Source organism: Myotis yumanensis, unplaced genomic scaffold (genome assembly GCF_028538775.1).
Source record: "Myotis yumanensis isolate MYYU_CA2020_CCGP unplaced genomic scaffold, mMyoYum1.0.hap1 SCAF_23, whole genome shotgun sequence".
Classification (NCBI taxonomy): Eukaryota; Metazoa; Chordata; class Mammalia; order Chiroptera; family Vespertilionidae; genus Myotis; species Myotis yumanensis.
The window spans coordinates 9,915,941-10,022,080 of NW_027223774.1; the positions used below are offsets into that span (position 1 = coordinate 9,915,941).

At 59.0% G+C, this 106,140-nt stretch overlaps 9 protein-coding genes and 1 long non-coding RNA gene across 16 annotated transcripts; 5 read left to right on the plus strand and 5 right to left on the minus strand.

The window, feature by feature from the left end:
* Positions 1-1,846: 1,846 nt before the first annotated feature.
* LOC138999816 (galactoside 2-alpha-L-fucosyltransferase SEC1-like) lies at positions 1,847-5,018 on the minus strand. The gene is made up of 2 exons (XM_070402048.1): positions 4,931-5,018; positions 1,847-2,868 (listed from the first exon to the last, which is right to left on the minus strand). Exon 2 carries the CDS (start codon positions 2,861-2,863, stop codon positions 1,847-1,849), a length of 1,017 nt encoding a protein of 338 aa, XP_070258149.1. The 5' UTR covers positions 2,864-2,868; positions 4,931-5,018.
* Positions 5,019-11,698: 6,680 nt separating this feature from the next.
* On the plus strand, positions 11,699-17,129 carry NTN5 (netrin 5). The gene is given in 7 exon segments (XM_070402571.1): positions 11,699-12,208; positions 12,210-12,327; positions 15,140-15,328; positions 15,442-15,591; positions 15,980-16,033; positions 16,249-16,329; positions 16,717-17,129. Coding segments are annotated over 7 exon segments (1,515 nt in total).
* A 5,551-nt stretch (positions 17,130-22,680) lies between these two features.
* On the minus strand, positions 22,681-26,546 carry LOC138999953 (uncharacterized). The gene is made up of 3 exons (XR_011469484.1): positions 26,018-26,546; positions 23,614-23,792; positions 22,681-22,843 (listed from the first exon to the last, which is right to left on the minus strand). It is a non-coding gene; the product is annotated as an uncharacterized lncRNA (long non-coding RNA).
* CA11 (carbonic anhydrase 11) lies at positions 26,273-32,013 on the plus strand. 2 transcript variants are annotated; one of them, XM_070402181.1, is made up of 9 exons: positions 26,273-26,749; positions 26,843-26,917; positions 27,910-28,022; positions 29,508-29,693; positions 29,892-29,987; positions 30,171-30,243; positions 30,564-30,718; positions 30,927-31,092; positions 31,885-32,013. In XM_070402181.1, the coding sequence occupies exons 1-9, from the start codon at positions 26,350-26,352 to the stop codon at positions 31,908-31,910; spliced, it is 1,290 nt and encodes a 429-aa protein (XP_070258282.1). In that variant the 5' UTR covers positions 26,273-26,349; the 3' UTR covers positions 31,911-32,013. The 2 variants fall into 2 exon arrangements, with proteins under 2 accessions (XP_070258282.1, XP_070258281.1); XM_070402180.1 differs by having other exon boundaries at positions 26,275-26,749; positions 27,880-28,022.
* Positions 32,014-32,965: 952 nt separating this feature from the next.
* DBP (D-box binding PAR bZIP transcription factor) lies at positions 32,966-38,414 on the plus strand. Of its 2 annotated transcripts, XM_070402183.1 has the most exons (4): positions 32,966-33,185; positions 34,144-34,548; positions 36,148-36,359; positions 37,913-38,414. In XM_070402183.1, exons 1-4 carry the CDS (start codon positions 33,047-33,049, stop codon positions 38,126-38,128), a joined length of 972 nt encoding a protein of 323 aa, XP_070258284.1. In that variant the 5' UTR covers positions 32,966-33,046; the 3' UTR covers positions 38,129-38,414. The 2 variants fall into 2 exon arrangements, with proteins under 2 accessions (XP_070258284.1, XP_070258283.1); XM_070402182.1 differs by lacking the exon at positions 32,966-33,185 and having other exon boundaries at positions 33,716-34,548.
* SPHK2 (sphingosine kinase 2) lies at positions 37,898-47,753 on the minus strand. Of its 5 annotated transcripts, none has more exons than XM_070402177.1 (7): positions 46,021-46,839; positions 41,966-42,440; positions 41,049-41,198; positions 40,852-40,946; positions 40,637-40,752; positions 39,200-40,248; positions 37,898-38,017 (listed from the first exon to the last, which is right to left on the minus strand). In XM_070402177.1, exons 1-7 carry the CDS (start codon positions 46,051-46,053, stop codon positions 37,983-37,985), a joined length of 1,953 nt encoding a protein of 650 aa, XP_070258278.1. In that variant the 5' UTR covers positions 46,054-46,839; the 3' UTR covers positions 37,898-37,982. The 5 variants fall into 5 exon arrangements, with proteins under 5 accessions (XP_070258278.1, XP_070258276.1, XP_070258277.1 ...); XM_070402175.1 differs by lacking the exon at positions 37,898-38,017 and adding an exon at positions 47,257-47,753 and having other exon boundaries at positions 38,591-40,248; positions 46,021-46,166; XM_070402176.1 differs by lacking the exon at positions 37,898-38,017 and adding an exon at positions 47,212-47,242 and having other exon boundaries at positions 38,591-40,248; positions 46,021-46,166.
* Positions 47,754-47,855: 102 nt separating this feature from the next.
* On the plus strand, positions 47,856-51,806 carry RPL18 (ribosomal protein L18). The gene is made up of 7 exons (XM_070402184.1): positions 47,856-47,963; positions 49,265-49,351; positions 49,670-49,777; positions 50,178-50,276; positions 50,879-51,002; positions 51,190-51,259; positions 51,689-51,806. Exons 1-7 carry the CDS (start codon positions 47,961-47,963, stop codon positions 51,762-51,764), a joined length of 567 nt encoding a protein of 188 aa, XP_070258285.1. The 5' UTR covers positions 47,856-47,960; the 3' UTR covers positions 51,765-51,806.
* Positions 51,807-52,194: 388 nt separating this feature from the next.
* On the plus strand, positions 52,195-63,051 carry FAM83E (family with sequence similarity 83 member E). Its single transcript, XM_070401613.1, has 7 exons — positions 52,195-52,275; positions 52,384-52,484; positions 52,569-54,179; positions 55,134-55,301; positions 55,662-55,786; positions 60,012-60,459; positions 62,243-63,051. Exons 3-7 carry the CDS (start codon positions 53,712-53,714, stop codon positions 62,513-62,515), a joined length of 1,482 nt encoding a protein of 493 aa, XP_070257714.1. The 5' UTR covers positions 52,195-52,275; positions 52,384-52,484; positions 52,569-53,711; the 3' UTR covers positions 62,516-63,051.
* Positions 57,937-58,395, minus strand: SPACA4 (sperm acrosome associated 4). The gene has a single exon (XM_070402465.1). It carries the CDS (start codon positions 58,393-58,395, stop codon positions 57,937-57,939), a length of 459 nt encoding a protein of 152 aa, XP_070258566.1.
* A 280-nt stretch (positions 63,052-63,331) lies between the features above and the next one.
* On the minus strand, positions 63,332-97,293 carry SULT2B1 (sulfotransferase family 2B member 1). The gene is made up of 7 exons (XM_070401649.1): positions 97,065-97,293; positions 76,174-76,313; positions 72,534-72,742; positions 69,643-69,769; positions 69,102-69,196; positions 64,921-65,101; positions 63,332-63,552 (listed from the first exon to the last, which is right to left on the minus strand). Exons 1-7 carry the CDS (start codon positions 97,133-97,135, stop codon positions 63,359-63,361), a joined length of 1,017 nt encoding a protein of 338 aa, XP_070257750.1. The 5' UTR covers positions 97,136-97,293; the 3' UTR covers positions 63,332-63,358.
* Positions 97,294-106,140: the final 8,847 nt, after the last annotated feature.

Sequence of the window (106,140 nt, forward strand, 5' to 3'; positions counted from 1 at the left end):
GATGTGACCGAGAGCGAGAGCCAGCACCAATGCCAGCCGTGAGAAGGGATCCCCCGGCCCCGGTCAAGCCTTCAGATGATAGCAGCCCTGGCTGGCCGGCACCTAACGGCAACCTCACTGGGCATCCCAAACGGAATCATCCATCTAAGCCCCTCCCACACTCCTGACCCCCAGAAACAATAAGAAATAACAAAGTATTACTGTCATTCTACGCTACTGGGTTTGGGGTTATTTGTTACACAGTAATCGATAGCTAATACAGGACCTCCCTCTCCAATCCCCCTCCCCCTCCTCCCCAACCCTCCTCCTGCTTCCTTCATTGTCGGCCCCACACCATGACGACGCCATCAAAGACTCAAGCCAGTAGACTGAGGCCCAGAATGGCTCTGGGGAGCTGCAATATTATTTATACACTAAAGAAGAGGTGCCCACCCTCAGACATATGCACAAAATGGGGATTCGAAGAAATAAGACACCTGAAAAGCACTTAGAACAGGAAAGAGATGTGACCTAAACGCTTTCTAAACCAGGGCACCTATTTGGTGGAAATTTTAAATGAGTATAAATGATTGTTGTTAATATCCAAAAAGGAGAATTACACCAGTAAAAAAGACTGGTATCTTCACACTTTAAAACACACTGAACACAGAAAACCAATAATCATTAAATTCAACCTTGGTCCATATTGGCGTTTCTCAGAGTGGATGAAGTCCTGGGCACCTCATTGCCCAGGGGGGAGGTCACCTGTGCACACAGCAACAGCTGACCTGCCATGGTCTCTGTGGCCCTCTGGGTCTCTGTGGACCCACCTTGCAGGAGGGGACACCATCCACCTGGCCACCTTCACCCTGCCCCGTGCCCGCTCCCGCATGAAAGCCAGGTGGAAGGCGTCCCCTCCTGCTGCTTCTGTGACCTGTGGATGCGGGTGTCTTTGCTGCTGCAGCTCCAGGCCTGGTGCTGAGTCCTGCCAACGCTGTGAGGCCCTCCCCTTCACCCCCAATCCAGAGGACTCCCTCGCCACCAAGGGTATCTCCCTGAGATTCAGCCCCTCAAATCCTGTTTTCTCTGTCTTTTCATAATAAAAGGGTAATATGCAAATCGACTGAATGGCAGAACGACCAGTCGCTGTGATGTGCACTGACCACCAGGGGGCAGACACTCATTGCAGGAGCTGCCCCCTGGTGGTCAGTGCGCTCCCACGGGGGAGAGCCACTCAGCTAGAAGCTGGGCTGACGGCGGGAGCCTCTCCTGCCTCCACAGCAGCTCTAAGGATGTCTGACTGCGGGCCTAAGCCGTCAGCTGGACATCCCCCGAGGGCTCCCAGACTGCTAAAGGGCACAGGCCAGGCTGAGGGACGCCCCCCCCCCCGCCGCACCCGCAGTGCACGAATGTGGTGCACCAGGCCTCTAGTGTGTTTTCATAAGGCCCCATTAAACCCGAAGCCTGAATTCTTAGCTGCCAAAAACACCCCTTCAGTTGACAGCAGGGATGGCTTCATCGCCAAATCCTCCCAGGAGGCAAGGGCAAAATATCTGGCCTCTGTGCTCCCAGAGCCACAGAGGAGAGAGCAAAACTCAGCTCCCATCTCCTGGGCCGCTAGCACTCACCATGTTTCCAGGCTCTAAATGAACCGAGTTCTCAGGAGCGGCTGCCAAGGTAGCTTCTGTATCTCGTCCATTTTCCAGGTGGCACTCTAAGGCACAGAGAGGTTAAGTCACTTGTTCGAGGTCACCCAGCCGAGAAGCAGAGCTGCCTGGGTTCAAACTTGGGGGTCCAATCCTGAGCCCCTGTGCTGGTCCCCATACACCGCCTGTCCCCCGAGGATGAGGGAGGGACACGTGCAAGGCTAGGGGCTGTTTTCTCCGGCCGGCCCAAGGTTGGCGGCGATGCCCACCCACTGGGGCAGGAAGGCCGCCTGTGGCTTGAAGATCGTGCGGAAGCGGGAGTGGGGCAGGGTGAAGTTGGCCAGGTAGACTGCGTCCCCTCCTGCAAGGTAGGCGGCCCAGACCCCGAAGGTGCCCACGGTGAAGACGGTGTGGTTGCATTGCATGAGCAGCGCGAAGTCCTTGGCGGGGGAGCCCTGGCGACTGTTGCCTGCGAACACCACGTCCCCGAGGGAGCTGTTGATGTTCCGCCGGCACCAGGACATGTCATCGCTGGTGACCACGAAGACGGGGGTGGGGTGGCGGGCCCGGAACCAGTCCAGGGCCTGTCGCAGGTACGCGCGATCGGCCAGCACGCCCTTCCACACCCGCGGCATGACGCGGACGTAGTCCCCGCGGCGCACGTGGACGCCCACGAAGGTCAGCTGCGGGGCTCGTGGGGCCTGCAGGGCCCGGAGGAACCGCTGCGCCTCCTCCCGCACGTGGTCGTGCAGCGTGAACTCCCGCAGGATCTCGGGGCGCAGGTGGTGATAGAAGGTCCAGGAGCAGGGGTAGCCCGTGAGGCGCACGTACTCCCAGGGGAGGTGGCGGTACTGCTCCTCCATCCAGTCGTTGAGGGGGTAGTTGCGCCAGGGGATCCTGCCGGCCGTAGCGCCGTGCAGCACGGGCAGGGAGATCCTGAAGATGGGCGCCAGCGCGCTGTGCATCTGGGCCGGGATGGAGGCCGGCCGCCCGTTCAGCTTGGCCAGGGCATACAGTGTGGCGTACTGGCCCATCTGGTTGCCCAGGCGGCCTTGGGAGTTGATGGTCCACATGCCCCCCTGGGGGAGGTGCCTGGGGCCCAGGGCCACGAGGCCTCGGGAGGCCCAGGGGGCGGGCACCGGGGCCAGGCGCTGGTGGCAGTGGTAGATGACGGACACCACAAAGACGACGACGAAGAAGATGGTGGAGAAGGCAGGGCGAGCGGTCCAGGACCCCATGCTGGCTGCAGGGGGAGAAGGGACCCAGGTCAGGAGGGATGGCGGGGCACTCCGCTGGGTCTCACTCCTCCCCCGCCAGGTCATACATGTATTCACTCACTCTCTCATCCTCGGGGCGCTTCAGGCCTGGGTCCGAGTCCCAGTCCGGCCCTCACTGGCGCTGTGTGACTTTAGTCAAGTCACTTCACCTCTCTGAATTCCAGGCTCCTCACCCGTTAAACGGATGATTAGCTGAAGTATCTGAAAGTGCCCATTTCTGACCTTACCCCATTGCACATGGTCCGAGCTAACAGGCCGCCTTACTACGTTTGCGTGAGGATTAAAGGAAGTTGCACTATCACTTGCAGGCCGTGCCTGGCACGTAGGAAACGCTCGCTAAGTGACTAAGACAAGTACTGCCAGGCTTACTGGCGAAGCTGTGTTCTGGGACGTTCACAGGCCAAGAAGGCGGCACAATAGGAGGTCAGGAGCACAGACAGCCCAGGTTCAGGGTGGGCTCTGCCTCCCGCTGGCTGGCCAACCCTGAGCACGTTACTTAACCCCCTAGGCCTGTCTACCCCTCAGTACAATGGGGTCGCCCATAGCACCTCCAGGAACTGCGCTCCAGAGCCTCCGCCATGGTGAGGGCTTCCTGTTGCTGTGGGTGGGTGTGGTGGATTCATGCCGGTCAGACCCTTCCCCCTTCCCTGCCCTTGAATCCGGGCGGGCCTGCCACTGCCTCAGCCAATCAAACATGGCGAAAGTGAGGTTGTGCCCTTTCTGGGCCAGGACTTAAGGGACCAGCAGTTCCCACTTCCTGCTTCTGTAACATTCTCTCTGCATTGCTTTAATATTAAGGTCTGTGATGAACCCTTTTTATTTTTGGGGTAATGACTTCATTGAGACAATATTCAAATATCATGCAATTCACTCATCAACAGTGTGCAGCCCTGGCCAGTTGCTCAGTGGTTAGAGCATCAGCCTGTGGCCCGAAGGGTCGTGGGTTCAATTCCCAGTCAAGGGCACGCGCCTCAGTTGTAGGTTCATCCCCGCCCCGGTCGGGGTGCTTTCGAGAGGCAACCCATCGATTTGTCTCTCATGCCAATGTTCCTCTCTCTCCCTCTCTCTCTCCCTCTCTCTCTCCCTCTCTCTCTCTCTCCCTCCCTCCCTTCCATTCTCTCTAAAACTCAACGGAAAAAATATCCTCAGGTGAGAACTTTTTTAAAAAGTGTGCAATTTAATGGCCTTTTAGTATATTCAGAGTCGTGCAACCATTACAATTTTTAGAAAAATTTTATCACCCTAAAAAGAAACCCTGTGGTCCTTAGTCACCCCCCCAATCTTCCCATCCTCCCTGCCTCCGTGCTTTAGCTGCTCTATATAATTCATATAAACGAAATAATTCAATATGTGGTTCTTCGTGACTAGCTCCTTTCACTTAGTATCATATTCTCTTTTTTAATTGATTTTTAGAGAGAGGAAGGGAGAGGGAGAGAGAGAAACACTGATGTGAGAGCAAAACATCAATCCTGCTGCCTCCTGCACACCCCGTATTGGGGACTGAGTCCACACCGGGGTATGTGCCCTGACTGGGAATTGAACCGGTGACCTTTAGGTGCCCAGGACAACGCCCAACCAACTGAGCGACACTGGCCATCGTGTTCTCAAGGCTCATCCATCCTGTCGCATGAGTCGGTACGTCGCTGACTTCTTTTATAGCTAATATTCCAGTGCTCGTTTGTCTATCAGTTCATCAGTCGATAGGCATTTGGGTTGTGCCCCCTCTTGGGCTCTTATGCCTGTGCTGCCGTAAACACGTGTGCACCAATCTCTGTGTGGACCGCCGTTTTCACTCCCCCGGGGATTGACCGAGGAGTGGAATTGCTGGGTCACGTGCTAACCGTTGAATAGTTCCAGGAGCTGCAGCCTGTTTTCCACAGCAGCTGCCATTCCATTCCCAGCCCCGTGTGAGGGGTCTGATTTCTCCACACCCTCTCCACGCTCGCTAATGCCCGTCTATGTGCTCACAGGAAGTGTGCAGTGCTCTTTCCTGGTGGAGCCCGCACGGTGGAGCCACCCCCAGCTCACCTCAGCGCCTCCCGACTCCACTGGACTCTCTGAGCCTCGGTTTCCTGTCCTGTAATGGGATGAGTTACCTTCTTCAGGAGTTGCTTCTTTTTTTGTTTTGTTAATCCTCACCTGAAGATAGTGTTCCCCATTGCTTTTCAGAGAGAATGGAAGGGAGGGAGAGGGGGAGGGGGAGGGGAAGAGAGAGAGAGAGAAACACTGATATGAGAAAGACACATTGACTGGTTGCCTCCCCCTCTCCCCCCAACCTGGGGCAGGGCTCGAGCTGCAAACCGAGGTACATGTCCTTGACCAGGAATCGAACCCATGACCCTTTGGTGTGGGGGCTGGCCCTCTAACCACTGAGAAACCCTGGCCAGGGCAGGAGTTGCTTCTTTTTGAGTCAGTCTCTCCTCCAGCTCTCACGTGGGCTCCCAGGTCTCCAGTGCGTCCTGATCCGCTTCCCCCCCCCACACCCCCTCCCCGCCCCTCCTCTGGGGTCATCCCAGTGGCTACAGCTCAGGAGTCCCCCAAGCCCCTGCAGAAGCCCCGGACTGTGCAGCCTCCAGTCTGGGTCAGCTGGCTTCCACCTCACCCATCTCTGCTTCCACTGGCTCCCTTGAATGTTGGGGCTCTGTGGGCCTGGCCTCAGTTCTCCTCCCATAATCCAGGGCTCCTCCCTTGAGTAATCTGACCATCTAGGGCCCTCCTTGACTGAAGCATAGGTGGCCTGGGTTCCCAGCGGGGTCAGCTGGCTCTCGGCACATGAGGACTAATATGACATCACACTCCTTCCACTGAGGGGCACAGAACGTTCCCGAATTGCAATTTTTCGACTTTACAACGGTACGAAAGCAATATGCCTCCAGTAGAAACCATACTTCCAATTCGGAATTTTCATCTTTCCCGGGCTAGCGAGATGTGGTAGGGTGCTCTCTCATGATGCTGGGACCAGCAGCGAGATGATTTTGCCCAACTGCAGGCTAAGGTAAGGCTGGCTAGGCTGAGCTACGATGTTTGATAGTTGAAGTTACTTTTCTTTTTTAAAAAATATTATTTTTATTGATTTCGGAGAGGAGAGAGATAGACACATCAAAGATGAGAGAGAATCATTGATGGGCTGCCTCCTGCAGGCTCCCTACTGGGGATGGAGTCTGCAACCCAGGCATATGCCCTGGCTGGGCACTGAGCCCTGACCTCCTGGTTCATAGGTTGATGCTCATAGGTAGTTTAAGTCTATTAAGTGCTTTTTTTGGGGGGGGGGGGTGCCCTTGACCAGAATCGAACCTGGGACCCTTCAGTCCGCAGGCTGACGCTCTATCCACTGAGCCAAACCAGCCAGGGCTAAATGAATTTTCTTGAATTTTATCGGATATAAGCCCATCGTAAGTCCAGTAGCATCGGAGCGAGAAACGTCTTGCTTGCTGCTTTAGTTTCCAAAACAGCGAGTGAAACCTGCCCCAGAGCCCCTCTTCTCATGGGGACAACTCTGTCCCCGTCTTTCTCGCTGCCTGCCCTCAGCTCCTGCCTGGGTCCCCGTGGGGAAGGCTTCACCTCCAGCCGCTCACTGGCCCTGGGCTCCTGGGGCGGAGGAACCAGCTCAGGACAAAGGTACCACCACCCGGGGCCACCTCCACGGTGCGTGGTCCGTGCAGTCACACAGGCCCTGACCGCCAAAGGGCCCCGTGTTGGGTTTAATGCTCTGCTCTCAGCCTCTAGAAATTCTCAGTAAGTTTGAACAAGGCACCACGTTTTCACTTGGCACAAGGCTCTGCAGATCAGGCAGCCAGACCCGCTGCCGCGCTCAAGAGCTCCCTCTCCTGGCTGCTCATCGGCTGAACAAGGGAAAGGCCGAGGCAAGCGGGGAATGGAGGCTGAGGACCGAGGCGCCTGGGTCCTGCCACGGGCCAGGCAGGTCTCAGCGCTCACGGCCCTGGGCTACAGTCCTTACAGCCGTTTCCCTCAGATGGTGGCAAACCCCAGCCGAACTGAACTCATTAGGGGACGAAATCTGGCCTGACCGCACGTGCGGCCATTTGTAGGCGTCTCTCAGTGTGAATGCTGGGTGTTCGGCTGCAGAAACAATAAGGTTTGCTGAGGGATGCTGTCAGACCCAGCCAGTGGGCTACGTGCACGCTGCCCCCGCACCCCACGATGGTGCCAAAACACAGCTTCTAGAATGTCTGGTCCAAAGAGCTTCAGATACGAGACTGCAGGCCTTGGCCTGTCTTCGCTCCTTTCGTCCTCACCACCGCCCAGGAGGAAGGTGCATTTTATGCCCTTTTAACAGATGAGGACACTAAGGCACAGAGAGGTTAAGAAACTTGCCTGACGTGTCACAGCTAGGAAGGAGGCGGAGCCTGGACTGGAACCCAGGCCATGTGTTTTAGGGGACTGTGCTCTCAGTTACTGTCCTGTGTTTTTCGAGCATGTCCTGCGGGTGCACACACGCTCCCTTGGGTGACACGGAGGGTTGGACCTGCCTGCCTCACGGGGCCTCTGCTAGTTCTGGGTCGGGTCCCACCCTGCTGAGCCACCTCAGAGCTGTGCCCTGGCAGGGCCTCTCTCCGTTCCGGGGCGCTGTGAGTGTACAGGTGGCGAATAGTTGAGGAAACCTCCCACCCAAAATCTCCTTTTCAACTTGGGGGGAATGGTTTCCTCCCCCTCTGGCTGCTTCTGTCCCTTCCTCCTCCCCCGGGACACCTTTGTGGGTACTAATCCCCTCAGGCAGCTCAGGCTATTTAGAAGGGGAGGGAGCCCTGGCCGGGGTGCTCAATGGTTAGAGCGTGGCCCGCGCACCAAAGGGTCATGGGTTCAATTCCCAGCCAAGGGCATGTACCTGAGTTGTGGGTTCACTCCCAACCCTGGTCAGGGGTCAGGGATCAGGGGTCAGGGGTCAGGGTACTGGTTGCTGGAGGCAACCAGTGAGACATCAATGTTTCTCTCTCTCTCTCTCCCCTCATCCCTCCCTCCCTCCTTCCACTCCCTCTGAAAAAGAATGGAAAAAAATACCCCCACCCCCATGAGGATTAACAACAACAAAAAGGAACAAAAGGGAGGACAGGAATAGCTCCCCTCCGGATAACATTAGCTTAAGGAACCTCTATCCCAAGGTGGGGAGGAGAAAGTGAGACCTAAGCCTTATCCTTGCATCTTCTCTGGCAGCAAAACCAGCCTTTGCTCCGCCCGCTGCTCCCCTGCCTGGGCTGTTCCTGCCCGACGCCACGCCGATGCCCGATGCCCTTCAGGTCACAGCCCACATGTCCCCTCGGACCCCTGACCTTCCACCATGTTCTAGAACGAATGGTTTATTCCTTTCCAGTAGTGACCTCTCCTCGCTTGAGACTGTGAGCCTGACATGGACGAGCTCTGTGCGTGTCCACGTGTGCTCACCTGTGCTCAGTGTCTGCACAGGGAGGGCCTCTGCACCCCTTCTCCTGTCACTCACACCCCCACTGTCAGGTCCCACATCCCCCTCTGACTTCAGGGTGCCTCAGCCCCCAACCCCTTCCTCTGGCAGCTAACTCCTCCTTACAGTTTACTTTCAAATCCGAAGTCCCGCCCTCGCTGGTTTAGCTCAGTGGATAGAGCAGTAGCCTGTGGACTGAAGGGTCCTGGGTTCGATTCCGGTCAAGGGCACATGCTCGGGTTGTGGGCTTGATTTCAGAGAGGAAGGGAGAGGAGAGAGAGATAGAAACATCAAAGATGAGAGATAATCATTGATTGGCTGCCTCCTGCACATCCACAACCCAGCCATGTGCCCTTGACTGGAATCGAACCCAGGACCATTCAGTCTGCAGGCCGATGCTCTATCCACTGAGCCAAACTGGCTAGGGCTAAAAATATATATATATTTTTTTAAATCCCAAGTCCTTGTCCTGCTCCAGCCGGCCAGCCCCTCCCCCGGAACCAGAAGTGCGGATTGCTCGGATTGCACCGATGTGGCCTCCCCCGCCCAAGGCAGGCTCTGGACAGAGGTCCGGATCCCTGTCGGGGTCGGGCCCATGCGGTGCCACAGTCAGTGCCGAGGTCCTGGAGGCCACAGCGGCACATACCTGTGCCTCATCCTCCGAGGCCCTAGCTCTTCTCAGTGGAGGTGATGGACAAAACCATTCAGTAGGTAATAGAGTTGACAGCAACATTTGCATGACAATTTCACGACTGGAGCCCTGAGGCCTCGCTGGAAACTGGCCCTGGGGGAGGCTGGCTTTGAGCTCTGTCCTCCTCGGGGTCCCCACTTTCGGCTGCTAGAGCCACTGAGGCCCCAAGCATGCCGGCCTCACCTCCGTCCCCACCCTCAGAAAGCAGCTCACGAGCCTTCCAAGAGCCCCGCGCTTTAGGGCTTGCAAGCCCCTGACTTGACCGCTCAGTTACCCACAGCTGACAGAAGGTTCCAGAGGGAGGAGGGGCTGGCTTGGGGTGACGTCCCACCTCAGTGTGAGGGGCCCTGACCCACAGCACCGCGTGGTGGGGCTGAACCGCCGGCTGTTCCAGGGGCGACTGTGAGTGCAGCGGGGACCCCTGGCCCCGGCCCATCCTACCTGCCCGGAGCCCCCTCCTGGGCCAGCTTCGGTCCCCGGGGCGACGGCTCTCAGGTCCCACGCAGGGCAGGCCGGGCGGTGGTGCGGCTGGCAGGGGTCCCTGCGGGGAGAGGGAGGCTGCGGTTGGTGAGGGGATTGGGGCAGGGGGGGCGGTAGTGGTGTTGGATTCTGCAGCTCAGCTCTGAGCTCCCGCCCAGAACCCCCACTAGCCGGGGCCTGAGAACAGCCACTCGGCGCTCACTCCCGAGGGCCCAGGCCGGCGCGCTGCTGCGGGAAGACCGGTGAGGAGGACGCTCTCTGCCTGGGCGCAGGTCTGACCCACGTCAGGGGTGACGGGCGGGTGACTGTAAACCAGCGGGGGGGGGGGGGGGGGGGCGGTCAGGGGGGAAGGAGCCTGAGGCCCAGATGGACCTCCACGCTGCCTGGGGTCCCTGGCTCTGGGTCTGGTGGGAGCACAACCAGATTCTGTACCTTAAAGGGGCTGGGGGTGGGCTCCAGCTCCCAGGAGGGGTAGGGCTGGCCATGTGGGTCCCCGGTGGGCAGGGGTGGCTTCTGGGTTCCTTAGGGGCATGGGGGGGGGGGGCTGGGAGGGGGGGTTCACGGTCTGGTTGCCCAAGGGGCTAAGGACCAGAAAGTGGCCCGGCCTGAACCACCCAGGCAGGGGAGGAGAGCTGGGAGGGGTGCGGGGCTAGGCCCTTCACGCGCTGGTGCCCAGGGACTCCGGGCAAATGCCAAATGCCGGCAGCCAGAGCGCAAAATGGCGCCAGGCTCCTCTGAAGGGGCGGAGGGTGGTGCCTGTCATGGGGGGGAGGGCAGGGGGCAGTCTCTGCACTGGGGACACTGGAGACTGTAGGATCAGGCTGAGGGAGGCTGGGACCCCACCTGCACCCCCAGACTCCCAGCCTGGGTCCCGACTCAGAGCCAGGGCACTGGGCAGTGGGGCCCAGAAAGGCTCCAAGACCCTCAGATCTGAGTGAGCCTCACTGGGGGCTGTGGCCCTGGGAGGGGAGGGGTGGCATCCCAGCACCAAGTCCTTCCCAGCTCTGCCATCCTGAGGTCTGGACTTCTGGCCCCTTGGACACCCCAGCCCTGCCGCGCTCTCTCCTGCCTCAGCACACACCACCCCAACATCTGTTCCCCCATCTGCTCGGGGGACCTGAGATCAGTGTTGAACATGGGGGCTCAGATGCCTGGACCCTGAGGCCTAAGACGGCAGACGGCAGGCTGAGCCGATGGGAAAGTCCTCAGACCCCAAGCCCAGGCCCTCCCACCGGGCGTCCTGGGGGAATCAGCCATCTGCCTCCCCTGCCCCACAGGGCTCCGCACCCGCTCCTCACCGCCCCCCACCCCCACCCGCCTGTCCTCGCCCTCAGCATGGTTCTCTGGGCTGTGCACCTGGGGGGAAAGGGTTAAGGGCCGGGGAGGCTGGGGGTGGGTGGCGGGGAGGCCCAGTGGTTTGGCGGTAATCCCCTCCGTGCCCTGGGTGTGGAGAACAAGGTTAGGGCACCACGTGGGAAAGGGCCTCACTCTGATCCCTGCAGGCCGGGGCCTGGCCTCCAGCTTCTGATCGCCCGCCCGCCCGCCCGCACCTTCCCTCCTCCCCTTCCCACCGCCAGGCCTGGCCGGGCCTGCTGGGCTGTCTGTGCTCTTGATTCCAGATGCCTCAGCCACAGCCTGTCTGTCTGTCCCAGCCCGTAGGCGCCCTGGGCCCTGCCCGACTCCCCGTGGACGCTGGGTGCCCGGGCCTCCCGGCCTCCCCTCGGTGCCTGTGTCTCTCCGCCGCTCTCCTCTCGTCTGTCTCTGCGGCTGTGCCCTGGCCCGCAGTCTAGTCCTTTGTCTTGGAGCTTCATCCATTTCTAAACGCCCCTCCCCTGCCCAGCTCTGACCCACCACCCTGATCTGATGCCCTCCCTCAGGCTCGCCACCTGCACCCCCCCTGCCCTCTCCCCAGGGCCCCTGCCCCCCGACACTGACAGATCGCTCTGGGGTGTTAAGCTACGGATTAGTTCAGGCAAAATTCTCGATTTTGCTTGCGTTCTTTCCCCTTCGGGTTGTGTAAACAGTAATTCTCCCCAGATGGAACTATTTTCCTCGCTTAGAGCAGCCGGGAGGGGCTCGGGCAGGGCTGGGTGGAATGCCGGGGTCTCGGGGGGCCTGAGGGAGCCGGTGGAGGCTGACACTCGAGGACAGCCTGAGGCTCCCAGCCTGGCCCCTCCTGTCCTCCCCAGGTACTTGCCCTGCTGGGACCATGTCCGTGACCTTCGCCCTCTTGCTCCTCCTGAGCCAGGCCACCTCAGACCCCTGCTACCACCCGGGGGGCCGCCCCCGCTTCTGCCTCCCACCCGTGACCCAGCTGGCTGGCGTGGCGGCCTCCTGCCCCCAGGCCTGCGCCCTCTCCACAGGGGCCGAGGGCAGCAGGGCCGCCTGCAATGGCAGTGTGACCCTGGCCCTGGGGGGCTCCTTCCTCCTGGCGTCCGTCAGCCTGCGCTTCTGCACCCCAGGACCCCCAGCCCTGGTCGTGTCGGCCGCCTGGGCCACGGGGGGCCCCTGGAGATCGCTGTGGCGCAGACCCGCCTGGCCCGGCGCCTTGGGGGGCCCCGAAAAAGTGACCTTCCGTGCCCCAGCAGGCTCTAAGGCCAGCGTGGTGGCCAGTCACCTCCGAGTGGAGTTTGGGGGCCGGGCAGGGCTGGCCGCAGCTGGAGTGAGAGGACGCTGCCAGTGCCACGGCCACGCCGCCCGCTGCGCTGCCCGTGCCCGGCCCCCCCCGCTGCCGCTGCCGCCACCACACCACCGGCCCGGGGTGCGAGAGCTGCCGCCCGTCCCACCGAGACTGGCCCTGGCGGCCTGCCACACCCTGGCACCCCCACCCTTGCCTACGTGAGTCCTGGGCCCGCTCTCCCCAACCTCACCCACCACCAGGCCCACGGTCCCTTGTCCCTAAGGGGCAGGATGCTCTCCCGCCCCAGAGCTGCCTGCTCCTTGCTTCTCCCCTCACTGTTCTCCAGCTGGGGGTCCCCTCTTCACCTCCCCGCACAGGCTCTACTGCCTGCCCCGCTTCTCTGCTGCCTACCTGCCCATTAGGGGGCCCCTGCTCTCCCTGACCCTCGATCACAATGATAATGATAATGACACGAATAAACACCCAGCCCAGGGCCTGGCTTGCTGCAGGGACCCCGTCCTGACTCGTTCATTGTGCAGCTGTCACCCGCTACGTGCCGGGCAGGCACTGTCAGCAGGCCCATCTTACAGATGAGGAGACTGAGGCTAGAGTTGGGAAGTCCCTTGCGCACAAGGACACACAGCCAGTAAGTGGCCGGGCCAGAAGCTGGGCTGGGGGTCTTGGCTTGTCCCTGCCACGCTCCTGTCCGGCGCTGCCACACTCAGTGTCCTCGGGCAGCAGACAGGACTCACTGCCTGGCTCTCCTTCCGGCTCCTCTGGTGTGATCCTCGCAAGTGGCCCAACCTCTCTCTGCCTCCGTTTCCCCACCTGTGAAGTAACAGTATTTCCTTTATGGGCGGCAGTGAAACTCCAACGAGCTCATTCATATACAGGGAGTCCTTAGAGCAGGGGTGGGGAACGTCCGGCCCTCGGGCCACCTAAGGCCCGAGAAATCATTGGGTCTGGCCCTGCCAAGGCATCCGGGACGAGTTCATTGAATGTCTGGCCAACGACAGCAGGCTGGTTTTTAAGTCGATAATATCGTATGGCCCGCAAATGATGTTATAAATATCCAGTGGCCCTTGGCAGAAAAAAGGGTCCCCAGCCCTGCCTTGGAGTAAAGCCTCCTGGGGCACCTGGCACTGAGGAAGAGCTTGCCGGGTCTCTGCCAATGTTGCCATCCCCGACACCGAGGCGAGGCCCGGCCCTCATCCATCACCTGCCCTAAGTCTCACTGCCGGCAAGGGCGCCCCCAGCGCTCCCCGGGCCTGGCCCCGCCCGCTCAGCGCCTTCTCCCGCTGCTGCTCCCAGACTGCAGCTCTGAGTCTGGCCCCCCTCCCCCTTCCCTGCAGAAGCCCCTCCTCAGAGACAGCCCCCCTGCTCCTCCCGCCTCCAGCTGGCAGCCCTTGCTAGCAGGTCTGAGGCCCTGGGAGGTGACCCCACTCCACTGAGAGATACACACAGAGGCACAAAGACACACACACACACACACACACTCACTCCAACTCCCTGGACGCCCCTCCCTCTACCTCCCACGTGCTGTGCCCTTTTCACCCTGTTTCTTCCTGCAATGACTGACTTACAGACCGTCCATTGTCCTCAGCTCCCCACTCTACCCTCATCCTAACAGGGGTCCTCCTTGACCCTCTGCCCCTACCACCTCAGGGCCTCTGTTCAGTGGATCCATTCCCACCAGCCAGATCTGAGGGAGGGAGGGAGGGGAGATAACATGGCCTGGGGGTGCAGCGGGGCTCAACCTGGGCCTGGGAAGAACCTGGGAGCAGGGGGAGGCTGTCCCTCTGCGAATCACCTCCCCCCCACCCCCCACCCCTCCCCCACGCCCCACCAGGCTGAGCTGGGCTGTGGCCTCTGCACCTGAGTACGAGACCAACTGTTGTGACGGAGAAGGGTTGAGACAGGATGGGACTCACTCCTGTGGTGAAGCTGCAGGCTTTCCGGAAGTGGTGGCCTGAACCCCTTCCCCACTGAACAGGGAGGAAACCGAGGCTCAGAGAGGCAGCGTCATTTCCCCAAGAACACACAGACACCCGGCTCCCTGATGACCTTCCCACTAGTCCTCTGGGTCTCGGGACTTGCCAGCCCAGCCTCTCAACCCTCCTGGAGTCCACAGCTCCTTCGATCGCTCCGAGGAGTGGTCCACGGACCCCCACATCAGCATCTCACTTTGGGATGTTTGCTAGAAATACAGACCCCTGGGCCCAGCAGAAGCCCCAGGGCTGGGCCCTGGAACCTGCATTGTTCTTTTTCAACGTCTAGCCCGGGAATCCTGATAAACAGTAAGATTTGAGAGCCACTGCCTTCGGACACCTGATCAGTGCTCCCGGGACAATGTCCACAGTCCTCACAGAATCCTGTGAACTATGTAGGAGCACAGGCTCCGGAGCCCGGAGGCCTGGGTTCCAATCCTGCCCCTGACCGCCCCTCAGCTGAGTTACCTTGGGCAAGTGTCCTCACCTCTCTGTGCCTCAGTTTGCACATCTGTAAAATGGGGATGGGGACAGCGCCGGCCTCACAGAGCTGCCGCGAGAATGCCACACACCGGGCACTCAGCCCCTGGCACCTGGCGCGCGGAAGCTCTCAGCGGGCAGGTCCGTGCGGTGTGTCAGGCCCTGAGTTAAGCACTTTCTATCTATTAGGTTTCATTTAAACCGCAGGAAGCAGATAATGTAAGTGTCATTTTACAGCAAAGGCAGCTGAGCTACAAAAAGGAGAAGTCAAATGCCCAAGGAGCACAGTGGGACATGACACGTAGGGTCTGACTCTGTAGCCTGCGCCCAGAGCCGCCACTCTGTAAGCCCCCTGGTTTCACACCATCGAGGTTCATCAGTCCCCTGGGGCTTACCCGGCTCCAGAGCCCCCATTTTAAAGACGAGAATAGAGGTTGTAAGACCCAGGCTTAACCAGGTACCCCCATCAGGCAGTCCCTCTTAGATTTCCTGAGGACAGGGGGAGAAAACTGGGGACAGGAAACAGAAAGCCGTGGTCTGATGGGCCCCATCTCGCTCCCAGCCTGTTCCTGCAACCAGCACGCCCGCCGCTGCAGGTTCAACTCGGAGCTGTTCCGGCTGTCGGGGGGCCGGAGTGGCGGTGTCTGCGAGCGATGCCGCCACCACACAGCCGGGCGGCACTGCCACTACTGCCAGCCAGGGTTCTGGAGGGACCCCGGGCAGCCTATCACCAGCCGTAAGGCCTGCAGGGGTGAGTGCAGACTGAAGCCCAGCCTAGGCGGGTCTGAGGCCGGAGGGGCTGGGGAACGGAGAGGGAGCGTCTAGGGCCCAGACACCCACATCCGAGATCCTCTCTTCACACAGCCTGCCAGTGCCACCCTATTGGGGCGACGGGCGGCACCTGCAACCAGACCAGCGGGCAATGTTCCTGCAAGATAGGGGTCACCGGCCTGACGTGCAGCCGCTGTGGCCCTGGCTACCAGCAGAGCCGCTCCCCCCGGATGCCCTGCCAGCGTGAGTCCTGAGGGGCCACCGTCCTGCATAGGGTTGGAAGGAGACATCACAGACCTCCAGTGGACAAAGCAGGATGAGGGCTGGGTCCTGGGATGGGGACGAGAGGCAGGAGGCCGGACTCGGGGTTCCGGGGGAAAGTGGGGACTGAAAGTCCAGTCTCCTCAGTCGGTCTCAGTCTCGGAGAGGAAAAGGCTGGGGGCCTGGACCCCTCCATCTGAGGGAGGCAGGGCTGGGGGTGCAGATTCCTGGGTCTGAAGGAAGCAGGTCCGGAGAGAAGGGCAAAGGGCGCTTGCCCTCTTATGCCTGAACAGCTGGACTCCTGGGGGGTGGGGATGGGGGGGAAGGGGGGCAGGAACTAAGGTCAAATTTCTCCTCCGGTCTCTCCTAGGAATCCCAGAGGCAACAACCACCCTGCCGACGACCTCCAGTGCTTACGGCTCCGGTAAGACAGGCGGGCGTGGAGACTCCCACCAGCAAGAGGGGCTGGGGATGGGCTGATGGGGCTCCCCAGTGGGGACACGGGGGTGGCCCATTGAGCTCAGTCCCGGGGTCTGAGCACCCCAGCTGCCCATCAAGATGGAATGGGGGGCTGGGCAGGGACAGAAGGCTGTGGTCCCGGCCTCGGGAGCCCACGGCAGACAGCCCGACCCTCCCCAGACCCTCAGTGCCACAACTACTGCAATGTCTCGGGCACCAGGGTACACATGAGCCTGCGGAGGTTCTGCCAACAGGACTACGGTGAGTGATGGGCAGAAAAGGGCCTGCGGCTACAGAGGGGCCCGGATGACACGCCAGCCCCGTCTCCGGCCTTTTTCTCATCCTCAATGGGAAGGGGCGGTCGACTCTAAAGCGCCTTTCCTGCTACAGGACCTAATGCGACAAGAAAATTGGGGGGGGGGGGTGGGGGGCAGGGGCAGTGGAAGGGAGTGTTCCCTTCCCCGCTATGTCTCCTCTTTCCCTCTGTTCTTGGTTCTTGGCCTCGGCCCCATCCCCACAGAGACGCACCCTCCCTGATGTGACCCCGGAAGCCCACCCTCAGGTCCCCGCCCCTCCCCATCAGAACCGACCCCCGGGGTCCCTGGAGGCTCCCCCACCACCCAGGCCTGACATCTCTCCGCCCCTCAGTTCTCCACGCGCAGGTGCTGGCGGCGGAGGCGGAGGCGGAGGCGGCGGCGGCGGGCCAGGCCTGGCAGCGGCTGGCCCTGCACGTGCTGGCCGTGTACAAGCAGCGAGCGCGGCAGCCCGTGCGCCGCGGCGGCCAGGAGGCCTGGGTGCCCGGCGCCGACCTGGCCTGCGGCTGCCTCCGCCTGCAGCCCGGCTCCCACTACCTGGTGCTGGGCAGCGCGGCGGGCGGCCCCGACCCCGCGCGCCTGGTCCTCGACCGCCACGGCCTCGCGCTTCCCTGGAGGCCGCGCTGGGCCGGGCCGCTGCGGCGGCTGCAGCGGGAGGAGCGAGCGGGCGGCTGCCGCGCCCTGCAGCCTCCAGCCCCGGCCTTGCGCCCCGAGCGCGATGGCCTCGAAAGCCAACGGGTGCGCTAGGACGAACCCGGGAGCAGAGCCTTTTACCTCGACGGCGCGCGTCCCTGAGCCAATCAGACCTCGCGGTGCCCCTGACGTCACTGGCCTGCGCCAGCGCCGTGCAGGCGCGGAGGCCTCTTCACCCACGGCAGCCAACTGCAAACGGGACCTTTGGTGCTCTGGCTGGACTTTTGGCCTGAGTCCCGTGAAACTAGTCTCCTCAATAAAATCTTAAATCTTGAGGGATGTTGGCTACAGACCCCCTGATCGGTGCCGGGAGGGGATCTGAGGGGCAAATGAAGAAGGCGTCGAGTAGAGCTGCGGAGCCCAGAGATGGCTGCCGCTCCCTGAGAAAACGGCCAATCCAATGAAAGAGATGATATGACGTCACTAAGTGCTAGGCAGATTGTGTTGCCTTAGGATTGGGTAAAAGCGAGGGGGTGGGGACAGTGGCTGGAAAAGGCGGGAATGTGTCTTTTCAGGATAGCCGTGCCAGCTTTCCGGAAAGTTCCAGATTTAGGAACTTTCCTTTCCAGAAGGATCTCAGGATGGTTTCTGAGAAGGGAATAAAAAGACTTTGAGTAAATACCCAACAATAGTTCTGAGTGGGGTCCACCTCATCTGGAAGCATAGCCTAAGGCCCAGCGGTTCTCAACCTGTGGGTCGCGACCCCTTTGGCGGTCAAACGACCCTTTCACAGGGGTCGCCTAAGACCATCCTGCAGATCAGATATTTACATTACGATTCATAACAGTAGCAACATTACAGTTATGAAGTAGCCACGAAAATAATTTTATGGTTGGGGGTCACCACATGAGGAACTGTATTTAAAGGGCCAGAAGGTTGAGAACCACTGGCTAAGGCCCTTTCCCCGAGAGAATAGCCAATTGCAAGCCACAGAGTAGTATGACATCACTTGGTGCTAAGCAGAATTCTATCCTACCCAACAACTGGGAACCTACAGGCCACAGGGGTGGGGTTAAAAAAGCTGGACACAGTAAATACGATGGAATGGAAGGTTGTCATGGCCTAGGATCTTCTTTGCCACCCTGACCTCTGCCCCCTGCACATAAAATCAACAACACAATTTCCATTTGGGTGACCTTTGCAGGAAAGCCACTAAGAGAGTCCTTTGAGGAAGTCTCAGAAGAAGGGATATGACTTAAAGTCCATTTGGGCTTAGGGACCAACCCTTTTCCTTCCTTGAGAGAAAGTGGCCTCTCAGCCAATGGGGAGCTAGGGTGGGCCATAGTGTTAGAGAGAGAATGGGTCCTCCAGCAATAAATGTTCCGGGTATGCTCCTGACGAGACTGAAAAGGGCAGGACACAGGAGGACACTGATCCCCAAGCTACCAATAATCTATACTAATAACAGCCTAGGTGGTCATCACGCCCTCACGTTGTCACAAGATGGCTTCATGAGGCCTGGGGTTCCTGTGGCTCTGTGCAGTGTGGAGGAGGCGGGTCACGGCGGAGAAGGTGGGTCGTGGCAGGGGAGGGCAGTTGTGGGCGATCAGGCTGGCAGGGGAGGGCAGTTGGGAGCGATCAGGCTGGCAGGGGAGGGCAGTTGGGGGCGATCAGGCTGGCAGGGGAGGGCAGTTGTGGGCGATCAGGCTGGCAGGCTGAGTGGCACACCCGCTGTGGGAGCACACTGACCAGCAGGGGGCAGGTCCTGCATTAAGCATCTGCCCCCTGGTGCTCAGTGCACGTCATAGCGACCGGTCGTTCTGCCATTCGGTTGATTTGCATATTAGCCTTCTATTATACAGGATAGTTGTCTTTTTTTTTTTTTTTTTTTTAACCATTTCTCCATCTCTTCCACTAGAATGTGAACTCCATGGAAGCAGGGATTTTGTTTCTAGATACCTGGTATCTAGAAAGGTGCATGACACATGGTATATGCTTAATAAATACTTATTTGAAAACATCAATGAATGGTCTAATTTGCAACCCAACTGAACCTGAAGTGATGCCTCACACATCTGTAGTGTTAGGAGTCATAGTAAACCCCAAGTAACTGTGGCTTAAACAAGACAGAAATTTATTTCTCTCTTGCATAGCAGAGGTTTGGAGACCGTCAAGCCACCAAGAACCTACTAGTTTTCCTCTCCACCATCTTCAGAATGGCCCTTGTCCTCACGGCCCAAGATGGCAGGTAGTGCTCCAGCCATCATGTCTGTATCCTTGCAGCAGAATGAAGGAAGGAAAAGAAAAAAAGGCAAAAAGGCCAACACAGCTGATTTATAATGATGTTTTCCAAAAGCAGCTACACCATCCCTCTGTTCTCATTGTCCAGAAGTTAGTCACATGACCAGACCTAGCTGCAAGAGAGGATGGAAACATAGACCCCAATGCTGGGCTCTCTTGGACCCAGCTAAATAGGCTGTTTTGATAACCAGGAAAGAGAAAAGAAAGGATATTTGGGAAAAAATAGCTTACCAGGTTTATGTCAGACCCTCAACCAATCAGAATCCAGAATATACTACAACATCATGGGGTGCTAGGCAGAACAGTTTTTGGTGTTTGCGGGGTGGGGGGTGGGGGTGGGGAAAGAGGTTAAGATTGAAAGTGGTTGATGTCTGGCCCTGACATTCCATCGCACCTTCTGCTGCCCTAACCTTGGATTTGTGTTTGTTTTGTTCCGTGCTATTACCATAGTGCCTAGAACATAATAGGCACTCAATAAATATCTGTTCAATAAATAGGCAGGTCTCATTATTATTCACATTATACAGATGAAGGAATTGAGGTACCCAGGGGGACTCCACCTTGAGATGAGGGCAGGGATTCAAACCCTGGTGTGTTTGGCCAGAATTATTATTATTTTTAGATAAATTTTTAAAAATATTTTTTTATTGATTTCAGAGAGGAAGGGAGAGGGAGAGAGAGATAGAAACATCAATGATGAGCCCAGCCGTTGTGGCTCAGTGGTTGAGCATCAGCCTATGAACCAGAAGGTCACGGTTCGATTCCTGGTCAGGGCACATGCCTGGGTTTTGGGCTTGGTCCCCAGTGTGGGGCATTCAGGAGGCAGCCAGTCAATGCTTCTCTCTCATCATTGATGTTTCTATTGCTCTCTCCCTCTCCCTTCCTCTGAAATCAATAAAAATATATTATTTTTAAAAAAGAGCCCTAACCGGTTTGGCTCAGTGGATAGAGAGTCGGCCTGCGGACTGAAAGGTCCCAGGTTCGATTCCAGTCAGGGGCATGTACCTTGGTTGCGGGCACGTCCCCGGTGTGGGGTGTGCAGGAGGCAGCTGATCGATGTTTCTCTCTCATCGATGTTTCTAACTCTCTGTCCCTCTCCCTTCCTCTCTGTGAAAAATCAATAAAAATATATTTTTTTAAAAAAAGAAACATCAATGATGAGAGAGAATCATTGATTGGCTGCCTCCTGCATGCCCCACACTGGGGATGGAGCCCACAACCTGGGCATGTGCCCTGACCAGGAATCGAACCTTAACCTCCTAGTTCATAGGTCAATGCTCAACCACTGAGCCACGCCGGCCAAGCTTGGCCAGAATTCTTTTTTTTTTTTTAATATATTTTTTATTGTTGATAGTATTACAGATATTTCCCACTCACCTCCCGCCCCCCCCCCCGCCCCTCCCCCCCGCCCCTACCCGAATTCGCAACCACCTCTTCAATGAATCAACTAGCTCAGAGAGGTGAGGAGTCAGCAACCAGCTGGCACGCAAACGTAGTTGTCTAGAGCTGAGCTGTCCAACACAGTAGCCCCGTTTCAATTTAACTTAGCTAAAATGAAATAAAATTTAAAATTTAGTTCCTCAGTCGCATTCGCCACATTCCAAGTGGCTGGCGATTAGCGGGCTGGGCAGAGCCGAGGCAGGACGTTGCCAGCATCGCAGGAAGGCCTGTGGGTGGCCCTGCTCTAGAGGCCATTTCCACGAAGATCACAGACCCTGGAGCCAGACTGCCTGGGTCCCAATCCCACCCCTCAGTTTGCTCATCTATAAAATGGCGATGATGGTGATAATGACAGGAAGCAACCCACGGGCGTATTGTGAGGGTTAGACGAGTTAATAGTGTCCGTCATGGGCTCAGAGCAGTGCCTGGTACAGAGTAAGGACCATTTGAGTTTGTTGTTATTATTTAAACACACGGTGGCCACATCTCTCCCAGAAGAAGAGAGCTCAGGAGGCTAGAACGTGATGGAGAAGAAGAGGGTGGAAGAGGCCAAGAGGGGCTGTGGGAACCACCCAGGCCTGAACAGCCTGGCCCTCCTGCCTCCCACCCAGGGGCTGGGAAGGTGGGAGATGAAAGTGAGGAGCAGGCGAGCCCCATATGGTCCTCGGGACCCAAACTTTGTTCCCAGCACCCGAGACGAATAGGCGTGAAATCCACATCTGGGACCCACTTCCGGCCCGGCCATTCCCTCGGGCACCGCGCCCAGCCTGTCTGTGCACTGTAACGGAGGTGGCACAGGTGGCGGGCTGAGCTCAGGGGAGGCCCCTGCCCACCTCAGCATGGCCAGTGGCTTCCTGCAAGGGCAGACTCCCAGGTGCAGCCAAGTCTGGGAGTCATTTGCCCAGCAGGGAACTGGGAAGAGCAGTTAGAGGCAACCATTTCTGCGGAGGCTCCGAGGTCAAGGGGCCTGGGGTGGCAAAAGGGGAGAGATGAGGCGGCTGGGAATTGGAGGTGTCCAGATCAGGGGGGCCTCTAGGCCCAGGCTGGGGGCCTGGGCTTTTCCTCAGGGGCACTGGGGAGCCATGGGGCGTCTCTGAGCAGGGGAGGGGCAGAGTCAGCTGTGTGAGAAAGTGATACGGACAGTCATTGACCTGGATCAGCTCACTGAAGAGCCCAGGGAAGGCCTCGAACCCAGCATGGAGGTCAGGGAACTCCCCGCAGAGCAGGTGACGTCTGAGGGAGGCCTTGAAGGACAGGAGGAGGATTTGGCCTTGCTTAGAAAGGCTTAGGGTGGGAACTTTGTCCAGCACCCTTGGAGCTATGGGGTAGCTATGACTAGTTAGAGGCAGGCTCAACTCTAGATGTATAAAGACCACTCTGGCCCTGGCTGGTTTGGCTCAGTGGATAGAGCATTGGTCTGCGGACTGAAGGGTCCTGGGTTCGATTCGATTCTGGTCAAGGACACATGCCTGGGTTGCAGGCTCGATCCCCAGGCGGGGGTGATGTGACAGGCGGCCGATCGGTGGTTCTCTCTCATCATTGATGTTTCTCTCTCTCTCTCTCTCTCTCTCTCTCTCTTCCTCTCTGAAATCAATAAAGGTATATTAAAAACAAAACAAAAAGAGCACTCTGGGGTCTGTGGAGGGTAGACTGGAGGGCGAGGGAGCCTGGACGGGGAGTGAATTGTAGGCAGACCCTGTTTTTCCTGCACTGTCAGTTCACCGTCTCTCCCTCTCCTCTCTGGTTCCTTCATTGTCTCTGCCTCTGAGAAAGTCCATTTTTTCTTATTTTCTCCCATCGCTGGGGTCAGCTGCTGTAAAAAACTACCACAAGCAGTGTCGCTTAAAATAACAGACATTTATTCTCTCACAGTCCTGGAGGCCAGAAGTCCCAAACCCAGGAGTTGGCAGGGCCAGAGCCCGTCCGAAGGCCCTATGGGCCTCCTCGCATCTCCCAGCTTCCGGTGACTCCCGGCGTCCCTTGGCTTGTGGCTGCATCACCCAGACCGTCCTCACTTCACTGGCTCTGTCTCCAATCCCCTCTGCCTTTCTCTCAGGAGGACTCTTGTGACTGGATTCAGGGTCCACCTGGATCAGTGGTCGGCGGCAAACTCATTAGTCCACAGAGCCAAATATCAACAGGACAATGATTGACATTTCTTTTGAGAGCCAAATTTTTTAAACTTAAACTATATAGGTAGGTACATTGTTATTCACTTAATTAGGGTACTCCTAAGGCTTAGGAAGAGCCACACTCAAGGGGCCAAAGAGCCGCCTGTGGCTTGCGAGCCGCAGTTTGCCGACCACGGACCTGGGTAATGTAGGATGATCTCATCTCAAGGTCATTAACTTAATTACAGCTGCAAAGACCCTTTGCCAAATAAGGTCCATTCACAGGTTATAGGTGGACGTATCTTTTGGGGGGAGGGGGTTTGCCCATTCAAGTCACTTCCCTCTCTGAGCCCCAGTGTCCTGTCTGGATAATGGGGCTAATACTAGCCCCAACGCGTCGGGCAGCTTTCAGGGTTGAAATGAAGCGTCCGTCCGAGTGCGTGGCCCAGCCCCGGGATCTGGGAAACTCGGTCAGGGCGGCTGCCGTTTTTTCTGGTGGAGACTTCTGTGGGTCTCTTTCTGCCACTTCCCCCGCTTCTCTGCACATCTGTCTCCGTCATATTCTCTCCATCCTTCTTTCCCCCCCCGTTTTCCTTCCCTGCTCCGCCCCTTGCTAAGTGTAACCCGGCAAGTCACCGATGACTTGGTTTCCTCATCTGCAAAATGGGCAGCTGTGCGGACTGCAGGAGTGGCTCAGGGCAATGCTCAGTGTTGCCTGGTAGGCAGTAGGTGCTCGCTGTTCTTACCGTCATTGTCATCACTGTGGTTTTCTGGTCTCGCCTCTTTTCCCCGTCTCCACAGCGCCTTCTGTCTCTCGGACTTATTTCTGCGTTTCTGAGTCCCTGTCTCACCAACCTCCGGGTCTTGAATGGACTGTCCCTGCCCATGGCTCTGTCTCTCTTCCTCTCCCCACCTATGAGGGTCTCTAAAGAAGCCCACACAACCCTAGTCGGTTTGGCTCAGTGGATAGAGTGTCGGCCTGCGGACTGAAGGGTCCCAGGTTCAATTCCGGCCGGGCACATGCCCGGGTTGTGGGCTCCATCCCCACTGGGGGGTGTGCAGGAGGGAGCCGATCAATGATTCTCTCTCATCATTGATGTTTCTACCTCTCTCTCCCTCTTGCTTCCTCTCTGAAATCAATAAAATAAATATATATTTTTTTTAAAAAGCCCACGCATTTTTAGACTCTTCCCTTCCAGAAGAGTCTACTCTCTTCCCTTCTGAGTGTGGGCGGGGCTCAGTGACTCGTTTCCCATGAAGGAGACTTTTTAAAAAAAAACATATTTTTATTGGTTTCAGAGAGGAAGGGAGAGGGAGAGAAGCATGAGAGAGGATCATTGATGGGCTGCCTCCTGCACACCCCCTACTGGGGATGGAGCCTGCAACCCCGGGCATGTGCACTGACCAGGAATCAAACCATCGAACGTGACCTCCTGGTTCATAGGTCAATGCTCAACCACCGAGCCACGCCGGCTGGGCTGTGTGTGACTTTGGAGATTAGGTCACACAAAACATCTCTCCCCCCCACCCCCACCCCCCATGGCTCACCCTGGGGGAGCTGGCAGCCCTGTGGTGAGGACACTCAAGCAGCCCTATAGAAAGGCCCCTGTAAGGAGTTGAGGCCTGGGGCCCAGGCCGTGTGGACGAGCTTGGACGTGGACCTTCCAGCTCCAGTGAGGCCTTCAGGCGCCTGCAGCCCAGCCCACAGCCCAACTGCACTCTCCAGAGAGGCCCTGGCCAGGACCACCCGGCGAGACTCCTCCCAGGTTCCCAGCCCTCGGGAACTGTTAGACCACGAAAGTTTGCTGCTTTAAGCCAGCAAATTTGGGGGGTGATCTGTTATGTGACCATGGATGACTAACATACACCTTTCTTCCTGGTGTTTTCTCTGTCTCGCTCCATCTCTGCTCTTTCTGGGTGTCTCCGCCTCCTCCACCTCTGGGCCCTTAAACGTCCATTTCTTTTTTTGTTTTTTTTAAATTTTTTTAACGTCCATTTCCAATTCTCCATCTCTGATGCCTCCTTCGGCTCCCTTGAGGCCCGTTGGTCAGTCTCCAGGCCTCACTCCCTCTCTCTGGGTCGCAGCCTCCGCCTCCCGGTCCTCCCTGTTGAGATCTTTCTCTGCACGAATATCTCTCCGTACAGTTGTGCGTGCGCGTGTCCGCCTCTCACTCCTCCCGGCCCCTGGCCCTGGCCCTGGCCCGCGGTGTTTTTATTTCTCTGTCTCTCTTCAGTGCTTGCTGTGCCCTCTGCCTCTCCATCTCTTTTCCGCTTCTGTCTCCCCCCCGCCCCCCCCCCCCCCCCCCCCCCCGCTCCTGCCTGGCGGCTGGTTTTTTCCCTCTCTGCCCCGCCGGGGGTCTCTCTGCTTCTGTCTAACTGTATCTCCAGGTCTCTGTGTCTGTGTCTTTTCTTTGCCTCCATCGGTCTCTCTCATTCTTCCCCCCTCATTCTGTGTCTCTGTCTCTGTCTCTCTCCATCTTTATTCCGCTCGCTCAGCGTGTGTCCCTGTCTCTCGCCCTCCCCATCTAGCCTGCCATCTCCCTCCGACACGTCTCTCCGCCTCTATCTCGGGCTCCCCTTCCCTCCCGGAGCCTCCGCATGCCCCCTCCCCTCCGGCTCTCCCGCCCGGGCCTCCCGCGCTCCTCCTCCTCCTCCTCCTCCTCCTCCTCCTCCTCCTCCTCCTCCTCCTTCTCCTCCTCCTCCCCTCCCCTCCCCGCCTCTCCCTCTCCAGGTCTCTGCCTCCCCCTCCTGGTCAGCGGCCCTCACCGCACCCCAGTGTCTCCCAGGGGATCCCCGGCCGGGTTAAGGCAGCCCCTGGCGGAGGCCGGAGGGGAGCACAGGGCGGGGGCTCAGACGCTGGGTGCGGGCTCCAGCCGGTGTCTCCGAGAACGGGGGACCCCGATCCTCCGGGGCTAGGGCGCTGAGCACGCCCACGGGGGGCCTCTCCCAGCTCCACCTTAAGCGCCCCCCTTCCCCCTTCTGCGGAGGACGGGAACGGCCAGCTCCGGCCCCAGGTGTCCGGGCCACCCCCACCCCTCCACCCCCGCCCCAAGACTCCAGCGACCCTGGAGGCACCCTGCCCCTTGGGCGTATCACACACTCACACACACACACACACACACACACACACACACACACACACACCCCTACCTGCCCGAGGCGTGTTCGCTGCTGTGAGAGCACCCGCCCCCCAACAACCACAAAAAAAAAAAAAAAAAAAAAATTAAATAACGCCGAGAAAGGGAGGGGGAGGAGGGAGGAAGGGACAAGAGAGAAGAGAGAGACAGAGAAACAGAAGAGGCAGGAGAGGAGGAGGAGGAGGAGGAGGAGGGAGAGAGAGAAGCTTGCAGGGGGGAGAGAGGAGGTGAAGAGGGAGCGAAGGGAAGAGGAGGCAGGAGCAGAGGAGGGGAGAGGGAGGAGGAGGAGGAGGAGAAGGTGAGGGGAGGATGGGGACATGGAGTTAGGTGGCCTGGGGGAGCTTCATGAAAAGAGCCAAGAGGGGGTGTGGATTAGCAACCGAGAGGCAACCTCGGGGAGAAGCAGAAGGCAGAGAGAGGGGTAGAGAGATCAGGAGGCAGCAGGAGACTGGAGGGCTGGGGGAAGGCGAGGAAGGAGGAGAGACGCCGAGGGGAGCAGAGGAGTGGGTTGGGGGACCTCCGTCCCTGGCTGGCTTGGCATTTGGGGGGTCCGGGACTCCCTGTGGGGAGAAGAGGAAGGCTGGAAGTCCTGGAGGGACAGGGTCCCGCCGAGAAGAGAGGGAAGAGCCGAGAGAGGGGCCGGGCGCTGGGAAGGGGTCGCCCCGAGGCCTCCCGGGGATGGGCGGTGCAGCCAGTCTGAGCGCCCCTCGAGCGCTGGTACTCTGGGCTGCACTGGGGGCGGCAGGTAAGGCCTGGGGTCGGGGCAGGAGCCCCGAAGGGAGGGGCGGGGCGGGGCGGGGGGTGCCAAGGAGAGGGGTTCAGGCGGCTCTCTCCGCAGCTCACATCGGACCCGCACCTGACCCCGCGGACTGGTGGAGCTACAAGGAGAATCTCCAGGGAAACTTCGTGCCAGGTGCAGCCAGGGAGGGGGCCCAGCAGTCCAGGCCGCGGCACCTCCTTCCTGGGTCCCGGAACCCTCTCCTCCCTGGGAGTCCCAGCCCCTCCCTGCCTCCCCCAGGAGTCCAGCCCAGCCTCTGAACCCCAGTGGCTCACCATGGGACATTATACATGCGCATTTCAAGTAGTGAGTGGGAGTGAGTGGAAGGAGAGCGTGTGGGGGTGGAAGAGTGTGTGTGTGTGTTGTGTGTGTGTTTGCAGGGAAAGAGGCAGGCAGGTCCTGGCTCCCGCTGGCAATCAGAGGTTCAGTGGGCCCCCTCCCCTGCCGGGTCCAGCCCTCTCTTGCAACTCCTCTCCCCGGTACATTATTACCCAGCTGTGCTGCAGGGGAGACTGAAAGAACTACAACTCCCATAGGCACAGGGGCAGTCCGGCATTGGACGAATAGGCTGGCAGCCCTAGAGCCTGCTGGGAGTTGTAGTTCCTTCTCCCAATGACTTCATTTAAGATAGGTTTGATCAAGGAGAGGATTGGAGGTGTTAGAGCAGCGGTTCTCAACCTGTGGGTCGAGACCCCTTTGGGGGTCGAATGACCCTTTCACAGGGGTCGCCTAAGACCAACACATACATAATGACACATTGTTTTTGTGATTAATCACTATGCTTTAATTATGTTCAATTTGTAACAATGAAATTGGGGGTCACCACAACATGAGGAACTGTATCAAAGGGTCGCGGCATTAGGAAGGTTGAGAACCACTGTTTAGAGGGTCTTAAGAAACTCCTCTAGGATTCTTCTAGGACCCAGGATTCTGGATCCCAGCTCCTCCCTCAGACCCAGGAGTGCAGATTCCTAGGCCTTCCTCTCCTGGGATTCAGGAGCCCAGACCACGGCCTTCTCAGCAGATGCCAACATTGGGATCCACTCCCCATTTCTGACTCCCTTTCCTCCCTGCCCTGCCTCTGCCCCTGCCCCCAGGGCCTCCCTTCTGGGGCCTGGTGAACGCAGCCTGGAGTCTGTGTGCAGTGGGGAAGCGGCAGAGCCCCGTGGATGTGGAGCTGAAGAGGGTTCTTTATGACCCCTTCCTGCCCCCACTGAGGCTCAGCACCGGGGGAGAGAAGGTAAGGGGCCCGGTGGGAGGGGCTGCCAAATCCACTGCGGTGGGTGTGCGCAGAGGCGGGGGTGGGACACTGAGGTGGGAGGCCGGCCTTGTGGAAGAAGGGGTGCACGCTGGGCGGAGAGGCCCCTTCCACCCTAAAATGGATCACATGTTCTCTTCTCCCCACACAGGGCTCACTAGCCTCCCCATCTCTATAGGAGCAACGGTAAAACAGGTTTCCCGTGCCAGGCATTGTCTTAAAAGCCTGTTAAACCCTCTAATCCTCACAGCAACCCCATGATATAGGTGCTGTTATCCTTATTTTACGGATGCAGACACTGAGGCACAGAGAGGTTAAGTTATTTGCCCGAGGTCACACAGCTAGAGTGCCAGCGCTGGGATTCAGACCCAGGCAGCCTTGTCCCAGCAATCTATGCTTGCTTCTTGCCCACTTTGCAACACCATTTCTTATAAAGGCCAGCACTGTCCTTTGCTCACCTGCCCCAGCTAAAAGCCTCGGAGCCATTTCCCATCCTGTTCTCTCCCTCATTCCCATTTCCGCTGTATCCTTTCAGTCTCCCTGCTGGATAGCATTCAAAGCTCTTCACTTCTTGTCGCCTCCACTGCCCCCACCAATGTCTTGCAGCTGGACTGGTGCCCTGGCCTCCTTGCTGGCCTACCTCTCCGCCTCCTGCAATCCATTCTCCACCCCACAGCTAGAGAGATGTTTAAAAACACAAACCAGATCATACCTTCCCTGTTCAAAATCCTTCTATCAGCATAAGTAATAATAGCGCAATCACTTGCCTGGCGCTGTGCCAAGTGTGTGTGTGTGTGTGTGTGTGTGTGTGTATATATTTCAATAGTTTAAATAAAAATACAAAATGCCGCATCTAGCTCTCATCACCATTCTCTCCTTTGCTCATGGCTCTAGTCCCACCGGCCTCTTCGCTGTCACTAAAATAATCCACCTCGGGGTCTTTGCACTTGCTGTTCCCTCTTCCTGGAACGCCCTTCTCCCTGCTCTTTGCAATGAACCCCTACTTACTTTTCAGGTCTCCATTCAAATATCACCTCCTCATGGAAGCCTTAGCAGACACCGCCCCCCCCCCACCCCACGCCAATCTAGGCCAGATTTCCCATTATACTTTCCCAGCACGAGAACAGGATGTAATTAATTAAGCAGTTACTCATGTGAAATCAGTATTTGTTGTCTGTCTCTGCCCAATCAGAACATAAGCTCCACGAGGCCCCGGGAGTTTTTGTCTACTTGTTCATCGTTCTCTTCCTGGCATCCATGGCACACAGTAGCGACTCAATAAATATTTAATTAAGCAAATTCACCAACACTGAGCACCTACCATGGACCAGCACACAGCCTGTAAAGTCGTAGGTGCTCAAACTATGCTGAATGATTAAGTGATTGTTGGAAGCAGGAAATGTAGGAGCGGAAATGGGGGAAAAGAGATCTCTCTGTGTCCCATGTCGTCTTCCGTCTCTCCCACAGCTCCGGGGAACCCTGTACAACACCGGTCGCCACGTGTCCTTCCTGCCTGCACCCCGGCCCGTGGTCAATGTGTCTGGGGGTCCCCTCCTTTATAGCCACCGACTCAGTGAACTGCGGCTGCTATTTGGAGCACGTGATGGAGCAGGCTCTGAACACCAGATCAACCACCAGGGCTTCTCTGCTGAGGTGCCGGCCACCGACCTCTGACCCTTGATCCTTGCCCTGAGTCACCCTCACCCTCTTCTTGCCTCACCACATCCTCCCTATAGAACTGCCCCCCTGCACTAATCCTTAACCTGACTTGGGACCCCCCAAAGGCCCAGAGCTGCACCCATTCTCTCCTCCTTCTGCTGGGGAAGCCCACTCCCTGTGTTGCCCTCCCAGGTGCAGCTCATCCACTTCAACCAAGAACTTTATGGGAACCTCAGTGCTGCCTCCCGGGGCCCCAATGGCTTGGCCATTCTCAGCCTCTTTGTCAATGTGAGTCCAGGCAAGATTCGGAGGGAGGGAGGGAGAGAGGGAGGAAGGGGCTGGACACCTGGAATCTGGGGTCTGAGGAAGAGGGAGGCTGAGAGGCCCAGACTCCTGGGTATTGGGGGAGGAAGGGCTGGAGGGCTTGGACTTCTGGGTTCCTACCTCCTCACCGCACGTACCCTCACACAGGTGGCTGGCAGCTCAAACCCATTCCTCAGCCGCCTCCTTAACCGTGATACCATCACCCGAATCTCCTACAAGAGTAAGTCCGTGGTGCTTTAGTGGGGGTGTGCACATGAGGGGGAGCTCAAGTGGGGAACCCTTTTTAAAAAAAAATATTTTTATTGATTTCAGAGGGGAAGGGAAAGGGAGAGAGAGATAGAAACATCAATGATGAGAGAGAATCATCGATCAGCTGCCTCCCCCACCCTCTCTCTGGGGATCCAGCTTGCAACCCAGGCATGTGGCCCCGACCAGAATCGAACCCGGGACCCCTCAGTCCGCAGGCCGGCGCTCTATCCACTGAGCCAAACCAGCCAGGGCTGGGGAACCCTTCCTCACTCCAGCACAATATGCCCGCAGATGATGCCTACTTTCTCCAAGACCTGAGCCTGGAGCTCCTGTTCCCGGAATCCTTCGGCTTCATCACCTATCAGGGCTCTCTCAGCACCCCACCCTGCTCCGAGACTGTCACCTGGATCCTCATTGACCGGGTCTTGAATATCACGTCCCTCCAGGTGACCCTCTAGCCACCCTCCTTCCCGAGGTTGACTGGAAACTCCAGGGGGTCAGAGGGTCAGATGACACTTGGGGCTGGGGTGGAGCTGAGCAAGGCCCCTCCGATCAATCGGCTCCCAGGGGCGGGGCTTTCCCTGTGACGTCACCAGGACCCCCCCCCCCGTAGATTCACTCCCTGTTTCCTACTCCTCTCCCCTCTCTTGGCAGATGCACTCCCTGAGACTCCTGAGCCAGAATCCTCCATCCCAGATCTTCCAGAGCCTCAGCGGTAACGGCCGGCCCCTGCAGCCCTTGGCCCATAGGGCCTTGAGGGGCAACAGGGACCCCCGGCACCCCGAGAGGCGCTGCCGAGGCCCCAACTACCGCCTGCATGGTATGGACCAATCTGCACCCCCACCACCACCACCACCACGTCTTGGTCTAACCCGCCTATGTGTCTCCCTACGGTGTGTCAATATGATAAAGTCCTACCCTCCTTTGCTGCTTCCGTATGGTCCAGCCTCCTGAGTTCTCGCTCGCTCTTACTCCCTCCTCCCTATGTGTCCACGTGCTACAGTCCACCTCCCTACCATAGACCATTGCTGGTCCATGATTTGTCTTTCCTCTCCACTGCTTGTAACGTGCAACTTGGTATATAACCCGACACCCCTGGCTTCTTTGTGGTACGGTTACCTATGGGTCTGTGGGTTCCTCTTCCAAAGCGGTGGAATCCGGATCCATTTCCGGTTCCCACGTGGTGTAAACCCTATGCTGTTCCATAATCTGACAGCCGCTCCCCCCGCCCTTTCCTGAGAATCAATATGGTTCAATCCCCTTCCCTTCCGACTTCCTCCGCTCCCTCCAGCCCTGAGATCTAAACGGCCACCTCTCTGGCTTCTCAACGTGGTACAGTCCAGGGGCTCCCCCCCGCCCCCCCTTCAGGAATACCTTCTGGTAGTTCAGCATGATGCTGACACTGAGCGTCCCCATGCCACCCTCCTGCCGCCTCGCTGCGGCTCCGCCGACTGCCGGGCCATGTCTACCAGCTTCTCCACCTGGTACATTCCGGTCCCCGCTTCCCAGCCTCCCGGTGGTAGAGCCCGACCGGCCCCGGCCCCGCCCCCTGCACAGCCCAGGCGACTGTGTCCGCAACTAACGTCCTCCATCGGTATCGTCTGTCTTGCAGTGGATGGTGCCCCCCACGGTCGCTGAGGCTCCCCACCGAGGATTGCGCCTGCCCTCCCCAACCCTACCCAAGAAGGGAGGGGAGTCACCCCCAAAACAAAGCTATTAAAGGGACAGAATACTTCCTGTTTCTCAGTGGTCTGATTCGAGGCGCGGCCGGGGATTGGAGAATAGCCCCCTTCTTCTAGAAACCCATCTCCCGTCTTCCTGAACCCCGCTATTGGGGTCTTTGACTTCCTAACTCCCAAAACAATCGTTTGGATACGCGGCTCCATTAAGCGGCGCCTCTCCCACCTGCCCCCACCCCTTACCCACTCCGCGGGTCAGGCAGCACGCGCAGAGCCATGTGCTTCCTCCTCCCGCCTGCCTCATTGGCTCGAACTGGGTCACGGTCCCGCCCCCAGCGCCGTCTCCCATTGGCCAAATGTAGGTCAGGGTCCCGCCTCCCACGAAAAGGCGGGGCAACTTCACGCCCCGGGCCCCTCCCGTATCCCGGGCCTTGGCGGAGCCACGGCTCCCATTGGCTGAGCGTGCCGAGGGGTAGGGACGCGATTGGCCCGCGCTTTCAGCCCGAGGGAGGCACGCGGCTGGGGTGCATGGCCCCAGAGACGGGCGGGGCTGAGCCGGCGCGGGCGGGGGCCGAGAGGAGGGGTGCTCGCTGTGGCGTCGGGTGTTTTGGTTTGGCATTTTTTTTTTTTTTTTTTTTCCGCGAAAGAAGTTTGCTTTGGCCACGCCTCAAGGCTGCCGCCTCCTCCTGCCCCCTCCCCCGCCCCTCTGCGCTCACCTCTTGGTGCAGATTGCAAAGCGCCTTCCGTTGAGAGAGCTGCAGATTTTGCAAGAGCCAGGCTCGCCCACCTTGTAGAAGGAGCGCCTTGAGTCCCCTTCAGCCCTCCGTTGCAAAGAGCTGGCCGTCGGATTTGATCCTCCCCTCACCCAGACTGCATGGTCTCCCGGGACCCTCTAGAGTTGCACGTTTCTGCAGCGAGGACTGCAAATCCCCGTCGCTCCTAGGATTTGCACTGTTCTGGATACTGGAATCTTGCAAGCTACGCTCGCCCGCCCCTGGGCAAGACACTCGCCCGAACCAAAGGACTGTACCGCTGACGGCAGGCCAGCTCTTCACCTCTCCATGAGCCCGTAAGCCTGCGGGCAGGTGCCCGGCGATGGCGCGGCCCGTGAGCGACAGGACCCCGGCCCCCCTGCTGCTGGGCGGCCCGGCCGGGGCCCCCCCGGGCGGGGGAGCGCTGCTTGGGCTGCGGAGCCTTCTGCAAGGGACCAGCAAGCCCAAAGAACCAGCCAGCTGTGAGTTCTAGCCCCCACCTCGCCCAACTCAGACACCCTACTCCCTTAGGGACTCAGGTGCTGGGGGACGGGGGGGGGGGAGGTGGGGGGGGCGGGGTCCACAGCTACCTTCTCCGTGCGGGGAATCCATCCTCCCAACCTTTACCCATTTCACTTAAGGTGTTTAGGTCCTCGGATCTTTCAGGATCCGCGACCCAAAAGTACCGGCTCCCAAGCCTGTCTACCGCGAGGACCCAGGAGTCTAGGCCTCCCCCGCAACCCCCACCCCTAGTGTCCTCCTCCCGGAGGGCCCAGGAATCTAGGCCCTAATCCCTTCTTCCTTTTGGTTCCGAGAGTCTGGACCCCTGAGGTCCAGGGAGGAGAGAGGGGGTGTGTCTGATGCTCACACGGTAGTGACACGGGCTTGGGCGGGGCCTCCCGGGGTCACATGGAGCCTAGGGATGAGGAATGTGCCCCAGGAATAGAGCCCCTTCCTGTCCCTTGCGGAGTGTGGGGGTAGGGAGAGGGGGTACAGGGCGGGGGGGCGGGTAGGTTACAGAGGAATCACAGAGCTGTCTTTCTTCTCTCACCTGCCCAACCCTCCCCTACCTCTGTCGGAACTTCCGTCACTCTTCTATGTCTGCCCCTTACCGGGTCTCTGTCCCCATCTCTCTCTGCATCTCTGGGTCCCTGTCCCCCCTCTTTCTGAGTTTCTATCCCTCTCTCGATCTCTGTCCCCCCCCCCCCCCCTGTGTACCTGCGGCCCCCGTCCCTGACCTTTCCCTGTGGGTCTCTGTCCCTCTCTGGGTCTCTGTCCCCGCCTCTTTCTGGGTCCGTGCCCTCCCTCTCCGGTCTCTCTGCAACCCCGTCTGTCCCCCCTTTCTCTGGATCTCGGTCGTGTTTGTCTCTGACGCGGGGTCTCTTCTGCATCCCTATCTTCCTCTTCCCCCCGACCCTGCCCTGTCTTCCTGGCCCCCAGGTCTCCTGAAGGAAAAGGAGCGCAAGGCGGCTCTGCCCGTAGCCACAGTTCCCGGGCCGGGCCTGGAGACGGCGGGCCCGGCGGATGCCCCCGCGGCGGCGGGCGGCGGGTCCCCCCGGGGGCGCCCAGCGGCCGCTCCGGGCCCGAGTCTGTTGGCGCCGCTGCTGTGGGAGCGGACGCTGCCGTTCGGCGACGTGGAGTACGTGGACCTGGACGCCTTCCTGCTGGAGCACGGGCTCCCCCCCAGCCCGCCGCCCCACGGCGGCCCGTCGCCGGCACCCTCGCCCGTGCGCACGCCCGCACCCTCGCCCGGACCCGGCTCCTGCGGCTCGGCTTCCCCTCGCTCCTCGCCGGGGCACGCCCCCGCCCGGGCCGCCCTCGGGGCCGCCGGCGGCCACCGCGCAGGTGCAGCGGAGGGGGCGGGGCCTGGGTGGGCGGGGCGTCGCCGGCAGGGGCGGGGCTTGTCGGCAGGGGGCGGGGCTGTGGGCACCCGGCGCGGGTCGGTGGGACCCGGGCCGCACTCCTGGGTTCGGGGCCCCCTAGTTGAGAGATGCGGGGAGATGAGTCGGATTTTGTGTCCCCTACGGGGTCAAGGGCTGGGTCTCCGGGACCCATAAGAGAGGAGGGACTTGGGACCCCAAATTCCAGGAAGTCTGCCCAGTGGGGCGATAGTGTGGATTTCTCTGTGGGACGCGGGGAGAGGTGGAGCCGGGACTGGGGAGCCCACAACACCGGAGTTATTTAGTGAGAAGTGGACTGTACCCCCATATTCCGGGCCCGGAATGGGTGGAACTCATGGGATAGGACCTAACTCCTACCTAGACCCTCTACTGGGGAGAAGGCGCCGGCTGGGCACAGAGTTCGTTTCCCTACACATAAGGGACTGTCAGTCCTGGTTTCGGGGTCCCCCCCCATTGGAAAGGGCATAGGGCCCCGGGTCCTGCACTCCAGAGGGGAGAAGGCCAAGGAACTTCATTCGCCATGGAGGCGAGAGCCGAGCTTCCCATATTCCTGGAAAAGGGGGGGGGGCAGGATTGCAGAATTGTGTGCGCCCCAGTGGCGAGGGGATTAGGGCGCAGGGGAGAAGGTCGAGGGGGCCGGTTTTCCCGTGTTCCCCAGAGAGCAGGGGGGACTGGATCCTCGGAGGTTGAGAAGTTCGAGCCGAGAGACCCGAAGGAGCGAGAGGAAAGGGGTGCTCCCTCTGGCATCTTGGGGTCTCCAGGGTCGGGCAGCCGGTCGGTCGGGGAATCCTGGACACACCTGCCACGGGTCCAACCTCCGGGCAGAGCCAGGGCCCGCCCCCTGCCAGCCGCACACTCCCGCGCCACGTGAGTCCTCTCCTAACCTCCTCCCTGCTCCGCGCACGCGCGGTCACGCGCGAGGGGGCGGAGCTCGGGGAACGTGAGGGAGCCCCGGCGGCTGGCGGGGTGCGGAGGAAGCAGGCGCCCGCACGTGACTCGGCCCTGAACCGGTGTCCTCGGCTGACCCTGCTCGCTCGCTCTTAAAGGCGCAGGCCACCTGCTCCCCCTTGAACCAACCTCCTGGGATCTCAGAGCCCTTTCTCCTTCCCTGACGCCTGAGAGCTGATTGTTCTTTGAGAGGCTCTTGAGGTCTTTTAAGTGCCTTGGATTCCATTTTTCCTGGACAGGTCTAGGCATTGGCCAGGGATTCGGGAAGGATTCAGGCTGGCCGATGGGGAAGAGACTAACACGGACTCTGAAGGCCTGAGGTTTTAGCAGCAATAGCCCAGGCTCCAGTATAACTTAGGGCAAGTTAAGTAACGATTGGGCCTCAGTTTCCCTGTTTGTAAAGGTGGAGTTGGTTTGATTATTTCTAAGCCTCCTTATGGCTTAGGGAACCTTCTTATTTTATATTAGGGTTGATCCCTGGCAAGCTATGGTAGCCTTCCTTGTGGTGGATATGATACCTGCGTAGAGGGTAGCGTCTGGGAGCCTCCTTCCCAAAATCACTACACACTCAGGCGATACATTTTATTTCCCAAAGGCCTGACCTCTCGGGACACACCCAGCCCTGTGGACCCAGATACCGTGGAGGTGCTGATGACCTTTGAACCTGACCCTGCTGACTTAGCCCTGTCAAGCATTCCCGGCCACGAGACCTTTGACCCTCGGAGACATCGATTCTCAGAGGAGGAACTTAAGCCCCAGCCCATCATGAAGAAGGCGAGGAAGATCCAGGTGCCAGAGGAGCAGAAGGTGAGCACTGCCGGATGTAGGACACGGGCTCGGCCAGCACAGCCCCCACCGCCAGGGTCCCTCACACGCAGGATTAACTCTCAGGTTCTCCTGCAGCCCAGGGCCAGTCCTCCTTGGCCATGGGATGCAAGGGGGCAAAGTGTTGGGCTTGAGATTTATGAAGATGGTGTCATTATGGGACACGGACATAGCCAGCCCTGCTGGACCCAGTTGTACAGATTTGGAGCTTCTCCTGTCAGCTGGACCCAGACCTTTCGGTGGGACAGGCAGGCTGCAGGCTGCTGGGCTCAGTTGCTGAGGACAGCATTTTTCAGCGATGGGTTATCAGCCAGCCAGGCGAGGGCTTGTCTCTTGATCTCTGATTTGAGGCATCCTTTTGGTGTGATTGCATCTGCCTAGGATGCAGACTTTGTCAGCCCTCTAGGCCTCATTTCCTGGGTCTGAGCTGCCTCATTGGCGAGAGGCCTCTGGTTCTGATTGTCAGCCGAGGACCACATTCCGATTTGGGTGCTCTGGGCAGTGACTCATCTTTCTAGCATTCTGTCTCTTGCGATTCTGGGGTCTCCCCCAACAGGAGGTGCCTGGGCTTCTCCCACAAGACTTGGCCCTGCCTTCATGTAAGACACCACTGTTCGAAGCAGCTAGGACGGGCCCACAAGCCCCATCTAGAGCAGTGTTTCTCCTGCCACGGGGCCCTGTTGCTAGGGACTGGATTTGCCCTAGCAAGCAGGAACTCGGCTTTAATTAAAGGGGGGTCAGGGGGCATGTTTCAGAACTCTGGGTGCTCCTTGGCAGTGAGGAGGGGCTCGCCTTTGCAACCCAATTCTAGGACTGAAGACCCCTGGGCATAGTCTTGTGGGGAGGGCTCAGCATAGCTCCTTCACTAAGGCACAACTGGGACCTGCTGGGTGGGGGAGGGGGGAAGGCAACTCCCTGGCTTATTTCTATTCAAGGCCAGTTCAGAGACCAGCTGCAGTCTTTGGGACCACTTAGACTTGACTTTTGTTGGATGAGGGATGAAGTTGCCTTGGCAACCAGGGCCAAAGGGACCAGCACCCGGGAGGACTTTATCAAATCCCTGCACTGGGTCGGCTGGACTTTCCTTAGCAACCGGGATCTGGAAAGGTGATGTGTAGGGCAGTGCTTTTCACCGGGATCTCACACCCTGAAAGCCCCGTTGCTAGGGAACAAGCATCCTTAGCAACCAGGAGCTAACTGTTAGCCCTTTGTCAAGTGAGGAGGGTGGCGTCTGCTTTGCACACTGGAGACTTGAGGCCCAGTTGTTGGGGGTGGGAGGCCTTCTCATGCCCTAGCCTTTGCTAGGGTCCCGCTCTCCTTAGCAACCAGGGCCCGAGATGGGCAGACCCTTGGATTCCCGTCTCAGGGGAGACCCGGTGTCCTTGAGATCCCACTGCCGGGCAAGCAGCAGCCGTGAAGTTCCTTTAGGTTCCCTCAGGTCCTGAAGGAACAAGCAAAGCTGCGCCTCCCTTCTTCTTCCGCTGTGGCCGGGGGCCCCTCTGGACCTCAGTGCTTTTCCACCTCTGCACCCCCAGGACGAGAAGTATTGGAGTCGGCGGTACAAGAATAACGAGGCAGCCAAGCGGTCCCGCGACGCCCGGCGGCTTAAGGAGAACCAGATATCGGTGCGGGCGGCCTTCCTGGAGAAGGAGAACGCCCTGCTGAGGCAGGAGGTGGTGGCCGTGCGCCAGGAGCTGTCCCACTACCGCGCCGTGCTGTCCCGCTACCAGGCCCAGCACGGAGCCCTCTGAGGCCAAGCCCCACCCCGACCCGGCGGAACTCTCCGCCGCCTCACTCAGACTTGCGCCCTGACACCCCCTCTCCTCCCCATCCTGTGGTCCACGGGCCGGCCAGCTGGGTGCCCCAGGGACGTGATGATGCAGATAAATACATTTATATTTTTAAGAAAAAGCGAGCCTCCCCCCCTCCCTCGCGGGGGCGGGGAGGGTCCTCTGTGTGTGCCTCCGGCACGTCGGGGACCCCACCCTCCCACCGCCTCCGTTAACACTATCCTGAATAAATCTTGATAACCCCAGAGCCAGCTGTCGTGGGGAGGAGGCAGCTCCCTGGCCCCGGGGCCAGGCCAGGGGGTCACACTGGCCGCGGGTCTGTGGGTTCGTCTGGGCTCCGGGGCCGTGAAAGGCAGGAGCTGCTGCAAGTGCCGACTCTGACCCCTCCCACGGGGCTGCCGGAAGGAGGCAGGGGCGAGGGTCTAAGAGGAATGTAGCGAGTGCCTTTATTGCATAGACCTTTTCAATTGCTTTGAAGATTGGGGTCTGGAGATGCACAGGAGACAGAAAATGAGAAATGAACTTCCCGCCCGCGCGGACGGGGCGGAACCTTAGTGCAAATGTGAGCGTTGGCCCAGGGGAACCTGCCCCTCCTGGCCAGTTCAAAGGAGGCACCGGAGTGGACAGGGCGAGACCGGGCCCTGACGGGCCAGCCCGGACGCGGTACGAGAGGCTCCGCCCCCAACCGACCCGGTCTTCCAACAGCTGGAAGCGAGGGTCTGGACTGAGCCGCGCCCTCATTGGCCAGGCACTACCCTCCCGGGCGGGCCCACTTCCCTGCGACCCTAATGGCCCTCACCCCTTGGCATTCGGGCCACCGTCTAGCATCACCACTGGTCCCCGGGAGGCGGGCACAGTCCTGAGACAGGGACTCCTCTGCACGTGGGGGCCTCCGACCTAACTAGCAGCCAGGCCCCGCCCCGAGCGAAGGCCCCGCCCCCTTGGAATGTAGGCCCCGCCCGTAGCAGGCTCCAAGTTTCGAGGTTCAGGGCTCTCGCCCAGGGCGGCCTGGAGGCCCAGTGAGTAGCGTACCTAGGCCCGGATGCACCTGAGCCTGCAGAGGCCCGTACTCCACCTGCTCCCCGTCCACCGTGAGCACCCCGCGAGGAGTGAGCGGCTCGAGGCGAAAGGCACGAGCTGCGGCATAGCCCAGCTGCGGGCAGCCCAGGCTGAAGTGGCTCCCGCGCTCCATGGCCAGGAAAAGGCGCAGCAGCGCAGCTCGCGAGATGCCGCCGCGCACCCAGCACAGGTGCACCAGGCCGTCATCAAAGCGCGCGTTGGGGACGGCCAAGAGGTCAGCCCCCAGGTGGCTGGGGGAGATGGCCAGCATGAGCACAAAGTCCCCCTCCAGCGTTACCCAACCTGGGGGTAGTGGGGTGCCCAGAGGTGGAAGCAGATGGTCTGGTGGGCCTCCAGTAGAGATGGCTACCGGGTCACCATCAGGGGTGGGAGGCAGTAGCTCAGAGGATGCTGGCATTTCGGGTGCCCCCTCTGTGATGGGTGAGAGTAGAGCTGATCTGGGGGAGCCAGGGGGCGAGGGCAGCAGTGGGTCTGGGGACAGTGGAGGATCCCCAGCCCCGCCCCAGTCCCTGGCCAGCTCGGGGCCTCCACCATTGAGTGACAGGACGGGAAGTGGTTCCGGTGAGTCAGGGGAGGTCAGGGCAGGCTGAGGCAGTGACAGGGGCAGGTCAGACACAGAGCGATGAAGGGGTGAGTGGGCCACGGTTCGAGCTGGGACGGGGGCCAGGGTCAGCTCTGATTTGGCACGCGGCAGGCCATGGGCGGGGGCGGGTGAGGCAGGCTCCACGGTGGCAGGTAGGTAGGAGATGCGTCCACGGTAGGTGTGCAGCGTGGCAAGGCCCAGCACCGTGCCCAGTGTGAAGCGGGCACTGCCCAAGGCCCTGAAGCGCTCACTCTGGATGTCCACGTCTGACACGAAGCCCCAGGCCACAGACAGGAAGGAGAAACAGCGGGAGCCTGAGGCCAGGGTCACAGAGAGGAGGTCCAGCGGGCGGCAGCCACCCCGGCAGAGCAGCAGAGAGCAATTGAGCAGCAGGTCAATGCCCAGGGCCTGCTCAAACCTTCAGAGCCAGAGACGAATTGACAGTGAGAAGGAGTAACAGGGTGGGGGGAGAGACCGAGTGCAGAGCGGGGAGGAGACAGGCAGACAGCAAGGGGGCCCGGCCGGCCCTGTCCCCAGGCCCACCCACAGCATCTGGCCACCTCCAGATGGACTCTTCTTACTGGGCCAGGTTCCCTCTCCATCCATCCCACAAGCACTCACTAAGTGTCACCTGTGACCCAGGCACAGTTCTAGGCTCTAGGGATACTGGGAACAAGACCCGCAAACGTGCCAGGCTGATGAACCTGACAGTGCACTGGCAGCGGGAGGGGAAGATGTGCCCGGCCCCAGTTAGCCCTCCTTCAGGGTACCCCCAGGCTCACCGGAGGCAGGGAAAGCCCACCTACCCCCCGTGCTGGTTCACGGCTCCCGCCAGTGCGTTGCCGGAGCCACAGGGGAGGATGCCCACGGGCGTCTTCATAGCTTCTTCCCAGTCGGGGCGATCGAGGAGTCCATTCAGCACCTGGAGGGCCGGAAACCAGACACCTGGGTACTGTTCCTGGCCTCCACGGTCCCCCCCCCCCCGCCCCCCAGGACTCGGGGCCCAGGCCTCCTGCCCTACCTCATACAGCAGCCCATCTCCCGACACCGTGACGATGCCATCCCACTCGCTCAGGCTCAGTCCCTGGACCAGCTCCCGAGCATGGTTCTGTCGTTCTGATGTGGGAAACCAGGAGGTGAGGCAGGCTCTCCCACCCCCCCCCAGGACTCGGGAGTTCAGCCCCACGCCCTCACCTTCCGTCCTGGCACCACCCTTACCTGTCTGGATGAGGTTGAAGGACAGCCCAGCTTCGGAGATCATGGGCAGCACGTGGTTCTTACACAACTGCCAGGCCAGGCCCCTCCCACCAAAGGGATTGACCAATAGAAGCAATCGGGGTGGCCTTGGCAGGAGATGGGAGGTGATTTCTGCAGAGAGAGGGGAAGGAGTCGGTAGAGGCCAGAGACCCAGGCCCCTGACCTCGGAAACGGCAACTGCAAACAGCCCCCAGTGGACGGCTGGAGGGCTGGCACCGGAGCCTCGTTTTTTTTTTGCCTCCCAGGCTTCACGTGCCCAGGCCACCCCCTTCTGAGACAAAGACAGGGCTTGGGTGTCTAATCCCAGTGCCCTTTGGACCCACGTGTGGGAGGAAGGAGAGCTCCGTTCCTCACCAACAACACCCAGATCCCAGATCACGTTGCTCCACTCTGCGAGGCTCCATTACTGTCACTACCCCTTAGGACCGTCCCCCAGGCAGCCAGCAGGACCCTGGAGGACCAAGTCCCACCGGATGGTGACCCTTGAACCTTGACCTTCCTGTGCCAACTGAGGCCCCCCGGGTGGGGGTCCTCCGCCTGAAAGCCTCCTCTGGGCCCCCCTCGGCTAATGCTCTAGCTGCCACCTCTGGGCGCCCTGGGTGGTGACTGATCACGTCTCAGTCTGCTGCTCTCAGCGGCCCGGCGGCCTCTGACTCACCCATGGTCGGGACCCAGGGAAGGGGAAGGAAGAGACAAAACCTAGCGAGAGAGCAGCAGACACAAATAACTTCCCTCGGCCTGTGCTTTTCCTCCTGTCGCCTATGCCTGTCCGGCAGCACTTCCATTACAGACTCACAGACATTCCACAGACACACAGAAAAGTAGAGATGCCCGCAGAGGGAGATGCGCAGAGACTCCGAGCTTGCCCGGGACCTCACCCCCGTTCCCAGGCAGCTGCAGTCCACGGAGCAGACACGTGAGGACAGTGGCCCAGCGCTGGACCTCGGCCCGGTTCTCCTCATAGGTGGCCGCCGCGTCAGCCCCAAAGGTACGTGTGGCTCTGCGCCGGCCCCCACGCCGGCCCCGAGGATAAGTGTAGATGCAGAGGTAGGCCGCCGGGTCAGAGGGGCTGCGGCTGCGCAGGGTGCAACAGCCCGAGACCTCGGCCAGCAGGACCAAGCCGCCCCGGGGCCTGGCTTCGGGCTTTGGGGGCAGCCGCTGGATGTGCAGAGCCTGTGGTGTGAGAGTGAGGGCGAAGCGTGTGCCTCGGGCTGGGTAGGAGCCAAACTCGCCATGCAGGAGTGGAGTGCTGGTGGCCAGGGGTGACAGCGGTGGCGGGGCCATGGCTCCGGCCCTGTCCTGGACAGTCCTAAGCCTGTGGCCCCAGCTCCAGCTCAGCTCCTGGTCTGGCGTCTGCGGGAAAGAAGGACAAGAGTCAGAATCCAGGACCCCCACGTCAGGTGGAGGGAAATGGGCAGGGCCTGCGGACAGGGAGAGACGATGAACAATCACAGGTGCACCACAGACAGACAGGCCCAGACAAGTGTGGGGAGACCCCGTGGCAGCAGGGAAGGTATCTGTTGGACAGGAAAGCCAGCATCCTGGAGGGTCCACACCCCGGCATGCAAACATTCATTCATTCATCCCCTAAATAATTATTCAGTACCCTCCAGGTGCCAATCACAGTGCCAGGCCTAGCAAACACAGCAGGGAGCAAAATGGACAAATCCCCCTGCCTTCATAAAGTTTATGTTTTAATCAGAAAACAGAAAAACAAGATAAAGAAAGACAGTGTGTTGGATGATAAGGGCTTTGGGGGAAATCAGGCAAAAAGGGACATGCAGAGGCAGAGAAAAACAAAACCCACAGACCAGTCACCTCCAGATGGAGAAAGTAACCTGGACATGAAGGAAAAGAGGGATGAGATCCGAGAGCCAGAGAAATGCTGAGAGGAGACAGACAGCTTAATGAAATGAAACCAGGCTGATGCAAGACATGAGAGCGTAGGGTCGAAAAGACAAGGGGGAGAAAAGAGAAGACAGAGGCAGGAGGTAGAAGATGCAGACACCAGCAAAGAATGAGAAAGGGATGTGCAGCAGAGGGACTAAGGAGTCTGAGAGCCAGAGGAGCCACATGCAGGCACCTGCAAGGGACAGGGTTTCAGAGCTGGGCCCTGAGCACTGACCTGGGCATCTGGCGGCCTGTTCTGCAGGGAGGGACCCGGAGCCAGGCCTGAGGTCCCCTCCCTAGAGGCTCTCCCCCTGCCCTCTGCCAGGCTTCTGCCGTTTCCGCCTCCTTACTCACCTTTGTTCCCCTCTGCCCCGCCCACCCAGCCACCTTCCAGTCCTGCCCCAGACACACCCCATCTGTGGCCTCACCCTAGGGAGTCACCTCTGCCCCCTGCCCTGGCAGCTCCCTCAGGCTCCCTCACCCCAACCCAATTCAGGTGCAGGCAGAGCCCTAGATCTCCCCCAGTCCTGGGTCCGAGTCCCCTATCTCTACTCCGCAGGTCTCTGGCCTGGTTTCCATTCTCCCCACCCCCCGGTACCCCAGACCCGGGCCTGGGTCTCTATCCATAGGTCTCCCAATCCATAAGCCTGAGTCTTTGTCTCCGGTTCCCCGTGTCCGGGGGGGTCTCCTCTCCCCCATGCCCCTCCCCGATTTCCACCACCCGGTCCCAGACCTGGATTTCCATTCCTGGATCCTTCAGCCCTGGTTCTGCTTGTCCATCTCCATCCCACAGCCCTGGTACCCCAGTCCCGGGCCTGCGTCTCTCCGTTCCTCTTGGTCCCGCGGCCCCCCAGACTCGGGGCCCTGCACGGACCCCCGCAGCCTCCTCCCAAGCCTGGTCCTCCTCCAAGCTGCCCCTCCAGTCAGCACCCACCGCCCCCATCTGACCCTGGGGTGTGTGGGGGGACTGGGAGTGTGGCTCCGCTCAGCCAATGGCCGTGCGGCTAGCCTGAGATGCACCAATGAGGGGACGTGGGGGGCGGGCCCAGCGATGAGAGGCGGAGCACTCGCGAGACCCGCTGCCATTGTAGTTGAGGGCACTGGCGCACCCCGCCGCTGTCACGACTCCACCGCCAGGGACCAGGCGCCATGTTTGTTGAGGGCACATGGGCCGGTCCATCCATGGGATTTATGAGAGAGGAGGGGCCTGGAGGGAGGTCTTTAGAGGCAGATAGAGGGACGGGCAACAAAGACCCAGAGGTACGCAAAGGGCATTAGTAAGAGACCCAGAGAAGCATGTGCGAGGCCATGGCGGACTTGGAGAGAGAGTGTTGTCTCTTCTTAAGATAGTCAGTCCTGGCCGGTGTGGCCCCGTGGATAGAGCGCCGGCCTGCGGGCTGCAGGGTCCCGGGTTCGATACCGGCCAAGGGTACATGCCCGGGTTGTGGGGCTCAGTCCCCAGTAGGGGGCCTGCAGGAGGCAGCTGATCAATGATTCTCTGTCATCACTGATGTTGCTATCTCTCCTTCTCCTTTCCTCTCTGAAATCAATAAAAATATACTTTTTTAAAAAAAGATAGAGTCAGGCGGACGCAGAGAGATAAACAAAGAGACAAATTCAGTAGAATTAAGAATGTGCAAGGTTAGGACTCAAGAAAACCCAGAAGCCCTAACCAGTTTGGCTCAGCGGATAGAGCATCGGCCTGCGGACTGAAGGGTCCCGGTTCAATTCCGGTCAAGGGCAGGTACCTTGGTTGCGGGCACATCCCCAGTAGGGGGCGTGCAGGAGGCAGCTGATCGATGTTTCTCTCTCATCGATGTTTCTAACTCTCTATCCCTCTCCCTTCCTCTCTGTAAAAAAATCAATAAAATATATTTTTTAAAAAAAGAAAACCCAGAAAATGACAGAGAGAGAGAGAGAGAGATTAGGACTGACACTTCTGGAATGAAAACCAGGGAGGAGAGGCTCTTTAATTCACAAATTATTAATAAGCCATCGGGATGTATTGTATAGCATGGGGACTATAGTCACATATTGTATTAACTCTGTAGGGGTGACAGGTTGTAACTGGTCGGGTGGTCATTTTGTAATATGTGCACCTGGAACTAACGTAATACTGTATGTCAACTTTTTAAAATGTCACAAACTATTTACCTTGGGCCCGAACCAGAGTGGCGCATAACATAAACTTCCGCCTAGTGAGTGACTCAGTTACGTGACAAGACAGAGACACGGAAGGAAGATGGGAGATACAGTGCCTGTGAGACCACTAGGTCAGGGGTGCACAGGAAGGGAATATTTTTTTAAAAAATGTTTTTATTGGTTTCAGAGAGGAAGGCAGAGGGACAGAGATAGAAACATCAATGAGAGAGAATCATTGATGGGCTGCTTCCTGCAGGCCCCCCACTGGGGATCAAGCCCGAAACCTGGGCGTGTGCCCTGACCGGGAATCGAACCCAGGACCCTTCAGTCCACTGGCCGACCCTCGAGCCACTGAGCCAAACTCGCTAGGGCCAGGGGAGAGAATATTGAAGGCTCAGAGACTGAGAGGAACCAAGACCAAGAGACAGAAAGCAAAGATGTTGACAGAAACAGAGAGAGGCAAAGATCTAGTGAAGGTGAAAGAAATCAAGGCAAGAATAATATCGGGAGATGTAGAAACAGACAGAATTGTAGAGAGAAAGGCACCTGCTAAAGGAGGGAGGGGCGGAGCTTGCTCTCTAGAAAGAGATGAACGGAGGAAGGAATTCACTTATTGCCCACAATGTACCTTGTGTTCAACCCAGGGTAGCAACCGCACCAGGTAATATACGTGCCTGCCAAAGGATGACCCAGAGAGAGAGGAACAGAAGCCCAGGAAGACGGAGAGACAGGGAACAAGCACTTGAGCTTGGGGCCCAGGGAGAAAGGCAGACACACGGACCAAAGGGGCTGGGACTCAAAGACAGAGACCAAGTTACAGAGATGAGGGCACAGGGAGGGACAAGGAGGAAGAGGGAACTGCCCCCTGGTACGGTGACCTTGACTGCAGACAGACCCTTACCTGGTCCACGCTCCTCTGCTTCGAGATGTCCATTCACCTGCCAGCCGTCTGCTGTGTTATCAACAGGACGCTGGGCCTGCGTGGGAGGCCATGGGAGGGTGGTACCGTAAGGAGTCAGGCCTCATGGTTCAGCCCGGCCTTGGGCGCTGTGGAGGAGAAGTGAATAAGTAGGAGTATCAAGGGCGGACTACAGGAGGCCAGGCTGGATGGGTTTGAAGCCCAGGGCCTTTCTGAAAAGGGAGAAACAGAGAAGAGGTCAACTTTTTCACTGCCCCAACCAGTTCATCATGTCTGGGCCAATCAATAAATAGGGGTGGAGCCTAATTATTTTTTTTTAATCCTCACCTGAGGCTATTTTTTCCCACTGATTTTTTTAGAGAGAGTGAGAGGGAGGAAGGGAGAGAGAAAAACATGAATACTAGAAAGACACATCAATTGGTTGCCTCCCACTTGCGCCCGAACCAGGGCCTGGGGATTGAACCTGCCACCCAGGTATGTGCCCTTGACCGAGAATCGCATCTGCCACCCTTTGGTCCTTGTGCTGACGTTCTAACCACTGAGGCAAACTGGCCAGGGCCTAATTTTTATTGAGCATTTCTTATGTGGGAAGCATTGTCCCATGCATTTTTACTAACTTATATAACAGGAGAATATCCTATGTGCCAGGCCTATGGTCATCCCCTCTTTGTAGATAAGGGAAGTCAGGCACAGAGAAGTTAAATGAGTTGCCCCAAATCACACTGTTATTGGAATTTTAATATTCCTATGTCTCTGCTCCTCCCTGGATCTCCTTTTCCCGCCTCTTTCTAAGTCCCCTCACCCCCCCCCCCACCCCCCGAAGCCAGTGTTTGTCAACTACCCTTCTGGGGGTCTCTTCCTTCTCCCCTCTAAATGTCTCCCTCTAAGCCAGCGGTTCTCAACCTGTGGGTCGCGACCCCATTGGCGGTCGAACGACCCTTTCACAGGGGTCGCCTAAGACCATCCTGCATATCAGATATTTACAACACGATTCATAACAGTAGCAACATTACAGTTAGGAAGTAGCAACGAAAATAATTTTATGGTTGGGTCACAACGTGAGGGACTGTATTTAAAGGGCCAGAAGGTTGAGAACCACTGTTAAGTCTCTCCTCCCCGCTCAGAAATTTTTTGGCCCATCCCCGCTCTCTACCCCACCCCCAAGCCCGAGACCTCAGTCGGCCTCCTCTGCGCTCCAGCACCGTGCGCATCCCTCACCACGAACCCGCTGGGCCATTTGAATCTCTCTGGCTGAGAAAAGCCGCCCCCCCGGTGGTAGAGGCTGCAGAGGGATCAGGGAAGGGCCCTCTGGGGGCAGAGGGAGCAGCGAAACCTAAAAGGTAAAAATGCAGGCTGGGCTGCAGCAAGGAAGATCTCGGGTTAGACCTCCAGCAGGACTTCCCAAGCTGCGGCCGCGCCTGGAAGCACAACACCAGATAAGACAGTCTGATAAGGAAATGACCCGAGCGCGGAGTCAGAGGTTTCCCCGCGGTCTAGACCAGCCCCTCCTGCCCCGCCTCCTCCTCGCCAACATTCTTCCTGCCCAGTCTTCCTGAAGTCACAGAGAGGTTGTCGGCTTCGGGCCAGAGAGTCCCGGCGCGACCAGTCCTCCCAGGTCCGCGCGCGACATCTGTCTCGCTCCCAGATCCCTTTCTTCCGGAAGAGCATCGAGACCAGGGTCTGGGTAGGGCTAGAGAGCCCCCGACGTGCTGGCCCTTTTTCCTCTTTGGTTGTCCCGTCCCCCCTTATTCCGGAAACGCCCATCTAGCCGTCAGTCCGATTCACCATAGAGAAACCCCGATCTCCTTAGCGTGCCGCGTCGCGCTAGTGTGACGTCACGTAGGCGCCGCTCGCTGCAGGCTTTCCCCGCCCACCCGGCTCCGCTCTCTCTTTCCGGACCTGGTGGAGCAGGAGGCGCCATCATGGTGAGTGCGCTTTGAAGGCGTTTGGGTCTCGGCCATCCGCCTCCATCCACCGCGGTTTCGGGCTGGGGGCGCGCCAGAAGAAGGCAGGGGCCCTGGGGGTGTCCGAAGGAGGCGATTCCCTTGGTGGCGGGGCTATTTAGGGGCCCCCGAAGAGCAGGGATGCGTCAGTCATGACAGCCTCCACCCCTCCCGTATTTTCCCATGATAGCTCCCATTGAATAGATGCCCGAGGTGAGGTACGAGGTGGCTAAGTGATACGACCGGGGTCACAATGCCAGGAAGTGGCGGAACCAGGATTCTAGGCGCTGGTACCACAGCCGTTCGGCCTCCGGCCTTCTGCCGCCCCTGCCCGGACCTTTCACTCCCAACCCGAAAAGTTGGGGTCGGTGGGGTTGTCGAGTGTCCCGAGCCCGGGTTTTGGGACAGGCAGGCCTCCGTGCGCGAGTCTGGGCCCCCCGCCCGCCCTGTGATCTGGCTTCCCCAGCCTGTGCCCGACTTGCTCCATCTTTTTAATGGGAGCACAGCAGTCCTGCCTCTCAGGTTGGAGTTTGGGGAGAAGTTGTGTGACGTGCTCACCATGGACTCGTGCATAAGTGTTGGTTAAACGGCAGCTGTCATAACAGTCTGCAAAGGAAACCTCCCCGAAACAGGCCGGGGGAGCCGTGGGCCTTCCTGAGTTTTCTTAACGCTAAAGTGGGAACCTTCTTAGCCTGCGGTTGGTGGGAATGTTTTTTTCGGCCATTCTCCATGCGTGGGAGCAGCATGGAGAAGTTACTCGCCTTGTCGAAAAAGTCAATTTACAAAGAAATAAAAATGTTGACTGAGTCAATGTGGCTACTGTGTTAAAACTTCCCCCAGCCCTGACCAGTGTGGCTCAGTGGATAGAGTGTCGGCCTGCGGACTCAAGGGTCCCAGGTTCGATTCTGGTCAAGGGCATGTCCCTTGGTTTCGGGCACATCCCCAGTGGGGAGTGTGCAGGAGGCAGCTGATCGAGGTTTCTAACTCTATCCCTCTTCCTTTCTCTGTAAAAAATCAATAAAATATATTTTTAAAAAAAAGAACTTCCCCCAATGTGCTGGGTGCCACGTAAAGGCTTTGCATGTAGGGTTGGCCCCTTTGTACAGGGGAGTTTTTTTGAAGTCCAGAGAGTTGAAGCGACTTTCCCAGGGGTGGACCTGGGATTTGTTGTGTCTGCAGAGATGGGGCTCTGGCTCTCTCTGGGAGACAATCATTGGTACTGTTCACGGGGTGAGTAATCTGCAGCTCACAGTGGGGTCTATGGTCCCCCCTTTACCCTGCAGGGAGTCGACATCCGCCACAACAAAGACCGAAAGGTTCGGCGCAAGGAGCCCAAGAGCCAGGACATCTACCTAAGGCTGTTGGTCAAGGTGAGGTGGGGGCTTGTGACTCTTGGGCAGGGCCACCCCAAACCTGCAACGTCCAGGGCTCCTCCCAGCGGCTTGCCAGCCGGGCTCACATCTCAGAGCTTCTGGAAGTTCAGTGCTTCCAGCTTCTGTGCTGAATACAGCTGGGGGGTGAGGGGGGAGGATTTTCTGGGGCCCTGACCAGGGTGGACCTGGGCTGGCTCTCCCCGGAGCTCCCTGAGATCGGGGAAAGCCAGAAGGCATTTGTTTGCCCTTAGAACGTTGGGAGGGAGGGGAGCGTGGCCTGGAAGTTCTTGTGCCTCATTTTCCCTTTCCCTCCAGCTATACAGGTTTCTGGCCAGAAGAACCAACTCCACCTTCAACCAAGTGGTGCTGAAGAGGTTGTTCATGAGTCGCACCAACCGGCCACCTCTGTCCCTTTCCCGGATGGTGAGAGGCTGCCGGGGGGACAGAGCCAGCCCGGGGAGCAACTGGATTGTGTCGGGAGCTGGGCTCTGGGAAGGAGGGTGGGCTTGGAGCTCTGACCCTCAGGTTATAGTTCAGCTCCACTGGCTTGGCTGCCTGGCCTTGTTTTCCTTCCCCTTGTGAGGTGGGGTGGCTACAGTGGCTTCATGAGGTCATCCTGAGGCTTCGGGTCATGCCACACAAGTCTCAGATGTCAAGGACCCTCCTGGGGGAGGTCTGTTGAGAAACCTAGAACCTGAGCTTAGGCCTGTGCTAGTGTGAGAGATGGGTGAGGGTGGGTTCAGGGCCAGCTGTCCTGGCCCTTGGTTGCAGGATTGTATTCAAACCCCAGGCGGGACTTAATGTGCATCTCCTCCCCCCAAAGATCCGCAAGATGAAGCTTCCTGGCCGGGAGGGCAAAACTGCCGTGGTTGTAGGGACTATAACCGATGACGTGAGGATCCAGGAGGTGCCCAAACTGAAGGTGAGTGGGGAGGGCGTCTGAGTGGGGTGAAGTCCTGCTTCCCTGGGCAAGCCCCTCTGGGCGCTGCTGACTGCTGGCTCTTGAGCCAGACAACCTGGGTTTGAGTCTAGATCTCTCTGTCACTCTGTCACCTCTGGACAAAGTCCTAAACCTTTTTTCTTTGTGTAATATGTTTTTTATTGATTTCAGAGGAATGGAGAGATGGAAATATCAATGATGAGAATCATTGATTGGCTGCCTCCTGCATTCCCCACTCTGGGGATTGAGCCTTCGACCCAGCCATGTGCCCTTAACCGGAATCAAACCTGGGACCCTTCAGTCCGAGGGCCAGTGCTCTATCCACTGAGGCCCTAAATCTTTTTATGCCTCAGTTTCCGTAAGGCGTAATGGCTTTGAATTGGCTGCCTTCTAAGGAGTTTCTGGAAGTAAAATGATAAAAACAGCTGTTGTCCTCTTGGGTTGCTCCCTCTAATAGGAGTTAGTTATAGGGCTGAGCAAGCAGCAGGGTTTCTCTGTGGGGCCAGGGCAGTGAACGTAAGTCCCAGCAGCCCCTGGTGGCCACGCAGGGGGCTCTGGCTGGACCTGTCCTCTGTGTCCCCTAGGTGTGTGCCCTTCGTGTGAGCAGCCGCGCCCGGAGCCGCATCCTCAAGGCTGGGGGCAAGATTCTCACCTTCGACCAGCTGGCCCTGGACTCCCCCAAGGGCTGTGGCACCGTCTTGCTTTCTGGTGAGCTATGCTTAGTCTCCATGGTGGGGCCAGGTCCCCGTGTGAGTGAGGGGGTGAGCAATGTGACTGCTGACAGACTGGGACTTCCCCACCCCACCTCCCATCATCCGAGCCCAGGAAAGGGGCTCGTAGCAGGAGCTCTGGGTGCTGGGTTTCTGCCTGATCTGCCCCTTCCCTCCCTCCCCAGGTCCTCGCAAGGCCCGCGAGGTGTACAGGCATTTCGGCAAGGCCCCAGGAACCCCCCACAGCCACACCAAGTGAGTATGCCAGCCTGTGCTTCAGACCTGACCCCCCAGTGCAGTCTCGGCCTTGCCATGCATCTGTTTCTCACACAGCCAGCCTCAGGCCTCCCTACAGCTCCCGCCTCGTCCTACCCACTTACCTTCCAGACTCACAGCTGTGCTCCCTGTGCAGCTGGTGTTAAAGGGGCAGCTGGTTTAGGCCGAGTTGGCATCTCCCAGGTGGGGTCAGCATTTTACCCGCCTCCGGGCTCTCAGGTTGACCCCCCAGGGCCTGGTGCTGGCTTCACCGCCCACTTTGCCATCGTGGCTTCCTGCACTGCCGGGCTTGCCCAGTTGGTATCACTACTGAGGCCCCCCTGGTGTCTGTGCTGCTCTGCTAGAGGCAGCATCACTGGCGGAGTTCCCAGCTACAATCGGCCCTGACCTCCTTTCTCTTCCCCACAGACCCTACGTGCGATCCAAGGGCCGGAAGTTCGAGCGTGCAAGAGGCCGCCGGGCCAGCCGCGGCTACAAAAACTAACCCTAAATCCTATCATGTTATTAAAGAGGTTTTGGATGCTGATGGCCCCGTCTGTGTTATTGGGGTGGAGTTGGGAGGTGAGCCTGTGGGCCAGGAGGCATTTGTTTGGGGGAATTGGACACCCCGCGCAGGTCTCCATGGAGACTAGCCCCTCCTCCGCCCAGGTGTTCCTCCACCAGGTGTTCCTTCCGCCTCAGCCTGCAGGCGCCCTCTGGCGGTCAGGTCTGTGCTCAGCTGCTTCCGGGCCTCTGCGCCTGTTGGCCCCTTGCAGCCCACTATTGAGGAAGCCCCGCCTCCTTCCCCAGAGCCAGGTGTCAGGTGTTCCTGCACCTGCTTCCTGGGATTAGCCACACCCCTCTTAAAGGACCCGAGGTCCCCTCCCCTGCCCTAAAGATACTGGGCAGGCTTGGACAGGGAAGTGTGGAGGTGGGGCTGCTGTGGGGACCCGTGAGGCACCCCCTTTCCTGAAACCTGAGTCTGGCGGGCCACTGGCCTCTGGGGAAGCAGCCTGGTGAGTGCTCCCAGGTTGGGACCTCATACCCTGGGCCCCGCACCCCGGGCCTCCCCTGGGGACCTGCATGGGCCCTCCCTGTGTTTACACAAGGGGCTGGGTTCCCAGGATGCCAGGGTGAAGCCTGATGAATGAGGCCAGTCGGCCGGAGGAAGAAGCAGAAATAAGCTCAGGTTTGAAGACCCGGATTATATTGTCCTCCCAAAAAGGCAAGAGGAGGGGCAGGGGGTGGCGAGCTGGCCGGGACCGGAGGGAGAGGGCACCTGGCTTTATTCCTCTTCCTTCTCTTGCAGGGCTAGTCCTTGTTCCCTGGAGGAAGGGGGCATCTGGGTGCTGGGATTGGAAGGCGGGGTTGCACGAATTGGGGTCCACAGGTTGGGTCAGGAGCCTCAAATGATGTAGAGTGGTCCTTGTCCAACTTCCATTAGGCATAAGTAGCAGTCAGCTAGCAGGAGATAGTGGAGTTCAGGCCCCAGAACCAGGGATCAGCATAGATCAGAGGACAGGCGGGGACACCCAGTCCCAGGAGCAGTGGCCCTATCTAGGCTGCCCTCAGGCTAGAGGGGTTGAGGAGGTCATGGGCCAGTTCCAGGGTAATGAGACCCCCAGTGGAGCGCTCTCCTCACTGTAGCAGCCTGAGCCGGTGTGAAGGCCCACCCACTGGGGAGACGGAGTTCCTGGCTGGAAAGGGCGATGCCCAGGCTGAGGGCTGGAGTACATTTCTCCAGAGCTCAGGAGGGTGCAGAATGATCGGCCGGTGAGAGCTGTGAGCTAGCCGGTCAGTTGTCGGGCGAAGCATCTCCAGAACACAGCGGGGAGTTCCACGGGGTGGTCAGGCATTGAGCCTGTTGGTCTTCCAGCCAATCGAAGGGACGGCCAGAGGGTCAGGCAGCCCGCTCTCCCTTTGGTGAGAGACATTCAGGCGGTTGCAGCCAGGCAGGCAGGTAGCCTGTTGCCTGGGGATGGCCAGGCAGTAGTGGGCCTTGGGCCGGGACAGGTCGGTGGTCAGCCTGACCACGCCTGAGCCAGCGGGAGGGCCGGTGGGGCACCGTGTGGCCAGCAGGCTGGAGGCTGTCGTGTGCCGGAGCAGAGATGGGCAGCTGACAGGTCATCGAGTTCAGAGACAGTGCCAGGTGCTCAGCCAAACCCACATGCAGGACTACTTGTGGGGGCAGCCAGATTGTCACACAGCTGACAGCAAGGTCAGATGGCCGGCCAGCCATGGCGGCTGCAGGCTGGCGGCCAATGGGTCTGAGCAGCGCCGGTCGGCCGGTCATTCGCGCAGCCTGATGATCAGGACAGCACAGCGAGCTACTCGATTCCTCAGCTGCCCTGCAAGCCTGGCATAGGAAGCTGAAAGGAGACCCTGATGGTCAGTGCCTGGGAGACGGCCACACCCTCAGACACCCAGCCTCAAGGTCTGCCCCGGGAGCCCCATGGCGGCCTCGCAGCTGGCAGCCCTGGAAGGAGTGGCGTCGGCGGACGGGGAGCCGCCCCTGACGGAGACCAGCCCGGGCTTCCTGTATTCCGAGGGCCAGCGGCTGGCGCTCGAGGCTCTGCTGAGTGAGGGCACCGAGGCCTTCGAGGCGTGTGTGCAGCGCGAGGGGCTGCGGCCCTTCCTGAGCCGGGCTGAGCTCCAGGGCCTGGCCGCCGCGGCTGAGGACTGGACGGCAGCCAAGCAGGAGCCCGGCAGCGCCGAGGGAGCCGTGGCCGGTGGGGACCCCCGAAGCCTGACCTACTGGCCGGGACAGTCGGAGGAGCCGGTGCCGGTGCTGCAGCTGGGCTGGCCGGAGGACTCGGGCTGGAAGGGCATCACCCGGGCGCAGCTGTACACCCAGCCGCCGGGCGAGGGCCACCCACCTCTCAAGGAGCTGATGCGCCAGGAAATCCAGGCCGCCAGCAAGGTGGGGGCAGGGCCTGGGGGGCCTGGAGTCCATTCCCCAGACCCAGACATCCTCCCTGCAGCTCCCGGCCCGGGAGCGCCATCCCCTGGGCCAGGGATTCGCACCCAGGCCCTCTGGGGACTATCAGGTTCACACGTCTGGACCCAGGAGTCCACACCCCCAGACCCCGTCCTCGGCCTCTTAGATATGAGGGTCCCCATCCTCAGCCCTTACACATCCATGCCCCTTGGGCCTAATTATGATCCCTCTTGTCTCAGTCATCGACCCTCCCCTCCCCCGCCCCCAGGGAGGGCCCGGTTGTCTCTCCTGCGGCCCCCTGGCCGGCCCCTTTTATTGAAAAGGTTTGGTGTTTGCCAGCTCCTGCGCCAAGTACCTTACCTGGGTTAACGTGTAATTCTCACAAGGGCCCTGTGAGGTTGGGACTCACTACGTCCATTTAGGAGATGGGGAAACTGAGGCAGGGGACGTTAAGTCTCGCCTGGAGTGGCCAAGCAGAGACTTGAACCAGGAATCGGGGCTCAGGGCTCATCCCCACACCTTCTGCCTGCAAGACCCAGGTCCCTGGCAGCCGCCCAGCCCCAGAGCTCCCCTTGCTGACCCAACAGATCAGCCTTCCCTCTGCCCCTGGCTCCAGGGCGCCCCCAGGACCCAGGCGTGCAGGTTCCCACAGTGCACTGCGCTGCACAGGCACCCAGCCCACGCCTGGAGCAGGGCCACCGTGTAGCGTCCCAGCTCGGGGACCCCGTTCACCACTGTTGACGTGATGACAGTGGCGCAGCCGAGCCCGGCGGCTCCAGGGAGTTCTGCCCCTTATTCACGTGCAGGCACTATGTGAACATCCCACAGAGCCGGGCCCTTAACCTCAGCCCTCCAGCATCTCACCGCCAGGGCCCCACCTTCCGAGGGTCCCCCAAGCCCCAGGCTCTATCCACAGCCCCTCTCCCCGCCCCCCAGCTGGTGGCCGTCGTCATGGACATATTCACCGACCCAGACCTGCTTTTGGACATGGTGGATGCTGCCACTCGCCGCTGGGTGCCCGTCTACCTGCTCCTGGACCGCCAGCAGCTGCCTGCCTTCCTGACCCTGGCCCAGCAGCTGGGGGTGAATCCCTGGGCCACTGAGGTAGGGCCTGGCGGAAGGGACCTGAGTCCCCATCCCCCTGGTGTGGGGGGCAGCGGAGGGAGACCCGTCCCCGGGGTGGGTCCTGGGCCAGCGAGGTGGGTGCCAGCGGCAAGGGTCCCCAGGGATCTGGTGCCCATGGCACTGGGGGAAGCAGGTGGGCCTTCCCACAGGGTCTCTCTGAGTTGGGGGAACCCCCAGGAGACCCCTGAATCCCACGATTGGCGGCCCTGGGGAAGCTGGGACAGACTCTCCACAAAGTGATGGGGGGCTGCCAGCCTGGAGGACCCCCCAGGTGGAAGTCTGTGAGTTCCGCCTCAGCAAGGCTGTGTCCGCCCCCCCCCCCCGCCCCCGCCCTCCCAGAACCTGGACATCCGCGTCGTGCGGGGCTGCAGTTTCCAGAGCCGCTGGCGCCGGCAGGTGACAGGCGGGGTGCGGGAGAAGTTCGTGCTGCTGGACGGCGAGAGGGTCATCTCAGGGTCCTACAGGTACAGCCCTCACCCCGCGTCCCGTCCCCAGTCTCCGAGCACGCGGATCCCCGTCCAGCCTCTGGCTCCTCATCTGTGAAATGGGTCTGAACACCTGCCGGGAGAGGCGTTGTCATTGGGACCGGGCTTAGGGTTGGAGCCAGGCCTGGCCCCGCCCCAGTCCTCCTGGCCTCGCTGGTGGCCTGGGTGAGTCTTCACCTCTCTGACCTGCTTTTTCTCCGGAGAATGGGGCCTGCAGTGTGTGCGTAGGACTTTCAAAACCGGGAGGCCAGGCCTGGAGTCCCAGGTGGCCTGGGTGAGTAACGCCACCTCTCAGAGTGTCCGGGAAGGAATGAGACCTGGGGTGCCAATGGCTTGGTCCTCGGGCAGTCGGATGGCCGGCCTCTGCTCTCTTTGGGATCCGACCGCCCCTGGGCCCTGGCTCTGCAACTTCTTAGCTCTGTGACCCTGGGCCTCCCCCACTCTGAGGAAAGCGTGGATAATGAGCAACCACCTCATTGGGCCACAGCATGGCGGGGGGCGGGGGGCGGGACAGGGATCTGGGCACAGACGCCTCAGTTTAAGCCCTAGCTCTGCCAGTTACTGGCTGTATGACTTTGGGCACCTGACTTCACCTCTGTGTGCCCCCTGCTCACCAGAATGACACCCTGAGTGACTTTAGGGCAGGGGTGGGGAACGTCCGGCTCTCGGGCCGTAGAAGGCCCTCAAAATCATTTGGTTTGGCCTTGCCACAAGGCATTAGGGGAGAGTTAATTAAATGTTTGACCAAATATAGCAGGCTGATTTTTGTTGTTGTTTTTGTTTTAAATTCAGAGAGGAAGGGAGAGAGAGAGAGAGAGAGAGAGAGAGAGAGAGAGAGAGAGAAACATCAATCATGAAAGAGAATCATTGATCGGCTGCCTCCTGCATGCCCCACACTGGGGATCGAGCCCGCAACCCGGGCACATGCCCTGACCGGGGATCGAACTGTGATCCCCTGGTTCATAGGTCGATGCTCAACCACAGAGCCTCGGCGGCCAGGCTAGCAGGCTGATTCTTAAAAAAAAAAAGGTTTTACTGATTTTAGAGAAAGCGGAAGGGAGAGGGAGAGAGAGAGATCAAAACATCAGTGATGAGAGAGAATCATTGATCTTGATCAGCTGCTTCCTGCACACCAAAGCATCAAATCATTGATTGAGCCCACAACCCAGACCTGTGCCCTGACCGGGAATCGAACCGTGACCTCCTGGTCGATGCAGAACTATTGAGCCACACAGGACGGGATGGGCTGATTTTTAAGCTGAAAATTTTGTGTGGCCCGAGAATGATGTTATAAATATCCAAGTGGCCCTGGGCAGAAAAAAGGTCTCCCACCCCTGCTTTATAGAGTGAGGTTTCACGGCGAAGGTACTGCCCATGTCTGGGGCCGGAGGGCTGTGTCCCGGAGCCCAGCTCTCCTGGGCATTGCCGGCTGCATCCCTGGCCTCCATCCAGTAGATGTCGGTAGCATCCCCTGTTAGGAACCATTGGCAAAGACCCAGGTGTGTAGCCTCGAACATGACTCAGGCTGACCCAGAAGACTCGTTACAACCCAGATTTCTGGGCCCCACCCCCATCCAGCCGGCCTGGGCTGGGACCCAAGCATTGGCCTTGCCGGCAAGTTCCGGTTGGTCGGGGACCACACCTAGAGAACCACCAGGGCCGGGACTGAAACGTTCCAGAGGGAATCTGCCTTCCCAGCTTCACGCGTGGTTCAGTGGGAGAATGGTCCCTGGCCGGGAACATAACAAGTGCTTCCTACACATCAGCTGTTGTTTATTAATATTATTTTGACCGGATTGCATCGACTCTAAGGGACCACAATGAAAGGGAGCATCCTGATCAAATTGGGGAAAGATATGGCGTCTTAGAAGCAATGGAATGCAATATTACAGCCAAACCCAGGGGCGCGGTCCCACCGCCAAGTCAGGCTCTGGCGTGGCAAAGCCCTGGGTCCTGGGGCGGGGCGGGGGAGGGCAGGGGAGGGGGGAACAGCCTAGAATGGATGAAGCCAGGGCCACGGGGGGTTTGTCTAGGGCCTCTGGCCTTTGATGGGGGGGAGGGGGGAGCAGGCAGGGGCACAAGGGGCATCAGGGCCTGAGACCAGTCCCGGGTCCTGCCCTCCGCGCTGGTCACGGTCCGTGAAGCAGCCGCAGGGCGCCCAGCGCCAGGCCGGTGGTGGCCCCCGCCCGCAGGCCGCCTGCGGGAGTGGGGGCCCCGTTGCACAGGTTGCCTTCGCAGCATTTGGAGATGAGGCTGTAGGTGACGCCCTGGTAGGTGACGGGCTCCTGGCGGCCACACTTCGTGGATTCCTGGCAGCCTTTGTTGATGACGGGGCCGAGGTCGGGGGCTGTCCCCTGGCCCAGGAAGCACTCCTCGTCGTCGCCACAGGTCATGGGGATGCCGGGGCAGTCGGAGGAGTCGGTCAGCTCACAGAACATGCAGTCCTTGGCCCCTGTCGTGCTGGGGGGCAGAGCCAGCAGCAGCAGCAGCAGCCAGCCGGGGACCACGGTGGCCTGGCGGTGGCGACAGGGCCTGAGCCGGGCCCTGGGCGCCGGGGGCCTCCCGGAACAGCTGAGGGACCTCCGCATGCCCACGAGGCCTTTGCCCCTGGTTCTGGCCTCCCAGGGGCAGCAGCTGGAGTGTCCTTGCGTCCCAACCCTCCGTGTCCCTCTCAGGAGCTTGGTCGTGACCACGATCTCCAGCCCCAGGGTCCCAGAAGCGTTCCCGGGACAGAGACCAGCCAGCGGCTGCTGCCCGATGAGTCTTTATGGAGCGGAATGGGGTGACCTCACAGACCCCCCCTAGGGTTCCACTGGCCACTCTGGGGGTGAGGTCATGGGTGGGCGAGGGTGTCACAATCTGAGGGGCAGGTTGGCCCGCTGACCATTCAGGGAGCGAGGTCACAGCCACCCCGCCCAGGTAAGAACGCATGGCCCAGCCTTTACCGTCCTGGCCACTCAGTCGTCGGCCCTGCTGGGTGCTGGGAGCCGCGCCTGCCGCGTGCCCCTGCGAGCCCATTTTTCAGATGAGCAAACCAAGGCTCAGGAGAAGAACGTGGCGTGTCCAAGGCCCTAGAGCCAGGAGTAGAGCCCAGGTTTATTTAATCCCAAAGAGGGCATTTATTGAGCACCTGCTGTGTGCAGGACCAGTGTTTAAAATATTATTATTATTATTATTTTAAATATACTTTATTGATTTTTTACAGAGAGGAATGGAGAGGGATAGAGAGTTAGAAACATCGATGAGAGAGAAACACGGATTGGCTGCCTCCTGCACACCCCCCACTGGGGATGTGCCCACAACCAGGGTACATGCCCTTGACCGGAATCGAACCAGGGACCCTTCAGTCCGCAGGCCGACGCTCTATCCACTGAGCCAAACCAGCCAGGGCAAGACCAGTGCTTTAGATAGCAACCGCCTGATGGCAGGACTGGGACGGGCACGGCTCACCATAGATCCCAGACCTCTAGTGCTGGGCACGTGCTGGGCACCGTGCAGGGAGCTCAACCCATGTTCTCTCGCTCGAATCTTCCTGCATTTTAGCTCCAGCTTCCAGCTGAGCAAACGGGCACACGGAGCAGGTGCAGCCGGAGCCGGAGCCTGGCACACAGCCTGAGCTTAACACATGGGGGTCACCACAGGAAGCAGCCGCGTCTCAAAACAGTCCCATGGGCATCAGAAAAGGAACCCCATCTCGTTTCAGAGGGGGAAACCGAGGCACCCCTGTGGGAACCGGCAGAGCCCAGGTTTAAAGTCAAGTCTGAGTTCAGATGATCATTTAACTTTCTTTTCTTTTTTTTAAATATATTTTATTGATTTTTTACAGAGAGGAAGGGAGAGGGACAGAGAGAAACATCGATGAGAGAGAAACATCGATCAGCTGCCTCCTGCACCCCTCACACTGGGGATGTGCCCGCAACCAAGGTACATGCCCTTAACCAGAACTGAACCTGGGACCTTTCTGTCCGCAGGCCGACACTCTATCCACTGAGCCAAACCGGTTAGGGCCATTTAACTTCCTTAATGCGTTGTCCTCACAGGGAAGGCGGTCCCATTCTACAGAGGGGGATGTTGAGGCCAGAGAGCGGCCCGCTTTTCCTGAGGTCCCGGTCACACAGCCTGCCCTGTGAGCAGGTTGGGGACGGGTGATGGGGACTGGATCTCAGGCCGCGCAGAGGTCCTGACCCCCTCCCCGTGCCCCCAGCTTCACATGGAGTGACGCACGCCTGCACCGCGGCCTGGTGACCCTGCTGACGGGCGAGATCGCCGACGCCTTCAGCCGCGAGTTCCGGACACTGTACGCGGCCTCCTGGCCGCTCCCGCCAGCGCCCACCCCGGGGCCCTTCATCAGCACCCTGGGGGGGCTGCAGCTGGCCCGCGGCCCACACAGCGTGGCCCGCCGCCGCTCCGTGGCCCCAGTGTCCCCGCCGCCAGCGGATGTGCCGCCGCTGACCCAGCGCCTGGCCGCCTGCCGAGTCCTGGACAGAGGCGGGCGGGAGGCCCAGGCCGTCCCGGGGCCTGCGCTCAGCGACATCCTGAGGAGCATCCAGCGCGCCCGGCCCTCCAGCGGCCCTCCGGCCCGGCCCAGCCGGTCCCTGTGGGACCTGAGCCGCCTGTCCCAGCTGTCGGACTCCAGTGATGCTGACAACGAGGTGAGACCTGTGGCCACCTGAGAATGACAACAGCTGGTGGGGGGGTGGAGGCGGCTAAGGCACGAAAGGGGAAGAAGGGGCTTGCTGGTTCAAGGTCATCCACTTGGGCTCAAGGGCCCTTACTCTGTTTTCTTTTTTCTTTTTTTTAATATATTTTATTGATTTTTTACAGAGAGGAAGGGAGAAAGAGAGAGTTAGAAACATCGATGAGAGAGAAACATTGATCAGCTGCCTCCTGCACACCCCCCACTGGGGATGTGCCCGCAACCCAGGTACATGCCCTTGACCGGAATTGAACCTGGGACCCCTCAGTCCGCAGGCCGACGCTCTATCCACTGAGCCAAACCGGTTTCGGCCTTATTCTGTTTCCTGAGGACCTACTATGTGCCTGGCCCCCGGGAGGTCGGGAAGCCAAGCTGCTCGCCTGAGATTCTAATCACACGGCGTTTCCTGAACCCACACTGTGTGCTGGGCAGGGGAGTGCCGGGCGGCAAGGAGCAGAGACCCCCCAAGAGCCCGGGGTGTGAATCCTGCCATGATATACCAGCCGTGAGAACCGGGGCGGGGACTTGCCTTCTCCGAACCTCCGTGTTCTCCTCTAGGAAATGGGCTGGGCGGTAGCTTCATCCTCAGTTTGGTTGGGAGAAGGAGTCAACAGAATGAAATAGAGTCACATTCGCTCTTTCACTGTAAATTCCCCAAGTGGAATTTATTTCACCACATCCTCATCCCAGGGTCAGCGCGGCAAGATGCTCACCGTGCGCATTGTTGCGGAGGGGAAAGCTGAGGCCCAGAGAGGTTGGGTAACTTGCCAAGGTTGAAACAGCGGTCTTTCCTGGGCACCTTCCCATGTGCCAGGCCCCAGGCCTAGCGCTTTCACGGAAGTAGTTACATTTAACCTTTGCCTCGGAGGCGGATGTTATTCCATCCATCCATCCATCCATCCACCCACCCATTTCACAGATGGGAAAACTGAGGCACCGGGGAGGCTTGGGACTCAGCCCCGGTTGCCTCCCGGGTGGGGCTTTGACATTCTCTATGCCCTGGCTTCCCAGATTCCAATGTCATGAGTTCAGAGGGGACTCACCTCCCGCTGCTTAGACACTTGGGGTTCAACAGGGCCTGCCCCAATTCTCTGGGGGACCCTGGGCAGGGCTTCCATGTCCCTGGAGGCTGTTGAGAAGGTCAGAGCAGAGCCATGTGGGAGAAACAGGCTGACCTGGGGGCCAGGATTTCTGTGAGCTGTACCCCCTCTAAGCCTCAGTTTCCCCGCCTGCTAAGTGGGAGCTAGAGGCCGGCCCTGAAGGTGAGGGAGAAGGAGCCCAGGAATTGCCTCCCTCGGTGCCAGGGGAGAAGGGGGATGGGCAGGGCAGGGCCAAGGTCCTGGCCTCCACCCGGTCCTCGGCCGCCCTCACCTAGCATCACCTCCCTTGGCAAATATTTGCTGCCCCCACCCGGGCGGCTGCTGGCTGCTTCCTGTTCCTCCCCAGCTGCAAACTGCAGGGTGGGGGGGACACACCTCCTGGCCCCTGGGGAGCTCCGGGGGTCCCAGGCCTCCCTGCTCACCTCCCTCTGGTTCTGGAGCTCAGGGACCTTCTCCCCTCCCCTCCGTGTCACGCCCTCCTTCCCTCACCTCCCTCTTCTGTGTCTTTCTCCCTCCTGTCTCATCTTCTTTTATCGTCTGTCTCCCTCACCTCCTCCAGCTCTCACCTCCCTCGCCTCCTCCCTCCCTGGACTCAGCCCCCAGGAGCCTCCGCTCACCTCCTCCTCTCTCCCTCCACAGCTTAAGAAGTCCTGGGGCTCCAAGGACACCCCAGCCAAGGCCCTGATGAGGCAGCGGGGCACTGGGGGGGCCTCCAGGGGTGAGGTGGACTCCCGTCCCCTCGCCAGGCCCCAGCCCTGGGGCGGCCCGCTGCCCCTCATCCCTGACCGCCGCCTCCACTACCTCTCCCGGACCCGAAGGTTTGGAGACGATGCTGCACCCACAGCCCTGGAACCTAGGGGTGGCCGGCAGCCAGGCTGGGCCACCCAGGCAGGACTCAGGGGGCGACCCTGACAGAAGCCAGAGCCACCCCGAGCTGGCCCAGCCCAGGAGGGCTGGACGACAGTGTGCTGGGAGCCGGGCCTCAGAGTCTGGGAAGCAGGAGGGATTTCCCCCCAAGGATCCTAGAACTTGGGCAAGTCCCACGCCCACCCTAGACCTCAGTGTTGCTGTCTACAAAATGGGCGGAACGTCTGGAGGAGCTGGGATCCCAGAACATTGCACATCCCGCCCCGGGGCCATGTGAGAACTTCTCTGAGGGGAGGCCTGGCCCCAGGCTGGGCTGTGTGTGGGGACCCTGGGGGGCGGGGGGTGTCCCTGGGGCCCACCTGCTCAGAAGCCTGGGCAACTGAGCTGGGCTCAGGGTAGGCGAGACCTCAATCCAGGGGACTGAGCTGAATGAGGAGGGCCTCAGATCGGTGGGGACACGCCTGCTGGGGAGCGGCTCAGGGCCCCGGTGATGGGCTGGGCAGGTGCTGGGACAGTTTTATGGGCGCTAAGGGGTTAGTTGTTGGGGCTCCCTTTTACCTCTGCCCAGAATAAACCTGCCTCCTGCCCACAACTTGCATTTTCCGCAGCCTAGTGGGGGACCCGGGGTTCCCGGCCACTCCGCCCTCAGACCCAGGGGTCCAGGCCGCAGCACCCCGACTCTGGGAGGTCAGGCGCCGGGCGCTATGGGGCTTCTGAGTCATCCCATTGGGGCGCCAGGTGGGGAAGAGGACCCCGCCCTCGGGAGGCCCTGGCGCCGGTGAAGGGTCCCCGCCCGGCCTCGCGCGCCCCCTGCCGCCCGCCCGCGGCATGCCACCGCCAGAGCACATCCAGGAGCCGGCGCAGGAGCGATGCGTTTATTCTCGGGGGTCACGGGTGCGGGTGATCGGAGGCCTGGTCTGGGCTGGGGCTGGGTGCGGGGCTGGGTTCGGGGTCCGGACTGGCATCCTCGGGGTCCTCGTCCCAGGGGAAGGTCGGCATCCCCCGCATCTGCTCGCGGTAGACGCGGTCGAAGGCTTCGCTCTGCGCCACCGTGAAGTGGTTCTTCCAGTCTCCGCAGACCCCTGCGGGGCGGGAGGGGGTCAGCATCCGGAGCGCTGCCCCGACATCCCAGCGCCCCCTTCGGCCGGAAGCCCCGCCCTCCCACCGCCCCGCCCCATCTCCACGCCGCCCCCTCCCCTCCTGTGGTTGCTGACTCACACCGGCCGCCTGGACCTGGCAGACCCGGGTACCATTCTGGCCTCTTCCCTCCATGGTGTCCCCCCTGCCCTGCTCATCCCGCCTGCAGACCTCTGTCCTTCCGTCACTTTACCCCGAACCCCTTAAATCTCTGCCCAGAACAGCCCCCGCCCCACCCCCACCCAGCGCTCTGCACACCTTGCTCAGCCCCGGGGGCACCACCTCTGCGACCTGCCACTAACCCCCGGGCGTCTGTAGCCCGGGCTCTGCCCCCGTCACTGCGCTGACACCGGGCTGCTTCCCGCACTCGCGGCGCCAAGCGCTGTGCCCGCGGTTTGCGACAGAATCGCTGGGGCACAGCAACCGAGCCGGCAAGGGATCCCCCGGCCTCAAGTTCCTTCCTTTTTTAAAAAAATCCTCACCCGAGGGAAGGTTAATTGATTTTTGTTGTTGTCAATCCTCACCCGAGGATATTTTTTCATTGATTATTATTTTTTTTAAATATATTTTTATTGCCCTAACCGGTTTGACTCAGTGGATAGAGTGTCGGTCTGCAGACTGAGGGGTCCCAGGTTCCATTCCGGTCAAGGGCACATGCCTGGGGTTGCGTGCAGGAGGCAACCCATCAGTGATTCTCTCTCATCATTGATGTTTCTACCGGTATCTCTCTCTCCCTCTCCCTTCCTCTCTGAAATTAAAAAAATAAAATAAAAAAATATATATATATTAGAGCGTCAGCCTGTGGACCCAAGAGGTCCCAGGTTTGATTCTGGTCGAGGGCACATGCCTGGGTTTCGGGCTCAGTCCAACGTGCAGGAGGCAGCCAATCAATGATTCCCTTTCATCACTGATGTTTCTATCTCTCTCTTCCTCTTTGAAATAAATAAAAATATATTTAAAAAAAAAACCAATGGAAAAATATCCTCGGGTAAGGATTAACAACAACAACAAAAATAAATAAATAGCCTGCCGTGGCCTTTTGTTCCCATTTGCAGCTGGGGGAGGGGCGGGGAGTGGGGGCGGTTGGCCTGGGGTGACAGGCACACACCCAGCACCTGCTGTGTCCGGCCCGTGCTAAGCCCTGCGTGTGGCATCAATCCTGGGCCCACAGGACGCAGTGAAGGCATTTCTGTTGGGAGCGCCCCCAGGTGACAGTGGGGAAACCGGAGCCCAGAGAGGTTGAGTAACGCGCCCGAGCCACACAGCCAGGCAGGCCGTGGCCTGGGGAGCGTGGACCCCCAGAGGCCCCGTACCTTTCCGGAGGAAGGCACCATGGCGCTGGTCCAGCAGGCTGGGGGGCAGCAGCGAGAAGTTGGACATGGTGTTGGCCTTCATGGCGTCGAAGGCCGAGTGAGCCACGACGGAGCCCAGCGCCTCCTCGCCCAGCTGCCGGCCCAGGAACTGGCAGACACGCTGCACGGAGCCGGGGAGATCCTGGGGGCAGGGGAGAGGGGTCAGGCTCGAGAGGGGTCAGGTGGGAAGGCAGGATGGGGGGCAGGGGCGGGGAGAGGGGACCCAGGCAAGGAAGAAACGCCAGACCCAGAATTTGGGCGTCAGAGTCTCAACCCCAACTTGTCTGGGTGATTCCACCTCTCTGCCTCGGTTTCCCCATCTCCAAGCCAAGGGGTTGGGCTGTGGCCTCTGAGGGTTTTTGCAGTTTGGGATCGGGGAGGGAGGGCAGGGGTGAGGCTGGGTCAGAGGTCACAGCAGGGGGCAGGGGGCAGCCCAGCCCCTTATGTGGAATCCTCCTCCTTCAGGTTAGAAAGGGGGCGTCAGCCAGTCTGTGCCCCAAACCTGCTCCTCCCCCAGGTCCCCAGCCCAGAACGGCCCCAGATTCACCCAGTCACAGGGCCAGACTCCCAGCCGGGCCTCCCCCTGCTCCCCTTCCCGCGCTCCCCTTCCCGCGCACACCCCTGTCCTGTCAGTCACCAGCCCCTTCCCTCTGCCCTGGACTCTCCCTCCCCGTCCCCTCTGTGTCCCTGTGGCCCCGGCGCTGGTCAGGCCTGATTCTCTCCCGTGGACTCTTGTCCTGGCCTCCTCCCTGCCTCCCTGCCTCCAGTCCCCACGCCCAGGCCCCAGCAGACACTGCTCCCAGCCCCCCGTGGCTCCCTAGGCCAGTGATGGCGAACCTTTTGAGCTCGGCGTGCCAGCATTTTGAAAAACCCTAACTTAACTCTGGTGCCGTGTCACATATAGAAATTTTTTTTGATCTTTGCAACCACAGTAAAACAAAGACTTATATTTTTGATATTTATTTTATATATTTAAATGCCATTTAACAAAGAAAAATCAACCCAAAAAATGAGTTCGCGTGTCACCTCTGACACCCGTGTCAGAGGTTCGCCATCACTGCCCTAGGCCCTGACACAGTTCCAGTCCCCAGGCCTCCCTTCCAGGGACCGGTGCTCCCCACCCCCTCCTCCCGGGACTTACCGTGCCCTGCACTCCCTCCCTGTGGCCCTGGGCACGGGGCTGCCAGGCAAGCCCTGTGCCACCCTCCCCCCGGGCAGACCTCCCCGTGACAATGACGGTTCCAGTCCCCGTGGCCTGAGCGCCTACTGTGTACCACACTCTGCTCTGAGCCCCATCGGTACATCTGTGCCAATCCTGCCCACAGCCTCGCAGAGAGGACTCAGTATCCGGAACCAGTACATGAGGCCCAGAGAGGGGAAGACACGTGTCCAGGGGCCCACAGCCAGGGAGGGGCTGAGATCTGGGCCCCGGAGCCCACAGTCCTCCCTCTGACTCGCCGCCTGGCTTGACCTGCACCTGCCGGTCGGCCTCCCGGTCAGCTCCGCCAGCCCCGCCAGCCCCGCCAGCCCCGGCCCTGGCGTTCCAGGTCCTTCCTGGTTTCATAACCACCCACCCCTTTATCCTCTTGAACCACAGACTCGTCCCAGAAAGCCTCACATGTTGGCAGCTCCTCCCACCCAGGGGCTGCCCCGGAGCTCCGTGGGGCTGCGTGGCCCAGTTTTGGGTTCGGAGGATGGAGCTGGATGGAAGAGAGGGGGCGGGGTGACGCTGAAATCTTCTCGGGGTCTTCCCATCCACAGAAACCAGCCCTGGGGGCCCCAGGGAGGAGCCCTGTGCCCCAGCCAGGTTCCCACTCCCTCCGGGTTATCAGCCCCATTTCCGCCTCTAACTCTGGGACAGCCCTCGCCGGTGTGGCTCAGTGGATAGCGCGTCGGCCCGCGGACTGAAGGGTCCCGTGTTCGATTCCAGTCAAGGGCATGTACCTCGGTTGCAGGCTCAACCCCTGGGCCTGGTTAGGGCAGGTGCAGGAGGCAACCTAATTGACGTGTCTCTCGCACATCAATGTTTCTCTCTCTCTCTGTCTCTCCCTCCCTCTCCCACTCTCTCTAGAAAACCATGGGAACATATCCTCGGGTGAGGATTAAAACAAAAAAAAACCTGGGATGCTAACAATATTGGGGTGAGCCACATACGATTACCAAGTGTCCGCCGTTCCGTGCGGCTCAGCCCCGGGTGGCGCACCCGCCTGCGCCTTGTGAGGGTCAAATGAGAGGATCGTGTGCAGCCTTCGGTGCCCAGCCTTGGCTGTTATTGTTACCACTAATCAGATAGGCCCTCGCGCGGAGCCTGGTCACCCTTACTTTACACACGGTACTGGCACCCAGGAGAGGGAGAGATGCCTTCGGGCTGGAGCAATCAGGGAAGGCTTCCTGGAAGAAGAGGCCATGCAGCGTGCCTACGGCTTTGCCCGGCTGCAAGGAGGACGCGCTGGGCTTCTGACCTGGTCGGGGTCGGGGGGGGGGGGTGACAACAGGCCAGTGCCAGGCGCTGTGGTCCTCACAACGGCCCTGCGAGCTGGCGTTTCCACCCACTTTAAGGACAAGACCTCTGAGGCTCTGAGATTCTAACGGCTTCACTGACACCGGAATCCAGGCTCTTCCCACACGAAAAAGGGACCGACAGGCCCGCCTGCGTGGCTCCCTATGGACTCTAGAACCGGGAGGTCACGGTTCAATTCCTGGTTGGGCTCGATCCCCGGTGTGGGGCGTGCAGGAGGCAGCCGTCCATGATTCTCTCTCGTTATTAATGCTTCTCTCTCTCCCTCTCCCTCTCCCTTCCTCTCTGTATTAAAAAAAAGGACCGACAGAAAGGAGAATACAAAACACACACAAAGTGAGGGGGCGGAAGGGGCAGATGGGGGACACCTGTGATACTGTCAAGGATGAAAAACGCCAAGTGTGCGCGCGCACACACACACACACCACACGAAGGGAACATGTCAGGCTGTGGGTGAGGGCGCCTCCCAGGCTCCTGGGCTCTCAGGACAGACCTTCGCTCTAAGCCTAGCACAGCGGGGCACGTGCACTGTGGGTTGTTCCAGCTGGAAGCCCAGCGCGTCCTCCTTGCAGCCGGGCAAAGCCGTAGGCACGCTGCATGGCCTCTTCTTCCAGGAAGCCCTCCCTGATTGCCCCAGCCCAAAGGCATCTCTCTCTCCCGGGTGCCTGTCCCAGGTTATGTCTGATGGGGTCCAGACTCCCAAGGGTGTTTCCTTCCACTGCTTCCCTCTTCCTTCCAGATCACAGCCACCAATGAAGCTCATTTTCTGTAGCCGCAGTTTCACATGAGGTCATTGCTCCTATGGCCTCCCCTGCTCAGAAGCCACCTATGGCTCCCCCCGACTCAGATGAAAGCCGCAGTCCTCACTGTCTGCCTTCATTGCCCCCCACTACCCCTCCCCCCGACCCCACTTCACACTCACTCGGCTCTGGCCAGGAGGCCTCCATCCAAGTACACGCACGCTCACCCCAGGGCCTTTGCACTGGCTGGTCCCTCTGCCCAGGACACTTTCCCCAGGTTGCCCGTGGCTCCCTCTCCTCCTTTAGATGGTCGCTGTTGTCTTCTCTTGGGGGCCTCCCCCTCCACTTTTTTTTAAAAATAGGCCTCCCCCTCCACCTTCTTCTTCTCTCTCTCTTTTTTTTAATATATCTTTATTGATTTCAGAGAGGAAGGAAGAGGGAAAGAAACATCAATGATGAGAGAGAATCACTGATGGGCTGCCTCCTGCACGCTCCCTACTGGGGATCAAGCCCACAACCCAGGCGTGTGCCCTTGACTGGAATCGAACCCAGGACCCTTCAGTCCACAGGCCGATGCTCTATCCACTGAGCCACACCGGCCAGGGCCCCACCTTCTTAAAATCCCGCCCACACAGTCCTGGCCCTTCTCCAGCTCTTCTCCCCTCGGCCCCCGAGTTTATCTCTGTCCCTGGTCCGGCTCCCGCTCGCAGCCTCAGGGACCCGGTTCTGTTCACTGCTGTGGCCCAGTACCTGGTGCATCATCCACAGTGGAGGAGGCCTTACGGGAGGGGAAGTGGGGGGCAGAGGAGGGGAGGAGTGGGGGGTGCGGGGCCAGCACAGGGGCAGGGGGGGCGGAGGGGGAGTAGGGGGAGGGGGGGAGTCACCTCCTGCAGCTCCTCGTAGGTGATAAACAGGAAGTTCTCTTTGCCCTGCATCCGAATCCAGCCTTTAATGTGGTCGAACCAGGAGCCGAACTGCACTGCGGGCAGAGGGGCGGAGGGGTGAGGGCCAGGCAGCGGGGCCTCCGCTGGCGCTCACGGGGCCTGACTAGCCCCCCTTGGCCCAGGCCTGGCCCCTCGGAGCTGGATGTCCCCCCCTCCGCCCCCATCCCCGACACCTGGTGCCCGTGTCCCTCTGTCTCCCTGTCTCCCTGTCTCCCTGTCTCTCTGTCTGCATCCCTTTCTCTGCCTCCCTCTGTCTCTGGCGCTGTCCCTGTAGCTGTGCTCCCTCTCCCTGGTGTTCTCTCTCGGTCTCCTGGTCTCCTTTCTCCCTCTGTCTCTCTCCCGCTCCGTTCCTCTGGGCCTCCTGTCTCTACGGCTCTTTAACGCCCTCCCCCCACCTCTGCCTCTCTCTCTCTCTCATCCCCCCTCTGTCCCTCTTCCCTCTGGGCCACAAGGGGCTCCCCGCCCCCTCCCCCGTCCTCACCTTCGCCTTTGAGGAAGTTCTGCAGGAACTGGTCAGGGGTGCCGGGGTCCTTCAGCTGCCCGGCGATCTTGGAGTAGTGATAGAGCGACACAGCCACGTCCCGGGGGTTCCGGCCCATGTAGATGACCTGCATGTGGTGTTGGGAGGGGAGAGAAGGCGTCTGTCACGGCCCCGAGGCTGTGTTTTGAGCTCCGTTCCTGGCCCTGCAGCAGGAAGGACTCAGGGTAGACTTCCCAGGGGACTTCCCAGCTTCTGATAGCTCAGATCCTTGCACCTCATCCCAGAGACGGGGAGCACTCCCTCCAACCACATGCTGGGGGGAGAGAGGGGGGGGCGCGGTTTCTGGGTCAGGAGGAAGGACGGTTGGCTTCAGGGGACACAGAGCGGAGGAGAAAGGCACGGAGTTCAGGATGGGGGCGATCAGGGTGAGAGGTGTGGAGCCGCCCCTCCTTCCTGTCCCCAGAGCCGAGGCCCCAGCCTCATCCTCTCCTGCCTGGACCTCCGCCCCAGCCTCCTCCTGGCCTCCCGGCCTCCACCCGGTGAGGACCCCGCCCTCCTGGGTTCCCAGCGCCCCAGGATAGAGTCCCAGCCCCTGCGCCTGGCATTTGAAACCTCAATTACCTGGCTCCAATCTGTTTACCAGGTTTATATTCTAGTAGAGGCCCGGTGCACGGCATTCGTACATGGGGGGGGGTCCCCTCAGCCCAGCCTGCGCCCTCTCGCAGTCTGGGACCCCTCAGCAGACATCCCCCGTGAGCCCGGCTTCTGGCTGAGCGGCGCTCCCCCTGTGGGAGCGCACTGACCACCAGGGGGCAGCTCCTGCGTTAAGCGTCTGCCCCCTGGTGGTCAGTGCGCATCATAGCGACCGGTCGTTCGGCTGTTGTGTCGATCTGCATATTAGGGTTTTATTCTATAGCACAGTGATGGCGAACCTTTTGAGCTCGGCGTGTCAGCATTTTGAAAAACCCTAACTTAACTCTGGTGCCGTGTCACATAGAGAAATTTTTTGATATTTGCAACCATCGTAAAACAAAGACTTATATTTTTGATATTTATTTTATATATTTCAATGCCATTTAACAAAGAAAAATCAACCAAAAAATAAGTGTGCATGTCACCTCTGACACGCGTGTCATAGGTTCGCCATCACTGCTCTAGGATGAGCACCCCCCCCTCCAGTCGCATCAGACATGTCCTTCCCTGTCAACGGTCTCCTTCCCCAAGACCAAGGTCAGCCACATGGTGGTCAGCCACGTGGATGTGACCAACCTCCAACAAAACCCTGCCCGGCCGGCGTGGCTCAGGGGATGAGCACTGACCTACGAACCAGGAGGTCACAGTTCGAGTCCCAGTCAGGGCACATGCCCTGGTGGCGGGCTCGATCCCCAGTGTGGGACGTGCAGGAGGTGGCCGGTCAATGATTCTCTCTCATTATTGTCCCTATCTCTCTTCCTCTCCCTAACTCTCTGAAATCAATAAAAATATATTTTAAAAAACACACACACAAAACCCCCGGGCCCCATGGCTCGGGTGAGCGTCCCTGGGGGCAATGCTCCGTGCCGGCCGTCACACATCATCGCGAAGGGCCTGAGCGCTGTTCATGCGAGTCCACAGGGAGAGGCCACGGAAGCTGGCGCCACGTCTCTGCTCGCCCCACGCGCCTCCACCCTTTCGCTAGACTAACCGTGACTGTGGGTCTACCAGCTTTGCCAGCTTCTGAGCCCCTCTAGTGAACCAGGGAGCCTGAGGGGGGCCTTGGGTACCCCTGGATTGCAGTCCCTATCTTGTCTCTATCTGCATTACTCGTCTGTCTACCTACCTACCTACCTACCTATCATCAACCTACCTACCTATTTATTGTCTACAAATTGCAAATATCTGTGTCCAGCCCAGACCTCTCCTGTCAAACCCAGATGCATCTTCTCACTGCCCGCTGGCAACCTCCACCTGGACGTGCAGAGCCCCCAACATCCCTCCCCGCCCCCCACCTCTGCTCCCCGCCCTCCCCATCTCAGTGGATGACAGCCCAGCCCCATCCTCCCACTTCCTGAAGCCGAACGCCCTGGAGACACCCTTGACTCATGTTTCTCTCACACCCACATCCAGTCTGTCACCACATCGTCCTGGTTCCACCTTAGAAAGCCAGCCTTTCTGCTTCACCTCCGCGGCCACCACCCAGGGCACCTCCCACCTGGACTCTCGCCTCCTCCCAGCTCCTGCCGCCTTCGCGGCGGGAAGTTCCTCACCTCGCCGCCAGAGGGCGCCGGTGAGCACCGAGGTCGGTCCCCGGCTGGGCTGGCTCAGCCTCCCCGGCCCGCCCCTGTCTCGCTCACCATAAGCCACAGCCAAGGCGGCCCTGCGCGGTTTTGGCCCGGTTACCTCCCTGACCTCATTTCCACTCCTCTCCCCCTCGCTCACCTGGTTCCGGCCACACAGGCCTTCTTGCTGGTCTTCAGACACATCACACTCACCAGAGGGCCTTTGCACCGACTCCTCCCCGCCCCCCCACTCCCCTGCCTGGGGCCTTCTTCCCCCAGACACCCCCCTGCCTTCTTCCTTCACCCCCCAGGTCTTTACTCAAAAGGGACATTCTCACTGCAAACACCCTAGACCACCTATAACCGCAACCCCCACCCTACCTCTAACCCTCACCCTCGGCTCCGCGGCTGTGAATTTTTCCATCTTGAACCTATTCAAGATTTTCCTTTTCCAGCCCATCTGTTCGCTGCCTGTCCGCCTTTAGAATGTGGACTCGCATTTATTTATTTATTTTTTTTTACTGCTGTTCTAGGTCAGGGCCAGGACGTAGTAGGTGCTCACTTAACTATGTGCCAACCTCAGCGGTTAGCTATGCCCTCTCCGCCCCCCCCCTCCTCTCCCTCCGCCCGCACCTTGGCCTTGGAGTTGAAGAAGGCCTTTGTGAAGAGCTGGATGGGGAGGTGGGAGCTCATGAGGCGGGGGCTGGACTGGTCCGAGAGGCTGAAGGCCCCCATGATGGTCTCACACCAGGGCGCCCGCTTCCAGATGGGCACCGAGCGGATCCAGGAGGGGTCCCCGTCCTTGACGATTAAGCTGAGGATCTCGATCATCCAGTTGGTGCCTGGCGGGAGCAACGGGGGGCAAATGAATCGGAGGTGGGGACAGGCGAAGAGGGGGGAGGCGATGGGGCCCGGCCCTGGCTCCCTCTACTGCACACATGGCTACGGGTTTCCTCACAACCGGCGGGGGACGAGGTGGAGTTGGTTGTCTCTATTTTCAGAGCAGGAAACAGCTCAGAGAAATAAGGTCGCCGGCCCAGGTGGCGAAGCCGGGAAGCGGCGGGCGCGTGGCGGAGCCTGGCTAGCCCTCCGTCCAACCCCGATTCGTTTTCCTGCAGGGACGGCGTGGTTCCTGCAGCTGGGCGGGCCCACGTGACTGAGCTGTGGCCAAGGACATGCAGGTGGCAGTGACGTGCGGCCGGTTCCAGGCCTGGCCCATAAAAACCTCCCACGTGACTGACTCTCCACCACCCCCCCCCCCGCTCCCCCCCCCCAAGGAGCCAGGCCACTGGATTACACCATCCCCCCTCCCCCCCACACACATACACACACTTCCCTCCCTGTAGGACGAGAAATAAACATCTATTGGGCCCCGCTTCTCAGGTTCTGGGGCTTATGTATTAGGGCTAATACATGGGGGGGTGGGGGGCGGGGAGCTGGAATTGAATCCAGGCGTCGACTTAAAAAAATCTCAGCTCTTTCCACTGCCCCTTCTTGGGAGTCGCCCCCAGATTTTGGGGGGGGGCACAGATGCCATGTAGGAGGAAGGGGCCTCATCAGTGATCCAGTTCACAGGCGTGGATTCTGGGAGACCACAGGCAAGTCAGACCAGAAGTGGTGATGCTGATGCTGATGCTGCTGCTAGCAACCGCCTCTCGTTAGTGTTATGTTGCCTGGGCTTCTAACAGGGACCCTGGGCCTGTTCTCCGGGCCCTGCCTCTCGGCTCCAGATCCTCTCTCGGTTGCCCTGTGCTGAGATGCTGAGATGCTGAGATGCTGAGATGCTGAGATGCTGGGGCTGGACGCCCCCCCCTCCCCCGCCCGCCCCGCAAACATTTCTCCTTTGCCGGCCGGCGCAATGCCAAGCGCCGTCAGTAGAGGGCGCTGGAGGAACCCTGCAGACAGAGGATGGGTTCTTTCATAGGCTCCTCTCCGGGGCTGCGTGATGGACAGAGGCCTGCGCTGCCAGGGACCCGGGGACACTCACTGCCCCCCGCCCCGCCACGCCCGGCTGGCATGGTTCAGTGGGTACCGCTTCCTGTTGGGGTGATGGAAATGTTCTAAAATTGACGGTGGTGATGGGTGCCCAGCTGTGAATACCCGGCAGCCACAGAATTGCACTTTAAGACGGGTGAATCGGCCCGGCTGGTGTGGCTCAGTGGTTGAGCATCGACCTATGAACCAGGGGGTCACGGTTGCCTTCCCCCCTTGGCAGTGTCACCCCCTGTTGCCAGGGAAGAATGCTTTCTTTGTGGTACAACATACGGAACGTGAAACTGCCCACTGCACCCGTTTGAAGCGGACAGTTCGGTGGCGTTAAGTCACTCACTGTGTGTGCCAGCATCACCACCCAGTGCCTCTGGCACAGCCTGCTGCTTGGGGGACAGGTTGCCACCGGGTGGACGGAGGGACCCTGGTCGTATCCACTACCATTGCCAATGCACAGCCCTTCGACCAAGCTATTCGTTACCTTGGAGTTTATTCTCCATAATAAAAAAAACACGCGTGTGCAAGTGTGTTCACGTGCACGTGATGTGTGTGCGAGAAGGGGGGTCGTGCATACAGTTCACACTGTGGGCCCAGCCGGCTTGGCTCAGTGGACAGAGCGTCGGCCTGCAGATTGAAGGGTCCCGGGTTCGATTCCGGTCAAGAGCACATGCCCGGGTTGCGGGTTCAATCCCCCAGTAGGGGGCGTGCAAATCAATGGTTCTCTCTCATCATTGATGTTTCTCTCTCTCTCTCTCCCTCTCCCTTCCTCTCTGGAATCAATAAAAACATTTTTTTTTTTAAAAAAAAGCTTACATTGTGCTAAAGGCAAAGGATTGGAAGGTGGTGAAGACGGACCAGGCCACCGGGACGCTGAGTGAGAGAAGCGGTCAGAGGCCACGCGGTGTCCGATTCCGATGATTTGAAATTTCCAGAGCAGGCGAACCGGGACAGAAGCGGATTAATGATCGCCGGGGCCTGGGGGCAGGAATGTGGGGCTGGGAGGTGATGGCTGGGGGGTACTGGTTCCTGTTGGGGGATGGGAATGTTCTAAAGTTGACGGTGGTGATGGGTGCCCAGCTGTGAATACCTAGCAGCATAGAATTGCACTTTAAAACGGGTGAATCGGCCCGGCCCGCATGGCTCAGCGGTTGAGCTTCGACCTATGAACCAGGGGGTCACGGTTCGATTCCCGGTCGGTCAGGGCCCATGCCTGGGTTGCGGGCTCGATCCCCAGTGGGGGGCGTGCAGGAGGCGGCCGATCGATGATTCTCTCTCATCACTGATGTTTCTCTCTCTCTCCCTCTCCCTTCCTCTCTGAAATCAATGAAAATGTTTTAAAATGGGCGAGTGGATGGTGTGAATTGTATCTCAAAGCTGCTCCCCAAAACAGCCCTCGGAGAGCTCCACGCCGAAGGGGTGAATGTCATATTTTGAAAAATTTCACAAATATTTTGGAAAAAAGAGGTGCCAACCCGTCATTTTAGAGAAGAAAATGCTGAAGTTTGTCGCTCTCACTAAAACCTCCCCAAAGGACTTTGAGTGAAGGCACCGCAAAGCCTCGCTCCTCCCTCCCTCCCATCTTCTCCCCCCTCCCCCTCCCTCCCTCCCTTTCTTCAACAAATATGCATTGAATACTTAGGATGTGCCCAGCCCTGTTTCAGGCTCAGAGGACACAGCCGTGAACAAGACAAACGAAAACATTTGCCCACATGGAGCTCAGATTCTAGTGGGAAACCTGAGGACAAATCACGATAAAATATGCAGCTGCTGGCAGCATTCCCTGGGGTAGAGGATGGGGTGGTTAAGGGGGTGGAGAGGGACAGGAGGGGGGCGCTCTTTTATTTATTTTTATTTTTTGTAAATATATTATTATTGATTCCAGAGAGGAAGGGAGAGGGAGAGAGAGATAGAAACATCCATGATGAGAGAGAATCATTAAACGGCTGCCTCCTGCACGCCCCCTGCTGGGGATCGAGCCTGCAACCTGGGCGTGTGCCCTTGACTGGAATCGAACCCGGGACCCTTCAGTTCACAGGCCAACGCTCTACCCACTGAGCCACACCAGCCAGGACGAGCAAGGGTGGGGGGATGTTGTTTTAGCCACGGAGGTCAGGGGAGGCTCCCTGGGGACTTGAGCGCTGACCTGGGGCGGGAGAGGGACCTGGGAGAGGGGTGCTCCTGGGGGGCAGGACCCGCCAGGACCAAGGCCCAGGCCACCCGTTAGGAACAGCCCCTTGTCCTGGGTGCCCTTCCCATCCCCCCCCCCCCCCCCCCCCGCAGGTACCTGATTTGGGGTAGGTGACTATGAAGATGTCGTCGTCCTGCACCTCCGCGTTCTCCGTGATGCTGATGCTCTCGGGGGAGTAGATGCCCACGGGGAAGGGGATGCCTTTGTACCGGAAGTATTCGCCCGACAGCTTCTGGCTGCAGGAGGGGGGGAGACACCGTGAGAACGGGGAGCAGGGGAGGTCAGAGGTCGCCGGGAGGGTGCAGGGCCCAGGGCCTGCCCGTGTCCAGCTTCACCGCTGAGGTCCCTGGGGGCAGAAAGCAGACTCTCTGAGGCAGAGTGAGGGCGGGGGGGGGGGGGAGTGAGGGGGGGTGAGGGGCACCCCCTCCGGGTGGGACCTTGGGGAGGAGCTTTCTTGGCGCCTCGTTTTGGCATCTGCCCGGTGCCAATGGGGGACAGAAACCCCGCAACCACCCTGCGAGGTGACAATGATTATTATGCTCTTTTTAAGGGTGAAGAAAGCGGGGCACAGAGAGGGTGAGTGACTTGCCCGAAGCCACACAGCTGGCGGAGGTGGAGCACCTCCCGCGTGCAAAGCGGAGCTAAGTGCTTTCGGGACACCGACTCTTCCCCCCACTGCCCAAGGCAGATGCTAGGGCACCACCGCTTCCCCCAACGGGAAGCTGAGGCCCAAGAAGTCAGCCAGGCCCCTGCGTGGCAGAGCCCTCCTGCCAGCCCACGTGTCCAGCCACTGAGAAGCTGAAACAGTATTAAAAAAAAAAAAAAAAAAGAAAACTATATTTTTATTGGTTTCGGAGAGGAAGGAGAGGAAGACAGAAACATCAGTGAGGACAGAATCATTGACCGGCTGCCTCCTGCACGCCCCCCACTGGGGATCGAGCTCACAACCCGGGCAGGTGCCCTGACCGGGAATCGAACCGTGACCTCCTGGTTCATAGGTCAATGCTCAACCACTGAGCCACACCGGCCGGGTCCCTCATCGAGCTGCCCTCTCAAACCAGGGAGTGAAACTGCCCAAAGGGAGATGGTGTAAGAGCTCCCTGCTTCCTCTGCTGCCTCCCCGCCCCCCCCCCCCCCGTCCCCTCCTGTGTGTGGTGTGGGAGAGGGACCAGGGTTTGGGGACACACTTCGCTGGGCGCCCGTGGGGGCTGATAAATTCACAGCCACGTCTGTGCAGTTGCAGCGAGCCTGCCGGGCGCGGGCCCTGGGATTGCGGTGTCACGCGTTCCAGGGCTCCGGGCACCGGAATCCACGGCGGAGGCGGCGCAGGGTGGCAGCGTGCCAACCGGAAGCTGGCGTGTTACGGGCCCGGGCTGTGTGGAGTGTTGGTCAGCTTTCCAAAGGAAGCAAGTTGCTGTAGTTTAGTCTTTTCACATTCTCAATGGCCAGTCCCTCTACCTAACGGTCTTGTCACCTGTATTGGTTCTTTTTTGTTTTTGTTTTTTTAAATTTTTTAAATTGATTTTAGAGAGGAAGGGAGAGGGAGAGAGAGATAGAATACACTGAACTGGGGGGGGGGGTGTTGTAAGTAGGTTATATCATCTGTGGATTTTATTTCAAGTTATGGAAGAGAATGTTTCAACTCTTCTGTTATATAAGGAGGGTTGGAGTTCAGCCACACAGATAAAAGCCCAGAAACATGCCGCGGCCAGTGTGGCTCAGTTGGTAGGAGCATCATCCCGTGCACCAAACGGTTGCAGGTTCGATTCCTGGTCAGGGCGCATGCCTGGGTTTTGGGTTTGATACCCAGTTGGTGCATATGGGAGGCAACTGATCAATCTTTCTCTCTCACATCGATGTTTCTCTCTCTATATATCCCTGTCCTTTCCCCTCTCTCTAAAAATCAATAAAAAAAAAACAAACAGCCCGGCCAGTCTGGCTCAGTGGTTGAGCATCAACCTATGACCCAGGAGGTCACGGTTCGATTCCCGGTCAAGGGCACATGCCCGGGTTGAGGGCTCAATCCCAAGTAGGGGGCGTGCAGGAGGCAGACGATCAATGATTCTCTCTCATCATGGATGTTTCTATCTCTCTCTCCCTCTGCCTTCCTCTCTGAAATCAATAAAAATATATTAAACAAACAAACAAACAAAAAACCTTGAAACATAACGTTGAATGAAAAATGAGGGACACAAGAGCATCCAGGCATCTGTCCAACTGTGGGAAGTTCCAAGCCAGAGAAAGTGGCCTATGGTGTTAGAAGGCGGGGGGTGGTGACCCTTGGAGGACGGGGTGACTGTGGGTGGAGGCAGACGGGGGCTGGTTATATGTTGCGCCCACTTTGCAAAATTCATCGAGCCGTCGCACGGCACTCATGTGCGTTTTACTTTAATGAAACACTCACTGAATGAATGAATGAATGAATGAAGCATTAAAGGGAAACAAAATACTCTTCCCGTGAAAACAACTGCTTTTAACAAAAAGGAAGCAAGGGGTTGCGCCCAGTGAGGTTGAAAACCCAGTGGCTTGCAGAGGCCTTTTCTGTTAGTTCCTCCTTGTCTGCCCAGTTGACAGATGAGCAGACTGAGGCCACCGAGGGCTGCGACTTGCCCAGCAAGCTCCAGTGTCTTTCCTGAAGGCCTCCTGCCCCAGCTGCGGAGCTCTGTGGGATGGGGCGGCGGGGGGCGGGGGTCAGGTTGGAGCAGAAGGACAAAGCTAGAGAACTGCGTCCTCTGCCTAGGGTCCCAGGAGGGCTCGGGAAGCCTGGTGAGGCTCCGCCCGGCCAGCCGGGGTTCCCAGAGGGGAAGCTGGCCTGTGCTCTGTGGTCTGCTGGTGCAGGCCCCCTTGTCCCTGGCTGGGGCTGTGCCCCAGGGAGCAGGGAGGGAGGGCTGGGGTGGGGACTTTGCAGGCCCTTTGTAACCAAAGCGGTACAGGCGTGAGTAAGAGTACTGTTCTGGAGCTGGATGTCACGTGCGTGCTCGGAGCCTGGCTGGCGTCGCTCTGTGCCTCAGTTTCCTTAACGGTAACACGGGGATAGAGGAGCAGCACTGTGTCTTGGTCAATGGTATAAACCCTGGAGCCAGCATACGTGGCTTTGAAGTCTATGCCCCAGCAGCTGTGTGGTTGTGGGCAAGTCGCTCACCCTCTCTGTGCCTCAGTTTCTTCCTCCATAAAATGGGGATAATAATAACCATTACCTCCGGGAAAAAAGTGCTTAGAACTGTGCCTGGCACGGAGTAAGCACAATATAAATGCTTGTTAATTTTTAACAGTAGAAATAGTGGGAGGGTTTCATGTGTCAATAGCCGTAAAAATGATTGGCTCGTGGTCTGCAGCAATAAATCTGGGCTAACGTTATTGTTATACTCAAGACAGAGGTGACACTGGACACTGGGTGAACCCAGAGGAGGGGCTGCTTAGCACGGCGTGGCGTCTGGCACTTAGTAGGCCCTCATCGCATCATAATGACTTTATTGTTCGGTGACGCTATCAGGCACCCCATAGGTTGAGCCTGGACGGTAGTCTTAGTGATGTCACCGGTTGCCAGGCAGATTTCGCCCCGCAGATGGGAGCTGTGAGGTCATCGGTTACCAGGCAGATTAACAGTTTAAGTGCCGGGGCCTCTGGCAACAGCTCACACTTCTTTGAGCCTCAGTCTCCTCGTCGGTCACACGAGGAGAAGGCGCTTTCTACCTCGGGGATCTAATCCTACCTGAGGGTTAAAAGGAATAAAAACGCGAAGCGCCGGGCTCCTGACAAATGCCGAGGAAGCCGACGCCGTGGTTGGCCGCCAGGGTCCGCTCAGTCTTCGGTCTCCAGGCAGACAGCTCCTCGGGAAAATGTCCTCCCCAGCTTACAGGAGAGGGACACCGAGATGCCAGCGAGGAAAAGATCCGGTGCCCTTCAGGGGCGCCTGGGTCTTCACTGAATGCTTAAACGAGCCGTTACCATCTCCAAACCAGGTGCTGGGACATGGCCTGTGCGCAATCATTATGTGGCTGAATGAATGAGTGTGTAATGAATGAATGAATGAGTGTGATGAATGAATGAATGAATTTGTGTGAGTGAATGAATGAATGAATGTGTGATGAATGAATGTGTAAGTGAATGAATGAATGAATGAGTGTGTGATGAATGAATGAATGAGTATGTGATGAATGAATGAATGTGTGATGAATGAGTGTGTAAGTGAAAGAATGAATGTGTGGTGAGTGAATGAATGTGTGATGAATGAATGAATGAGTGTGTAAGTGAATGAGTGAATTTGTGAATGCATGAAGGGCTTTAGCAGGAAACAAGTGAAGGAAAGTCACTTGTCCTCCACCCGCCTCCCTGGTTCTCTGTCCCGGGCACTTTAGAGCCCTCCGTGGGGCCCTCAGAGACCCCCAAAGCCTGACCTCCTTCCAGGCCAGCAGCGTCCACACACCTGTGCCCTCGGAGCGCAGAACAACCAGCCGCTCGACAAATAACTGAGCATCAATATTCACTAAACACGAGGCGAACGGGGGAGAGACCCAATCTCCTTGTATGTGATGACGCCACGGGTGAGAACATGGGGGTGCAGGGAGGGGAGCGACGAGGCCAAGGCCACACAGCAAGCACTAAGCTGAGACGGGGTTTGAACCTCAGTCCTCTAGACGGTTTCTGTCCCGGCCCCTCCTTGGACCCCACACTCCAGCTAAAGCCCCCCCACCTCCCGCCATGTACTGAGCACGATTCCCACCTCCGGGCCTTTGCACCTGCTGCTCCTCCTGCCAGAAATGCCCCCCCACTTCCCTACCACCCTCTAGGCTTGTGCACCAGGGAGGCCCGCCCGGACTCCTGCTGGGCCGAATCGCACGGTGTGTCCTAAACACGGGTGCTGTGCGCCTTCACTCCCACCTCGGACCTCCCATCTGGCCCAGGTGACCATCCTCCCGGGGTCGCGAGCTGTGTGGTTCCCACACCGCGTCCGGGGCCTGGCGCACCGCTGCCGCTTGATCGGAGCAGAGGAATGAGGAGGACACCTGAGCCGGCCAGAGGCCTGCGGCGGGCGGGGAGGGCCATGTGAAGAGCCACCGGCAGGCACCCACTGAGCCTCCTAGCAGATGCCCGGCCGCCCCTGCTCAGGGGACCCCAGGACCTGAGACTCTGAGAATGGCCCAGCGCGTCCACCCTCCTGCCTCCCAATCCAGAGTCCGCCCGGCCCTGGCCCTCCCTCTCCGGCCCCGCTGCCCCAGTCCAGCTCCAGGCTCTCCTTGCACCCTGGACCCTCAACCCAGCCTCCTCCCTCGTCTCCTGGCCTCCATTCTCTCCCTGCTGCATGGCCACAGCTCGGAACTCAAGGCCCTGCATCGGCCGGGCCTGCCCACTCTTATGGCCTCCTCGGGCCTCAGACCCTGTCTGACTCCCCTCTGGCCCCAGCAGGGGAGGCGGGGGTAGGGGAGCCACCTTTATGGAAATTCTATGCCAAGGACATGCATTATCAGGCTCCTCCCAGAACCCCAGGAGGTGGGTATTGGGAGCAGCACTTTGTGCCTGAAGAAATGGAGCCCAGAGAAGTTAATACATTTCCCCGAGGCCACACAGCAGTCTTCAAAGGATGCCTCAGTACACAGCTGTCCTTGAGCCGCCACAGCTCCCTCTGCCTCTAGGACACAGTGTCTGTCTCATTCAGTGTCTCCCCCCCCCCCCCCCCCCCGTGCCTGGCACAGAGCGGGTGGGCAGTAAGTAAACCGGTCCCGGCTCAGGTCCCCTGGCGGCCGGGGCTCAGTCACCCACTCCAGAGACGGCCCTGCCCGCCCAGTAGGGAAAGAAGACAGGCTGAAGCCGCACAGACGTGGATCGGAACCCCGGCTCTGCTACCAGCCAGCTGTGTGACCTTGAAGACATAGCCTAACCTCTCTGGGCCTCAGTGTCCTCATCTGGAGAAGGACAGGGAGGCCTCCCTGGAGGGAACTTGGTGAGGGTTGAAAGCTGCCGTTGCCTCTCTCCTGGGCTGTGGCTGTCGTCTCCTTACTGATCGCCCTCCCTCCATGCTGCCCCCACGGTCAGTTCTCGCCCCGCTGCTGCCAGGGGGCTGCCAGAACCCAAGTCAGCTTCAGTCCCTCCTCTGCTCAAAGCCCTCCTCCTGCCTTTAACCTCCCCTCCCCACCACCCCCGCCCCTGCTTACTCAGCTCCAGCCACACGGACCTCCTGGCTGCCACTCTCCAGGCGGAGTCCTGCCTCAGGGCCTTTGCACTGCCTGTGCTGTCTTCCATTCAGGCCTGTGACGGGCATCCTCACAGGTCTTTGCTCCAACATCCCCACTTGTCACTGAGGCCTCCCCTGTCGCCCTGTTGACAATGGAACCCCCCTCCCCCCCCTGCCCCCTGCTTGCTCCCCACCCCCACCCCCTGCTTGCTTTCCCAAGCCACCTGTCACCTCTGGTTTACATATTACATCGAGTGTTTGCCTTTCTTCACTTGCATATAAAGTCCATGAAGCCAGAGATATTTTTTGGGGGGTGAGGGGGTGAGGAGGGGGGGTCTGTCTTGATTGCCAATATCCAAGACCCTGGCATACACAGAGGGTGTGTCAATATTTGTTGAAAAGATAAAAATAACAGGAGGAGCACTCCCTGGGACAGCACGTGGCTTAATCCACCTTGTGCCTTAAGTCATCTATTTCCTCAGCAGCCCGAGGGGGCCGGTGGGCTGGCCCTTCTCTGTCCCAAATGAGACAATCTGAGCACAGAGAGGAGCCGTCACTGGGCTGCGGTCACACAGCTGCAGAGGACAGAGCTGGGATCCGAACCCGGGCAGGTGGCACCGCTACCCACCTGGTGCCGTGGGGGCGTGCCTCTGGGCTCCTCCACGTGGTTCCCCCGGGGTGCTCCTTCTGGCCAGGGGCTCCGGGGGGGCTAGAAGGTCGAGGGGTCAGGAAGGCAGGGGTTTGACCTCAGGCAACTACTCGCATGTTTAAAGGCACGAGACTTATAATCGACGGCAACTGAGAACAGCCCCAGTATCCTTCATCAGGTGAGCGGGTAAACAGCAGTGCGCACACGCGCGAGCCTCCTTGGCAAGGACAAGAAATACACCACACGGACACCCACCGCCACTCGGATGAGGCTCAAAGGCGCTGCGCTTTAAGTGGGCGAAGCCAGATTCAGAAGGTCACAGCCTATCGCCCCATCAATTTGGCTGTTATATGCCCTAACCGGTCTGGCTCAGCGGATAGAGCGTCGGCCTGCGGACTGAAGGGTCCCGGGTTCGATTTCCGGTCAAGGGCATGTACCTTGGTTGTGGGCACATCCCCAGTAGGGGGTGTGCAGGAGGCAGCTGATCGATGTTTCTCTCTCATTGATGTTTCAAACTCTCTATCCCTCTCCCTTCCTCTCTGTAAAAAATCGATAAAATATATTAAAAAAAATATATATGGCTATTATATATGGTGAGCCGAAGAATGGCCCCCAGGATGTCCACGCCCCAGTCCCGGAAACTGGAAGATGCTCCACCCACACAGGAGAAGGGATGCGGCAGCTGCGATGTTTATGTGAAGGAGGATGTTGAGATGGGGAGATGGCCAGGGGGGGCCTGTAATGGAATCACAGGGGTTCGAAGGAACCGCGGAGAGAAGGTGTAATAACGGGAGGAAGTGGGGGTCAGAGGGGAGAGAGATCGGAAGATGCTACGCTGTGGCTTTAAGGATGGAGGATGGGGCCAGGAGCCAAGGGATGCAGGCGGCCTCTCCCCGCTGGAAAAGACCCGGAAACAGATGCCCCCCCCAGAGCCTGCAGGAGGAATGCAGGCCTCAAGTGGAGGAGAGTGAATTTGTGTAGTTTGAAGCCACTCTGTGGTCACTTATGTCCACAGCCGTAGGAAACGAATTCAATGACATTTTCAAAAAGACATAACTATGTGGACAGAGAATAGATGCGTAGCTGTGTGGGGTGGGGAAGGGCAATTGGGGATGGGAAGGACAGGGCTATAAAGGGATGGTGAAAAAGTTCTGTGTCCTGCTTGTGGCGATGGTTACACACACCTACACGTGTGTTAAAATCCATAGAACTATACACCGCCACACACACACACACACACACACACACACACACACACACAAATCAATTTTACTGTGTGATTTTTCAAAAGAACCTCATCCTACAAATGTGTCGTAAATGTTTCCTCCACGTCCCGCGTGGCTCAGGGTTCAGCATCTGGAAGAGGAGCCGCACACAAATGAAAGAGAAAAGACAAGAGATAATTTGGGGATATAGGGGGACCAGGCGGGTAAGTCCAACTCAGGAGGAAGGACTTCCACCCGTGCTCAGGCCGCACCGACCTTTTATAGTCAGAGGTAAACAAGGCAGTGGTTACCATAGTTACACAGTTCTTGTGAGTTTCACCTGTTTTGACCATGGTTACACTCCCTGCACTTCCCTCAGCCCATTAGCTTCCCAGGTAAGATCCGGGGAGTGTTGTAAGGTCAAGCCTGATTATGCTAAGAGGACTGAGCCCTCTCAGCTGGGACTTGTTTGTGACTTTGCCAGCAGGTCAGTCCGAGGCTCAACCCTATATCGGTTCCCCATACAAATGCTTAAGGCCCACTAGCCAGGATCATAGTCAAACATTCAGTTGGCCAGTGCCGCTTGGCTACCCAGGGATGTGCAGAGACGCAACTCCTGGCTGCGTCACAGCCTGCCTGGGCTTGGCTGTGTGACCCGAGGCCGCGCTCAAGCCCTCTCTGGTCTCATTCGAAGAACGAGCAGCGGCAGGAGGGTAACCGGGACCTCTTGTCTGGGGGCCGCCCAGTCTGATGTCCAAAGAGAGAACTCCCCATCCCCAGGAGCTTTGCACTTTTTTTTTTTTTTTTTAAACATGAGATGGGGCAAATGCTTCCATTCAGCCCACAAGTATTTATTGAGCAGCTACTATGTACCGGGTGCCCGGGGGACACAACCAGGAGGGAAACTGACGAAAACCCCTCCTGCAGTTTCTGTTAGAACAGCGGTTCTCAACCTGTGGGTTGCGACCCCTTTGGGGGATCGAACGACCCTCTCACAGGGGTCGCCTAGATACATCCTGCAGATCAGATATTTACATGACGATTCATCACAGTGGCAACATGACAGTGATGAAGTAGCAACGGAAATAATTTTACGGTTGGGGGTCACCACCACACAAGGAGCTGTATGAAAGGGTCGCGGCATGAGGAAGGTTGAGAACCACTGTGTTAGAAGGAACCATGAGATGAACACACAGTGGAGTAGGATATCGAGCAGATGGTGATGGGGAAAACGAAGGTCTGCTGGCGTGGGAGGGAGAGGAGGTGTCTGGGGTGGGGGTGCGGTTTAGGTGATGGGGTGGGAGGGCCCTCTGGGGAGGGGACACTTGAGCAGCCCTGCAGGAGGTGAGAGAAGGAGCCGTGCGTGTAAAGAAGGTGAGCGGGTGGGCGCCTGGGCGCCTGCGGTCTGTGTGGGGCCGGAACTGCCCCCCTCTCTTCCTGTGTGAGGCCCACCCTTCCGAGAAGGCCGGTGGGGCCCCTGACTTTCTCAGCGGTTAGGGTGAGGGTTAGGGGCGCCCGCTCGCCTCTCTCCTCGCTCCGGGGAGCGTGGCCCAGGCAGAATGACTCACGCCTCGGCCAGGGCGCAGGTGCCAGCAGCTCCCACATGGATGCCGGCGTCTGGATGCCGGTGGGAGAGCAATTGGAGGAACCGTGTGGGGAGATCACCTGACAGCACTTGCTACTCGGGCCACCCCCCACAAAGCCGGGGACACCCCTCCATGCGCCTGTCACCCATCGACCCCAGCCTCCTGCCGGCTTCCTTCTCAGCCCTTTTAATGCTGAGTAATTATTTTCTTTTTCTAAAATACGTTTTTATTGATTTCAGAGAGGAAGGGAGAGGGAGAGAGAGAGAGAGAGAAACATCAATGATGAGAGAGAATCATTGATCGGCTGCCTCCTGCACGCCCCCTACTGGGGATCGAGCCTGCAACCCCGGGCATGTGCCCTTGACAGGAATCGAACCCGGGACCCTTCATGACGCTCTATCCACTGAGCCAAACCAGCCAGGGCAATAGTAATTATTTTCTTTGTCTATTGCCTTCTCTCTTTTTTTGAGCTTTTTATTTATTGATTTTACAGAGAGAGAGAAAGCGAGAGAGAGAGAGAGAGAGAGAGAGAGAGAGACTTGTTGCTCCACTTGTTTACACATTCACTGGTTGCTTCTTGTAGGTGCCCTGACCGGGGATCAAACCCACAGCCTTGGGGTATCAGGACGATGGTCTAACCACCTGAGCTACCTGGCCAGGGCCTATTATCTTCTTTAAGGATTAAAAAAAATTTTTTTTTTTAAAGAATAGATTTTTGAGAGAGAGAGTAAGGGAGACGGAGAGAACCACGAACATGAGGGAGAAAGGTCAACCTGGCACGTGTCCTGACCTTTGGGTGCACAGGGCGACGCCCAACCAACCGAGCCACCCGGCCAAGGTCACGACCTTCTTCACATCGGTCTCCCCTAACGGCAGCAGAAATCCCGCCTCGACTCTGCCCCACCTCCGAGAGCCAGCACCCGGCAGGCAGGCAGCGCGTTAGTATAATTTTTGGAGGCACACAAGACCGTGACCCCAGAAACTCGGGGTGCAGAGAGGCGCCCTGAGGAAATGCCCAGTGAAATCTACACCAGGGCGTTAACGACGACATTGTCTGCAAGAGGAACCTGAGCCGCAGGGAGACTGGATCGGCCGCCAACGTGGGGATCCGGCTGTTTCAGAGGGAGGTGTTTCTGTCCTGCTAGGGGTTCGGGAGGCACACACATTTCTCAAACCGGGCGCTTGCAGATTTGTGCCGTATGTGGTACATGAGCACCATCTATTCCAAGAAAAACCCGTCAGCACGTATTGGGGTCCATTTAACGACATGCAGCCTGGAACGTTTCGGGGGGAAACGCTCTAATCGTGTCTGCAATGGACCCTGAAATGCAGCACCAGTGAGCAGTACCGATGGGTGCCCTGGCCGGGGGGTGGGGGGGGGGGCTCAGTTGGTCAGAGCATCACCCCATACACCAGTGGTTCTCAACCTTCTGGCCCTTTCAATACAGTTCCTCATGTTGTGACCCAACCATAGAATTATTTTCGTTGCTACTTCATCACTGTAATGTGGCTACTGTTTTGCATCGTCATGTAAACATCTGATCTGCAGGATGGGCTTCGGCGACCCCTGTGAAAGGGTCGTTAGACCGCCAAAGGGGTCGCGGCCCACAGGTTGAGAACCGCTGCCCTACACGAAACAGTTGTGGGGTTGATTCCCAGTCACAGCACATGCCTAGATTTCAGGTTGAATTCCCCGTCAGGGCTCGTATGGAAGTCAGCCAATCAATGTTTCTCTCTCACCTCTCTCTCTCTCTCTCTCTCTCTCTCTCAAATCAATGAGCATGTCCTCGGGTGAGGATTAAAAAGATAATGATAATAAGTGAAGACAAGACACACACAAAGAGAAATTTCTGGCAGACACGCACACTACAAGTGGTTACTCCGGGGATGGGCCTGGGGTGTGAGCCTGCCGTGAGCTTGTGAAGCTCCAGAAGTGGGAGGTGGGGGATGTTTGTTACAGCTGCTCAACTGTCTTCATACAGCTCATGTGTGTTCCTCTTTTTTTTTTTTCCCCTTCTTCACAAAATCTAATAGGAGAATAAATTCTTGGAGCCTATTTCTACATCTATTGATCACCTGGGTTTATTAATAAATTATGTATTAATTAAAATATACTTACTATCATCTGGGTTTGTTCATAAGTTTATGGTCTCCACCAACACTTCCCTGCCAGCCTGGGGGGGCCCAATGCTGCCAGTTTTGAGTGTTTGTAAAAACACAGCAAACATTCCCAGTGGAGGGGGCAGAGGCCCCTCCCCCCGCTCTCCCCTTCCTTCTTTTATCAACATTTATTTTTATTATTAGTCTTCTAATAATTAGTATTTTTTTTAATTGATTTCAGAGAGGGAGAGAGAGATAGAAACAGACTGAGCCGGCAACCCGGGGCCTGTGCCCTGACCGGGAATCGAACCGTGACTTCCTGGCTCATAGGTTGATGCTCAACCACTGAGCCACACCTACCCGGCTTTATGCTTTTTTAATTTTATTTATTTATTTTTGTTTTATTAGTTTTAAAAATATGTATTCTTATTGACTTCAGAGAGGAAGGGAGAGCAAGAGAGAGAGAGAAACATCAGTGATGAGAGAGAGTCACTGATTGGCTGCCTCCTGCATGCAGGCCCCCTACTGGGAATTGAGCCCGCAACCTGGGCATTGAGCCTGGAACCTGGGACCCTTCAGTCCACAGGCTGACGCTCTATCCACTGAGCCAAACCCGCTAGGGCTATTCTTTTTTTTTTTTTTTCATAAGGAAAGTTTATTTAGGAAGTTACAGAGGTCCTAGAAGTGAGCCAGCTGGGCTGCGTTTGCTCAGGAAACAAGACCCAGAGGCCAAAGAAGGGCCCTCGCAGCTTAGAGTTTGGGGGGGCGGGGGGTTGGGGGAGACGGGGGAGAAGAGAGGAAGGAAGAGGCGGGGCGGCTGCCCAGGGAGGGCAGGGGCAGGGCCTCTCCTCCACCTTCCCAGCAACAGAACAATAGGGAGGCCACAGGTTACACCTTCCCGGGCGCCTGGCCTAGTTCTCAGTCGCTAACTCGATCAGCAGCAGGACAATCTTTCCGGTCACCAGCCATCCCGTTCTGTTTAAAACCAGCTGCACGACACCCCACTTCCATTCTTTTTTCCCGCCCGTCGGCGTGGCTCAGTGGTCGAGCCCCAACCTATGAACCAGGAGGTCGCTGTTCGATTCCCAATCAGGGCACGTGCCCGGGTGGCAGCTCCATCCCCAGGGGGGCGGGGGGGGGGGGGGCGTGCAGGAGGCAGCCGATCGATGATTCCCTCTCGTCACTGATGTTTCTATCTCTCCCTCTCCCTCTCCCTTCCTCTCTGAAATCAATAAAAATGTATTTAAAACAATTCTTTTCCCCCTGAGGAAGCGCACAAATCTTCCACACCGGCCGGGCTTGAGTGGATTTTGACCAACGCGTGGTGCCCCCCGTGCCACCCACCCCCTCTCCGCACACAGGGCCTCCGGCACCCGGCAGGGCTCCGTCCGCACCCGCCCCGGCGGCTACCGCTGCCCTGAGCTGCCCTGAGCGGCCCGGCACGCGCCCAGCTGGCTGCGGCTGCCTCTCACAGAATCTCCTCTGTGCCTCTGGGCTCCCTGTGCTCAGCGTGACGTGCTGACATTCATGCGTGTGTGTGTTTGCGGGTGTGTCAGACTTTGTTCCTTTTTATGGCCGAGGACTCCACCAGCCACGCAAATCTCAGTGTCTCAGTGTCTCCCTCCCGAGCCGCTTCCAGGTCAAGCTGTTCTGCGGAAAGCCGCCGTGACCCTCCTCATCTTTTTATTTTTTTTTATATATATTTTTATTGATTTCAGAGAGGAAGGGAGAGGGAGAGAGATAGAAGCATCAATGATGAGAGAGAACCATCCATCGGCTGCCTCCTGCACGCCCCCTACTGGGGATCGAGCCCACAACCCGGGCATGTGCCCTTGCCCGGAATCGAACCTGGGACCCTTCAGTCCGCAGGCCGACGCTCTATCCACTGAGCCACACCAGCCAGGGCCCTCCCGGTCTGTGTGCGGAACCTACGCTCTCATTTCTCTTGGGCCAATAAGTAGCCTCAAAGTGGGGGTCACGGGGTTTGGATTAGCACCCCTTCAGGTAGATTCTCAGGTCTGATTGGGTCATTCCCCCCCTTCCCCATCCTCCCCAAGAGCTATGCAAACTTTTAAATGATTTTAAAAAACCACAGTTGATATATGTCACTTTGATGATGATGGTGATAACGATGGAGAAAAAACCCAGCTAAAGAAAGGACTCACTCCCTGCAAATCCTCGGGGTTCCGTGACTGGGTCCCTGGCTCTGGCCCTCACAGCCCAGCAGACGCACTGCACCCCATGTGCCCGCGTGTGGCCCCACCTGTCCAGGTCTCCACGCCAGCGCAGCCCGTGTCATTCGGTTCTCAAGGCCAAGTTCTACCTGTTCCCGACACGCTGCCCGCTCCGCTGCTCGCCAGACTGGGCCTCTGAGGCTGCTGCCTTTAGCCTGAAGGCTCTTCTCAACCTTTCCTTTCTCTCTAAGCTCTCCCCCGCCGCCCCCCCGCCCCCACCCCCCAGCCAGCAGACATTTATTAAGCTCCTACTACGTGCCTCTCCCTGCCCTTGGTGCACTCACGGCCTGGCCCCATCCTCCATCGGACTTTTCCCGATGATGGAAATATCCGTTCTGCGTCCCCGGCCACATGTGGCTACCGAGCCTTTGAAATGTGGCTGGTGCGACTGGTGACCTCGCCACCTTTTTTTTCCCTTCTTCTTCCTTTTAAAAATATGTTTTTATTGATTTCAGAGAGGAAGGGAGAGGGAGAGAGAGAGAGAAACATCCATGATGTGAGAGAATCATGGATCGGCCGCCTCCTGCACGCCCCCTACTGGGGATCGAGCCTGAAACCCGGGCGTGGGCCCTGACTGGGAATCGAGCAGTGACCTCCTGGTTCATGGGGCGACGCTCAACCACTGAGCCACACCGGCCCGGCTGGTGAGCTCCACTTTTTAAATGGTATTTAGTGATTATTGAATACGGAATAATTCAATGACTCCTGCAACCCTGGCAGGCAAGTCAATGGTTGGGAAACTTTTCGGGCAGGATTGGAATCACTCAGGCCGAGAGGCCGCCCTGGAGGCGCCCGGGTGATGAGGTGTGAATACAGACCAAGCCTTTCTGGTGGGAGTTAGCGGCCATCTGCGAACATGCCATCACTCAGCACGCAGAGGAGAATGTAAGATACCTCCTTGAGCTGAAACGGGTTTGGCTCAGTGGATAAAGCGTCGGCCTGTGGACTGAAAGGTCCCAGGTTCGATTCCGGTCAAGGGCATGTACCCTGGTTGCGGGCACATCCCCAGTAGGGGGTGTGCAGGAGGCAGCTGATCGGTGTTTCTCTCTCATCGATGTTTCTAACTCTCTATCTCTCTCCCTTCCTCTCTGTAAAAAATCAATAAAATATATATTTAAAAAAAAATACCTCCTTGATAATGTTGGCTGTGGGTGACATGATTCATGGCACTATCTCAGATATTGCAGGTTAAATAAAATATAGAATTAAAATTAATTTCACCTGCTTTCTTTTACGGTGTGTGTGTGTGTGTTTGTGTGTGTGTGTGTGTGTCTGCGAGATAATGTTTACCTCCGGGGCTCATGTTACGCATCTATGGGAGAGCGTTGGTCTGGAGGGTGGACCAACAGACAGACAGACCACAGACACGTTGATCCCATATGGGGTGACAGGCCGCCTGGTGAAGGTTGTGGCCGTTAGGATGCTCGACCCCTGGCCTCTCCTGTTTGGCTATGTTTTCTTTTTTTAATGTTTTTAAAAATATATTTGTATTGATTTCAGAGAGGGAGGGAGAGGGAGGGAGAGAGAAACATCAATGATGAGAGAGAATCATTGATCGGCTGCCTCCTACATGCCCCCTACTGGGGATCAAACCCGAAACCCAGGCATGTGTCCTTGACCGGAATCGAACCCGGGACCCTTCAGTCCGCAGGCCAACACTCTATCCACTGAGCCAAACCAGCTAGAGCTGTATATATATATACATATTTAATTAATTTCAGAGAGGAAGGGAGAGGGAGAGAGAGAGAGAAACATCAATGAGAGAGAATCATTGATCAGCTGCCTCCTGCATGCCCGCTACTGGGGATTGAGCCACAACCCGGGCATGTGCCCTTGACGGGAATCGAACCCAGGACCCTTGAGTCCACAGGCCGACGCTCTATCCACTGAGCCAAACCGGCCAGGGCAGGCCGTGTTTTCTGCGATGCATTGCTCTAAGTGTTTTTCCACTGCTTGAAGCAAATGGCCTGCGCCTGCAGACGGGACGATACACTCCCCAGGCAACTCGGGCGCGCCCTCTGCCTGACCGAGTGGTGCGCCCCCCACCCCACCCCGACATCCCGCTATCTTCCAAGGATGTTCTGTTCGGCCGCTCCCAGGCTGGTGCAGCCTGACCCAGTCCCCACGTAACAGAACATAACCCCCCCTCGGTGCCCCGCCGTGAGAGGACGTAACACAGCTTCTTAAACTCTCACAGCGCCTCTCGGCCTGGCTCCGACAGCCTCTCCGAGGCCGCTGTCTGATCCCTTTTCTCTGGCGAGGGGTTAACCGTGACGTTTCTGGAGCAAATCTCAGAGGTGCCGTGTCTCCCTGGGCCTCAGTTTTCCCATCTGTACAACGGGCTGACGCCGGCTGCCTCCCAGGGAGGGCCGGGTCCCGGCAACCGCCCGGGAAGGTCCCAATTATTATCAATCTTCACCCCGACCCCGCCCTGCCCAGCACCCCGAGTTCCTGGCCGGAGAGGAGTCATGGGAATTAGAGAAGGAGGAAGGACAGCCGCGCAAACCCTGACTCAGCAGAGGGCCCGTCGGGCCCTGCCCCAGGCATCACCCGCCGCGCCCACTTCACAGATCCACAGTCCGAGAGCCTCGGTGCCCGGCCGGCCCCAGCGAGTGAGCCGCATGGGTGGGACTTGAACTCAGGGTCGCCTGCCTGCCGGGGAGCTGTCCTTGGGTCCTGGCTCCGGTCCCAGCCTGGGCCCAACTCCACCTGCAAGCCCAGCCGCTGGCCTCCCCTCCCCCCTCTCTGCACCTCCTCCCTGAGCCAGGCCTCGCTGCCCCCCTAACCCCCTCCCCCCTCAGGACCGGGGCTCCCTCCTTGCCTTGGCCTTCGATGCCCCTGATGGGCTCCGGTCCCTGCCCCAGAACCTGGCTCCCTTCGGCATACTGGGCTGCTCAGTTCTTTCCAAGTGGGTCCTGGCTGTTCCCAGGTCCCTGTCCCTAAGCACGCCCCCCCCCCCCGTACCCTCCCCCCTCCGGCCCCCAGAGAGCAGGCAGGAACCAAATCCCGCCTTCCCTCCACTCTCCGTCCCTTGCAGAGGGGAGGGGGCGAGGGGAAGGGGGCTGTGAGCATCCTTTTCTTTTTTTCCATCTTTTTCTAATTCTCACCAAAGCGCCTTCATTACTAGTGGCGCCCCCCCCCCCCCCCCCCCGGCACCCCTCTGCCGGCCGGAATTCCCCCCCGGGGGCCAAGGTCTTACTATTTATTGATTGCTTACAACCTTTTACTAGCGCCGCCTTCCCCTCGGAAAAAGCAGCTCTGTGGCCATAAAGCCATTGGAGTGGCTCTGGCTGGGGGGGGGGGGGGGGGGGGGGGGGGGAGCGGGCCAGGAGGGAGGGACTGGGGTTGTAAAACCAGGGCTGATGACTTCAGCCATAAAGAGGCCAAGATCTGGAAGGGCCTGCACGTGGACTCCAAGATCAAAGGGTGGGGGGCGGCGGGGGTGGGGGGGGGTGGGGGCGGGGAGGAGCAGCAGAGGTTCAAACGCCGGCTTGGCTGCTTCTGGCCTCGACCCTGTCCGGAAGGGGCTGGTCAAGGCACAGCCCAGGGCTCCGGATTCCCAGCAAATGGGGGAGCTCTCGGACAACCCATTCAGCCTCCCTACCTGGGCAGGGGCTGCCTCCCGGATGCTGCCCCTCCCTCGTCTTGCTCACCCTCTCATTCCTCTCACACCTGCCCGTCCTGTCCAGTCAGCCCGCCTCGGTGGGAATCCGGCTCCACCCTGCTCGGAGGCTGTGTGACCCCGGGCCAGTCACTCAACCTCTCTGGGCCTCGGTTTTCTCTGTCACGAATGGGCGGTCACAGTCGGTCTCCCACGGCTGTTGTGAGGGTTGAATGAGGTCAGATGGGAAAGCGCTGAGCGCAGGGAGGACTTAACAGGTTCTTTAGGGCCCCGGCTGGTGTGGCTCAGTGGATCGGGCGTCGTCCCGAGCACGGAAAGGTTGCCTGTTCAGTTCCGGTCGGGGCACATGCCTGGGTTGCGGGCTCGATCCCCAGTAGGGGGCGTGCAGGAAGCAGCCGATCAATGACACTCTCTCATCATGGATGTTTCTCTCTCCCTCTCCCTCGCCCTCTCTCTCTCTAAAAATCAACACAAATATTTAAAAATAGTTCTCTCTGGATTACTGTCCCTGGCTTCGTCCCCCCCATTGGCCACGGAACCTGCCAATCATCCCTAACCATCTGTGCCCTGCCTACCTCCCGCTTCTAACATTTCCGCTTAAAATACTTATTTTTGCCTTTATTATTCCTTTTCAGTCTGCCGCGTGCGTACAAGGTACATGGAACCCATACGATTCACCAAGTGGAATTGGTAACAAGCCCATGAACTAGAACATTCTGAGCCCCGAGTCTTGCTGGTGTCCCTGGGCTCCCCCTTGTCCCCTGGGCCTCTCCCCGCAACCCCTGCCCCGAATTAAATCCTTGTCCGTCGCTTGGTTTCGGGGGGGCTGGTTTTATCAGAGGCCCGTAACCCCGAACAACATGGCTTAGCTTCTCTCCTTGGGGGAGACGGGGACTTGGACATGGAGTCGCTCATGCCACTGCCCGGGGGGTCCGCTCGGACCCACAGCCGCTCACCTTCCCCCAAGAGCAGCTTCGCCCCTCGGTCCGCCCCCACCCCCGCCCCCTGTGAACCCTGCCCCTCCTCACCATCTTCACATCCTGACTCGCCACCCAGCGAGCTCCAGCTCAGAGGGTGCCCGGCGCCTCCATTCATTCCCTGATGTCATTCCCAGAGCCGTCACCGCCACCCCCCGAGCCGGGGACCGCGAGGTCCCCACGCTGGCCCTCCCCGGTGCCGCGGGGACAGGTTGGAGACGACAAGCATGACCAGGACCTGCCCGTGGTGGCCGAGTCTTAAAGGGCGAGCGAAACTTAACCGCGGGAAGGAGCGAGGTCCTCCCAGGCAATAGAAACTTCAGGGGCCACGGCCCAAAGTGGGTGACCCAGGCCTGGCGGGGGCGTGGTGGTGGGGGGGCAGCCAGATGGGGCCCCATTAGCGAGGGGGGCAAGGGCTGTGGGAGCAGAGGGGCGAAGCCACAGGAGAAGCCGGTGGTGGGAGCCTAGGCCCGCTCCCCCCATTGAAACGAGGGCAGCTCTGTCTTGATCTCTGGGATGGATGTGGTTCTGTCTGGGAGCAAGATTCCTCTTGGCCATAGGTCTCCGCATCTTAAAAATGTTTGGAAACCATCGCCCTGGGCGCTGGGGAGCCATGGAAGGGGCTGGAGCTGGGGATGGCCGGGGGAGATGTGGAGATTAGAAGAGACTTGTGTCTGTGTGTGTGGGGGGGGGGATCCCTGCAGAGGGAACAGAATATGCAAAGGCCCTGGGGCAGGGAATGGTGAGGTGTGGCCAGGAAATTCGAAGTCAAGGGAGGTGACTGAGCTGGGAGGCCGGAGTGCCAGGGCTAGGAGTCGCTTTAGGACTGGGAGCAGAGGAAGGGCAGCTCTAGGAAGGACTGGAGGCGGAAGGCCAGGGCGAGGCTCCCGGGGCTAAGAGGAGGCCTGAGCTGGGGCCACGGGAATGGAGAGAGTCAGGTTGGAGGGGAGTGGGGTTGGGCAGGGCCAGGCTGTGGGAGGCAGAGGGAGGATGGGGCAAGGACCGTGCGTGGGGGTTACCCTGGTGACCGCCGGGGCCCACCCCGGAGATGGCGACCCTGGAGGAGGAGCCACTCTGGGAAGCCGCGGAGTTCAGTGGGGATGTGGTGTGCGGAGGGGTCTGGGACGAGCCCCCAGAAGGGATGTTACAGGCTCTCAGGAGAGGCCTCCCTCCCTCCCTCCGGGTCCAGGGGATTCCAGAAGCTCGTGGAAAAGAAAGTTGGAAGCCCCCGGAGCAGCACCCAGGGGGCGCAGACAGTCCGGTCCAGACGTGTCTTACAGGCGAAGGTTATTTATGCCCATTTCTCAGATGAGGAAACTGAGGCTGAAACCTCCCTAGAGGTGGGAGCCCAGGAGAACCTGCAGAACCCGCGGGGCCCGGAGAAGGGAACGCCCGGACCTCCCTCAAGCAGAGCTGGGACCAGCCCGCTGGCCTCCCCCAGCCTGGGAGGCCCAGAGACACCATGAGGCCTGCCCGGGTCACACAGCAATTAGAACAACCCAGCTGCTCCCATCTCTGGAATCTGGGGCACCGGGGAGGCCTCTCTGCCCAGCTTGTGGGTGAGGGAGGGGAGCGGGGGGCCCGATGCAGTGTTCCCTGAGGGGGGAGACCCTGGCCTGGGAGCTGGAGACCATGTCAGCAGCTTGCTGTGTGACCCTGGGCCGGCTGCCGGCCCTCTCTGAGCCTCCGCTGGCTCAGCTGAGAAATGGAGCCACAGGGAGGGGGTGCCCCCCAGGCTGCTGAGGACACAAGAAACCACAGACTCTGGGGGCAGACCGACGGGGCTGAGCCCCTCTGAGCCTCAGTTTCCCTGTCGGGAACGCGGGGGCCTCTCACAGTGTCTGCCCCTCCCCAGGGACGAAGGAGTCAGGCCCCAGCGGCGGGGAGTGCTCAGTCCCAACCTCCCCGGTGAGGTGTGGGGGGCCGGGCTCCCCGGGGACACACAGCCTCGGCTCTGGGACTCGGCTCTGGGACTCGGCTCCATCCCGGCCACACCCACCTCTGCGCTCCCATCACCCCAGACGGAGCCGGGGTGCCTTCTGAGCTGCTGGGAGGAAGGGCACCCCGACTCGAGGGCTTGCTGGGGCGTCCAGGGAAGAGAGGGTACAACAGGTTCTCTGTTTCGTGAGCAACTACTGCGCCCCAACCCTCCGCTCGCCGCGCGCGCGCGCCCGATCCAACTCCGGGGGCCCCTCGGCAAACGGAGAGCTCAGCCCCACGAGGGACGCGCGCCCCGCATCCCCGCCGGGGCGGCCCGGGTCCCCCACTCCCTCGGGGCGGCACCAGCGCCGGCACCCCGAGCGGCCGAGGCCGCCGCCGTCCAGCCGAGTCCCGGGGCTGAGGCTGCAGGAGGCCGGACGGGCTTGGCCCGAGGCCCCTGGCTCTCCGCTCGGGCCACCTCCGGGGGCGCGCGGGGGACGGGGGGGGGGGGGGGGTCCTCACCCGATTTCCGAGATGTTGTTCTCGTAGGTGCCCCACAGGCCCGAGGTCCGGGGCTCGGCGGGCCCGTCCATGGCGCCGGGCGCGGGCGGGGAGGGGAGGACGAGCAGGGAGCAGACGGCGCGGCGCGGCGCGGACCGGTGTGTGCGGCGGCGGCGTCTGCCACCGGGGGAAGCCGCCAGGTGCCTACCTCCGCGCCCAAGGGGAGGGGCAGCTCCCAGCCGGTTCTCCCAGCTGCTACCCACGCCTCCGACCGCGGGGAGAGGCCGGGAGGGAGCCTCCCTTCCCCGAGAGTGGGGAGGAGGGGTGGCGGGCCGGCCCGGCGGCCGGGAGCGCGTGGGGCAGAGTCCAGGGGTGCAGCGTCGCCCCGCGCTGGGGCCTCCGTGCTGCTGCTCCGGGCTCGCCTGTGCCCCCTGCAGCCTGTGTCTGCTCATCTGGCCAAGCAGCTAATCCCGTCTCAGAGACTTCATTCATTCATTCATTCATTCACTCACTCATTCATTCACTCACTCACTCACTCATTCATTCACTCACTCACTCATTCATTCACTCATTCATTCACTCACTCATTCACTCACTCACTCATTCATTCTCTCGTTCATTCGTTCCTTTATTCACTCAAGAAATATTGACTGAGCCCTGGCCGGTTTGGCTCAGTGGATAGAGAGTCGGCCTGCGGACTGAAGGGTCCCAGGTTCGATTCGGGTCAAGGGCATGTACCTGGGTTGCGGGCACATCCCCAGTGGGGGGTGTGCAGGAGGCAGCTGATCGATGTTTCTTTCTCGTGGATGTTTCTAACTCTCTATCCCTCTCCCTTCCTCTCTGTAAAAAATCAATAAAATATATATTTTTAAAAAACAATAATAAAAAAAAAGAAAGAAATGTTGACTGAGCGCCTCCTGTCTGTGAAACACTTTGCTAAGCGCTGGGACCCGGCTGGGCACCGCCAGACGGAAGCTGCAAACAGAGTGGGAGCCAGAGGGAGCCGCAGCCTGGCCTCCGCAGCACAGATGGGGAGAGACACGGAGGGGCAGAGACGGCGAGAGACAGAGAGACCCAGGCAGAGACCGAGACACACAGAGAGGCAGGAATTCACAGAGGGTCAGAGGCAGAAACAGTGACAAAGGCACAGAGAGCGGGTCAGAGACCGAGGGAGACACAGAGAACAAAGGAGAGACAGAGGCACAGAGAGACAAAGAGACAAGAGGGTCAGAGACCGAGAGAGGCACAGAGAACAAAGGAGAGACAGAGACACAGAGAGACAGAGAGACAAGAGGGTCGGAGACCGAGGGAGACACAGAGAACAAAGGAGAGACAGAGACACGGAGAGACAAGAGGGTCAGAGACCGTGAGAGACACCGAGGCACAGAGACGCTCGGGACTCGCGTGGGAGCGTGACGGTCACAGCGCCTGGTTGGACTCCCGGCCCCAGCACCTCCCAGCTGTGGCGCCTGGAACCCACCCCCTCGCCTCCTGTGCCTCAGTTTCCCCAACTGTGAGAGTTGCCTGTGTCACTGGGCTGCTGTGAGGACCGGATGAAACACTTCTCAGGTGGCGGGCGGGCTCAGTAAAGCCAGTGGCCTCTCCGCTCTACCTGCCCCCCCCACACCCGGCTACCCCACCGCTGGCCTCCCCGCCCTCCGAGACCTGGAGTCGGTCGCCGAGACCAATCTCCCCACCAACAACGACTTCTTTTTGGAGGCGAAGAAGAGTGTGTGAGCCTCGTTGTTGTTTTATTTTTTTTAAAATATATTTTTATTGATTTCAGAGAGGAAGGAAGAGGGAGAGAGAGACAGAAACATCCACGATGAGAGAAAATCATGGATCAGTTACCTCCTGCACGCCTCCCACTGGGGATCGAGTCTGAAACCCGGGCATGTGCCCTTGACCGGAATCGAACCCGGGACCCTTCAGTTGGCAGGCCGACGCTCTATCCACTGAGCCACACCGGCCAGGGCTCGTTGTTGTTTTGATGTCTGAGCAGCTAAATCTAGAAAGAAAAGAAGGATTCCTGTGGCCCTCCTTCTACCCACAGAAGCAGCCATCGTGAATTAACATTTCGGTTGAATCTTTCTAGCAATGTCTCCTCGTTTTCCTAGTATGGGCCAGAGGAATTTTGGTTGAATGAGTCAAAAAAAAAAAAAAAATACCCCTATTTAAATTTCCATTTGCTGACCAGTTAGTTTGCAAGGTGAGCCCGAGGAGGCGGGTCAGACTCGTGTAACAGGTACAGAGGGGGCTCAGAGAGGCGGGGTGACTGGCCCAAGGTCACACAGCGTTGTCCGCCCTCAGTCTGAGGGTGGGCAGAAGACAGTCGTCTTGGGGTGTCCTGTCCGCTCAGTTCATCTGCCGAAAGGCCGGTCTGGAGGTTGTGGTGTGGGGAGCTCCCCCCGCCCTCCCCCATGACTGAGTTTGAATCCTGTCTTGGTTACTTTCAACCTCAACCCTGCTGTTCTCACCTGTGAAAAGGGTAAAGGGCTCTCTTGCAGGGCGCGGGGACCCAGAGGGCCAGCTGGGCCTGTCTGGGGTCTGGGCTTCCCTGGCGGTGGGATGGTGGGCTGAGTGGGGACCCGCCCCCGGCCCGGGCCTGGGCCGCCTCGCCCTTGCTCTGCCTTCAAAGACCCTTCGTTCCTGGCTCTGAGGAGGTGGCACCCTGCCCTGTGCTTCCCATGGGACCTCCGCTGACCTCTGTCACCGGGCCCCCACAGCTGTGGGGACCCCACGGCGGCACTGTGCCAGCCAGAAGCTTGGAGTTCCAGGGGGAGGGAGAGTCTGAGGGGAGCAGAGCTCCCAGGTCCCCGAGGGAGACGGGAAGGGAAAGGCAGGGGCAGTGCTGGGAGACAGAGAGACCCAGGGAGACCCCATGGGGGTGTCGGAGATGCTGAGGGGAGACGGTGGGCCTGGAGACTGGCTCGGGAGGACGGGACCTGTCGAAGAAGGGGATCCGGTGACCCAGGGAATGTACCACCTCCGGCCTTCGCACCCGCTGTTCCCTGTCTGACATGCTGTTCCCCAGCCATGGCCCTCAACCAAGTCGGCCCCTCACGCCCCCTCCGAGCTCTCCTGCCACTGTCTCCACCCCGCTCTCCTGTTTGACTTTCCTCCGTAGCTCTCACCACATGGGCGTCCTGAATGGGTTCCTTCTTGGTCTTGCTGACTGCCTGCCTGTCTCTTCATCGGACGGTCAACCCCGTGAAGACAGGGCTGGTCCCCTGTCGGATCCGGGGGGCAGTGCCTGGAAGCGTGCCCAGAACGCAGTCGATGTTCAGTAAATGCTGTTGGTAGAAGAAATGAGTCATCACGGGCTGATGGGGAGAGTGGCTGGTGGTCCGTGGAGGAGCCAGTTAGGTCTCAGGGAGTGGGATGGGGAGGGTGAGGGGCCCAGGCTCCGAAGGAAGTGGCAAGGAGAAAAAGAAGACGCCAGAATAGCATCTTCCTCAGTGTCAGGAGGGGAGGGACAGTAATGGAGACCACTGACCCCACAGAAGTGCATGGGGGGGGGTGGGCATCCGGAGGACAGGGAACAGACTTGGAGTGGGATGGGAAGAGGAAGTGGGAAACCCAGTGCCAGCTGGATGGGGGCGCTGGGAGCAGCAGCGATTGCACATCCATCCATCCATCCATTCATCATCCATCCATCCTTCCATCCATCCTTCCATCCACCCTTGCATTTACCCATCTATCCATCCATCCATCCATCCATCCATTCATTATCCTTCCATCCATCCATCCTTCCATCCATCCTTCCATCCATCCTTCCACCTATCCATCCATCCATCCATCCATCCATCCATCCACCCTTCCATCCATCCTTCCATCTATCCATCCTTCCATCTATCCATCCTTCCATCCATCCATCTATCCATCCATCCATCCATCCATCTGTCTCTCTGACTGATATCTGAGGAGGCCTCCTCTGGGTCAGGACCTGGCATTGCCTCCCCACATGAGATAGGTAAGTAAACACGGCTTAGAGCTGTGCCGACCAACACAGGAGCCACCAGCCACCCGAGGCTGCTGGCCACTGAAACGGGGCACACGTGAACATTTCCAATCTTACTTGACTTTTTTTCTTTTTTTCAAAATCATATTCTTTTTAAAAAATATATATTTTATTGATTTGTTACAGAGAGGAAGGGAGAGGGATAGAGTTAGAAACATCGGTGAGAGAGAAACATCGATTAGCTGTCTCCTGCACACCCCCTACTGGGGATGTGCCCGCAACCCAGGCACATGCCCTTGACCGGAATCGAACCTGGGACCCTTCAGTCCGCAGGCTGACGCTCTATCCACTGAGCCAAACCGGTTAGGGCTGACTTTCATTTAAAGTTAACTGTAAATCCAGGAACAGTGTAAGGTACTTTCCTTTGGTAAGACCACGTCTCAATTTAACTCTTGGAAGCCGAGCATGGGCATGGAGATGCAGCACGTAAAGTGTCCCACCAGTAACTCTATCCTGATCACACACGGAAATGAGGGTATGTTGGATGTATCAGATTAAATAAAACACATTCCTAAAACGAGTCTCACCAAACAGGTGAGAAAAAAGTAAATGAAACATTTTTTTACTTAAAAAAAAAAATGTGGCTTCTAGGAGGTTGAGGATGACACAGGCGGCCAAGTCCCAGTGAATAGACTGCTGGCCTGGGCTACTTCAGTCCGCTTGGCGTCCTGCCTGGAGATGCCCAGCCTCTCTGGGCGGTCCAGGCAAGGACACCCCCGGAGGGACACTCGCCGGGTGAGGGCCCCGCGTGGAGAAGGCATCGGTGGAGGGCCTGGTGCAGGCAAAGGCCTAGAGCAGTGGTTCTCAACCTTCTGGCCCTTTACTGTGATGAATCGTCATGTAAATATCTGATCTGCAGGATGGCCTTAGGCGACCCCTGTGAAAGGGTCCTTGGACCGCCAAAGGGGTCGCGACCCACAGGTTGAGAACTGCTGGCCTAGAGGCTAAAGAGGAGACAGCTGGGAAGTTTCCCCTCCAGCCAAAGAGGGCCATCTGGAGACATGGCGGGGTAGAGGGGGTGGGGGTGGGGGGAAACCTTCCTGGGCCCTGGGGTGGGAGCTCACACCCGGCCCTGGGGAGTGAGGGCAGCAGGGAGCAGTGGTGGACAGGGCTGGGCTGGGCCGAGCCGAGGACACGCCCGCTGCCCCAGTGAGCTCCTGGGAAGATGCTCGGGGTCACCCACCACCTGTGGGCACCACCGACCACCAGCGGGTCCCCTTCGGCCTCAAACCTCCTCGGGTGGGAAAGGGGCGCAGGGGGCGGTCTCCACCGGCTGTGGGCAGAGAGCGGAGGTGGGGCGCCCGGAGCACAGCCCCCCGCCCGGCCCCATGGGTCCCTGGGCCTGTCTCCGGGCCCCAGGATGTGCTATTTTGCTCTTGGAGTTCAGACCTGGGCAAAGGGAGGTCACTGGGTCATGAGGTCTTATTTCCACAGAATCCAGGCCATTGTCACCTTCAGAGCCTGACCTTTAAAAGCTAGTCATTGCCGGGGATTCTGGGAGCGCTGAGGAGGGCAGCTCTGGCTGCTTAGAGGCAGGTTCCCAAGAGGGCAGAGCCTGGGGGCAGGGCTCCCAGAGCCGGGAGCCGGACAAGGAATCTGAATGGAGGTGAGGGGACAGGACACTGGGTCTGAGGGAGGAGGGACTGGGGGCCTGGACCCCTGGGTCTGAGGGAGGAGGGACTGGGGGCCTGGACACTGGGTCTGAGGGAGGAGGGGCTGGGGGCCTGGACCCCTGGGTCTGAGGGAGGAGGGGCTGGGGGCCTGGACCCCTGGGTCTGAGGGAGGAGGGGCTGGGGGCCTGGACCCCTGGGTCTGAGGGAGGAGGGGCTGGGGGCCTGGACTCCCATGACCCAGACAGAGATGAAACTGGGACACTGTGACATCCGGACCTGGGAAGGGGGTGGGTCGTGGGTGTCTGGGTCACGGGTGGGGGTGCCAGTGTCTCCGAGGCCATGGGGGTCCCTTTGAGAAGGAGGAGAAGACCTGCTGGGTGGGGTGGGAGGAGGCCGCTGGCACCTGCGAGCCAGCACGGCGGTCCCCCCGCCTCCCCTCTAATCAGCGGGTCCATCTTGGGGTGCGCAGGTTGTAGAAACCTCCTCTGCTCTCCACCCTGATTACTCCATCCCCATCGAGGAGCCTGCCCCAGGGCCGATACTGAGACTGCAGCCCCAGCCCCACCCACACACTCACAGGCCGCCCCTCCCACCGGCTCCCGGCTGGGCTGGGGCAGAGCAGCAGGCCTGGTGGGGGCGGCCCGCCTGGTCTCCTCTAGGGGCGTGCATGGCTGGGGCCCCCCCGACCCTGGGCTCGGAGGTGGGCAGAGACTGAGGAGGGATGCTGGGGGCGGGGGGAGGGTGATCTGAGAACCTCATCACAAAAGAAGAGGGGAACAGTTACCCAGACAGGGGTTTTGGGAGGTAAAGCCAGACAAAGTGAGAGGAACCCTAAGTCTTGGGAGCCTGGACCCCTGGGTCTGAGGGAGGAGGGGCCGGGAGCCTGGACCCTTGGGTCTGAGGGAGGCGGGGCTGGGGGCCTGGACCCCTGGGTCCGAGGGAGGAGGGGCTGGGGGCCTGGTCCCCTGGGTCCGAGGGAGGAGGGGCTGGGGGCCTGGACTCCTGGGTCTGAGGGAGGAGGGGCTGGGGGCCTGGACCCCTGGGTCTGAGGGAGGAGGGGCCGGGGGCCTGGACTCCCGGGTCTGAGGACAAAGGTTGGGAATGGGAGTCAGGTTCCTGGTCCCTGAGGCTGGGATGATCCGGCCAAGTGAGGGTCTGGGGTGGGTGGAGGTGTTGGACATGAGAGTTTGGGGTCCACAGGGATGGACCAGTGAACAAAGCAGCCGCCCCTCCCCCGCCTTCCGGTCCTCCTGGGTGCTCCCAGCAACATCCTCACTTATCCCCAGCACTTTTCTCTGCCAAGATGCCAGGACCTGCCAAACCAGCTGTGCCAGTTGGCATTCCCTCAACCCCCCAACACACACACACACACTCACACACACTCTCTTCCTTCCCTCCAGTGGCTCCAGGGCGGCCTGGGCCCAGCCCCGAGGGCGAGGGCGGTGAGTAGGTGGGCGGAAGGCCACCTCAAGTGGGAGAACAGGACATCCAATCACTGCTTCATCATCCACCTCCCCTCCCGCCTCCCCTCCCACCGGCCCTGCTGGTCCTGCTCATCCCTGCCTCTCCTCTCGTTCTCCTGCCCTGGGCCAGGGGTGCCGCCCCACTTCCTCCTGGGGCTGGCACTTCCTCTTTGGCCCTCAGTCCCCCCGAACCGGCTCCACCCAACATCCAACCTGCCCTTTGTGCTCCTTGTGATTCATTCATTCATTCATTCATTCATTCATTCATTCACATATTCAGCAACTCCTACAGGACAGCGCCCATTCAGTGCCAGGCGCTGGGAAAACAGTGGTGGACAAATGAGTGACCCCCACTCCCCCCAAGACGTCTCCCTAACAATCCTGGAACCTGTGAGCAGGTGACATTCCATGGCAAAAGGGACATGCGATCAAGGTAAAGATCTTGCTAGTTTATCACTTATTTATTTTTTTAAAAATTTAAAAAAATGTTTTGTATTGATTTCAGAGAGAGAGAGAAGCATCGATCGGGCGCCCCCTGCATGCCCCTTGTTTGGGATCAGGCCAGAAACTGGGCATGCGGCCAGGCCAGGAACCAGGGGCCTTTTGGATGATGCTCCACCAACTGAGCCACATTGGCCAGGCCCAGCGAAGGATCTTGATATGACGAGAGGACCCAGTGTAATCTCGAGAGGCCTTATTCGTGAAAGGGTCGAAGTTGGAGAGGGAGAAATGATGATGGCGATGGACACAGAAGGTCAGAGATAGATCCTCCCTTCCCCCCACTGGTGGGCGGAGTGTGACCTGCAGCCCAGAAATACCTGAGTGACTAACCAGGTACCTGATATGGACTATACATCGGACCACCAATCCACACCTGCCAAATACCCTCAGCCCTTGTCCTATGTGGACCATACAGTAAGCCACCAATCAGTGTGCGCCGAGTGCGCTAAGCCCCCCGCCCCTTCCCCATTCCGCCCCTCAAAAGGCGTGCCCACCCCTGCACGTGCTGCTGTCCTCCCCTTGCGAGACAGCCCGGCAGGTCCTTCTCTTCTAATAAAGCCTGTAGTCCTGGCTTTCGGCCTCTGTCTGATCTTTCAGTCAGAATGAGAGAGATTTCGTGAAGGTGCACCGTTGCTGGCTTCGGAGACGAAGGAAGGGGCCACGAGCCAAGGAATGCAGGCGGCTTCTCGAAGCCGGAAAAGGCCAGGAAACAGGCTCTCCCTAGAGTCCCCGGCAGGAACTAGCCCTGCGGACACATTGATTTCAACCCTGTAAGAACCGCTTCGGACCTCTGGCCTCCAGGGCTGTAAGGTAATAAGTTTGTGTGTTGTTTTTTTTTTAAATTTAAATATATTTTATTGATTTTTTACAGAGAGGAAGGGTGAGGGATAGAGAGTTAGAAACATCGATCAGCTGCCTCCTGCACATCTCCTACTGGGGATGTGCCCGCAACCCAGGTACTTGCCCTTGACCGGAACCAAACCTGGGACCCTTCAGTCTGCAGGCCGACGCTCTATCCACTGAGCCAACCCGGTTTCGGCAAGTTTGTGTTGTTTTAAATCACTCGGTCAGTGGCCATGTGTTACAGGAGCCACAGGAACCTGAAAGCAACAGAGAAAGATGACAGGCGGTTAAAACCCACGTCCAGGGCAAGGAGTGACAAGTACTAGGAAGGAGATTTAAGTCAGGCAAAGGGGTTAAAAGTGCACCCGGTGCTGTTTTCTTTCTTTAAAAAAAAAAAATATTTTTTTTTTATTGATTTCAGAGAGGAAGGGAGAGGGAGAGAGAGAAACATCGATGATGAGACAGAAGCATCGATCAGCTGCCTCCTCCACGTCACCCCCCCCCCTCACTGGGGATCAAGCCAGAAACCCCCGGCATGTGCCTGACGGGGAATCGAACTGGTGACCTCCAGGTGCACGAACGGCGCCCAACCAACGGAGCCACGCTGGCCGGGGCCGTTGGTGGATTCTTGGATGCGCCCTGACTGGGGATCAAAC

Excerpts from the sequence above, each read along its gene's own strand:
- LOC138999816 (XM_070402048.1), bottom strand. The coding sequence starts at position 2,863 with ATGGGGTCCTGGACCGCTCGCCCTGCCTTCTCCACCATCTTCTTCGTC.
- CA11 (XM_070402180.1), top strand. The coding sequence starts at position 26,350 with ATGAAAAGAGCCAAGAGGGGGTGTGGATTAGCAACCGAGAGGCAACCT. Across the intron at positions 26,750-26,842 it reads GGCTGCACTGGGGGCGGCAG|CTCACATCGGACCCGCACCT; the intron begins GTAAGGCCTGGG and ends CTCTCTCCGCAG. Across the intron at positions 30,244-30,563 it reads CACCCGAATCTCCTACAAGA|ATGATGCCTACTTTCTCCAA; the intron begins GTAAGTCCGTGG and ends ATATGCCCGCAG.
- DBP (XM_070402182.1), top strand. The coding sequence starts at position 33,801 with ATGTCTGCCCCTTACCGGGTCTCTGTCCCCATCTCTCTCTGCATCTCT. Across the intron at positions 34,549-36,147 it reads CGCCGGCGGCCACCGCGCAG|GCCTGACCTCTCGGGACACA; the intron begins GTGCAGCGGAGG and ends TATTTCCCAAAG. Across the intron at positions 36,360-37,912 it reads AGGTGCCAGAGGAGCAGAAG|GACGAGAAGTATTGGAGTCG; the intron begins GTGAGCACTGCC and ends CTGCACCCCCAG.
- SPHK2 (XM_070402175.1), bottom strand. The coding sequence starts at position 46,053 with ATGGACATCTCGAAGCAGAGGAGCGTGGACCAG. Across the intron at positions 41,199-41,965 it reads GCAGCTGCCTGGGAACGGGG|AAATCACCTCCCATCTCCTG; the intron begins GTGAGGTCCCGG and ends CTCTCTCTGCAG. Across the intron at positions 40,249-40,636 it reads GCCGTGAACCAGCACGGGGG|GTTTGAGCAGGCCCTGGGCA; the intron begins GTAGGTGGGCTT and ends CTGGCTCTGAAG.
- RPL18 (XM_070402184.1), top strand. Across the intron at positions 49,352-49,669 it reads ACCTAAGGCTGTTGGTCAAG|CTATACAGGTTTCTGGCCAG; the intron begins GTGAGGTGGGGG and ends CTTTCCCTCCAG. Across the intron at positions 51,260-51,688 it reads ACCCCCCACAGCCACACCAA|ACCCTACGTGCGATCCAAGG; the intron begins GTGAGTATGCCA and ends TCTTCCCCACAG.
- FAM83E (XM_070401613.1), top strand. The coding sequence starts at position 53,712 with ATGGCGGCCTCGCAGCTGGCAGCCCTGGAAGGAGTGGCGTCGGCGGAC. Across the intron at positions 55,302-55,661 it reads TGAATCCCTGGGCCACTGAG|AACCTGGACATCCGCGTCGT; the intron begins GTAGGGCCTGGC and ends CCGCCCTCCCAG. Across the intron at positions 60,460-62,242 it reads CCAGTGATGCTGACAACGAG|CTTAAGAAGTCCTGGGGCTC; the intron begins GTGAGACCTGTG and ends CTCCCTCCACAG.
- SPACA4 (XM_070402465.1), bottom strand. The coding sequence starts at position 58,395 with ATGCGGAGGTCCCTCAGCTGTTCCGGGAGGCCCCCGGCGCCCAGGGCC.
- SULT2B1 (XM_070401649.1), bottom strand. The coding sequence starts at position 97,135 with ATGGACGGGCCCGCCGAGCCCCGGACCTCGGGCCTGTGGGGCACCTAC. Across the intron at positions 72,743-76,173 it reads AGTCACCTACCCCAAATCAG|GCACCAACTGGATGATCGAG; the intron begins GTACCTGCGGGG and ends TGCTCCCGCCAG. Across the intron at positions 69,770-72,533 it reads TCTTCAACTCCAAGGCCAAG|GTCATCTACATGGGCCGGAA; the intron begins GTGCGGGCGGAG and ends CACCACATGCAG.